The 142850-nt window shown below is 45.0% G+C and overlaps 5 protein-coding genes and 1 pseudogene across 8 annotated transcripts in view; 5 read left to right on the top strand and 1 right to left on the bottom strand.

Annotated features, from left to right (window-relative positions):
* The window catches only part of XPNPEP2 (X-prolyl aminopeptidase 2), a 26872-nt gene extending 2136 nt beyond the window's left edge, over positions 1-24736 (top strand). Inside the window, exons 2-21 of the mRNA XM_044235377.1 lie at positions 378-454; positions 1897-2007; positions 3157-3220; positions 4152-4256; positions 4506-4592; positions 5525-5671; positions 8542-8643; positions 9242-9323; positions 9616-9811; positions 10554-10643; positions 11849-11958; positions 12714-12791; positions 13908-13979; positions 16001-16061; positions 17386-17455; positions 17897-18001; positions 18443-18502; positions 18974-19050; positions 22729-22818; positions 23364-24736. Coding sequence (XP_044091312.1) covers positions 378-454; positions 1897-2007; positions 3157-3220; positions 4152-4256; positions 4506-4592; positions 5525-5671; positions 8542-8643; positions 9242-9323; positions 9616-9811; positions 10554-10643; positions 11849-11958; positions 12714-12791; positions 13908-13979; positions 16001-16061; positions 17386-17455; positions 17897-18001; positions 18443-18502; positions 18974-19050; positions 22729-22818; positions 23364-23558 — 1979 coding nt within the window. The 3' untranslated portion in view covers positions 23559-24736. The remainder of the gene's footprint in view (positions 1-377; positions 455-1896; positions 2008-3156; positions 3221-4151; positions 4257-4505; positions 4593-5524; positions 5672-8541; positions 8644-9241; positions 9324-9615; positions 9812-10553; positions 10644-11848; positions 11959-12713; positions 12792-13907; positions 13980-16000; positions 16062-17385; positions 17456-17896; positions 18002-18442; positions 18503-18973; positions 19051-22728; positions 22819-23363) is intronic.
* Positions 24737-33358: 8622 nt separating this feature from the next.
* Positions 33359-46906, top strand: SASH3 (SAM and SH3 domain containing 3). The gene is made up of 8 exons (XM_044234648.1): positions 33359-33529; positions 40340-40435; positions 41109-41255; positions 42905-43046; positions 44012-44160; positions 44311-44520; positions 44659-44809; positions 45367-46906. The coding sequence occupies exons 1-8, from the start codon at positions 33473-33475 to the stop codon at positions 45555-45557; spliced, it is 1143 nt and encodes a 380-aa protein (XP_044090583.1). The 5' UTR covers positions 33359-33472; the 3' UTR covers positions 45558-46906.
* An 8852-nt stretch (positions 46907-55758) lies between these two features.
* ZDHHC9 (zinc finger DHHC-type palmitoyltransferase 9) lies at positions 55759-89394 on the bottom strand. 2 transcript variants are annotated; one of them, XM_044234370.1, is made up of 11 exons: positions 89192-89394; positions 88775-88843; positions 87275-87576; positions 76284-76444; positions 71942-72100; positions 65202-65339; positions 64224-64272; positions 63364-63466; positions 62422-62525; positions 61715-61811; positions 55759-57828 (listed from the first exon to the last, which is right to left on the bottom strand). In XM_044234370.1, exons 3-11 carry the CDS (start codon positions 87439-87441, stop codon positions 57712-57714), a joined length of 1095 nt encoding a protein of 364 aa, XP_044090305.1. In that variant the 5' UTR covers positions 87442-87576; positions 88775-88843; positions 89192-89394; the 3' UTR covers positions 55759-57711. The 2 variants fall into 2 exon arrangements, with proteins under 2 accessions (XP_044090305.1, XP_044090306.1); XM_044234371.1 differs by lacking the exon at positions 88775-88843.
* A 21273-nt stretch (positions 89395-110667) lies between these two features.
* On the top strand, positions 110668-111505 carry LOC122897222 (annotated as a pseudogene).
* Positions 111506-112714: 1209 nt separating this feature from the next.
* On the top strand, positions 112715-113359 carry CCDC169 (coiled-coil domain containing 169). Its single transcript, XM_044235631.1, has one exon. The coding sequence runs from the start codon at positions 112715-112717 to the stop codon at positions 113357-113359; it is 645 nt and encodes a 214-aa protein (XP_044091566.1).
* A 24532-nt stretch (positions 113360-137891) lies between these two features.
* The window catches only part of UTP14A (UTP14A small subunit processome component), a 19093-nt gene continuing 14134 nt past the window's right edge, over positions 137892-142850 (top strand). For all 3 annotated transcript variants that reach the window (XM_044234856.1, XM_044234857.1, XM_044234858.1), the window contains exons 1-4: positions 137892-137970; positions 139254-139329; positions 140745-140815; positions 141763-141827. In XM_044234856.1, coding sequence (XP_044090791.1) covers positions 137945-137970; positions 139254-139329; positions 140745-140815; positions 141763-141827 — 238 coding nt within the window. In that variant the 5' untranslated portion in view covers positions 137892-137944. The remainder of the gene's footprint in view (positions 137971-139253; positions 139330-140744; positions 140816-141762; positions 141828-142850) is intronic.

The raw sequence follows: 142850 nt of genomic DNA, 5'->3' as shown, positions 1-142850 counted from the left end.
GCATTTCAAAGAAAATTTGATTACAAAAATTTAATTTGCACACAACAGTTCAGTAAACCCTGAAAAGACCCAATTAGATTAGAAGGGAAAAATTGATTTAATGAGCACTGAAACCCCTGCAAAAGTGGCAATCACTTGTCGATGAAACAGGTTTCTTTGATTGTGACCCAGGGTGCCATCCCATTCCACCAAATTTCCCATGAAATGTGATTATTTTTATCCTCGAGTTGGACATCACTGCTTATTTCAAAGGACCGAGGCCGGGGGGTGGGGGTGGGTAGGGAGTGCGATTTGGGGGACCAAGTACCTGTGCTCTCTAGAAGCTAACTGGTCTCCAAGTGACCCTAATTCCCTACCTCTCCCCTTCGCCTTTTTAGCTTTGGGTGCCTGGGGCCACCCTAAACCAGTGGACCTGAGAGGAGAGGATGTGAGAAACTGTTCCATCAGCCCTCCGGTAAGGCCCTGCCCCGGACTTGCCCCGCCCCGGACCTGCCCCCTAGCTCCCATCTCCTCCCCATCCCCCACTGGCTCAGTTGCTAGCCTTTCCCTCTACCAGCCTTTCTCCTGACTTCCGGACTCTGGGGCCCCTGTTTCTGATTAACATCTCTCAGGGCGGGCCTCACATTCTCAGGTGTCTGACACCCCTTCCCCCCCCAACCCTGCATCCCTCCCTCTTACCCACCCATCCCACAGCGGGTTATCTACTTCTGTCCTGGCCTGGGCCGCTCCCCTAAAGGGGGCAGGGTGGGAAGGAGGGTGGAGGCCCCTAGCCAGCCTTTGGCTGAGGCTAGGCAGAGGCAAGCAGGAGGGTGGGAGGAGAGAAAACAAAAGTTCTAAAGGAACAAATGGCGAGCCAAGCGCAGAGGGAGGCCCAGAAAGAGGAGGGAGGAAGACAGAGAACTAGAAATGCCAACAGAAAGGACAAGAGGGAGGTCTGGGGTGTGACTGGGGAGAAGGTCTGACATATTAGAGGTGAGAGGTAAGCAGCTTCCTACCTGGAGACCAGAAGATTCTTTCCACAACCAGAGTATGGCGAAAGAGCTTCCTCAGGCAGGGGCAAGACAGAGGTGAAAGCTGGTGGCCAGTTCCTGAAGCCTCAGGGCCCATGGGGTATATCTGTTTCCAGTCTCAACTATGAGACCACTGGGGCAGGCTGGTGGGTAGGCTTCTACAGGAAAACAAACATGGATATGTCATTGAGCAGAAGGTAAAACAAAACAAAAACCCACACTTTTCATTTTAAAGATAAAACAGCCTTTAAAGAAATGTCTGGCTTCGAGGGGATCTTTCTGGGGGTACTCATTCACTCTCCTCTGCCTTTTGAGTAGAAACTCAAAAAAGTCCCCAAGGTAGGATTGCCAGATGAAATACAGGGTGCCCAATGACATCTGAATTTCAAATAATAAATATGTGTCTTAGTATAAGTATGCCCCAAATAGTGCATGGGTCATACTTACACTAAAACATTGTATGTGGCTTATCTGAAATTCAAATGTGACTGGATGGATATCCTGTATTTTGATTTGCTAAATTGGCAACTCCGCCTCCAAGGTATCCGGAGAAAGACTGTCCCTCCAGCCTGGCCCAGTGCCAGGGCTCAGTTTCATGCCGTTCTCACTCATGCCCCCATCCCAAACCCAGGTCCCGTTACTGTCACAAGGAGTTCCTCTCCAAGTTCATCAACACCTCCATCTCCGCTTAGCCCAGGCCCCTTAATCAAGACTAACCCATACCATCGGCTGCCACCCCATTCCTCTCCAGGCTGGCCCAGCCTAACCACCCCCAACACCTGCCTAAGGAGAGGGTGGCGGCCCCTCCTGACACTGGGCCCAGGCATCGTCCTCTCTAAGCAGTGTGTCTCTGTGTGTGTCTTGGTGTCTTCCTGTCACCTGTCAGTACCTTCCAGTTACTGCGGTCAATACCACGGCACGGCTCACAGCCCTCCGCCAGCAGATGCGCATCAAGAATCTCTCCGCCTACATCATCCCTGAAACAGATGCCCACATGGTGAGGGACAGCTCCTCCCCCACCCGTGCCCTCCGCTATCCTGGGTCGACCGCCAGTGAGAACCAGCCACAAACCAGAGGCCGTTAAGGCTCAGAAGATGAAGGCAGAGAAAGGATTCAAAAGGCAAAGGGAAGGAAGTAGGGGGCTTAGACATGGGAGTTTTAGGGAAGCAGAGAGAATATATTTCTTTGCATAGGAGGGAAGACACTGCTAGAGCTCCTTGACTTCAGGCAGTGAAACTATTAATAAGTTCAGAACCTATTTCGATCATTCTCAGACGGCAGATCCAGAATGAATGTTTAGGGTACTCTGGTCCTAGGAGGTTAGAGTATGGGTTAGGAATTGGACTGGAGGAACTCTAACCTTCCCATAACCCGATGGATGGAGCGCTGGAATGATCCAGAGGCCTGGGCTACACAAGTCTGAGGTGTAGGTTGGGGGAGGGGAGCAGACAGGAAACAAGATTGTCTGAGTAAGAACTGCTTTTCCCAAAGCCGCAACCCTATGCATCCAACCCATCCTTTCCCCCACCACTGGTCCCACCTCCATCCCATTCACCTTCCCAGCACTAGCTGTTCGGAAAAGAAGCCACTTTCAGTATCAATGAGATTGCTTGAATTTGTTTTTTTTTTACCTTGGTTACGTGTCTCAACTTCCCTGAGCCTCAGTCTCCTCTTCTGCAAAATGGAAATATTGAGATCTGTCTTGAAGGATGATGACGATCAAAATACAGTAATGTGTGAAGCCCTCTGCAGAAGTTCTTGATGATGTAACTCAGTGTACTGTACTAGACTGGGGAGGGGCAGAACAGCTAGAGGCAAGAACCCAGAAGGACCAAAAGACATGATCCCAGACTGCACAGAATTTGCATTCTGGCCAGGGAGATGAGCTTTCTTAGGCTGTTCTGCCCAGTGCTGGACTATGGGATTTAGACTCCGAGAAATACAGCTGTCCGAAGGAAGAGGAGATCCTGAGATCTGGAGGAGTGGCAGAGGACTTCCTGGAAGAGGTGCCCAGTGTGCCTGGGCTTATAGAACTGGTAGAATCTGACCAGACAGAAAGAACTGGGAAGCGGTTGGGGGGTCTTCCATAGGGGGTAGGGGTCTAACTCCATGAAAAAGGCTAATGATGGTGTTATTGATTTCCTAGAGTGAGTACATCGGCAATCGTGATAAGAGGCGTGCATGGATTACAGGCTTTACAGGATCAGCAGGTGAGAGCCATTCAGCCCTTATTGCTTCTGTTGGTAGACCCACACGTGGTCCCAGAGGCTCTGATGTGGCCAGTTCTCAGAAGCCAGGACCCCAGGACCTAGTGTCAGAGGCTCCGCCTCCCCTCCACCACTCTGAAAAGGGTCGCCAGGGCACACATCATAGCTCACCAGCTACACATCTGCTTGAGGCAGGGGACTGTCCTGGCTTTGCTCCTGTGCTTGCTGCCCTGCTACAGCCAGGCCTAGCTTAGCACACACTGGGCTCCCTTTCAAGAACAGCTGCTATGTCCACATCTAGCCACTAGGGACCCACTGATTCCCTTCACACGTGTCTCACTCGGGGACAGTTTTACCTGGCCTGTCGTTTCTCTGGACAACACCTCCTGTAGCCAAATGAGACGCAAACACAGAGGCCCTTTATGGGGTCCCAGTTTTTGAAGGGACCTCCTACCCTGATCTTGGCCCCTCGAATGACATCCAAGCTTCCCTTGCTGATCCTTAAACATTCTTCCCCTGGGCTTCACACTCCCTTGCCAAGATCTCTGGGTTTGGCTCCTCTGCCTGTCTTCAGCTAAGCCCTGGCTTAGTGTCCTTATCAGTCACTGGGTCTTGAGACTAGCTACCATACCGTCTTTCCTGAGAGCATCTACATGTAGCATTGAGTCTGTGGGACTGTGAGAAGCAGAACCCACTCATCCCTCCTTAGGAGAGGCCCTCAACACAAAGCAGGTATGACCAGGCTTTCCCTAACGCTTTCCTCGGTGTCTCCTGCCTCATTTCCTTGCAACGGAGGAGAGAAGTTCTTTCCAGAGGCCCCTGAGACATTCTCAGAGCCAGCACCATACTGCCCAGCACCATACTGCCCAGGCATTACCCAAGGCCACCGTCCCCACCTTCATCCTCACCTCCAAGGTTCTCTGCTCTGCCCCAGGAACGGCAGTGGTGACCATGGGGAAAGCAGGTCTCTGGACCGACAGTCGCTACTGGACCCAGGCTGAGCGGCAGATGGACTGCAACTGGGAGCTACATAAAGAAGGTAAAAGGGGTCGCACGTCCCCCAAACTCTGAAACCTGGACGAGGTTCAAGAAGGCACAGGTAAGAAAATGCATGCAAAGCCATGATGGGCCTCTATGGGAGACTTCGGAAATCTGAAGCCGTCCCTAAGCTTTGAGGCTAACATCGAGGAGGACAGATCTGGCAGGCCGGTCACAGACTGAAGTCTGACAGGAAGGCCTGGGTCTGGCCCTGGAGGTGACACTACATTCTTTCCTGTCTTCCTCTCAGTTGACATAACTTCCATTGTCACCTGGCTCCTCACTGAGGTTCCTGCCGGAGGCAGTGTGGGCTTCGACCCCTTTCTCTTCTCCATCGGTATGTTCGTCCCTCACTCCTGCATTTGTCCCCACCAAAAAGGGTGACTCAGCCGTTCTGGGATGTAAAGAAGCATTCCTTGGTAGAAGGAGAGACAGGATGACTCCAAAGATAGTGTCTGAAGTTGTAGTTGCAGAATATTTTGCAACAAAGATTTATTCATGGATTGCGAAATGAAAGTATATTTAAAAGAATGAATGCAGATTTTTTTTCAAAGTCATGAGTACAGAGACCCAACCTAGAAGACTTGAGGAGTCATCAAGGTCTAGCAGACAGTAGGCCAGGATGTTCTTGAACCCAGAGCCATCCTCTATGGCACTAGAATCATTTGGTAGCCCTCTTCTGGAAGGCAGCTTGGAAGGTCAAAGGAGTTCAGTGGGTTTCTGAGCAAAGGCACATACTCCCCTCCTTCCAGAAATACAGCTCCCTTAGCTCTGGAACCCCAGCCATCTGGCCAGACTGCCCCCAAGGGCAAAGTCTTCATGTATGTGTATCTAAAGGCCTTTAGATGTGTACACAAAGCCTTCATGTATGTGTATCTATCCCCCTTCAGAGCTGGCTTCTTTGTCAGCCTTTCCGATGGTGATGGTGTGAACATCACCATTCCTTTGGGCAGGGGCACTGATGCGCTGTTAAAATGGATAGTACTGAGAAGAAGGCCCCACTACCACTGGCACTTAGAAAGATAAACCTAGCCAGTAGGCTGTGGGCAGCATTGGGGTGGGCCCCAGGCAATGGGGCTTTGAAAGCAGAAAGAGGGGGCTGGGAGGACATACCCCAGGAGGACCAGACTGATTGGACCTGCTCTGGGCAGCTGAGGCAGCAGGAGTGGAGTAGGAGGCAGAACAGACAAGGACTAATTTTGCCTGAGTCACGGTTTTTCCTGAGGTGTAAACAGGCAGGTGACGAGTGACGGATTTCTGTCTCTGCAGGTTCCTGGGAGAGTTACGACCTGGCCCTCAAAAACTCTAACATAAAACTGGCGTCCACCACAGCCAACCTTGTGGACCTGGCATGGGGATCAGAGAAGCCTCTGTTTCCAAGCCAGCCCATTTATGCCCTACAGGACGCATTCACAGGTGATTCTCTAAGCATGTTCTTCCCAGCTTGAAGCAACACGGTCCCTACTGCTGCTCCTTTGGCCGAAAATGTTGTCCTGGGAATTACCAAAGCAAAGGTTCTCAAACTTTCTTGTGCACCCGAGTTGCCTGGGATGCTTATTGAAAAAGCAGACGTCTGGGCCCTCTCATCTCAAAGATCTCCGTCTGAATCAAAAGGTCCTCACACCATATATAGAAAATGCTGGAATAAATAGTGTTAAGATTTGAAGCAAGAAGGAACAGGAAGGGAGGAAACAAGGGAGTCAGAGCAAGAGATATATCCCTTTGAAGAGAGGAAAAAAAACATGATATGAGCTTCTTGTCCAGTAGTGGAGATTGGCTTATATCGATTCATTCAAACCCTGCCTTCCAGCCCTCCTGGAGTAAAATGACTAGGGTTGGCTGACAAAGGAAGTATATAACTAAGCTCAGGGGCAATCCATGGCACAAATTACGGTTCAGGTTTTGGCCAGAGCAAAAGGAAAGTGAAGTGATCCCCCCAAATTCTAACATAGCTAATCTTCACTTTGACCTCATTGATACCATCTAAATATGTCCTAAAAGAACGGCATGCTCTATGATTCTGGTAAGTAGTTAACTAAAATCCTGACCAGGACCAGGCTACAGATGATGAATCACTGTCTCGGCCGCCACCACCCCCTACCTCCCCAGGAATTCCAAAAGAGCACATGGATGTGGATTCCTAGGAATGTTGGGCAATCCGAGAGGTCCCTATCTTCATGCAGGTCCGTGTACATTCCTTGTTTGAAAAGGAGTCAAGAAAGCAGGAGGGAAATTTCAAAATAGCAAGGATGATGAAACAAACTAAAATGGTGTCCCATTTTCTTTATCTGTTCTGATATAATTTGCAGAATCATTCTGTATCTCGAAAAAGTTTTTAAAGAAATTTGCTAGCCAAGACTGTGTAATCGTAAGTAAAACTCATCCCTTTCAGATAAAGAAGGGTGAAGTTATGTCAGGAAAGGGAGGGGATAAAGGGGGAAAGCCTTCCAAGGATGGAGGGAGAATTCATACGGGATTTGTCACTGCCCACAAGTGACGGTAATCCTGAGTCTTCACAGACTGCTAGTCTTCAAGGAAAAGCCATCCAGAGCCGGAACTGGGCCCAGAAGCCCAAGCACAGAGTTCTTGCATCTATAAGCTTACAGAGGCAAGCGAGACTTTCTCTCTAGCAACTGACAGGCTTTAAAGGGGGCAAAGGGAAAAGAGAAGACTGTGAAAAGTTAATTATTCAAAGATGCCTGTATGCATCAGACAATTTAAATTTGCCTTCATTTGTTGTCACACATTCATGAAACTTGATAACATAATTCTAAACAAAGAAGCCAGAGAAGGCCTCATAGTGTATGATTCCATTTGTATGAAATATCCAGTACAGGTAAATCCATAGACATGGAAAGCTGGTGAATGGTTTCCAGGGGCTGAGTGAGAAGGGGAACGGGGAGTGACTGCTTATGGCTGCAGGGTTTCCTTTTGGGATGATAAAAATGTTCTGGAATTAGATAGTGGTGGTGGTTGCACAATCATGTGAATGTTCTTTTTTTTTAAGATTTTATTTATTTATTTGACAGAGAGGGACACAGGAGAGAGGGAACACGAGCAGGGGAGGGGGGAAAGGGAGAAAGCAGGCTTCTTGCTGAGCAAGGAGCCAGATGTGGCTCCATCCTGGGACCCTGGGATCCTGGGATCATGACCTAAGGCAAAGGCAGATACTTAACAATCGAGCCACCCAGGTGCCCCAATTATGTGAATGTTCTTAAAGCCACTGAATTGTGCTCTTTAAAATGGTTAAAATGATAAATTTTACTGTATGGATATTTTACCCAATAAAATAAGATAATCCTTAAAATGTATCACCCAAAACTCTGGCTTTTGTTGAATAGTTTTTATCCATTTGCATAAAGTTTTTTTTAATGGCATTAAGTTACTTATGCCTAATCTCTGAGCCCAACTGGGACCCTTAATGTTTACGACCTTCTGCCAGCAAATTATGAGTCCTGCCTAGGGGCAGACTCTTCATCTACATTGCAGAGAGTAGGAATAAAAGATGAGAACTAGAACCAGGGTACAAGCATCCTAGAAAGGACAGCTCTGGGACACAGAGTTTAAGGACAAGTCTGGGGACGGACAATGTTAGTAAGACAGTCCAGTGTCCATAGAGTAAGAGGGTGGGTCATGTAGTCAAACAGACCTACCTGGAAATCTCAACTCTACCCCCTTGCTAGCTATGAAAGCCTAGACAAGTCACTCTTCCTCCGTGAAGTCTCTATAAAATCTGTAAAATGGGTCAAAGAGGGATTAAAATAATTTTCAGGGACTCATGGGTAATTGGGCACCAGGTCATTTTCAGAAAAGAGGCTTGAACATGTCCTAGTCTGATCCCTTCGCCCTTCAACTAAGGCTGCTCTCTCCATCTCTTTCTGCATGCTTATTTATTGATCAGTAAGTTACATCAGGCTTACCATACACCAAGACACCACTCTGTGCGCATTACAAATATTAATTCATCTGAGCCCCATAACCCTATTGACTAGATACTATCATGATAATCCATTCTCTTTTTACAGGTATGCAGGATAAGACCCAGAGGGGTGAAGGAATTTGTCCAAGGTCACACGACTAGTAATGGCAGGGCCAGGATTTGAACGCAGACAGTTGGTCCAGGGTCCATGTCCTTAACAACTACACTAGTGAGAGTTTGTTTGGAGAAAGGTTTCTATTGCTTTGAAAGCCGTGGAAAATGATTGCCCTAAGGGAGCCCTCTCAGAAACAGTGTGCCAAAGGGAAAGTATGTCGCTTATGCTTTCTCTGGGCACCTTTGCTTCTAGGGAGCACCTGGCAGGAGAAGGTAGCTGACATCCGCAGCCAGATGCAGAAGCATCGCAAAGGCCCAACTGCAGTCCTTCTGTCAGCACTCGATGAGACGGCCTGTGAGTATGGACTTGTGGACACGGGGCGGGCACCTGGACCCCCTCAACCCCCATGCCTCCTGGGCCCTGCAGCACTGGATTCCTTCCCCAATCACCTTATAACCATGGGTTCCGTGAAGTCCACGGCCATGGCCTTTGGGAACTGAGAAAGCTAGGGGGGCAGGAGATCATGGTGGCTGAATAAGAAAACCAGGAGGTCCAGAGCAAGCTGGAGCCAGCCTATGGGCCATCAGAGGAATGGGCTGACCACAGCGGCAAAGGCTGTCTCGGGAAGGGAAAGGGCCCAGCTAACACTTGCCACTGGCCCGGCCACCAGCCTGGGGCATTCTGATTCTGTCCCAGCACTGGGCTTCAGATTTGCTGGGAACACCCCAAAACCACGCTAACTGCTGGCTGGGCATCTTCGTTTTACCGGGAGGAAGGAGACATAGCTCTCATCAGTGCCTGAAAGACCCCCTCCCCAAAGAAAACCCCTGAAAAACATTCAGAGGCAGATGTGCAGGCATATGGCTGGGACTCTATGGTGGGGCAAAGCTGAGATATGGACTTGCCTCAGGCCGATCAGCCTCAAAAAGTCCCCATCAATTCTCTTCCCCAGGGCTCTTCAACCTTCGAGGCAGTGACATCCCTTATAACCCCTTCTTCTATTCCTACACACTGCTTACAGACTCCATTATCAGGTACGGCTTCCTCTCTGGGACTTCCCCCAACTTCTGCGCCGCGCCCGCCCCACCACTTACCCTGCCCTAATACGCAGCCTTCCCGGGATCCTGGGGCCTGCTCCCAACAGGGCCCGCTAGGAAGCCTCCAGTCAGCTTTTCCTGACCCTCAACCTCTGTTCCCACCTACTGCAAATCTGGTCTGCTTGGCTCCTTGGTGGGGCTCCTCTGACCTCTAGGAATGAAGGGATCCTTGTCTTTGTGTTGTCCTGAGAGACCCTCAGGACCCTCCGGACCTTCCCTTCTGACCCAGGTTATTTGTAAACAAGGATTGCCTTGACTCTGAGACCCAGAAGTACCTGAACGCCAGCTGCTCGGGCTCCATGTGTGTGCAGCTTGAGGATTACAGCCAGGTCCGTGGCGCCGTCCAGACCTATGCCTCCGGAGACGTGAAGATCTGGATCGGGACCAGCTACACGACATACGGGCTCTATGAAGTGATACCTGTGGTAGGTTTGCCAGACCCCCGCCTGGGCCAGGCATCACCCCCAGCTCAGCCCTGATAAGTCTCGACCTAAAGTGGGGCCACAGCCCCTCAGCCCTTCAGACAGTTGGTCAGTTCCCTTCTAGGCCTCCCTGTGAAGAGATGGAAAAAGAGGAAGCGGGTGTCCATCCGCAGAGAGCCCCGAGGTTGTCAAGCAGACTAGAGGGAGCACAGCCTGGTAGGGCAGAGGCTCTGAGGTAGCCAAACCTGAGTCTGAGTCCTGGTTCTACCTTGAACTGACTGTGTAATGACCTTGGACAAGTGACTTAGCCAGTCTGGACCTCTGTTTCCTCACCCGCAAAATGGCAGTAAGAGTCCCGACCTCAGAGGAGTTGCTCTGAAGAGATTAGAGGCGATAGCACATGTGAGGCCCCGTGCCTGGCACACAGCAAGCACTCCATAAATGCTATCTGTGATGATATGATAGTGCGGGAAACCCACGTTGGTAGATAGCCCACGGAGAAGCAGGGGCTAAGCTCTGATCCATCCCAGAGAATCCCAGATTCGGGGGCAGGGAGGGAGGAAAGATTCAGCCGGACACGGAAGACAGGGGGAGACCTAGGCAGCCAGAAAACCCTGGACGGAAAGGCCATTGTCACTATAGGGAATGGCAAGTCTCGGTTTAGCTGGGACTTCCTGCCAATCCTTTCCAAATCCCACTTTGCCCTGGAGATGCTCCCTGACCTCTTCCTCTCTGTCCATGACAGGAAAAACTTATAGAAGACACCTACTCCCCAGTGATGGTGACCAAGGCAGTGAAAAACAGCAAGGAGCAGGCCCTCCTGAGGGCCAGCCACGTAAGTCACGAGAAGGCAGCCTAGCCTGTTGGGAACTCGTGGTCTAATGAGTTAGGAAGGAGAGCCTGCCAAGGAACCCGAAGAAGTTCAGTGGAAACAGTGAAGTGAACCCCAGACTCCTGGGCACCCACTTGAGCTTCGTCCTCTTATCCCCAGCCTGGTACCATGGTCTAGAGCCTGAGCCCCAGAGCTAGAGTGTCTGAATTCAAATCTCAGCTCCTCTACCCGCCTCCAAGCTGGGTGACTTTGGACAAGTTGCTTCATCTCTCTGGGCCTCTGTTACTTTAGATACGTGAAATGCATTTCATAACAGGAATCTACAGCATAGGGTTGTGGTGAGGAGTAAATAGATAAATAAACATGTGTTATATAATATATGATAGCTATAAAATTACAAGTAATATTTAATTAATATTTAATTGTAATATATAATCACATATACATGTGTTTTATACAATTACATAGAAATAAGATACATATAAATAGAAATATGCACTTAGATAAATATATAATGAGTTTATAAATATATAATTACATGTATAAACAGAGTTACATAATTATATAAATACAATTATATTGAATTTATATATATATAAATTATATATATATATATATATATATATATATATATGTATTGCTTTGATCACTGCCTGGCACATTCCACGTGTTTGCTGTCCTGATTTCCCCACCCTTGCAAGAGGATGGCTTGCTTTTTTGGATATTCCTGTCCAGACGAGAAGAAATCGCCTCATTTTACCAAACTTTTTCTTATAGAAAAACCTAAACATATACCAAAGTAGAAAAACTAGCCTAACGATTACCCCGCATCCTCCCACAGCTTCAGCACTAGGCAGCTTGTGGTCCTTTGGTCTGAAAGGCCACAGTCCTTGCCTCCATGCCCATCCTCTGCCCAGGGATGGTTTTAAAGCAAATCCCAGCTATCATCTGGTTTCTCCTGTGAAAACTTTAGTATCTCTAAAAGATAGCACTTCAGTCAGTATCTCTGAAAGATAAGAACTCTTTTCAAAACATAATCACACTATGATCATATATAAACTTGGACAAGAATCCCTTACTATCATCAAACTGTCAGGGAAGCCCTCGAGTGTGGGGGGCTCAGCTCCCAGGGCAGCTGTCTGATCTCCCTGGTCCCAGCGTCGGGGCTGCGAGCTCAGCCGGCCCCCTGCTCTGCTCGCCCGCTCCAGGTGCGGGACGCCGTGGCTGTGATCCGCTACTTGGTGTGGCTGGAGAAGAACGTGCCCAAAGGCACGGTGGATGAGTTCTCAGGGGCCCAGTGGCTAGACCAGTTCCGCAGGTGAAGAACCACCGCCCGCCTTTGGAACGGGCTACCTTTAAGTCTGGGGTGGGGGTAGGGAGGGAGACTTGGCCCTTTACTTCAGCAGGAAGGAAGGCCCTCCTCCTATTGGGGGGCCTCTGTGGAACAAGGAGTAACAGGTCCGTGGGTAGTAGGAGACTGGCCAGGGCGTCTTCCGTGACAGTCCCCGGCCCCCTGCTGAAAGCAGGCCAACTTGAAGGGCCACAACCCATCAGTGCCCCCTAGTGTCTGCTTCAGGCACAGACCCTCTCTCCCCTGCAGGGAGGGCGGTGGGGAGGCTGGGTCAGGCCAGGTGGGGCTCCTGGAACAGCTTGAAAATACGGAGTTGGGAGCGACCTTCCCTGAGAGCACGTCTGACGCAGGCCGTAAGCAGGCTTGAGGTGCAGGCTGCTGCCCTGGGCCTGGGGAAGCTTTCAGACACAAGGAGCTAGGATTCTTTACTCTTGCTTTACCACAAACTTGCTGTGGGACCATGGGCCTTGGTTTTCCCATCTGTAAAATGGAGGTGGAGGGGAGTAATTAGTGTCTACAGTCCCTCCTTCTCTGACCTGGGAGGCTCTGTAGCTGACAGACTGGAGCCTGGGAAGATGGCACCGGGAGGTGGGGCTGGGAGGGCCCAATGGAGTCTGGCTGAGGTAGAGGCAGCCGTGACCTTCATTTGCCCTGGTTAGATATCCTGGGCCCTGCCTAGCTTCTGAGTCGTCTGTTGACCATTTCCGCCATGTGATTTCCAGAGAGGAAGCGTTCTCCTCTGGACCCAGTTTCGAAACCATCTCTGCTAGTGGCCTGAACGCTGCCTTAGCCCACTACAGGTACTTCAGGAGAAGAAATTCTCTAGGGCCCCAGGGCGTGGAGATCCTGATGTATGTGGTGGGGGTAGGGGGTGGGGGGCGGTGGTGGCTCTGGGACCCAAGTCCACATTAAGGTTTGAGGACTTTAGTACTGTGGGGGCTACGGGTGGGCAGTGGACCTCAGTCAGGGGTCTAGAGTCTTCTTGAAATGAAAAGGCCCAAGCAGTTTTCTGCCACGAAAGGCTGAGACTTTGTGAGCACACAGGGCTCAGGGATCTGGAAGGGAGGGAGGGCTGCTTTTGGATGCTTTTCCTTGGCTTCCTGCGAGTTATTTATATTAGCTAATTCTTGAAGCTCACGATCGAATACACAGGGAGAAAAGCCTATTTACTCAGCCTGGGCCGATGAAGGTGGACCCAGAGGTGAGCTAACCAGATGTTTGGCTCCGTAAAAAACAAACACCTACTGGCCTGCCTGATGGAACTTGGGGGCCCAAACTGATCAGAAGGCCTCAGCCCGGCGCAGGCTCAGCAAGAGCAGATCAAATGCCCTCCACGGGCCAGTCTGTCCTACTCCAGAATTCCCTCCCCTGGAGCCTCCCAAGCCTGCAGCTGCCTTGGCCTTCTCCCCACTAGAGAGTAGCAGGAGAGGAGCTCCTTGGCCTTACCGACTCCTGCTTTCCAGCCTCACCCTCAAGGACCCCCCCCCTTCCTGTGTCTTGGCTTCTCGGAGCCCTCTGCTCTCAGAGGTCATAGAAAGTTAGAGGGGGCACGGGACTGAGCGTCTGGGTCCAGGCCCATCTCCTTCCCAGCTTTACCACACAGCTTCCCACAAGCCACCGAGCCTCTGCTGGCCTGCGTCTCCCTATGCAGGAGGAGATGGTGGCCCTGGATGCTCTCTGAGGCTCTCCAGGCTCCCACCTTCCAGGCTCCCATCTCTCTCCCTTCCTGGAAGCCTTGCTCGGTGAGGTCCAAGATCAACAGGAGTGCACTGAGGACATTCATGGCATCAGCCGACTACTTGCCCAGGGCTCTTGGGGGTATAGGGGTGAGGGGGTCCCCTGCTTCCACTCAGGACCCCCACCCTGCCCAGTGCAGGCTTAGGCTGCGCCCTTCTCAATGGCTCTCCCCTTCCTAGTCCAACCAAGGAGCAGCACCGGAAGCTGTCTTCAGATGAGATGTACTTGCTGGATTCTGGGGGGCAATACTGGTAAGTATCCCCCACCCTGCCCCGGCCGACTACCTCAGCTCAGACATCCAGGGCTTCCCAAGAGCCGGCCACAGCTCTCCCCTTCCTGGGTGTGAATCCTCTGTCTGAGAAAGGACAGCCCTGGATGGAATGAGCCTGAGCATCCTGCCCATTTGCACACCTGGGGACCCCTGCTCGGTGGAAAACACACAAAAACCTCAAGAGTGGGGCTGCCTATGCAGCACCTCAGTGAGAATCAGGAATCATCTCTCCTTGCTCAAGTAAAACGTTCCTGAAGCCCACATATCATGACACAGTCTGAGCAGCCCTGCCTGGCCGCACAGACACCGTGCCCATGTTCTCATCTACTTGTGTGTACCCAAGACATGGTCCCCACGCCACCAGCAGCACAAATTCCCCCCACACTGCAGACGAGGTACCCATGTCAGGTTGGAGGCAAGATCAGGCCTCCGAGAGCAGCAGGCAGGTAAGAAAAGCAGTCTCGGGGGATGCCTGGAGCCCAGTTGGAACTGGGCACACCTGTCAGCACGGGTATGTGTCTGTGAGTAGATAGGCGTGAGTGTGTGCGTGGCCATGTTGGGTTCTGTAGGAGGGCCCTGTCCCCTGCTCCAAGACTCCATGATCCGTGTGTCTACCTGTGTGCTCTCATCGGCATTCCTATATAACCACGAAGTGCCTGGTACCCCTTTAGCCGTGCTACCCTTGTACAGTGCACAGTCTGAACACCTAGACAGGACAGATGTGCAGAATAGGCTGACCCAATTTTTCCAAATGTGTGACCCATCATTCACACAGAAGTTGAGATGAGCCAGTAGGTTCTTCCCCCCTTCTCATCTAGGAAGCAAGTGGATTGTGGAAAGCTTGGGTGGGGCTGGTTGGGGGGAGCAAGGGGTGTGCTGAACTGATGGGGGAGCAAGGAGTTTCAAACCGTTTCCCATTCTCTGTCCCGTGGAAATGATGAACGTGCTAATGACAATGGCTCTTCGCTTGTTCCAAGCGCAGCTCTGGGAGCTAACACGAGAGCTTAGCCTAGCAGACTTTGCTTGTCCCCACTCTGGCGTTGTGTGTACTGTGTACTTGGGACGGCCAGCGTGTAAAGAGGAAGTGGATTTGTAGGGCGTTGCTGGACTGGGGCACGCTCTGAGCAGGGTGAGGCCAGGGAAATGGTCACCTCACTTCCTCTTCTCTCCTTCTTGAAGAAGTCAGCCACGCCCTGTGACCTGCTCCCAGGGAGGAATCCCCAGGGCCCTGGGACCATTTCTCCTCTCCCCTTCCCGGGTGGTGGCCACAGGGGCCATCTGGGGGCACAGCTGCCGCTGGTGGTTGGGAGTCAGACATTTTGGCTCCTGGCTTCAGTTCCCTGGGACTCTGAGCAAGTCCTTGGGTCAGTTCCATGTTTACAAGGAGAGGACTGTGTAGAGTCAGCATTTGCTCCAGGCCTGGCTTCACTGGGGCTCAGAAAGGGAGATAGCTCATGGCCTCAATTGGGGAATGAGGGTAATGGGAAATGAGGATAACGTGGCCTCTTCTGCTACCTCTCCAAGGGAGCTGCAAAAGTGTTCAAAAAATGGGAAATAACTACGTGAATGTGTAAGAGTGTGACGATCTCTCTGAACCTCAGTTTCTCCACTGGTAAAAATGGGATATTTCTCTCCCTCCGGCCTCCCTGAAAGCCTGGAAGAAACTCTGCTTTGAAAGCCAAGCTGACCCAAGAAATTCATGTTTATAAAACAGCCAAAATAGGTGATATGGGGGTGAGGGTATGTATGTGGGGCATCAGGATTGTCACACAACCTAGCGATTTTGAACTCAACAGCTTTGCAGAATCCCTTTATGCACAGATGCTGAAAATGGGCACTTGAGGATAATATCTGTGTTCTTCCTTTACCCCTAAGCCACCTCAGCCCCACCCCATTCCTGCTGTTCAAACCCAAGTGGAAAGCACACGGGAAGCACACAGCCATGATCCCTACTCCCAGGTACTCAGCAGAACTGTATATGTTGATTTTCCTTGTCCACAGGGATGGAACCACAGATATCACCAGAACAATCCACTGGGGTACCCCCTCTGCTTTCCAAAAGGTAAGCATTGGACCCAGAATTCCCCTACCCACCTTTACCCAAGAGACATCCAAGCAATCACTCCATTTTACAGAGGCTAAAACTGAGGCCCAGAGAAGTTAAGCGGTTTTCCCAGGGTCACACAGCAAGGTAGAACTAGAAAACTGAATGCTCCTGGCTATTTCCCCAAAGATATTTCAGCTTCCAACAGGACCTCAGTTGAAGCTCTTCATCATCCCTTTTCAGGAAATCAGTGAACAAATATTTACTTGGTGCTGTCTGTGTGCCTAAACCTGTGTGCAGCAGGAAGGAGGGAAAAAAGCATTCTAGGCAGAGAGAAATAGCACAAGCAGTCTCAGAGGTGAGGTAGAAAGGAGCTGGAGGTTTCCAGAAAGGAGCGAGGGCTAGTCCACCTGGAGCAGAGGCTAGGACTTCCCCTGTGTGCACTGAGCACCTCTGAGTGGGTGGGAAGCGGCGGGGTCGGGGGCGGGGGGTTGCATTCATGCATTCGGCAAGCAGACCATGACTCAGGCATGGTGCTGGAAAGAGAGAAAAAATCAAAAGCTGGCCAGGCCTCTAGGAGCTCACAGTTTCATGGGTTGAGTCCACAGGCTGTCCTGCACAAGATGACAAGCCTGTGTGTGTGTGTGTGTGTGTGTGTGTGTGTGTGTGTGTGATGAAAGGAACTTACCACATTGTCACAAGGAGTAAAGAGGTTTCTGTCAGCCTGTCTCCCTCCCTTTATCCACAAGGTGACCAGGCCACCCAAGCAAAGCTGACCTCCCAGATTATGGGGCCCCAACCCGAACCCAAGGCCTTAAGAAAACTGAAGGATGAGCATAACAGTAATAAGGGCACTGACCTCTATTTGAACATTTACTGTTTGAAGCACCTTATGTGTGGGAGTCTACCTACTCCTCCCAACAGCCTTCTGAGATAGTGTTCTGATCATTCCAATACAAAGGATGAAACTGAGGCACCGAGTGGTTAAAGTTGCTTGCCCAAGGTCTCAGAGTTTGTGAGTGGCCAGCTTAGAATTCTAGCTCAGGGAGCTTGCCTCCTGACTCCCTACTGTCAGGCCTCAGCCCACCACCATGTATAAATGTCCTTTGTGGGCCAGCCAAAGAGAACCACATGGACCAAGCTCCAGGTTTCAACAGGTCCCCTCAGCTGCCCCTGACTATTTTCCAGAACCTGAGTGACCACGCATGAGCACACACCTTCCCCACAACAAAGCCCCCCTGCAGGTCTGGACCCACACACCTGTGTGGGCCCAGGCTGAGCACCTGAAAACTACCAAGACCCTCCTCTTACTCAGCATGTTATCTCTTCCTTTCCCCATCAGGAGGCATATACCCGCGTGTTGATTGGAAATATCGATCTGTCCAGACTCGTCTTTCCTGCTAGTACATCAGGTGGGTTTTGGGAAGCAGGCTGGGCCCAGAGACTCAGGCCCTGATTTCACTGGACCCAGATGGCCACCCTGGGAAGCTAGTGGGGCACAGATTATATCCTTATCCCATCCGTTGTATAGATTGTATAGATCCCACCCAGAGAGTGAAAGCAACTTGTCCAAGGTCACACAGAAGGTTACTGGGGGAGGAAGCCTTGAACCTAGGCCTCACCTCCTAATTCAATACTATATGTCCATGGGGAGGGTGAGGTCTCTGTGGGTTATAGCAGTCATAGGTACGATGTGAGACATGCTGGGGAAAGTGCGTGCTAGCTAAGCTTCCTCTCAAGAGCAACTCTCCACGGGTACCATCTTGGGAGTTGGCCCCAGGACAAGAAAGCAGGATGGGGTGAAGCAGAGCATCTGGGGTCCAGCTGATTGATTGGGGCCATCTCTCTTCCAGGGCGAGTGATGGAGGTCTTTGCCCGAAGAGCCTTGTGGGATGTTGGGCTCAATTATGGTCACGGGACAGGCCATGGCATTGGCAACTTCCTGTGCGTGCACGAGTGTAGGTGTCTCTTTTACACTTCGCTGGGGTCCCCCGTCTTATGAAGGAGGTAGAGCATTTCACAGGTATGGAAACAACTAAGACCCACAGGGATGCAGTGACCCACCCAGGGTTACCCAGCTGGTGGGAGGTGATGCTCCACAAGGTAAGTGAGAAATGGTAGGAACTGGCCCTTCCTGCTGCCTGCTTGGCATTGGGGAAGGGTTCAGAGAGAAGAGTGGCAGGTCAAGGCCTAGCAGCTGGCTGGCATCAATGTCAGAGTAATGAAAAGCAGAGCCAGTCTGGTCTCCATACCAGCCCTAGGTAGACAGTGATGTGGTGGACAAGTGCTGCTAGAGAACCCCCAGCAGTCCCCCGTTATCTGCTCTTCCCTAGAGCCTGCTAGTTTCCAAGCTGGTGAGGATGGGAGAGTTGACATCATGCCTACATCTCCTTTTCCAGGGCCAGTGGGATTCCAGTCTGGCAACCTCCCCATGGCCAAGGGCATGTTCACTTCCATCGGTATGGCTCTTGGGCTCTTCCGCCCCCCTCCCTACCCTAAGACCAGCATATGACTGCAGTTGAGGGAGCTCCGGCCTTCAGAGAGCATGCCAGGCACCGGCCCTCTGGGCTCCCGCACTCCCAGCCCCCAGTGCATTGTCCCATCCTAATCCTAAATCCCTTCAGCTCAAACCTTCCTGTTGCCCTTGGGAGTTGGTTCCTGGTTGTACATCCAAACTCTGGAATCGCCAGTCAAATGCTGGAGTAACAGGACAGTAGCACGCCAGGAGACAGGAGTGCCTCCAGGATCCAAGTGAGCTCTTATGTCTTCCCTGCTGGGCCATAAGGCCTGGCCTCCCCTATGGTCAGCGGCGGGTCTGCCTGAGCCTGGAGCAGCCAGGCAGCTGGGCCTCCAGCCACTCCTCGAATGGTACAGGAAACACGGACTTGGGCCCTTCTGCTTAATACCACCAGCATCTCTGTGTTTCCTAGAGCCTGGTTACTATCAGGATGGAGAATTTGGGATACGTCTTGAAGATGTGGCCCTCGTGGTAGAAGCAAAGACCAAGGTAAAGTGCTGCTGGGACGGGTTAGACCTGCAGACAGCATGGCAGGGACTTTGGGCTCCATGGTGTATAAGGAAGGACATTTAATAGGTGGACATGAATTGATTTGGAGTTTTCCTGTGCTCCAGAAACATTCCATAATAGCTCAGAATTTCTCAAGCCTGTTTGCACATTAGAATATCAGCATCATCAGAAGAGCCTTTTGGTTTTAATGCTGATGCCCAGGGGCACCTGGGTGGCTCAGTGGGTTAAGCCTCTGCCTTTGGCTTGGGTCATGATCCCAGGGTCCTGGGATCGAGCCCCACATCAGGCTTTCTGCTTGGCGGGGGCCTACTTGTGATCTCTGTCTGTCAAATAAATAAATAAAATATTTAAAACAAACTAACAAAAAGATCACCTGTAGTTTAAAAAAATGCTGATGCCCAGGTCCCACTCTAGACCAAATGAATCAGTATCCCTGTCCTAAATTATTGGTCTTCGATGCCTATAATAATCACCAGGGGAGCTTGTTAGATACACTTCTTTGTATCTAATCTTTGTTAGATACAAAGATTCCCTATAATAGCAACCGACAGGATAAAATACCTACATATAAACATAAAAAGACTTATACAGAGAAAATCTCTACTGAGGGCCATAAAAAAGATTTAAGTAAATGGTGCTCTCTGGAAAGAAGCCTCAATATTATGGAGAAGTCATTTTTCCCAAAATCAATTTATAAATTCAAGACCACCTCAATTTCAGTGTTAACGGATGCTTTTGTAACTTCACAAAATGATAGTACTGTTTGTTTGTAGAATTAACATGCATGGGGGTACCTGGGTGGCTCAGTGGGTTAAAGCCTCTGCCTTAGGCTCAGGTCATGATCCTAGGGTCTTGGGATTGAGCCCTGCATCGGGCTCTCTGCTCAGTGGGGAGCCTGCTTCCTCCTCTCTCTCTCTCTCTGCCTGCCTCTCTGCCTACTTGTGATTTGCCAAGTAAATAAATAAAAATCTTTTAAAAAATAAAAAAATTAACATGCAAAAATAGCTAGGTAGCTAGGAAAGTTCTGGAAAAGAAGAGCAATAAGGGAAACCGGCCTTTCAGATATTAACACATACAATGAAGCTACTGTAATGAAAACAGTATGGCACCACAGATGGGAGAGACAGATGTCACAGTGGAACAAAACAACTAATCCAGAAATATACCCTCTAATTTCCTTTTTTTCTTGGGGTTTGGGGTGGAACAGAAGGAGAGAGAGAGAATCTTAAGCAAGCACCACACTGGGGGTAGAGCCTGACATGGGGCTCAATCTCACAACCCGGAGATCACGACCTGAGCCCAAATCAAGACGCAGATGCTTTACTAGCTGAGCCACCCAGGTGCCCTTCTAAGTTCTGTAAACAAAATGGGAATTTAATTTTTAATAAAACTGGGGTTTGAAAATAGTAAAGACAAGAGAGATTTAATAAATGGGCGGGGGGGAAATGGCTAGTCATTTGGGGGGCTATTTAAGTGAAGAACCTTACTGTTACCCCAAAATAAAATTCTGAATGGATCAAGATTTAAAGGTTACACCATAAAAGATCTGGAAGAAATCTATATAAATTCATTTATAATCGGAAGGTGGAAATGGGCCTTTCTATGCAAGATCCAAAAGCCGTGAAGAAAAAGATAGATAAATTAAATGTAAAACTGTCTATATGGAGGGGCGCCTGGGTGTCTGCCTTCAGCTCAGGTCATGATCCCGGGGTCCCGGGATTGAGCCCCACAGCAGGCTCCCTGCTCAGTGGGGGGTCTGCATATCCCTCTGCCCCTCCCCCCTGCTCATGCTTTCTTTCCCTCTCTCTCTCTCAAATAAGTAAAATCTTTAAAAAGAAAAACCCTGTATATACGGAAACAATATCATAAACAAAGTCAAAATATGTATGACAAATAGAGTAGGTACCACAGGGAAAGCATGCGTTTCCTTCTTTTGCCATGAGCTTTTTACAAATCATTAAGACAAAAATCAGGAAAAGAGGCAAGGGGCATGAAGAGGCAACTCTCTATGATAAACACAAATGATCCATAAGCAGGCAAAGATGCTTGACTTTACTCTTAAAGAAACACAAATCAAAATAACAATAGATTACCATGTTTCACCTATCTGATTGGCAAACAATGAGTGATTTTAATGATATCCAGATTGACTCACAGTGACTCTATGAGGAAATGGGCCCTCTCACACACTGCTGGAGGAAGCACAAATTGATACAATCTTTCTAGAGGACAGTTTGACAATATCAATAAAAATATCTATTTAAAATGCCTTGAAGTGCCTGGGTGGCTCAGTTAGTTAAGCATCTGCCTTCTGATCAGGTCATGATCCCGGCGTCTTGGGGATGAAGCCACAAGCCCCACATCTGGGTTCCCTGCTCAGTGCGAAGTCTGCTTCTCCTTCTCCCTCTGCCCCTCCCCCTGCTCCTTCTCTCCCTCTCTCTCACTCACACACACACACTCTCAAATAAATAAATAAAAGCTTTTTAAAAATAAAATAAAATAACATAAAATAAAATGCCTATACCTTTTGTCTTGGCAATACCTCTCCCAGATATGTGTCTTCTGGATCTAGTCCCACAAGGTCACCAAGATGTTTTGTACATTGATGTGGGTTGTAGCATCGATAGTCATAGTAAAAAAAGAAGTGGAAACAGTCTAAGTATCCGCCACTGGTTAAGTATATCGTCATGCATACTGTGGATCCTTACACAGCCCTTAGAAAAGAGGGAGGTAGATATCCTCGTGTTAATATGCAGCGCTTGCCTACATTTACCATCAACAGGGTGGAGAGAAGGTGCAGAAAAGCATGTGGTAGGATCCATTTTGTGTGGATTAAAATAATTAATTAATTGATTAATGACTGTATATGTCATAAATGTTTTCAGGAAGGGAACTGGGCAGGGAGGAGACTTTCCATTTTTATTGTGTATCTTATGGTAGTTTGAATTTTCTAAGCACAACCATGCAAGGGATCTCTGGGAAATGGGAATTATGGACTATTTTGTCTTTTTTATGCCTATTTCTATAGGTAGGTCAATCAAGAGATACAAAGAGATTTAGATAGAGATAGAAATATATAAAGATATATATTAGATAGATAGATATAAAAACCTAATAACTTACCTTAAAATTATTTAAATGTGAGTTCCCAGCCCTGTGCAAGAAGTTCTCACTCCAGTGGTCTGGGGGGTGGACCTGGGAATCTACATATTTAACAAGGCCCCCGCGGTGTCATAGAGCACACACTTTGAGAAATAGAGACCTCGGGCACCTGGGTGGCTTAGTGAGTTAAAACCTCTGCCTCAGTCTCAGGGTCCTGGGATCAGGCCCCGCATCAGGCTCTCTGCTCAGCAGGGAGCCTGCTTCTCCCTCTCTCTGCCTGCCTCTCTGCCTACTTGTGATCTCTGTCAAATAAATAAATAAAATCTTTTTTAAAAAAGAGAGAAATACAGATCTGATAAGCACCAAAGATGAGGTGCTGAGTGCAGACTGGGTGTGGGGGCTGGACATGGGGACTGTAGGACGTCCAGCCTACCTTGAGTCTCAGGCTTGACGAGGGCCCATTCCCTGCACCCATGGCTTCTGTGTGGGGCCCCTCAGTCAAGCCCCTTCTACTCACTCATTCTCATGCTTTCCTCCCTTCCTCTGACATTCCAGTACCCAGGGTCCTACCTGACCTTTGAAGTGGTGTCCTTGGTACCCTATGACCGGAACCTCATTGACGTCAGCCTGTTGTCTCCCGAACACGTAAGTGACCCTCAGCACTGTCCATCTTTCAGCCCATGAACCATGACTGCCTCCTTCCCAACCCTGGGCCTCTCTCACCTCTGCTTTCCCTACCCCAAGACCCTCTGCCACTTCCCCTCCCCTGGGAGAGTCCACACTGTTGGCTTGTAGGCACACACGGGGGGCTCCCCAGAGAATCCAAAGCTTCTAGAACTCTCTGGTCAGCCCAACCTGCCCAACCCTAGGTAGTGAACTCCTGGGGAGTCTGAGACTGAGTCTCTGGACTCTGCCACCTGAAATCCTAATATAAGCCTCAGTCTCTTCTTCTATAAAATGGGGATAATAATGTTTGCCCAACGTTCATTCCACTCCCATCCCCCACCCACCCCAAGAAAGTCACCGTGACACTAAATGGTCACTGTAGCAAACTGCCACTGAAAAGCCCCCAGAGAATGTCTGTGGCCTGATGGTGGCTGGGCGCCAGGGTAGGCAGCCGGAATACCGTCGAGGGGACCTCTCGTGGCAGCTTGGCCTGCGGAGGCCCTCAGCCCTCCTTCCCTTTGCAGCTCCAGTACCTGAACCGCTACTACCAGACCATCCGCGAGCAGGTGGGCCCAGAGCTGCAGCAGCGCCGGCTGCTGGAGGAGTTGGAGTGGCTGCAGCGGCACACAGAGCCCCTGTCCGCCAGGGCCCCGCGTACGGCCTCCTTGGCCTCTCTGCTGGCAGTCTCCTCCCTTTCCATCCTCAGCTGGAGCGTCTAGACGCGCAGACTCCCTGGCCAACGCTCTAGCCCATCTCCCCCCACCCTGCACCACCCGCGCTCCCAGAGCCCCTGCCAGCCCATTGCCCGGAATCCATTGCCCTCAGCTTTCTTCTCCAGGACTAAACCCCAGCGACCCAGGGCTTCTTGACCCTGGCATGTCCCCGGTGGGCCTGTACACCTCACCCTAGGCTCCCAGCCCCTAGCCCTGGGATAGGAGAGTCCGCTGGCACCTTTCCTCTTGTGAACCCAGCAGGCCTAACCTATAACCGCCACCCCCGCAAAGACCAGTGTAAGGCAGTACCCTATCCCCAGGGTCTCCGTGCCACGCCCCCCGCCCGAGCCCCACCCTATCGCCCCCTGCTGGATATACTGGGAGCTCTTCCCACCCCCACTGGCTCCCGACTTGGTCTTTCCACACCCTTGAAGCTGCTTCTGACCATCCCCCAACCCGCCCCTGGCCCTACAGCGCCCTTCTGGCCTAGGGTCCCTGCCGAACCTGTGAAGGGAGAGGAAGGGAAGGAGGCTGAGTCTTCTGGCAACCAGGGAGGCCAGCCAGAAAGGGGCACGTACGTACACCAGCCTGCCCCCCACGTGAGACTGTCACTTCTAAACCCTGGGTGGATTCCATGCCAAGGCACAAGACAGGGAGTTCAGCCATAGGAACTGGGCCGTGGGGTAGGAGGGAATGTGGGGAGTGTTTTGGAGTATGACCCTACCCAAAGTTGGGAACAGCCTCAGCAGCAGTGCCCAATCAGTCTCCCAGACTCCCCAGCACGTGTGTGGCCCTTTTAACCTTCCAAAATGCAGCTACGATGACAATGCCAACTAATCCTCCAGCATCCTCAGATGGTCTTTAACTTGTGTGGGCTGGCTCAACTTGTGGGACTGCGCTTTTCCCATTTTACAGATAGGAAAACTGACTTCCGGACACGGGGGTACCTCTCCAAGGATACAGTGTTTGTTTGGGACATGGTGGAGTCAGAATGGGCCCGCAGCCCAGCTATTTTGCCCTTTGGCACCATGTAAAATCCCTTAGCATACCTCCCAGCCCCTTCCAAGTTCACTGAGCCTGCTGCTGGGGGCAGGGCAGAGGGGAGGGAGGGAGTTTTCTTTGGTCAGCCCTGCCGTTAGCCACCTGGGCTCACATCCTGCTAGAGACTTAAAACAGCATGGCAACGAAGCCTGCCTCTGGGTTTTACATTGTGTCTTCTGTGTTGCTGGGGACTGCTGTTACCTGTGGCTTTTGTGGTGGAGGAGGAAGGGGAGGGGGAGAGGGGCGGGGAGGGATGTGAGGCTCTCAGAAGCTCTGTTGGGGAGCACACGGGCTTGAGATGGGCATGTGAGCTTGCGTGCACGTACGTGTGTGAACATTCACGTATTCGCAGGCATGCCATGCCCAGTGAACCACTGCCTGTGCCAAAGGTCACAGCCTTCTGGAGAGGATGGAAGGGAGCCCCATGCTGCAGGGCTTGGCAAATGCGGTCCAGGAAAGCTGGAAGCAATGCCTGTGCTCTGCTGAGCAGGGTCGGGGTTGGGCGGGGAGAGAACCAGGTCTCCGGGGCAGAGTGCTGGGCAAAGGCGCCAGGCAGAGTCATCCCCCCCGCCTGGGACCACCAGGCCTATTTTACTGAGTGATGATGACCTGTGACAGTTATCACCACTGAGGCTTGCATCCAGAGGCCGCAGCCGTCCTCACTGCAAGCCTCCGGCACCCAACAGCGGGCCTCAACTTGCTGATTCATTTACTCTCTCACCTGGTCACCCCACAAAGCTAATAAGCTTCTACTAATAAAGTTACCACCATCGTCATCATCATCACGATCATCATCAACACTACCATTCACTGAGTGTTTTGTATATTTGAGGCACTGTGCTTTATATGCACTTTAAAAATATTTTTTATTTTACTGTGATAGGAATGGTAAACATGAGATCTCATATACATTATCTCATTTTCTCACTTAATGTCCACAACCTCTGAGAAGGTCCTTTTATTGCTCCTGTTTTACAAGGAAGAAAACGAGTGAGGTTCATAGAGATTAACCGACTGGCTCAAGGTCACGCCTCAAGGACATGATAAAAGCAGGACTCAAACCAGTCAGATGACTCAAGAACGCACTCTCTCAGGAAAGGGCAGGTGGTACGGCTCTCATGTACCTCAGAAAACTAAGGCTCAGCCAGGGTCACAAGGCTGGTGAGTTGGGATTCAAACCCAGCTGGTGTTCTCCACACCATCCTGCTTCCCCAGATCTTTCCCTTTGATCCCTGACGTTGCTCCTGGGGTTCTGACAGGCAGCAGGCAGGCCTGGGAAACCTGACAGGGACCTGCTCACAGGCCTCTCGGCCCAGGGCAGCTCACGTGCTCCTCCTTCGTCCCTTCAGTGCAAGACCCGGGGCTCTGCCTCACCGCTTCCCTGACCTACCCCTTCCAATCCACCAGCATGGGGTGGGGTGGAATGCATCAGAAGTATGGCTGGGTCGGGGTCGGGGGGCTGCTGCTACCCCAGCTCATCCCTCCTTGGGGCCCGGATTGTCAGCACACTGAGCAGCCTGCTTGAAGGGCTTCACATTGCACCAGACAGGGCAACGCTCAAGCATACACAGCAAGGCCGACCCACGCAGGAGCACTTAAGACATCATTAGGAACTAAAGAGAAAGAAATGCCCCCTTGGAAAAGCCCCTTTACTTAGGAGTTCAGATTCTAGGGTTCTAGTTCTAGCTGGGCCTGCTGTGTATCTATAGGCAAGTCACTTCGCCTCTCTGGTCTTCAGTTCTCTCTTCCGTAAACTACCCATACCACCTTCCACATGAGGTTACAGTGAGAGGCTCATAGGACCCGGATGTGATTGCACTCTGTGAGCCAGGAAGCCACACAGACGGGAGATGATAATGCTATTACTCGCTCAGCACAACTTCAACTCTTGCCTCACCTTCGGAGGTAGGTAAGGAAAAAACTGGGGATCCAAATTTTATACCTACATCATCGAAACTACACAGGCTTTCGACCAAGTATCTAATTTGTGTTTTTCCAGCGATGCTTCCTAAGACCCCGAGGTTCCTTAGAAATGCCACAGGGACTGCCACAAAAAGCAGAGCTCCAGCCAAAAGCAGCCTGCATGTGCTGCCCTTAAAATTGTATTGGAAGTAATTGCAGGGGCAACTTCTGGGCGATGGACCTGTGCAATCATGTAGGGCCATGTGCTTAGAAGAGCCCTGTACAGGGGCCCCTGGGTGGCTCAGTTGGCTAAACATCTGCCTTTAGCTCAGGTCATGATCCCAGGGTCCTGGGATCAAGCCCCATGTTGGCCTCCCTGCTCAGTGGGGTATCTCCTTTTCCCTCTCCCTTTGCCCCTCTCCCACTGCTCTTGCTCTCTCTAATAAACAAATAGAATTTTTTTAAAAGGAGAGCCCTGTTCTCTGCTGTCATCATTTTGAGATTTTTTTTAATGTCTGAACAGGGCACCTGGGTGGCTCAGTTGGTTAAACAACTGCCTTTGGCTCAGGTCATGATTCTGGAATCCCGGGATCGAGTCCCACAGGCTCCCAGCTCCAAGGGGAGTCTGCTTCGCCCTCTGACCTCCCCTCTCTTGCTTTCTCTCACTGTCTCTCTCTCAAATAAATAAGTAAAATCTTTTTTTAAAAATGTCTGAACAAGGGGCCCTCCATTTTCACTTTTACCAGGTCCCACAAATCCCACAGCCAGCCTGGACTGGGAGCTCCATGACCAAAACCAAACCAAACCAAACAAACCAAATAAAACTAAGAAAAGCGGGTTTCATCCCTTTGATGTAGAGATGGGGAAATGCAACAGCAGCCCAGAAAAAGGAGGGACTTGCCCAAGGTCACACAGCCCACTGGGGCCCAAGCGAGGATTAATCCCCAGCATCCTGACTCAGCTGTGCTCGCTCCTCTCGGACTCCAGTGTGTCCTTCTGCCACTCCCTGTTGCCTCTAAGGAGCAAACTGAGGCCGAAGGAAACCAGTTAGTTGCGGGTCACACATGCGTGATGATGGGCCTGAGTTACATTTTTTGATGCTTTAAAACTTTTTTGGAATAGGAAAGAACCTGGGTGAGATCATACATACATACTTACTTATGTATATACACAAAGAATCTAAATGGTTCATTTTTAAAATAATAACAAAGCCAATCCTCTCTCATTTGCCAGCCAGCTGGCTCCAGTGCTTCGTGAGCTGGGACCACAGAAGGGGTGGAGCTGACTGCCTTCACTCGGCTAAACCACGTCAGCAGCGAATTTTACCAACTCACCATGCACTTCCTCAAATCAGTGGCTGGGTGCTCTTGGTGCCAAAAAATACGCGGAAATATGAAAGACTCGATAGCGACTGTTTCCTCCATGTCCATCCCTGCCCTCCAGGGCTCGCCCTCCAGGGCTCTCTAAGCTGGAGGTAGGAGGTGCTCCCTGGCCACGCCCAGCCAGCCCTTGCCCTCAGGCTGGCCCACCTCCGCACTTCCTTGTTTCTTCGTGAAACAGGAACTGAGCTGGCAGCTCAAGCAGGGTAGGTTGGGGGGTTGAGAAAACCCCAGGGGTCCAGAGCCAAGGCCTTGAAGCTGAAAAGCTCATTTCCCTCCCAGTAGTCCTGAGTAGTTCTAGATTCTCTTGCTTGTCACACCTTCTGTGTCCTAGACTAACTTGGGCTGAGGGACCCTGCCCTTGGCAAGGTGGAGACACACAGGATATGGGCCAGAGTCATGTAGCAGAGACTCAGATGGGGTCCAGATGAGATGTAGACGCAGGTGCCAAGGCAAGAGGAGACCCTGTGGGTGGAGCCTGGAGTGAACTGAGAGAGTCCCCCCCCCCAAGTACCAAGCATTTTGCATGAGCTGTGCACTAGACTGACAGCATTCTCTCTAATATGTCATCTGGGTAACTCTGGTTATTTACACACACACACACACACACTCCCCAAACAAGGCCCACATTATCACTGTTTCCTTGAGACCGCATTGCCCAAGGTCATTTGCCCAAGATCACGCAACCTGTAATATATGGCAATCTGAATCCAGTCCTACCTGACCCCATTTCTGGGAGGTGTCTCCTGCTCTTCCTCTTCCCTAGATAATTGTCCCATAGACGGCTCAGCGACTTTTGTCCTTGTAACCTCGGGACACAGTCCTAGGCAGAGCAGCCTGTTCATCCCAGTCTCCCATAGAACGGCCCTACAGTGAGTAGTGAGTATGTTTTTATCAGAGCACCAAAGCCCAGCCCTGGGCACCTGGGTGGCTCAGTTGGTTAAGCGACTGCCTTCCTCTCGGGTCATGATCCTGGAGTCTGGGGATCGAGTCCCACATTGGGCTCCTAGCTCCATGGGGAGTCTGCTTCTCCCTCTGACCTTCTCCCGTCTCATTCTCTCTTTCACTCTCTCTCTCTCAAATAAATGAAAAAAGAAAAAACAAAAACCCAGCCTCTTCTTTGCGGTCATAGCCACAGCTGCCTTGCAGGTGTTCTTTGTTTTAAACCAAGACTTCTCATGGGCTCAGAGATTCAGAGATGACTTTCCCTCCCATCAGCCCCTGCTACCAGGGACTCCCTAACACTCCTAGAGCTGTACACTCTGCATGTACTGTGTGTGTGCCTGAGGAATGGATGCTTCCTGTCCAGGTTCTTGCCCTCCTCCTACCTGCGCTTTTACTCTCCTCATGCTCCTTGCCTAAGATTACCACCATGAAATCTGCTAACGGGCTGGGCTTTCCAAAGTGGACTTCACCTTGGAAATGTCCAAGTATTTCCAAGCAACTATGTAGTCTCTGCTTGAACATTTCCAGAGATGGGAAGCTCTACTACTTAACCAGGGCTGAACTAGTACCATCTAAATATTGAAAATGTCTGGGCGCCTGCCTGGCTCAGTCAGTTAAGCCTCTGACTCTCGCTACGGGCTCAGGTCACGATCTCAGGTTTGTGAGAACAAGCGCCAGGTCGAGCCATGCGTTGAACCCTGTGTGGGGCTCCACACTGGAGCCTGCTTAAGATTCTCTCTACCTCCCTCTGCCTCTTCTCCTCCCACTCACTGTCTCCCTTTCTAAACACATACACACGCACACACATACACACACACCCCAAAAATGTCTTCCTGGGAAGAAACCCAAACCTTCCATTTATGTTTCCCACCATTCCTTGCCACCCAGAATAGATCCTTTCCTCTACATGACAGCTGTTCGAAGTCAACTTGCTTCTCCACGCCAAACCTCTAAGCCAAATATTACAGGTGTTGAGTACTCCCCAGGTTGATGGGACTCCCCCATAGATAACCCCCCCACACATACACGGCCCTAACTATTCAGCTTTTGTGCACAGGATCAGACTTCCAGATGCCCTCCCCTTTCTCTTCACTCCCACCGCCTGCCACAGAGTATTATTTTCCACCGGATGTGCGTGCGTGGCCGGGAGAGGTGAGAATAAGAATCATTGGGGAGGTTTATCCAACTATAGACATCCTTCCATACCCAAAGCCCTACGCTCTCAAACCAGGATTGTACCCGTTAGGAGCTCGAGGGAGGAACGCTTTCACACATACCGGGGTCCCAACTGCCCTAAATATCCCTCCCATGATCTTCTACCAAATTAGAATCTCTTCAGGGGTGTAGGTGCGGGGTGGGCTGCGCTACGTGAACGCAGCTGACCGTAACCGTCGAGTCTTCATAGCCCTATTGTCTACCCTCTGAGGGTTCAGATGCATCTCACTTATCTGTGCCACCTCCTACCCCAAAACACACAATAGCAATATTGCTGCTAAATCAGGGCTTTCCCACCCCCACATTTATACTGGGCACATTTTTGCCATAGTAATCCCAGTTTTTTTTAATTTCTTTTATTTTTTTAGTAATTCCAATTTAAATTGCTTACGTCAGGGGTTGTGTTGGGTTTAACGTAGTGCTTGGCGGAGAGCAAGTGCTGGGCAAATGTGAGCTTGCCTCCCTGCCCAGATGGAAGTTCCCAGGTGCAAGGGACTTTGACAACTATTTATTTTGCACAGTGCTCAGTACAATTCTCTGCCCAGAACTAGTCCTAGGTCCTGTCTGCCAGCCCATTATCAAGACTGAGGCGGCCTTGTTCACTGCCCTACTGATCTAGACCACCTCTTTAGCTGAGGGATCTGTGTACCTGGCGAAGGGACCTATACAATGGTAGTGTGTTGCCCAGAAGGGAAACCTGTTTAAAAGGTGTTTAGGGCCCATTAGCCAGTTGGGGACTGGGCTATGTGTTAAGGCCAGGGCAATGTACTGGGAGGGAAAAGTTGCGGGAAAGCGAGTCCAAATAGGGGAGCCCTGGGTCCCCAGAGAGGGGGTGGGGAGGAGCTGCTGACCAGAGGAGGCACATCTGAAAAGGAGACAGAAGGGCAGCGTAGACAGAACACACTCGCTCCCTTCTGTCCCAGGGTTGGGGGGAGTGGGGGGGGGGTTGGTGGCCTCTCTGTACTTCACAAGATAGAGGTTCCCCTCCACCACCACCGCCGCCACCACCACCCCGCCTTTTCCCAGGCCTAGGCGAGGTGGCCGCCTAGAACCCTAGTTAGCTGGCTGTCTTTGAAGGCTCTGCGGTTAGTGTGTGAGCTCGGCTCGCGGCCGGGGCTGAGCAAACAGGAAGCAGGGCACATCCTGCACGGTCCGCGGACAGACGCGCGCAGGCCCTGAAGGTTCTGCTCCGCCTCCGACCGCTCCCGCAGCCAGCTCCGAGCGCCCAGAGCCCCTGCAGTCCTGTGTTCGGCCCGACTCGCGGGGTCACCCTCCCAGCCCCTGCTCCGGCTAGGTCCCCTATGTGGACGCGTTCCTTCCAAGGCCTCTAACCCGGGCGGTGGGAGCGCTAGCACCCTCTGGCTCCCAGCGAACTGGGGTGCTGGGCCCCAGACCCGCCAGCTGAGCAGGAAGGAGCCAAAGAAGTATGGTTTCAACTTGGGGGAGAAGGATTGACTTCACTGAGCTCACCCCGAAGAAACGATGGTCAAAGGGCGTGGGGCACGCTGGGGGACAGCGGGGAGGAAGTCACAAGAAGATCTTGGGAACCGGGGAGGGGGGCAGCCCAGGATTTCACAAGTGCCACAGAAAGGAAAGCCTTAAAAAGATGCGCACCTGTTACCCCAGGATTCCCCTTCTGGAAATCTATCCAAAGGAAAAATTGTGGATGTGATTATTTACCCTAAGGATGTACCGCGAAGAGTAAGAAAAAAAAAATGAAGCCAACCTAAGTTCATCCGTGGGGTGTTGAAATAATCATGGTACATGCATAGGATGCGCTGCTTGGCAGCCATTACGAATGGCAGAGTTGAAGAATATCTCATAGCTTGAGAAAATCTCAGTGATACTGAATTCAGTTTGAGAAGCAGATATCAACACTGTTTGTGAAGTGTGACCTCTTTTAATTTTTAAAAATATTAAAATGGTTCTGTTTAGGTATAATTGGCCTGCAAGAATCTGCACGTTTTTAAAATGTATGATTTGTTTTGACATACATATACACCCATGAAACCACCATGGCAAGCAAGATAGTGAACATATCTATCACCGCCAAAAGGGTCCTTGTGCCCTCTCTGACCTCTCCCTCCTCTCCATATCCCCTCAAACCACAGATGGGCTTTCTGTGAAGTATCATTTTTGTAAAATGGTGGGGGGGTAGTTAAATGCTCAAAAAAAGAAAAAGATATTTATCCAAACATTGTAATTATGGAGAATTTTTAAATTTTCTTCTTTTTCTATATTTGTGTTTGCTAAATTATATGTGATGAATATGAATTGCTTCTGTAAGATCATTGAAGTTATTAAAATACCTGCCACAGATAACCCACAAAGTGAACATTCTAAACCCCACACGCATTTAAGAAATACCTCTCGCCTGGGACATTTGCTGATGGTCTGAAGCTGCTTGCGGAAGCCTGTCTTTTTCATGGTGCTGGCTGTTGTGATGATAGACAGGGTGGGGGCAGGGGAGCCAAGGTGTTTTGACTCCAAGCATGACTGCTCTGCTCTAGCTGTGCTGGTGACAGCGGGGATGAATGCTATAGGGAGATGGCCATGACCAGGACAGCGGTGGTGGGGCAGACAGAGGCAGACAGCTGAGCGGCGTTGATAGGAAGGGTGGCTGCTCTAGCAAGTGGTGGTGATGGCAGTGGGGATGTCTGCCGCCGTGACCCCTGGGGATGTCTTGACAGCCATAAAGGTGATGGCTATAGGGCTGACGGTTGTAGGGGTCCAATCACTGTCGGTGACTAGCTGGGATGTCCATAAGGGTGACAGCCAGGAGGCTGATGACAGTGAGGGTGTTAGCAGCAGTGATGACTGTGGGGGTGACAGCCGAGGTGCTGGCCGGAGGGTGCTTGTTAGAGAGATGATAGCTGTCGGTGTGCTGATGACGGTGGGGATGACTGTAGGGTCATGGTAGTGGTAGCAGTGATGACCTTGGTGATGCAAGGTGACCAGAAGCATCGGCCTAACGGGCAGACAGAGATGGCCCCACTCCTGGCTCTGGCTTCTGGTCCACGGGATCAGCGGCTTGAGGAGGCCATGTCATGTCAAGTTGATCGGTCACCTCCAAGGAGACGGAGCAGGACGGGTGACGACTGATGTGAGATGGCAGGGCAGGGACTTTTCTCTGCTTGTTCAACCTAAGAGCAGTCTGTATCAGAATCTCTGGAGACCGAAGTTGGGACTTCCTTCCTCCCTAGGGGCCGGCAGGGGCCGCGATTGCTGTAAGAGCAGGTCACGTGGCAGAGCTTCCTGTATGCTGCCGCCGGGTGTCCATGGCCCGCACCCCCAAGCTGCCACCACAGCACTCAGAGTGGCGGCCAGAGGCTCGGTCCATGCCGTGCGCCCTGAACGGTGCTCGCGAGGCTGAGCAAGAGGCCTCGGCATCTCGACACCTAGGATCGCAGGGACGGAGCGTCACCAAGGTAGAGGACCATGTTGCGCCGCAAACCCTCCAATGCCAGCGATAAGGAGCCCACTCAGAAGAGAAAGGTGAGGAGCACCTCCGGGAGCTTGCTTCTTCCTTCCCTCTGCTCTCTCAGCCCTCTGGGACTCCTAGAAGTGGGAAGCACCAAAGGCCAGACGTTGTGTCTGTCAGCAAGGGTCATTCTCCCAAGGACAACGGTACAGGGGCCCAAAGGTTACGAGAGTAACACAAGTACAGAAGAGACTTCCAAAATCTAGAGAATCAGGGTTACAGACCCTTAGAAGTCTAGAGTTACAGAATTCAACCCTACAATGATGGGCTAGAGATCTAAAATAGAGATCTAAAATCAGAGGCCAGAAGTCTAGACTAGATTTCATAAAATTCACTTCTCGAGTTACATCCTTAGACTGTACTCAATTCTCTCTCCCCTACGCTGGTCTTGCCGCTGCTTCTGCCCAAGACTGGTCTCTCAGGAGCCATCTCGCTCACAGGGCCCTGCTGGGCCACCCCAAGAGGCGCCATGATGCTCCTGGGGCCCCTGCCCTCTGGCCATAGCCGGACTCTGCCCACTTGTTTCGGCTGGGTTGCAGCTCCCCAGGCCCACAGGAGAGGACGCCAACCTGGAGAGGGGGCCCAAGGTGATTTCTAGACTCAGGAAAAGGCTCTCCAAACCTGCAGTGGATACAGGGGTTCGACAGGTTCTTCCTAGGCAGGAAGAAGTTATTGTGAAGAATGGGAAATGAAGCTGGTGAGATAGGAAGTAGGGGCTGAGGAGGAAAAATTCAGTGGCGGGATTCTAAAGGCCAAGAGGAAAAGCAGCTGTTGTGGACAGTTGAAATATTCCTCTTCTTGGAGCAGAGGCCAGACCAGAATGTTCCTTGAAGACTGCCAGATCTAGATTTTTCTTGTTGGATTTGAGGATTGCTAGACTTATTGGTTATCGGACTCTCCCAAGCAACCAGCAAGTACATTCCACACATCCTGCGGGATCCTAGGACCATCCCCAAGCAGGCCTGAACCAGGTCCAAGAGATCTAGGCCTAGCCCCAGACCCCACTCGGAAGGCCTCCAGGCCCCGATTGTGTCCAGCTGTTTTCCCCAGGAGCTCAGCCCAGGTGCCCCATGGGGGAGCCCCCTTGTCAGTGGAGCATCTCCACTTCAGCCAAGCCAGCTGAAGGACTGTGCTCCTGGGCACTGGGGTGTATATCCTGCCCCATCTCAGGTCCCGGGGTGGCTACCACTTCCGGCTGTACTCTCCCCACCCCAGGTGCTTCTCTAAGTTGCAGTGGAGGTAGGCAGAGGGGGTGGTAGAGATTCACAAGTCTTCACACAGGCTCCGTCCCCCCCATCCGAGCCCTGCTTGGCGCTAGGCCCAGCAGATTTACCATTGGCTGCTGCTCCTGGGTGAGCAGGTCCCACTTCCCCTTGCTCTCTGGCTGACGGGGGTGGGAAGCAGAGACCGCTGTAGACAATGCTGGGCCCCAAACCACAGGGGAGCTGAGCTGGGGGAAACAGCCTGAGAAAGAGCTGACACTTTGACACTGGGACCCTGTGCCATCTCAGACAGAGGTGCCCAGGGACACACAGAAGCCGGAAGTCCCTGTCTTCTTCTCTAGCTTCCATTATCTGGGTTCTGTATTTGGCGGCTAAGCCTCTGGGATTGTTCCCCCAGGCTTCTCCCAGAAGAAGCAAGGCCCATGTGGCACTCTGAGGTATATATATCCCTCTAGGGAAAATCATCAAAGCAAACCCTGCCTCACCCCTGTCTGAGACTGGGCCAGTCTCGAGAGCCATTCTCCAAGCCTCAATACCATGGAAATGGCCTTGGAGACACCAAGGTTCCAGAAGGTAGAGAAAGCATCTTCCCCGTGCTCAGAGACAGCAGCCCAGCTCCAGCACTGTGACCTTGGGCAAGTCCCTTCTTCTTAGTGGCTGAGGTGACACAGTGGAGGGGAAAGCACAAAGGCAAGTGAGGCCTCTCTCTCCTGTCCCTGCTCCTCCTCTCAAGCCTGCCAGAAGGGAATGCGCTAGGTAGGGGGCCAGAAAGTGGAGTTGAATTCCTACAGGTCCTAGCTGTAGGACCTTGGACAGTTCATTGACCTTCTTCGGGCCACGGTTCCTCACCTTGGAAAAGGAGGTGAGCTCTTGATCTGCACTTCTCAGGAGGCTGTATAGAGGGCCTGGTACAATAAACGAGAGAGCACTCTCTCATGGACACGCGTGTGCACACGACAGGGGAGTGGCAGGGGCGCGGGGAGCGCACTGCAGAGAAGACCAAGCCTCCATCCCAGCCCTGAAGTGGAGGAAACAAGACTTAAAAGCACTCAGAGCCTGCACTGAGGGAGGTCTCACCAGGCGCCAGGTGCCATGCACTCTGCCTGTATCTTAGCTCATTGGCTCTTCATGAGAACTTTGTGAAGCAGAGGCAGATGTTACCCCTATCTCGATTTTATGCCCAAGTCTCAGAGAGATAAAGTGACTTACCCAAGTTCACACAGCTAGTAAGCTGCAGAGCAGGGATCTAAGCCGAAACTTGTCAGTCTCCAGAGTCTTAATCCCTTCTCCCTTTACTCTCTTATCCCCCTACTGATCCCAGAAGCACTAGAAGAATCTGAAGAGCGTAAGAGACTCTACCCCTTAGTAGGAAAGCACACCTCTACCTGACACCCCCACCAGCATACACGTTGCATTTCCAGTGATTGCTCGTTGACTTCAGGCTAATGCCCCAGTTCCTTGGCATAGCTTGCTGGGGCCTTCCATGGCCTTTTCTGCTCCACCTCCCACTAAGTCAGCTATGCTCAGAATGTTTCTAACTATCATTCTTCTTTAAACCTTTCCCAGTTCCTCCTAGAGAAATCCTGGCTCCCTTGCATGGCCCAGCTTAAATATGCCTCCTCCTCCTTGAAGCCCTCCTGAACCCTTCCTCCTCCATCTGTCCTGGAAGCTCCCTCCAAACACCACCGACAGTTTCCATTACACTCAATGCATTTCTATACCAGGAGGTAACTTACTGGGCTCTGAACACAGCAACACACACAGCTTCCAGTGTCACGGACCAGGGTTCGAACACCTGTTCTTGCTTCTGTCCTCTGTGTAACTCTGCCTTGGACACTTCATTTCTGAGCCTCCATCTCCTTGGCTGGGCAGTAGGGATGTTAAAATGGGGCTGTGGTAAGCCTGGAGTGAGCCGGCACACACGAAGGGCTGGACAGGGTGCAGGGCACGTGGGAGGTGTTTAGCCCCTTTCTTACCGGATGCCCACACATGCACAGGCCAGAGCCTGAAGCCCAGAGGGTGCCGGGTATGTGACTGGTACGCTGAAGGGCTGACGGGCTAGTTGCCGAGACACCTGGTGAAAGCCAAGCTCGCTCAGGAAGCAAGGGTAGAAAATGCGGATGGGGAGCAGTGTGAAGTTCTGAGGGGGTGATCAGAGAAGTCTTCCTACAGAGGGCAGCGCCTTTGAAACTGGATTTGGAAAACCTTTCTCTGGATGTATAATATCTGTCCAAAGAAGTGTATAAATTACAAGTGTTGGACTCAATGAACTTCCATAAGGTGAACATTCCCTCATAGGTAGCACCCAGATGAAGAAACAAAGAACTTTCAGGGCACCTGGCTGGTTCTGTCGGTAGAGAATGCAACTCCTGATCTTGGGGTGGTGAGTGCAAGCCCCACTTGGACATAGAGCTTACTTAAACAAACAAAAAGCGCTTCCAACACCCCAGAAGCTTCTCTCATGCCCCTGCCAGTCACTACATGCTCCCTTTCCCTAAGGGTAACCACTATCCTGACTTCCAATGGCATAGCTTAGTTTTGCCGGGTTTTGAACTTTCTATACAAGGAACCATATAAAGTGCTCTGGTGGCTGGCCCCTTCTGCTCTATCTACAGTGTATCCATATTGTCAGGGAGAGCTGTACCTGGCTCATCGCTATGTACCATTCCCTTTGATGACTGCTACAATTCCTGCATCCGTTCTACAGTTGGTGGGCATGTGGGCTGTTTCCAGTCTCACTGGATTTTGAAGGAAGGGAGAAACTGGCTGACGGAGAAGGATGGAAGTTTCCAGGTGGGGCACGCCCTGGGTGAGAGTGTGGAGGGGGTCAGAGGAAAGGCTAAGCACACGTGGACATTTGCTGAGGGCTTGCTGTGTTAGCAGTCACACCTTCTATCCTCACAGCAACCAACCAGGCAGGCGCCCTTGTCTTCATTTTACTCACAAGGACATGGAAGCCCAGAGAAGTGGAAGAATTCTCCCTGCTTTATACAGCTGGTCAACGGCAGAACCAAGATGTGATGACCTGCTAGCTCCGAGCCATTGAGGGTCGGAGAGCTTAAATAATTCATTAATAAAATAACATCTCAGAGTTGAACTCACCAACGTCTGATGCCAGAAAAGTAGCTCTTTCCAAGAGGCCCACAATACTCCCCTCTGACGTGGAAAAGGGGCCACCAGTGTAGGGTACTACCTCCTGCCTGGCACAGGACCCCCAGGAAGGCCTTGCCCCAAAGGGAAACCAGGTGGAAAAATCCAAGGGCACTCAAGAATTTTACCTCATACTCGGGAAGGGGACCATTTCAGGGTCACCAGAGGCTTTCAGGATATGTGGGGTTGGCCCCAAGGTTGGAGGTAGGCTGAGCAAAAGACCACCCTGGCAGGACCTCACCCTTAGTCACCTGGAGCACCTGGAGCCCATGTCCCTGGGCTGAGGAGTGGCCAGCAGGGCCCAAGTCCCAGCGCCACCCCCGTGGCACTTTTGGATTGTTTCCTCCTGCTTTGAGCTAAACCTGGGACAGAGGTGCCCTGACATAAGGTCTCCGGGGGCCACAGGCCCCCCTCCCAGCCCCCAGACTGCAGATTAATGACAGGAAAAGGAAAGAACTGGGGCCCGGTGGTGAGTTTTCTCTCCCCAACAAAGCCCACTTCCGTCTCTGTCATGCTTTCCAGGCTCGCAGTCCCTGGGGCTTCTGGGGCGACTCTCAGCCTCCCGGTCTGCAGACCAAACTGAGGGGCAGTGAAGGGAAGGCCGTAACGGGTCCCATCGATCTATAAATAGCAGCCCAGCCTGCCCTGCTTGGGCCCAGGCCGGACTGGTGCCCACCCTCTCTCTCTGTTCCCTCTTTTCCAGGCAATAAGAGGAGGAAGTTATCCAGGCAGCTGCATCCTAGCCATTCAAGAGGAGGAAATAAACAAAAGGTGGAGGACAGAGGGGGAAAGAAAGGGGGAAAAAGAGGAAAGAATAGTGGGTGGGGGAAACCAAGGAAGGAGGAAGGAGGAGATGCATGGGAACCCGAGTGGTCACCTCATGGTCATGCCATCCCCTGCCTATGCCCGCTTGTGGCCGCCCCTTTCCCAACTCCCCAGTGTAGCACAGAAGAGGCTTTCCTTTTTTTTTTTTTTTAAAGATTTTATTTATTTATTTGACAGAGATCTCAAGTAGGCACAGGGGCAGGCAGAGAGAAAGAGAGGGGGAAACAGGCCCCCCGCCAAGCAGGGAGCCTGTTGCGGGGCTCGATCCCAGGATCCTGGGATCACGACCTGAGCTGAAGGCAGAGGCTTTAACCCACTGAGCCACCCAGGCGCCCCCAGAGGAGGCTTTCTGATGGAGGCCGTGGGTGCCGCATCCAGGCAGCCCTCGTGGCGGTCGTGTCTGATGGCCTGGCCGCTGACCTAGTTTCCGGTGCACTAGCTTGCTGCAACCTCTAGGAAGGTGTGACCCCTGACCCTGATGGCTGACGTGCCTTGGTCAAGAATTACCAGGAGAACCAAACTCCCCAGGAGTCCCCACTGGAGTCCCCAGGAGTTGGGGCCAATTGTGTGTGTGTTGGGGGGCAGGTGCTATTGTCAGTGGATCCCCCCCCCCTTTCATAGGAAAGAGGATGTGAAACTTTCAGCTTTGTGTGGGTTTGGGGCTTCAGTTCCTCAAGCCCTTATCTCTGGTGTCTGCAGTCTATCCCGCTCTATCTTCCTGGCCATCTGTGAACCCTGGTTCCTGTGTATGTCTCTGGTCTTGACTGTTGATCTTGATTCAGGGCTCAGCCTTACTTCTTGTGTGTAAAGCCCGACTCCTTACCTGCTGGGCGCTGGCTTCTGGCTGCTCTCTTGCCTTGAGCATACCTAGATAGTTAAGAAAGCTCATTTCCTGAAAATAGTCTCATCAGTGCAAACAATCGGCCGGGTTTAAAAGTCCAAACACTGGCACCCGTCATCAGCAGTCATCATCACGTTAGTGCCTAAGGTTAAAGGCCGAGATGAAGGAAGAAAAAACAGCAACATTCTTTTCTTAAATGAGCTCCAATCATTCATGTCCGAAATCTGTTGGCACCTTCCCTTAAGAAGCCTCTACCGAGGGTTTCCAGAAAGCAGAATGCCAGGTCTTACTGACTCTGGGGGGATTGCCTTGCTCTTCTTGCCTCAGGGCCAGAGCAAAGAGGCAGCTGCAGGGTTGGGGAAGTTTTGCTCTGTGACGTAAAGGTGACACTGTCGGTAAAGGTGGCGCTGTCGTCATGCTGAGGTGCATCTCTAGCAGGAGATACACTTTTGCTCAGACTCATCTGGTCTTTGCCTCCAGAATTCTGGGGACCCAAGTGCAGGTGCTGGTGGACGTGTGGGCTTTGTGTGAGGCCCAGCTGACGTTGGAGGCTCCTGAGGTGCAGAGCTTGCTCTGGGGGCCCACAGTAGGGGCTACTCTCAGAAGAAGAAGAGCAGGAAGCCCGGGGGGCTCCGAGTACACCTTGACGCTTCAGCTCCTTAGCCCCGGCTCCGCAGGGCACCCGTGGTGCTGCCTAGCCCCGGGGGCTGCTCAGGAGGGCTCCCGGCTCCAGGCTCCGCCAGCCCTTCTCCAGCCACTGAGGGCCCCACCTCTGCTTTTTCCAGCTCTCCCTCCAGCGCTCCAGCAGCTTCAAGGATTTCGCCAAATCCAAACCCGGCTCCCCCGTGGTGAGCGAGAAGGAATTTAATCTGGATGAGAATGTGAGTTGCAGAGCCTCCCAGGGGGATCTGGCTGCGGCCCTGGGTGGGAGAAGAGGCGATCTGGGCATTGCTGAGGAAAGCCTGCTTACATAGAGAAGGCCAGCCCTCCCACCCGCCAAAACTCTGGGCCCTGAGAAATCACCCACATTATTTTCAATTACAAATTACAGTCGACCCTTGAACAACACAGGTTTGAACAGCATGGGTCCACTTGCACGCAGATTTTTTTTTCAATAAATACAGTACAGGACTGTAAATGTATTTTCTCCTCCTTATCATTTTCTTAATAATGTTTTCTTTTCTCTAGCTTACTTTGTAGTAAGAATATAGAATAGAATACAAATACATACAAAATATGTATTAATCCACTGTTATCAGTAAGCCTTCTGGTCAACAGTAGGCTATTAATAATCAGGTTTTGGGAGAGTCAAATGTTATACACGGATTTTCATCTGCACGGGGTGAAGATAGTTGGCACCCCTAACCTGCACATGTTCAAGGGTCAACTCTAATTGTCAAATTAATCACAAATTAATAGGGCTGAATACGGGACTGGGGGCTAGGAGGGAAGGAGATGAGGGCCTCTCATTCCCATATCCTCCCCTATCCTCGGCCAGGACCTGAAGGCCTCCCTCTACCCCTAAATCCTGGACCTCCTCCTTTGTTGTCACAGATTCCAGAAGATGAGTCAGGTGTCCCTACCACAGAAGATGCTGGGAAGAGCGGCAAAAAGCTGGGGAAAAAGTGGAGGGCCGTGATTTCCCGAACCATGAACAGGAAGATGGGCAAGATGATGGTGAAGGCGCTGTCAGAAGAGATGGTGAGGCCTGCGGTCTAGGGGGGCAGGGAGGACACGCAGGGCTGTGGCCTGGTGTGAGCATGGCCTTGACGGCCGCAGCTCGGGTACTGGGCCTGAGGGCCTGATTCAATATGAGAAGGAAGGTCATATGGGAGGAGAACTCACTCCACCATGGACCTGGCAGCAAGACATGGTCCTAAGGGAGCAGGAGTGGGGTCTCAGGAGGGATGAAAGTCTGGGTAACAGAAGCCTCTGAGGAAGGCAGGCCTGAGGAGGACCAGTGGCGCTTGAAAGGGAGCTGCAATTGCTAGAAGCAAATTCGTCCACCTCAAAGTTTCACTTGGAACTAGCCTCTGGGATTGGGAAGACTGGATTGGAAGAGGGGCCCCTACGAGAGAAAATAGAGAAGGCTGGCTTGGGCCCAGGGGGAGAGACAGCTGTGGGGCAGGCATGCAAGTAGCTGACATCACACAGTGAGTCGGCTGTGCTCACGGCTCTTACGGAAGGTTGCCCAGGGGTGGTGTGACTGAGTCAGCTCGTACTGGCTCCTACCTGCTGAGGAGAGTAATTGGTCAAATTTTCAGGAACTTTGTGAGCCAGGTGTGAAACCGAGCCATTACTGAAAATCACATTCTATAAACTTAGAATTAAATAAATTCTATTGAAAATAAAGAGACTATGGGCAATCTTCAAAACCCATAATGTCCTGATTCTTTTTATTTTAAAGGATTTTACTTATTTTTTAACAGACAGAGATCACAAGTAGGCAGAGAGGCAGGCAGAGAGAGGGGGAAGCAGGCTCCCTGCTGAGCAGAGAGCCCGATGCAGGACTCGATCCCAGGACCCTGAGATCATGACCTGAGCCGAAGGCAGAGGCTTTAACCCACTGAGCCACCCAGGCACCCCCATAATGTCCTGGTTCTTATGCTACCTTTCAGTGTTCTCTGTGCCCTTGAGGTTATTTGCATCTGTAGTCTCTGTGTGGGGCCGTGAGCCCCCGTGGTGCGCTGCTCTGTCAGCGACTCACTCCACGGTGGCCAGTATTTACAGCACAGGAATTGGCAGCTGCTAGGAATCAGGGCTCGATTCCTAGAGAGCAGGTTTGTGAAAGGGTGGCCACCGCCCTGAAGTGCGTGGTGAGGCCGAGGAGCTCTGGAGTCCGGCCAGCTTGGTTTGGGGTCCCTGTGTGGCCTTGGGAACGTTCCTCCATGACTTCTCCTCTATAAACTTGGGATGAGCATAGCGCTTGTCTTCAAGGGTCGCTGTGAGGGTGCAGGGAACTGACAGGCGTGCCTGGCACGGAGGAGCGCAGCAGAAGGCAGTTCGTCGCCAGCGTCCCTGCGAGCTGGACTCTGCCCCAGCAGCGGCTCTGAGTGCAAGCTCTGGCATGGGAGCCCTTTGTGCGTGGACATCAGTGTTGGACGCTGACAGAGCACGTTCAAGCAGCGCCCACTGCGTGAGATCGGCGGGCTGAGGACGGTCATTCCCACTTGACAGAAGCAGGGACCTGGGCTCAGAGATTGTGGGGCAGCCTCGGAGCGGCAGAGCTAGGGCTCGAGCCGGGCCCCAGTCCTCCAGAGAGTCCAGGCCCCTCTCCTCTGCCCTCGGCGCTGCCCCATGGGCATCCCAGCCAAGGCTGCTCAGGGCTCCCTGCCTCCCATCCCGCGCAGGGAGACACTCTGGAGGAGGGCTCAAACTCCCCGACATCTCCAGACTGCAGCCTGGACAGCCCTAGCCCTGACAAGATGGCACTGGCCTTTGCTGAGCAGGAAGAGCGTGAGCTCCCAGCACTTAGCCGCCAGGCATCCACAGGTGAGTAGGGGACAGAAGGGGACATCTGCTGAGTCTGGAGAAAAGGACTGGGTGAAGGCGAGGCAGGGGGCTGTCCGGGAGGGGAACTTTCCCAGCCCTCTTCACGTTACATTTTCACAGTAACTTCATGGTGCTGGCACTATTATCCCCACTGTATCGATGTGAGACCTGAGGCTCAGAGAGCTTTTCGCTTGCCCAATATGACCCAGTCTGGAACTCAGGTCTACCCTGGAGGAGCTACCGCTTGCTGTCACCGGGCCACGGAGGGGCCCAAGGGAGACGAGGAGCCCCACTGTGCTCTCGGACCAGCCTGCCCCACCCTTCCAAGGGGAGTTAGAGGCTACAGCCGCCTGGGCCTCTGACATCCCAGGCTGGGGGTGGGGGGCAGAGAGGCTCCAGCTGGGAAGTCTCAGCCTCTTAGACTACAGTCCTTGGTTTGCTGGGCTCCGGGTGCCACTTGGCATCGTATAATGTTCTTCATCCAGCCCTTCCCAGAGAGAAAGAGCCCTTCTGAGTTTCCATGTGATGTTGTACTAGATGCTGAGTCTTATTATGTACAGAAAGTAAAATACGAGTTTAGGGTGTGGTTTCCCAGGTGGAAGGCATCTTCCAGAAGCACTGGACTGGGAGTCAGGAGACCCAGAGCTGAGTGGACCCAGTGCCACCAATTATAAAGCGAGAGGTCTTCAGCGCTCAGTGGGCCTGTCTGGTTTCAGTGTTCCTTTTCTGTGTTCATTGGGCCCAGCTGGTCTCAGAGGCCCTCCCAGTTTGCTCATTCTTTAGTCGGTGAGACAGTTTTCCTTCTGTGGTTAACTGCTTTCATATCTGAGGCCCCAAAGTTGAGGTTGTGCTCCTGCAGGGAGGCCTAGGGATTTCTAGCCACAAAGCGTGGCAGGAACCTGCTGGGCACCGCCCCGGCTGTCTTGGGACAAAGGTGACCCTCCTCCCTGCCCCGTCTCCTGCAGGCAGTGAGCTCTGCAGCCCCAGCCCAGGCTCTGGCAGCTTCGGAGAGGAAGCACCTGCCCCCCAGTACACAGGGCCCTTCTGCGGCAGGGCACGAGTCCACACCGACTTCACTCCCAGCCCCTACGACCATGACTCGCTGAAACTGCAGGTAAGGCTGGCATCCAGGCCTCTCCTGAGCCTGGCAGGCTGTGCCCATGCAGGAGGCTGTATTGAGCCGGGATAGGACGGTGTCCACGGAGCCCAAGGGAATACCCGTCTCCTCACCCCTGCTCCACTCTGCTCTCCTGTCGTCCCACAGAAAGGAGATGTGATCCAGATCATTGAAAAGCCACCTGTGGGCACGTGGCTGGGCCTGCTCCATGGCAGGCTGGGGTCTTTCAAGTTCATCTATGTGGATGTGCTGCCTGAGGAGGCTGTGGGGCCCGCCCGCCCCAGTCGCCGACAAAGCAAGGGCAAGAGGCCCAAGCCCAAGACTCTGCACGAGCTGCTGGAGCGCATAGGCCTGGAGGTTTGAGCCGGGATCTGCGTGGGGTCTAGGACCCGGAGAGGGTTGGAGGCTAGCGCACGGTCAGCTGTGTGGGAGGGGAGGGGTCCCAAGCGAGGTGGCTCCTCAGTGGTCACACCGGTGGCCCGCCTCTGCCTGCAGGAGCATACGTCCACCCTGCTGCTCAATGGCTACCAGACGCTGGAGGACTTCAAAGAGCTGCGGGAAACACACCTCAACGAGCTGAACATCATGGACCCGCAGCACCGGGCCAAGCTGCTCACGGCCGCCGAGCTGCTGCTGGACTATGACAGTGAGCGGGTCTAGGAGCCGGGTGTGTGGGGGGGTGCCTGCAGGTATTCCGGGGAGGGGAGGCCTGCCTCGGCCTGCCCCCTGACCATACTCAGCCCGGCCACCCCTCTGCGGGGCTCAGGCCCTCTCCACGCTTGAATTCCAGTCTCGGGCAAAGTCTGCCGACAGAGAGGCCTTAGAGATGATCAGGTCCAGCTGCCTTTGGGGTTAAAGGGGAGACTTAAGGCCAGCCAAGGAAAGGCATGTACTCAGGACCTCCACACTGGGCAATAGCAGAGCCAGGAAACAAGCGCAGCTTTCTAGCTCCTAGCTGGGTGCTAAAGTAGTTTGAGCTCCTGGGCATGGTCACTGGCTTGGAAACCACCCCTACCTGGTTCTAAGCCGGAAAGGGTGAGAGGGGCAGGGTTGGTGGGGGGTGCCCAGAGGGAGAGACGGCCTACAGTGGACTTCCCAGAGTCCCTACCCCCCCCCCCAAACAGGGGCTTCCTGGGGCTTCTGAACCCCTCCCGGCTAAGGCCCAAGCCCCCCCATATTCCATCTCTTTCTTTGCCCCGGCAGCCGGCAGCGAGGAGGCGGAAGAGGGCGCCGAAAGCAGCCAGGAGCCAGTGGCCAACACAGTGTCTGAACCCAAGGTGGACATTCCTCGAGACTCTGGCTGCTTCGAGGGCTCGGAGAGCGGACGTGATGAGGCGGAGTTGGCAGGCGCTGAGGAGCAGCTGCACGGCCTCTCCCTGGCCGGGGCGCCTTGACGCAGAGGTGGCAGCACAGGCCGAGGCTGGGCCCCAGCAGCAAATATTGCAGGGAGGGACCCGGCCTCCCACGGTGGCCCAGATCCTGAAGGACTGGGGCTGAGCCTGGCCCTAGTCCCCTAGGAGCACCCAGGGCCGCAGGGGCTAGCCAGAGCCCCCGTAGGCTTGTCTGGAGCAGATGAGGAGGCACCCAAGGGCACATCCCACCCGCCCAGCCTGCTCCCTCCACCACCTACTGACAGCACAGAACTTCTGGGCACTGCTTGCTCCCAGCCACAGCAAGTGGGACATGGAGGAGCCGCCCTACCCACATCCCTCACCACCGAGACCCACAACCCTCACCACCGAGGCCCCCAAACCCTCCTCACTCCCACACCACTTTCCCCTGTCACATTCCTCCTGGAAAGGGGGCCAAGTCAGTGTTTCAAGTCAGTTTCAAAACCCTAGGGAAGCTGGCCCTTTAAAAAGACCCGAACGATCATGGGTGGATAGATTTCCCCCAAAGGGTGGATAGATTTCCCCAAACAAGGCTTGAAGAAAGCCAAGTGTTCCTTTCCCACATTCCTTCCCCTTAACTTTTTTTTTTTTGGAGGTTTGGCCACTAACTGGTGGGGATTAGAATGGATTTTGCTGGGGGACTTGCCAGCTCTGACATTCTGAGACATTAAATGTCTGTTCTCCTGTTACCTGTGGCCCAGGACACCAGTGGGGTTTACTGAGGGAGCTGAAGGGGCCTTGGGCTTCCAAATGAAATGGCTCCTCCCGCTCAATCATTCCATGCCTCCCCACATAACTCAAGACAAGCTGCAGCTTCCCCCAGCTTAAAACAATGCCCAGACCTCGTGCAACATAACTCTCCCCTTCCACCCCTGGCCCCGTCCAATGACACTTGCCCTGAAGCCCGATGGCCGATGGTCAGATCTGGCTTCCAAGGACAGAACTGCCCTTTGGAAGTCACATGCAAGTCTGAACTCAGACTTGGCTGCCTTTGTGGGTTCTTACAAGCAAAGAAAGAACAAAGCTTGACCCTGGGGAGTCTGCTACCCCAGCTTTGTTTTGCAAAAGGTTTTAATGTACCCTGAACTCCAGAAGGGGAGGAAGTACATCTGTTGGTGGGGCCTCCCTTGACCTCAGTACCAAGTCTGCCATGAATTCGCAGAGCAACCCTTCCCCCGGGCCCAGCTGGCCTGGGGACAGTGCCCACTACATCTAGGACTGCCTGCTTAGTGAACACACTTCTGGACCTACTACGAGGAACTTTGGTAAAAGCTAGCTTGGGGGAAGGGTTTGGGTGTAAATATGAGGGGATGGGGGGACGAGTTGGCAGCAATAAACATAGGTAGAACTAATTACAGTCTCCAGTTATCTTTCCTGTGGGGAGAGGGCTGGGGGAGGGTCAGCCCAGTATCCTTTGGAGCTGTACTTGGCACAATGATGTCCATTGTCCTTTCAGGGCCATCTGTCCCTTTTCTGAAGATGCCCACTGCCATTGATCCCGCTGACTAAAGCCCCAGTTTGAAGCGCTAACGGTCTCTGCTCTTCCCACTAACAAGCTGTCCCCTGAGTACAGGCACCCAGGGCCACAGGCCTTGCTGGGATTGGAGAGTGGCCTCTTCCTAGAATGATTAACAGGAGCCTTGAGGGCTTCCCCAGCGAGGAAGGGCCAGCACTAGGGGCTGTCCAGGGTCCAAAAGGGAGAGATTTGGATTCGGCTGGGCCTTCCCTCTGAGGCCACCACCTCTTGGGTCCCACCTTGTGCCCACTGAAGCTACACCATTTCCCAGGAGGTGGGACAAAGACAACGACCCCTGGCTTCCTCTGTTTCTGCCGGTGCTAACTGCATCAGGGAGGGCAAACTGGACTGAGAGCTGGCCCCAGAGCCAAGACAAGGCCACTCTGCTTCAAGGCTTTGTTCTCAGCTGCACTCACCCCACTGCCCTTAGTGGCTGTGGGCAGCAGGAGACGGCAAGCCTTACCCTCCCCAAAGAAACAAGGAGAAGCCCAGCCTCAAAGCTCCAACAGTGCTGACTACTGTCACTTAGCGGGCACCCACGCTGGTGCCTGAAATCAAGCACTTTGCCTTGATTCCCTCAGATCATAATCACAGTAACCCGCTGAGGTACATACCGTCGTCTTCTCGTTTTACAGAGGAGGAAACTGTAGCTCAGACAGGTTCAAGAAGTCGAGTAGGGAGTCCCACGAGCTTTCAGAGGCCCTCGGCCCTCCGGAGGGCAATCTGACCCTTTGCAACGGGGTTACGGACCCAGCCATGCCCCCCCAAAAGGATCTGATCCTCAGAAAGAGCCACACAAGTGCACACAGATATACGGACAAACATACAACAGCTTTGTCTGTAAAAGTAAGAAATTGGAAACAACACAAATGGGGAATCAGATACATTATAGTTCGTTCACACAATACTATGTAGCCATTAATGCAGAAAAATATTTAGTGACACGGGAAAACCTTCATGATTTTTTATTGTTTAATTAAAAATGTTTAAACTATACAAATAATGTACAAACATTCTTGTTGTAAAAGAAGTCTGTGCTTTATCATGGGGGAAAAGGGGAATACTAACACATTATTGTTAGGGTGACTCCATTTTTATTTAAGAAAAGGAAAACATAAAAAGAATAAAAACTGGAAAGATCTGCACCAAATTGTTACCGCTGAGACAAGTGAGATGGGACTGGGGGAGTAAGGGAGCGAAGTGCTTGCTTTCTATATTCTTCTTTTGTTTGAATTTCAAAAGTATCTATTATCTATATCTACTTTAAAAGGAACATTTTAACTTTTGAAAAAAATAAAACCAAATAAATAGGCCCAAACCTCTGGCCTCCAATTTGGGGCAGCAGCAAAGTCATTATCCTGCTGTCTTTTGGCCCAGGCTTCTGGGAAGGTGGGGAGTGGGGATTGAATAATGCCCCAAATACTTAAAATTCGCACACCAGCAAGGGGACCTTATCAGAGGCGATTCCTAACCCTTTCAAACTCCCTGGGTAATATCTGTCTATTAGGTGTAAGCTGGGGAAAGGAAAATATCAGCAAAATGAGACTGAGGAAATGATGTGAACTCCCCTCCCAGCCTAGGGAGGAAAGTGGGAGCGTCTCAGAACTATCGGGCCCCAGTTGGGTCTACAGGTTGGATATAGGCTAGAAGTAGATAGTCATGCAAAGACTCCACTGACCACAGGACTTTGGGAAGGGCAGGTAAGGAGGGGCAAGGAGGAAATGTAGTCTACAGGCCAGGGCCTTAGGGAGGAGAAAGGCAGTGCCAGCTGAGGCTACAGCCATGGCCTGAAGCTCCTCCTCCAGGCAGGGCTTCCGGAACCTCTTCTCCAGCGCATGGACATCTAGAAGATGCCAAGAGGTCCCCTAAGTCCAGCAAACCAAGGCTGCAGTCCAAGAGGCTGAGTCATCCCAGATGCAGACCCTCTACCCCCACCGCCAGCCTAGTATGTCCGATGCCCAGGCAGCTATAGCCTCTAACTCCCCTTGGAAGGGTGGAAGTGAACTAGTCCAAAAGCACAATGGGGCTCTTCCTCTGACCTTGGGCCCATCCAGGGCCTGGGGACAGCAGGTGGAAAATCCTCTAGGACAGGCAAAGCCTAGCAGTTGTCAGGGCCCACCTGAATTCAAGTCTTCCCTTTGTCCCTTAGCTCAGTCATCCTGGACAAGTCACTTAACCTCCTTGGGCCTCACTTTCCAAATCAGTAAGGTGAGGAAAATAGTACTAGCCCCATGAAGTTGTTACAAAGACTGAATGAACTAGTGTATGTAAAATACTCAGCAGAGTGTCCCGTAAAAAATCCAATGCCTAATGAATAACAATGTGTCTGATCCCTTAAATCCACATCACCTTGCTCCCTCTATTTCATTTCCTTCAAGGCCCATCTTACCTTGAACCCCTAGTTTACGTAGTGACCAAGAGCAAAGGAGTTAAACTAAAGTGTCTTCGAATCCTGGCTCTACCACTTGCTAATTACATGACTTGGGGTAATCATATACATACGCATTTCTTTTCTGTAAAATAAGAATAATAATCTATATTGCAGTATATAAATATATAAAGCCAACATACTGCATGCCCTAAATGTATACAATGTTATATGTTAATAATATCTCAATAAAATTAATTAAAAATTAAAATTAAATTTAAAAAATAATGATCTAATAATACCTTCCTTTTTGGGTTGTTAGAGATACAAATGATATCAGCATATAAAGTTCTGGCCCAAGGTAACAATAAATGGTGGCCTTCTGACTTTCTTGTAACCTCTAGGGTACTAAACTCAAGAATGGCCACAAAGGCCATGTCCAAATGCTCTTGTCTACAGACTGACTGCTACACTCTAGAGGCAAACTGCTATCCAAGCTCCCAGATGGTGTTGGGACTCAAGGTAGAGGGTGTCAGTTCTGGTGCCCAGAGAGGCTGGTGATGGAGAGAAAGCCCATGTGAGGAGTGGGGGGAAGCCCTGGATCTGCCCTGTTCACAATAGGATGATCAGCCTTGAACACTAGACTTATTTCAGGCAATTTCCTTGGACATCCATGGGCTACCAGAATGAAGAGGATACAGGCCAGTTTCAAGAAGAAAGAGTTAGAGCCCAGGTCAAGGCTAGGAGCACCTTCCTCCTCCCCGGCCCATCAGGGAAGCAGCTGGGGGGAAAGCACACCCCACCTGAATGGACTTGCTCTCCCTGTTTCTCACAAGCTTCCCTTAGACTTCCCCAGATAGGTTCTGATCAGCTCCCCTAAAGCCCCACAACGAAGGCTGTCAACTCCACAAATTTTCTCTCCTACTTGCCAAACCCTACAGCAGTGTGGTTCGTCACTGGCCCGGCCCCCTAGCCATGGCTTCCAACTCTCTCACTCATACAGACCCCCATACCCAGATCTTTCGCATGAGCGGAGGCCATGGCAGGACCAGTAGAGACCAAGAGCATGAAAACAAAAGCTAAACAGAGTTTTAAAAGGAAAAAAGGGCACTGATCACCATAGTCTCAGTGAGGTCCAACACCTTCCCCCCCACCTAAGGCAGGAAATTCAGGATGAGGTATGAGGTTTCCCAGCTGGGGAAAAGAAGTGGCTCTCCCACTTCTTCACAATAGAGGCCACCTTAGCTTCTCACACAACGTCGGCCACATTCTATATTATTCAGCCAACAACACAATCAAGTGGGAAGGAACTGCCTCCCTTCTAGACTCAGCCAAGACTCCTCCTCCAGGAAGGCCCTAAATAAATGGAATTCTATAGCACTTGATATGTAGGCTTCATCTTTTCCTATAACTTCACAGTTACCAATAGAGCATTTGTATACCATTGCCTCTGGGACCTGCCAGGGATAGCGTCACAAGGAGCCCAGGGCAATGACCCTCACAAAGGACAGCCAACTCGACTGTGGGAACCAGGCAAGGCAACTTCCTGACTTTCTGTGCTAAAGAAACCCTACCATCAGTTCAACCTAAGTGCAGGGATCTGGAGAAATATTTAAGAGATTTAAGTTTAAAACAAAACCCAACAACCACTCCCATATCAGACTGACTATATATAGTCAGCTCTCTCTATGCCTAAAATGGAGAGATCATTGGTAAAGTTAATCCAAAATGGAAAAAAAAATCATTGTTTGTTCTTAACTCACAAGAGAATGGGGTCAGTAATGCATTTCTCCTAAAGTTAACCCTAGCACGCAGTTTTCGACCAGTACTTATTGAATGTCAAATAAATGAACAGGATCTCCAGTAGACACTTGGAGTTATTTAGACCTCTCTGTCTGCACCTGTGTTATGCCAGAGACCTCTTTGCACTGGGAGTCCGGACATCTGGGTTCTGGTCTCAGCTCTACCAGTGACTGTCTATGTGATCTCAGGTAAGTCACAGTACTTAATCTGGTGACAGAGCAAGAGTAAATGAGAACATGTTCCTTTTAGCAACATCATTTAACAGAGCCCTGGTTTTATGACAATCACCCTGCCTCTAATTTGGCACGAAGCTACAACCCTTTAGTCACACTGGAACAACCAGAGAGCTGAAGACGGGCAGTGGCTGGCAGAAAAGGCAATGAGAAGGGGGCCTGAAGGAAGTGCAGGGGCATGGAATGTCAGGGATGTCATTCTACACCATGTTTCCAACACTGTAAAGCCACTTCTAAATCAAGGCCCCCTCATTTCCTGGCCTGTGGTAGAGTGTGAGCTCCAATCGACTAGAAAACCTCCCCAACACCAGAAGAAAAAGAAAGGGTTTGGACAGCCAATTCACAGAATACAAATGGCAAGAAACATAAGGCAGAGAGGAGGTGCAGAGAATGTTTGACTTCATGATTAACGAAAGAAATAGAAACGAAGTGACGCTGAGACACCAGTTTACAAGTATCGGATTACCAGATGTTTAAATGAGATGTGTTAAAGCAGGCTCTCCAATACACTGCTGGCAGGATTAACAGTGACAGGCTTTCTGTAAAGTGATTTGGCCATGTTCATCAAGAGGCTTTAAAGAGTACTCCATTTGACTCGAGTGATTCCACTTCTGGGAATCCATCCTAAGGAAATAATCACAGACATCATTCACAACATGATTTATAACAATGAAAAGTGAAACTCCTCATGGCTGACAATAGGGGGATGTGTATATGTTATGGAATCATTAAGTATTTTCAAATGATTTCTAATGATATGGAAAACGTTAACAAAAAAAAAGCAGGGGGCGTCTGGGTGGCTCAGTGGGTTAAAGCCTCTGCCTTCGGCTCAGGGTCCTGGGATCAAGCTGCTCAGCAGAGAGCCTGTTTCCCTTCCTCTCTCTCTCTCTGCCTGCCTCTCTGCTTACTTGTGATCTCTGTCTGTCAAGTGAATAAATAAGATCTTTTTTTAAAAAAGCAGAATTACAAAGTCTATAGTTGAATTCCAATTATGTTTAAAAATATACACGTACACTGGAACACCTGGTGGCTCAGTCAGTAGAGCATGAGACGATGTCAGGTTTTGAGTTCGAGTCCCATGTTGGGATAGAGTTTACTTAAATATACAGAGAAAAGACTAGAAAGAAATACACTAAAACATTAACAGTTATATCTTGGTGATGGGTTTATAAGTAATTTTTTTAAAGATTTTATTTACTTATTTGACAGATAGAGATCACAAGTAGGCAGAGAGGCAGGCAGAGAGAGGGGGGAAGTAGGCTCCCTGCTGAGCAGAGAACTGGATGCGGAACTCGATCCCAGAACCCTGAGATCATGACCTGAGCCGAAGGCAGAGGCTTAACCCACTGAGCCACCCAGGTGCCCCTTATAAGTAATTTTTAAAATCATCTTACTTTCCTATACTTTCCCAATTTTCAACAATGAGCATGTGTTGTTTTTAAATTTAAAAAGCACATTAAGGGTGTGAGGGGAGGGGGATGTTTGTTTGTTTTGGGGGTTTTCCAAATATTTAGAGGTAGAAAGGAACCTTTGACATAATGTAGTGGTTCTCAACCCTATCAGCCCCAATCCTCCATGGTAGATACAATATTTTGTGACGCACCCTTTGCCATCCTTAAATGACTTTCATAGGTAATATAACCTGCTAATACACATAATTTCCAGAATAGTAATGTAATATACTAATTATAATATAAAGGAGAAAAAAAGGAAGTTTGTTAAGGTAATATATATTTCAATATGCAAATGCCTGGGCAAGACTATACTAAAAGATATAATAAAGCAGGCAGAGGCTTCCACTTACACACGTAGATCCACTGTGAATGCAATTGCTACAAAGAAAGACAAATACAGGTACATTGCACTGGCGACTTAAAAATCCATGAGTGGCACTGTGTTGGTGACATGATTTTCAAAAGTCACAACTCTTGCTAACGTTCTGAATCAAATAAAATACCATCTTCTCTCCATTTATACAGTTGTTGCATTCCTGGAAATTCAGTGTGTATACTGAAATTGTACAAACAGGGGCACCTGGGTGGCTCAGTATGTTAAGCATCCAACTCTTGATTTGGGCTCAGGTCATGATCTCAGGATAGTGAGACTGAGCCCCTCACTCCGTGGGGAGTCTGCTTGAGATTCTCTCCTTCTCCCTCTGCCCCTCCCCCTGCTTACGCAGTCTCTCTCTCAAATAAATAAACAAATCTTTAAAAAATAAATAAAATTGTAAAAACATGTTTTGTGTTGATTTGTAAGGTAATCAGGCCAAACTAATTACACCAGGTTTGCCCACTTATATTGATGTCCTATAGGACATTTGAAAATTTACAGATACAGATTTCTAGTTCCCATTCCCACTTCATATTTATCCAAAATATGAAATTCACAATGACTCTCTTTTTTGTGAGTTGGGCTTGCATCCTTTAAAAGTAATGATATTCACAGTTTAAGCTTTTGATACTATTTCTAAAACCTACTGCCTAAAAATAGCAAGTGGTTCCTAGAGTGTAATCTTTTTTTTTAAAAAAGATTTATTTATTTCTTTGAGAGAGAGAGAGTGCTCATGTGGCAGGGGGGATAGAGGGAGAAAGAGAATCCCAAGCAGACCTCTTGCTGGGTGCATAGTCCGCAAATTGAGAGCATGACCTGAGCCAAAACCAAGAGTCGGATGCTCAACCGATTAAGCCACCCAGGCACCCCTAGAATGTATTCTTAAAACTGATACAGATGCTTCTAGATTTATTGAAAGCATTGCTCTTCTTTAGTAGCACCAAGCATAAGGGCAAATTATCGGTTTTTTGAAACCATTCACTGTGATCCCTTGGTGATTTTCCCTAGCCTGGCCCCATCCTCGGAAGTATTAAATGAACAGAGCTGGAAGAAGAGGACTAAGAGGGCTAGGCCATGGGGAGAGAGAGGATGCTAGGTTGCAAGGGTACCACTTGTGCCAATCTAAGTAGTCCCAGAGGAGTACCAGACACAGGACAGGTCCCTCTCCCTGCCCCATGAGGCTGAAGGCTCTCTCAAAGCAAGGGGGTCAAAAGGTGGGAGAAGGGCTGGTTACTCACACTAGACACAGGTAAAGGCGTGAGGCAGAAGCACAAAGAAACAGACATCCCTGTATTTCTAAAACCATTCAAATCTCCTTCATTAATTGGCTTCACCCCAAAAAGAAAGATTTCTTTATTAAGAAATACCAGAGAGTGAAAAACCTACCACACATACACATTTATAGATTCACACAAAAGTGCAGAGTTTTACATATTAAATTGCATTTAAGTTAGAAAATAGATTTAAAAACAAAATACTTTTTATTCCTCAACAAGGTAAAGAGATTTGGTCAGTAGGAAAAGGGACCTTAGGGGCGAAGGCAGGAAGGGCAGGGCAGGAAGAATGGAATTTAGCTGCTACAGAATTAGAACCCACATCTGCCACTGGGAAAAAATGCGAAGGGGGAGATGACACTCTCTGCTAGGGCAAAGAAGGCCCCCGGAGCCAAATGGACATGAAGAAATGGTCCCAAACAGCCAAATCCCACTCCTTAGGGGTTTTGGATCTGTGCCAGCCACCGTGGCCTGGGGGAGTGGGGTCCATAGGAAACTTAAGGGATGGAGAGGAAGGGGAGAGGTGGAAAGAATGTCAGGTATTGAAAAGAGTGAACAATTTAAGGCCTATTCCCCAGGGAAGAACCAATTCTTCAATCCCCTCTGTGATCCATCACTCAGACTAGGTCCCAGCTGGTACGTGCTATGAATGGGACAGATCTTCAGGCCAAGGCCTTAAATACAGAGGAATTATAAAGGGAAATAAAGAGGGCAGGGAGTACGAAAAAAGCAGAAACTTTTGAAAAACTGATTTCACACTAGAGATAAGGGATCTCCAGGTTTACCCTTCATCTCAGAGAGAAAGCTCTGACAGACCTCAGGGTCAGCAGAAGAGTGGCTGAGGTTAAGTTGAGTGAGGAGAGAATCTGTCCTAACCCAAAAGAAAAGATGGGCTGAGACAGGGTAGGCTGAGAACTGACTAAAAAGGGGTTCATCTGAGTGTCAGGTTAACTGGAAAAACCTAACAACTTCCAAACTCTTGAGGCTTGGCCTTATTTTGAACTAACTAAAATCTAACTACAAGGATAAACCTGAAAGATTCACAAAAACAATGGGAAAGTGGAGGGAGATCGGAGAGGAATCTGAGTCAGTCAGAGTCAGTCTCTCCCTAAGGACTATTCCACTCAACCCCCTGCTAACAAAGAAAATAGGAAGACATACAGAAAAATCTGGAAGCAGCCAAATTTCATTAATTTTAATTAGCTAGGAAGGGTGAGATAGGCATTGGTTGGGGTCTTGACTTTAGACCATTTAAAAAGAAATATATACCATCACTTATAAAAGATCACTAACAAAGTATTTCCAAGAGGAGGCCCTGATGAACCTGCTTCAATAACCAAGACTCATTTGCAATTAACAGCATCCCTCTGCATAAAAACAATATCCTAATAAAGAACAGGTATTTTTCAGTAAATATAATCCCCTCTGACCCTCCCAATCTTGTTAACACTGTATATTGCCTTGAAAGCCCTTTTCTCATAGCCCGGAATAAGGTAAACTTCAGCCTGAATGTGGTATAGATCAATGGAGAGTTTGGGAGCTATCTCTTCAACACAAGGGCCCCCTAGAAAATGGAAGTATGGGTAGTAACAAGCAACCCCTTCAACCCCCACCCCCACCCCCACACAGACATTCACAACCTCATGGTGGTTCTTGAAATGGAAGGGGGAAGGAGGAGGCAGGCAGTTTGCATTAGACACAGTTTAATCACCTTCAAATAGAGTAAAAGTTCTGGTTTACACTTCCCCCCCCTCCCCGTAAGTCATCCAGACAGGACCCTGGCTTAGAAAGAGAAAAACACAGGTGCTTTAGGAAATATAGCCACATATAATACATAAATCTTCTTCCCTGAAATAGAGCAGGTCCTGAGCAGAGCTGACTGGGGGCCATGGCCCACCCCCAGGATGAAGCGGCTCTGGGACTCTGCCGGTGGAAGTGCTGGAAGAGTGGGGCTTGGAGGAAGCCCCCGTGTGGTTACCAAGCCCGAGGTGGGCCAAGGCCTTGGAGTGGGTTTACCCTGGAGGGCAGCAGTGCTGGGCCTTCCCTCCTCACTCAGCCGAGGCCTAATGGAAGTACTGGTTATTCTTTTTTTTTTCTTTTTTTTTTTCTTTTTTGAGGGGACATAGGGGGAGAGGAGAGGAGAGGAGAGCCTCTCTGTGCCTTGGTTTCCCCATTTGTGCATTCAGGGCCTCTACAGGCCTCACACAGGGAGTCTGAGGGGGTAGTGTTTAAGTGAGCACTCCGGCTTCCTCTGAGGAAAAGGAACCACCAAAGTGCAGACTTTTATTACTGCCGTTCCTGCTCCTAGTGGGAGCAGGAGTCAAAAGGAAAACAAAAGGGGCTAACAAGAAAGGAGGAGACATGAGACAAAGAGTGCACGGGGCCATGCCGTTGGCATCTCATAAATTCTTACTAAGGATGGCACAGGTATTAAAAAGTTTCCGGACAGTCTACAAGAAATGTGAATTGTTATCTCTACAGTAACTACTTACATATATCTAACTGGAAGAGTGGGGCCTGGGTGTTAGAGAGTGGGCAGGAGACAAAGGAGAAGCTACATGAATAAATACAAGTGGAAGTTACCTGCCCCGTTCCTGAAAGGATTTGCTGGCAATGTTGGCACTTTGTAGCCAGGAGCATCCTCCAAGCCCACTCTCTAGCCTCTTCACTTCTGAAGGCCCCAAGAATCTAATTAGGATTCCCTGGTCAGGGTTCTCTGTGACTGTCTCTGGACTCAGGACATGCAGCAGCTTGAGAGGATCTGAGCCGGTCTCAAGAAACTGTAACCCCAGAATTGGCCCAATGATCCCAAGCAGGAGAGCTGGGATCTGGAGGAAACACAAGGGAGTCCAAGGAGACTCCGTGGCTGAGGCCATGGAAAGCCAGTGCCGGGGCCCCAGAGACCCATTTGTCCAGTTACCAGAGGTGACTGACATCTTCTGTGACTGCCTTGAGTCCAGAAATTAAAAAAAGCTTGCAGCAAGAAAATGCCAGTGTGCAGTTGGGTGAATAAAGACCAAAGGAAAACAATAAAAGGGACAGCTCACTTGCTCTCTGTCTCAGGTTTATCTTCTCCCCTTAAATCTCTCACAGTCCTAATTAAACACAAACAAAAGTCTCTTCCATAGATAGGCTACTTCTCAGCTTCAGTCACCTCCTGTGGTGGCTCTGGGGGCTCCGGGGGTGGCATCTCTTCAGGAGTGCTGGTGTCCTCCGGCATCTCGTTTGGGCTCAGATGTTCTGTTGGGGCCTGAGAAGGAGAACATATCAAAATCAATACAAAGCTCTCAAAATCCAAAGAGAGATAATACATAGATACTGAACTCTTCCTCTGAACCCATCAACCACACTGATGCTCCAGATACGTAGCCTCTGGCAGCAAACTGAGAACCAAGACGGAACCACAGTCTTCTCAACAGAATGCAACCGAAGTGTGAGTTCTCTTCTTCACTGTCGTGGATAGATGTTTCCATTATTATTCATGATAATAATAAAAGGGGGCACAAATAATTACACGGACCCCTGCACCTTCACAACAGAATGTTATAACATACTTGTCTAACGAGGCCTGACCCAGTGGTTCTCAATCTTTTTTTCCCCTCTAACACACAGCTCACTAGAACAGTGATTCTAAACCAAACAAGGTAGGCTGGCAAAATCTTCAGATGGTATATGTGGTTGGAAATGCCCCTTGAGTGATTCTAAAATACTACCCTGCCCTACATTCAACTTAGCATCACTAACTTAGATTGTTACGATTTAAGATCAGATTCATCAGAAAAATTATATTCAAAATGATGATAGTAATATATAAACAAGAGTTTGCTTTACTTCAAAAAAAAAGAAAATTGAAAATTTAGGAAAGGCAAAGTAGAGAACAATTATTTACTTCACACAAATCAGTCACTTTTTTAAAAGTAGGATTCTAAAAATAAATAAATAAAAACAAACGTAGGATTCTGTTTGAAAAGAAAGTTCAAATCTACTAAAAATCTATTAGAATAAACAAGTTCAGGAAGTTTTCAAGATATAAGATCAATATAAAAGGTCAACTGAATATACTCTCTATGTACAATTCAAAAATGTAATTAGGAAAATAATTTCATTTGCAATAACACCAAAAAGGATAAAATACTTATGAATAAATGTAACAAAAGAAGTATAAAACGTACACTCTGGGGGTGCCTGATTGGCTCAGTTGGAGAAGATTCTGAGCCCCACGATGGGTGGGTGTAGAGATTACTTAAATAAATAAAACTTGGGGGCACTTGGGTGGCTCAGTGGGTTAAAACCTCTGCCTTCAGCTCAGATCATGATCCCAGGGTCCTGGGATCACGGCCCACATCAGGCTCTCTGCTTAGCAGGGAGGCTGCTTCTGCCTGCCTCTCTACCTATTTGTGACCTCTGTCTGTCAAATAAATAAATAAAATCTTAAAAAATAAGTAAATAAATAAAACTTTAAAAAAACTTATACTAGGGGCTCGTAGGTGGTTCACATGATTAAGCATCTGACTGTTCATTTCAGCTCAAGTCATGGTCTCAGGGTCATGAGATGAAGCCCCACATTTGGCTCTGTGCTCAGCACAGAGTCTGCTTGAGATTTTCTCTCCCTCTTCCTCTGCCCCTCTCCCCGCTCTCATGTGCACGCTCTAAATAAATAAATAAAATTTAAAAACTTATACTCGGAAAAATACAACATGTTGAAGAAATTAAAGAAGACCTAAAAAGTGCAGACAGCCATGTTAATAATGGTTTAGAAGATTTAATCTTATTAGAGAGACAATACTCCAAAAATAAAGTATAGATTCAACGCAATCCCCATCAAAATTCCAGTTGGCTTCTTTGCAAATTGACAAGCTGATCCTAAGATGCATATGAACATTCAAGGGACCCAGAACAGCCAAAACAATTGAATAAATAAAGAATAAATTTGTACTACTCACACTTCCTAATTTCAAAACTTACTACAACACTACAATAACCATGACTGTGTGATACTGGCACAAGAATTGATATATTGATCAGTGAAATAGGACTGAGACTCCAGAAACAAACTCTTGAATTTACAGTCAACTGACTTTTGACAAAGGTGCCAAGACAATTCAATGGGGAAGAAATAGTCTTTTCTACAAAGGATACTGAGGCAACTGGATATCCATATGCAAAAGAAAGAATCTGAACCTCCTACTTCACACCATATATAGAAATTAGCTCACAATGGATCAAAGATCTAAACATAAGAGCTAAAACTATAAAACTCTTGGAAAACACAGAGACATAAGTCTTTGTGACCTTGGATTAAACAATGGTTTATTAGATCTGACAACAAAAGCCCAAGAAACAAAAGGAAAAAAATAGATACACTGGACTACATCAAAATTTAAACTTTTCTGCTTTAAAGGACACCATCAAGAAAGTGAAAAGACAACCCGCAGAATGGGAGAAAATATACACAGATCATATACCTGATAAGGGACTAACACAAAGAATATATAAATAACACTTGGTACTCAACAATAATTTTTTAAAAATTGCCCAATTTAAAAATGGATAAAGGATCTGAATAGACACTTCTCCAAAGAAGATACACAAACGACTGATAAGCTCACGACAAGATGCTCAACATCACTAGGGAAATGCAAATCGTAACCATAATGAGATACCACTACACACCCACTATGATGGCTGGAACCAAAATGGCAAATAATGACAAGCGTTGCCAAGAATGTGGAGAAACTGACACCCTCATACACTCATGGTAGGGGATGCAAAAAGGTGCAGCCACTTTGGAAAATAGTCCACCAGGTACTCAAAAGGTTAAACATAGAGTTATTATATGACCCAGTGATTTCACTCCTGGGTATACACCCAAGACAAATGATTAATATGTGTCTACACAAAAACTTGCACAGGACAGTTCATCACTACATTATTTGTAATAACCAAAAAATGCAAAGAACCCAAAGGAGGAATGTATATACAAAATGTGGTATTATCCATATAAGGGAATATTATTCAGCCATATAAAGGAATGAAACAACATGGAGAAACCTTGAAAATATTATGTCAAATAAAAGAAGCCAGACATAAATGACCACACATGATGTAATTCCATTTATATGGAATGTACAGAAGAGGAGAATCTACAGCAAAAGGAAGTAAATTAATAGTTGCCTAAGGATGGGGTTGGGGGAACTAGGAAGAAAAGAGAGAGTGTTACTGCTGATGGGTACAGTGGTTTGGTGAGGGATCATGAAAATGTTTTAAAATTGATTGTTGTGATGATTGAACAACTCTGAATATACTACAGTGAGCCATAAAGGGGCTTTACAAGACAGGCCCTACTGGTAAAGGGGCTTTAAACAGGGATTTTATAATATGTGAATTATAGCTCAATAAAGCTATTATGAAAAAATAGAAATGTCAAGGGCTGCCTGGGCGGCTCAGATGGTTAAGCATCTGCCTTTGGCTCAGGTCATGATCTCAGGGTCATGATCCCAGGGTCAGCCCCACATCCGACTCCCCGCTGGGTGGGAAGTCTGCTTCTCCCTCTGCTCCTCCCCGCTGCTTGTGCTCTCCCTCTCTCAAATAAATAAATAAATAAATTTTAAAAAGAAATGTCAAATAGTAACTTTTTAGGAACATACTTTGTAAAGCATATCCTGAGCAAGAGAACTGGGAGATCTTCTACAACATCTGCTTATGCCAGGGAGGAAGCCCCCTTCTACCAAGATAACCCCTCCATTAACTCGAACCTACTGCCCTCACCCCTATCCTAGGTCTGACAGCATTTTAATGCTTTCCTCCTCAAGCCACTTTTCATAACATTGAGCAATGACATATTTTCTTGTCTCACATCCCCACTAGACAATGAGCTCCTTGAGATCAGGGACATTGTTTGTCATGTTCACCGGCATATCCCTAGCACCTAGCACAGTGAATGGCACAGAATGTCTAAGAAATGATTAGCCCTTAATCCACCTCAAGGGCACAAAGATCTAAAGACAATGTCAGGGCAGAAGCAGAGACAGCGAAGCTGGAATGACTGGACATGAAATTGCCTAATTATATTTCAAAGGTATAAATTAGCCTACACCTTCTATCACTGACTCAGCTGTTAGGTCAGGAATACTTACTGGGCTCTGTGGCAAAAGGCTGCTACTGGTCTCTTGAGTACTGGGAGGTCGACTTCCACTTTCCTCCAGTGGCAAAATACCCCTTCGGTCCAGCACACTGAAGGAGAGAGCACCGTTAATAAAGCACTTTGTATTCACCCCTCCACCCATCTGCCCCAACCAGAACCTCTGTGTGTGCTAGAAAACATAAACCTTCCCTTTAGCAGCCTAGTGTTTCCTAGCACATGCCTCCTGTCTTCCATGGTTTTCTCTTCAACAGAGCAGGGAACACCACATTAGGCAGGGAACAAACAAATAAGAATGAAAGGTCATCCCTTCAAAAAAAAAAGGTCACCCCTGTGGTCTGCGGTCCATGTAGATATGGCACAAGGGATAATCCCCAGGAAAGCCCATTTGACCCCAAAAGGCCACATTCAGAAGAATGCATCAGGGGCACCTGCGGGGCTCAGTCACTTAAGTGTCCAACCCTTGATTTTGGCTCAGGTCATGATCTCAGGGCCCTGAGATCGAGCCCCCGAGTTAGGCTCCCTACTCAGTGGGGAATCTGCTTCAGGATTCTCTCTACCTCTCCCTCTGCCCCCTCCCACCCCACTTTTGCTCTCTCTCTCTCTAATTAAAAAAAAAAAAAGGATTCATCAGGCCAGGTAATAGGATCAGGTTGAACTGCTTGTCCCAAGAATCCCAGAATCTTCTAGTCCACTGAGTACCTGGGGGGCAAGGGGCCACACAGCACTTCACAGCAGTTCTTCACAATGTTGCCATGGCTATAGGGATTCTGAACACGATTCTTGCCTGTCCATGAGCCTTTGATCTGCAAGATAAAAGCCAAGGCCTATAGTAAAAATTATGTTGCAGAAACACCTGCAGCATGGAAAGATGAAAAGCTCTGGAGATAGATGGTGGCGATGGCAGCACAGCAACATGAATGTACTTCCTGCTGCTGAATTCTACATGTCAACATGGCTAAGACTGTGCATTTTATAATAGGTATATTTTACCACAACAGGAAAAAAAGAAATACCCGCATAGCCATAGAAAAATATTGATAATCGAGTGAAAAATCAGAGGCTGAACAGCATGTATTATTTTCAATTAAAGATACAAAATATATATTCATCTAAACAAACACAGGAACAAGTCTGGAGGACTACAAATCATACCATTAACAATGGTGAATTTAGATAAAAACTTAAAAAAACAAAACCATGGTGAAATCCAGGAGGTAAAGTTATGGGGACTTATTGCTGTGATTTACTCATCTGCATTTTCTGATTTTCTACAATGAACATGGATTAATTGGTAAGTTTTAATGGCTGAGCCACCCAGGTGCCCCTTAATTGGTAAGTTTTAAAAAGCAAGGATTTATTCAATGCAACTGTCCCTCTCCATTCCAAATCCAGAGGCCCTAACTAGCCTGTAAGGACCTATACCAGCTGAAGACCTTGTACCCACTTAACCACTGAACCTCTTCTTCCCAAAAAAAGCAGTGTGCTTCCTCTTCCACACACTGGATTTAACAATCTCCCAAACCAGCTTTCTGTCTGCCTTGACCTACCAGGCCCTGGAGACTCAGTTCTCCGGCAGGTAATGGGAGCACAGACTTTGGAGAAGAAAGAATATGTGATGAAGAAGAGGAAAAGTTGACTCACGTCTTCATTTGTTGTCTGGTTGAGAGCCACGAGGAAAGTGTGAAATCCAGTCAGTCCCACGACGGACCACAGTGTGAAGAAGCAAATAAGCACTTCTAGGACAGTGAGGTGATGCTAAGGAATGTTGAAGAAGCTACACCAGGGAACTCAATGCCTCAGCCTCATGGCAACAATCATACCGACTTTACCTCTCAGAACATATATCAGAAATGGCCAAGTATCCATATATAACAACAGATGAATTCTAAACTCATTGGATATATGAAAGGTAAAGGACTCCTATTTATTCACTATGAGTGGCTGTCTAATGTTTCTGGTGTTTTTAAGTGTTTGTTTATTCATCATTAGCTCTTTGAAGAGAAAGTTTAGAAGAAGGCCAAAGCTAAATAATGTTGGCCTTCACTGCCAGTGGAAAATCAATCGAAAAATAAACTTTATAAATGAAAAACTGGTGGGAAAAACAGAACGTGACTTACAGAAATCCCATCGGAATCTCTTTCTCAGAAATGCAACTGTTGTACAAAATAAGCCTGAGCTATAACAGAAAGGGGGGACTTTGGTCAAGTGATGTAAGAGGTGTATTGAAACAAACACGGCCCACCAGAGGAGGCAGGGCTGAGCCTGGGTCAGAAGGACTTGGGAGGGAGGCAGTGGAGAAAGGGGTGAGGGAAAGACCTCCCTTTCAGCCCTGGCCATCTTCCATTCTGGTTGCTACCATTAAGACTACATTTTTTTTTAATTTTAGATCTTGGCACTCTCTAACAGATAGAAAATGAGATGCTGGGAGAAATGCAGAGAGAAAGCCTACTCGAAACTAGTTTAAGAGGGCGTCACAGGGACATACTGCCAGGGGAGGATATGTTCCAGGAGTTTCTTTCAACGTCTCCAGGAAGCCAATTTTCAAGGATTCTGTTAAATTGGGAGGGCAAGTAGAAAGAAAAAATCAATGACTTTAGTAAAAAAATGCACATTTATCCTAGTACCCACTCATTTCATTCCCTCCTTATCCCGTGTTACAAGCTGCTAAGAGATTAAACCCTCACTCAAACAAGGGACTCTCACCTACAAGCTGGCAGTATCCTCACTAAAGAGTTCACATTTTCACTGCAGGACCTGGCACTGGATTACAGAGTCTGGCAGAAGTCAAGCTTCCCGCTCCCGTCCCTTTTCCTGAGCCCCCAACTATGGGCATGGATGGGGAATATTCATCCATAGATGAAAGAAATCAGAAATATTCAAGAAAAATCCTTTCTCCTCATCAATCCATCTACCTCCCTTGTTCAAAATCCAGCTGAGAACTCATCTCTTGATGAAGAAGCCTCCTTTAACTCCACACCCCATCTGGCTTTAGGGTGATTTGGTGTGTGTGCGTGTGCATGTGTGCGCACACGTGCATGTGTGCACATGCATACATGTGGGTATGTATTTTCTGTCTCCCAAAGTAGACCACGACCTACTGAAAGACATTTCTCTTGTATAACCCCTTCTACCACCTGGCACAGAGCAGGTCTTACAAGGCAGAAGAAAGGATACGGAGCTAAAATACATCCTCAACCTTTGGGATCACCTCAGAAATGCCCACTACTCTGGGTACAGACCAGTAATCAGAGCCTCGGTCTTCAGCAGAAGGCCAAGGACAAGGTCAACATTCTCAGGAATATGGATTGATGTGAGCTGAGGTTTGGTGCTAAGCTTGAGAGCAGAGGGTAGTATTCATTTCTAATTGGTCCTAGGGTGCCTCTGCAATGGTAAAGTCCCCCCAAGAAACCCAACTACTCCCCTCAGCTCTCAAAGTGTTTTCCCACCCTTCACCAACAGACACTGCCCTGCATACTCACTGAGAGCCACATAGACGATGTTGAAGGCGAACACATAAATCGTGAGGAGGGAGAGAGATAGGATAAAGAGGTAGAAGTAGCGGTAGTTCCTCTTTCCAACACAATTCCCCACCCAGGGGCAGTGATGGTCGAAGCGCTCTGTGGGAGAAAGAGAGAGTCCAGTGTCAAAGCCTCCAAAACAAAGCATAGCATGCCCTCCACATAGTGCCTGATTTAGAGACCCCCAAGATCACTGCCGATTTTGATTATAAAAAACACTGGTTTCTATTTTTCACAATGTTTTCAGCCATTTCATTTGATCCCCACAATCACTCTGGAAGTCAAGCAAAAGAAGATACTCTTTTCCTCACATTGCAGTTGAAGAAACTAAGGCACTGAGGGGTCAAGCAAGCTGCCTCATTGCCAGGTGACAAGAGATTTTGCTTCTCCAAAGAAAAATCTTAGGTGGACTTACTAAGTTCAGGAAGAATAAGTAGGTGAAAATAGCCAAGGAAATTTTGAAAAATGAGTAGTGTGGTTTTTCTTAACCTCTAGCTTAAAAAAAAAGATAAAACTACAGGGGCACCTGGGTGGCTCAGTTGGTTAAGTGCCGGACTTTTGATTTCCACTCAGATCATGATCTCAAGGTTGTGAGATCCAGTCCCACACTGGGCTCTGAGCTGGGTGTGGAGCCTGCCTAAGATTCTCTTTCTCCCTCTCCCTCTGCCCCCTCCAGCTCTCTAAAAAAGTTTTAAAAATAAATATAAGAACAAAATATAACCAAAAAATAACCATAAAGAATAGATGAGGGGCATCTGGGTGGCACAGCCTGTTGAGCAGCCAACTCTTGGTTTTGACTCAGGTCATGATCTCAGGATTGTGAGATCGAGCCTCAAGTCAGGTTCTGCACTCCACACGGAGTCTGCTTGAGATTCTCTCTCTCTCTGCTCCTCCTGCTCCTGCTCTTGTTCTCTCTCTCGAAAATAAATAAAGTCTTTTAAAAAAAGAATAGATGAACATTTGTCCACTGTACAGATAAGGATTTTCTAAGTAAGCATAAAATTAATAGAGGAAAACACAGATGTTAAAGAAAAATATACCTGACTCCATAAATCTTAAAAATATTTTATACATGTTAAAAATACTATAAAAGAATATTAAACAGGAAAAAAAATGGAAATATATGTCAATTTTGTACCTTAGTATTTGAGAAAACCTTACAAATCAGTAACAAAATACAAAATACTCCTTTAAGAAAATAGCCAAAGGGCAAAAACAGTTAAATATCACATAACCATATATTTAAATATTTTCAGATTCACTAATAATTCAGTGCAATACTAGTATAAAATAAGAATTTTGCCTATCAAAATAAGAATATAAAAAATAATAAAATAATATCCAGTGCTGGTAAGAATAGCATAAAATAGATACTAATATACTCTTTGTGGGAGTATAAATTCAGAGAGCCTTTCTGAAAAGCAATGTGTGTATCAATGGCCATAATAAAGCTCACACCCCTTAGGCAAAATAAATCCATTTTCAGTAACTTCTCATAAGGAAATAGAGATGTGTACAGAAATTTAAGTTTAGTAATTTTTTATTAGATTTTTTATTGTGGCAAAATATATAATACATAATTTGCCAATTTATTCATTTTAAGTGTACGGTGGCATTAATTACATTCAGTGTTGTGCAACCATCACCACTACCTATTTCCAAAAATTTTCACCAACGCCAAAGAGAAGCTCTGTACCCATTAAAGAGTAACTCTCTGTTTTCCCCTTCCCCCAGACCCTGGTATCCTCTAATCTTTCTGTCTCTATACCTATTCTAGAAATTTCACATAAGTGCAATCATATGGTATTTGACGACTTCTGTCTGGCTTCTTTCATTTAGCATAATGTTTTCAAGATTCATCCACATTGCAGTATATATCAGCACTTCATTCCTCCTTATAGCTCAGTAATATTCCATTGTACAGATATACCACATTTGTTTATTCATTCATTCATCTGTTGACGGATGTTGTTTCCATCTTTTGGCTATGGTGTGTTCACCATACGGCCATGCGCACTGATATACAGAAATGTTTGAGTATCTATTGTCAATTCTTTTTTGGTGTTTTTTATGGACAGAATTGCGTCGCTCCCCCAAATTTATATGTTGAAGCTCTAACCTCCAATGTGACTGTATTTGGAGACAGGGCTTCGAAGGAGGTAGCTAAGGTTAAATGAGGTCATAAGAGTAAGGCCTTAATCCCGTCAGATTGGTATCCTTATAGGAAGAAGATGAGACACCAGGAGCGCATGAGCACAGAAAACTAGCCACATGAACAGCAAGAAGGTGGCCCCTGCAAGCCAGAGACAGAGACCTCACCAGACATCAATCCTGTCGGCACCCTGATCTTGGACTTCTAACCTCCAGAACTGTGAAAAAATAAATTTCTTTTAAGCTCCCCAGTCTATGGTATTTTGTTATGGTAGTCTGAACAGACTAATTTAGATACACACACACACACACACACACACACACACACACATATCCAGGAGTGGAACTGCTGGATCATATGATAATTTCATGTTTAACTTTTTGAGGAACTGCCAAACTGTTTTCTACAGTGGCTGCACCATTTTATATTCCCACCAGCAGTATATTTCCGCATCCTTAAATTTAATCATTTTGATTGCAGTGTAATAATGGAATAGTAAATAATATTTAATTAGAGGAAACTGCCTAAATAAACTAGAATATAGCCATATGATGGATTATGCAGTCATTAAAATAATATATTCAAAAAATATTTATTAAAGATGTAGAAAAATGCTCAGGATATAATGTTAAATGACAAAGGCAGGATTAAAAACTCTATCATGTGTGGGGTGCCTGGGTGGCTCAGTGGGTTACAGCCTCTGCCTTCAGCTCAGGTCATGATCCCAGGGTCCTGGGATTGAGCCCCACATCAGGCTCTCTGCTCAGCAGGGAGCTTGCTTGCTTCCCTTCCTCTCTCTCTGCCTACTTGTGATCTCTGTCTGTCAAATAAATAAATAAAATCTTAAAAAAAAAACTCTATCATGTGTGATCTAACTTCCAAACAAGCGACAGTGGAAGGAGATACAGAAAAATGGAGAGTAAATTTGGGATTAAGTTTTATTTATACTTGCTGTACTTCCCATATTTTCTACAATGAACATGTGTTATTTTAATGAATAAAATACAGCATTTAAAAAACGAGCTATGTACTGGTCAAAATTAAGACTGTAAGAATGGTACATCTCCTGGCTAAATGGCTACAATATATCTTCTCAGCAAAGGAAAAGAATATGTGGAAAAGACACATCCAACTGATTAGGGTAATATCTGGATCAAGAATTACAGACATTGGGGCGCCTCGGTGGCTCAGTGAGTTAAGCCTCTGCCTCTGGCTTAGGTCATGATCTCAGGGTCCTGGGATCAAGCCCCACATCAGGCTCTCTGCTCAGCAGGAAGCCTGCTTCCCACCCCCCCACCGCCTGCTGCTCTGCCTACTTATGATCTCTCTCTCTCTCTCTGGGTCAAATAAATAAATAAAATCTTTTTTAAAATAAAATTTAAAAATTAGAAAAGAAGAATTACAGATATGGCCTCACTTCAAACAAAACTGCCATATAAAAACATTGAAAACTGTAGATTTATACAGATACATTTTTATTGTATTTTATTTTTATTTTTTAAGATTTTATTTATTTATTTTAGGGTGGGAGGGGTGGAGGGAAAGGAGACAGAGAATCCCAAGCAGACTCCATGCTAAGAGTGAAGCCCGACACAGAGCTTGACCTCACGACCCTGAGATTAATGACCTGAGCTGAAATCAAGAGTTGGACCCTTAACCGACTGAGCCACCCAAGCACCCCTACTATTTTAAATCATACTTTTTCTTTTTTTTTTCTAAAGATTTTATTTATTTATTTGACAGACAGAGATCACACAAGTAGGCAGAGAGGCAGGCAGAGAGAGAGAGCAAGGGAAGCAGGCTCCCTGCTGAGCAGAGAGCCTGATGTGGGGCTCAATCCCAGGACCCTGGGATCATGACCTGAGCCGAAGGCAGAGGCTTTAACTCACTGAGCCACCCAGGTGCCCCTCAAATCAAACTTTTTCTGATAATATAACTAATATATGCTCATCACAGAAAACTCAAAAGAAAAAAGAAAAATAGAGGAAATAAAATCACTCATAATTCCACAACCTATAGATAAGAAACTATAAGCATAAGCATTCTGGTATATTTCCTTGCATATATCTTTATATATATATTTTCAACTGTGTAACTGAGATCACACTATAAATGTAGCCTATCTCCTATTTTATTTCATTTAGCTTTCTTTTTTTTTAAGATTTTGTTTATTTACTTGACAGAGAGACACAGCGAGAGGGAACACAAGCAGAGGGAGTGGGAGAGGGAGAAGCAGGCTTCCCGCTGAGCAGGGAGCCGTATGCGGGGCTCCATCCCAGGACCCCGGGGTCATGACCTGAGCTGAAGGCTGATGCTTAACGACTAAGCCACGCCAGCGCCCTTCATTCAGCTTTCTGATCTGAGCTTTCCCCACAAGTCTATTGCATGAACGTCCCACCATGTATCTGCGGGTGGTCAATTAGGTTTATCCAATTTTTCATCATCATGATAATCCTGAGGTAAATATTTCCATACCTAAATCTTTTACCACATCCCTGATTATTTTCTATCTAGGGATCTATTCCTAGAAAGGGAATATTTTTATTTTATTATTTTCTATCTAGGGATCTATCCCTAGAAAGGGAATCACTGGCATCAAAGGGTATACATATTTTAAAGCTTTTATGAATCTCACTAGGTTGTCTTCCAAAAAGTTTGTTCCAATTTACACTTCTGTCAGGATAGGACTAAGCATTATCGGGTTTTATTTGCTAATGTTCTAGATTTTAAGAGACCCTGTTTTAATTTTTATTTCTTTGATTTTTAGTAGGGACGACCCTTTTTCATGTTAACTAGTTAATTACCTTTCCTATTTTACGAACTGTCCATATTTCTACTGGAATGTTAGTGCTTCTTTTTAAAAAATCAAAGTTCTTTATACTTAAGAATATTAATAAGGAGAGAGAATTCTTTATGAAAACCTTCACATCAGGGGCGCCTGCGTGGCTCAGTGGGTTAAAGCCCCTGCCTTCGGCTCAGGTCATGATCCCAGGGTCCTGGGATCAAGCCCTGCATCAGGGCTCTCTGCTCAGCGGGGAGCCTGCTTCCTCCTCTCTCTCTGCCTGCCTCTCTGCCTACTTGTGATCTCTATCAAATAAATAAATAAAATCTTTTAAAAAAACCTTCATATCAGAACTTCTTGAAATATCAAGCTTCCTAGCTAATTTAAAACAAGTTTTAATTTATAAAAGTCCTATCTACATACAGATTTTTACCATATAAAGTAAGCTTTATCTTCCCAACATTTGCCCAAAGAATTGGCTAATAAGAAGAAAGCAATGTACTCAGTGAGGCATGTTCCACGGCATATACAAAGAGTCCTAGAACTATGCTTGGGGAGCCTGGTGGCTCAGTCAGTTAAGCATCTGACTCTTGGTTTTGGCTCAGATCATGATCTCAGGGTCCTGGGATCAAGCCCCGAGCCCTGTGTTGGGCTCTGTTCTCAGGACAGAGTCTGTTTATCCTTTTCCCTCTCCCTCTGCTCCTTCTCCCACACATGTGCACTTGTGCTCTCTCTCTCAAATAAAAAAAAAATAAAATCTTTTTTTAAAAGTATGCTTATTGGTAAGGTAAGGAGTTGCACATTATGAACAGACATATTTACTGCCTATTTCTGATCTTTCCCAGGGTTCAACACACGGTAGGCAGTGATTACAACTAAGCCACATATATGCAGAGAGAAGCACAGACCCATGTACTATGCACACCCACCACCCTTGCAACATCGGCAGAGAAAGATGAAATGACAGTTTTGGAATCAGACCTACTCCAGTTTCATATCATATTAATTACATGAGCCGGCACAAAGATGCATCACCTATTTCCTCATCTGTAAAAAGGGGATAATACCCACCACATGGGGTTCTGATGAGTCTTAAATAAGAGAAAGGGAAAGCACTTAGCACAGTGCCTGGGATATAGTAGGAACTCAATAAATGCTAGCAACTTTCTTCTTGGGAACACTGCTTCTTACATATCCCTTCCTTCCCCGATGCTGCCCTCCAGTGGACTAGAGATCTCCTCCCCCCAAGTAAGGCGGGCTCCACTTGAAATAAATCCGGATTTGAAAAACAGGTCAAGTTTACTTCCCCACTTATCAAAAAGGTTTTTTAGGGGCGCCTGGGTGGCTCAGTGGTTTAAGCCTCTGCCTTCAGCTCAGGTCATGATCTCAGGGTCCTGGGATCGAGCCCCATGTCGGGCTCTCTGCTCAGCAGGGAGCCTGCTTCCCCCTTCTCTCTCTCTGCCTGCCTCTGCCTACTTGTGATCTCTCTCTATCAAATAAATAATCTATAAAAAAATCATTTAAAAAAAAGGTTTTTTAAATACATTTCAGACTAGAGGATATTTAAATCATGATATGATCTATAGAAGTACAATTGATCTACAGCTGTTCAGTACCTTGCTTCCTAAAGTTTCCTAACTAAATCTAGCTTATTTCCTATATAAATCAATCTTCCCACCACTACTGATTCTTCCCTAGAAAAATAACCTTGACCCTCTCCTTCAGTTCAGCCTTTCCCCCAGACGAAGCCTCTTTGGTTTTACTCACCCACACAGTTGTCACAGATGCTGCAATGGGAGGCCCGGGGAGGCCGGAAGATCTTGCATGTATAACAGTATTTCAGCTTTACAATCTGGTTGTTGATCTGGAAATTCTTGATACGAGGAGGTGGTCGCTGGCCCTGGGGCACTGCACCATTGGTAGCTTCTGTAGGTCAGTAAAGACAGTTAATATCACTGCCAGTCATTATTTGAGCCTCAAAGTCTCACTTCTCCAAAAGCAGAGGGAGCAATCGCCACTTCCTTAGGCCCACTGTCTTTTCTAGACTAGCACTGCCTAAGGGTATTGTCAACATCAACAAGTATCCCTTCAAATTCCACTGAATACCATGCAATTCTTTTCTGCACATGTGAAAAGAGGTTTCTTCATCTTTTTCAGCAGATTACAGAGAAAAACATTTATAAAAGAAATAAAAACGGCTAAAAAGCATATGAAATGAAATCATTCAAATTCACTAAGAATCAAAGGCATAAAAATCAACACAAAGATGCTGTTACCTCCTCCTATATTAACAAATATTAAAAAGAATAAAAATGGGACGCCTGGGTGGCTCAGTCGGTTAAGTGTCTGCCTTCAGCTCAGGTCATGATCCCAGGGCCCTGGGGTTGAGTCCAGCATTGAGCTCCTTGCTCAGTGGGGAGCCTGCTTCTTCCTCCACTTACCTCTCCCTCTGCCTGCTGCTCCCCACTGCTTGTGTTCTCTCTCTCTCTGACAAATAAATAAAATCTTTAATAAAAAAGTAATAAAAATACCCAGTATTGGCAAGGATGGGGAAGGTATTTTTATACATAATCAGTAAGGGATAAAGCACTGGCTCCCAAAACTTTAAAGGCATATATTTTTTGACCCAGCAATTCTGTTTCTAGGAATTTAACAAAACTACAAAGAGATACACAAAAGATGTTGATGGAAGGATATTTGTCACTGAGACCCTTTTAATAGTGAAAACCTGAAAATAACCTCAGTGTCACAGGGGATTGGTTAAGTAAATGCATGCATAGGATGGAATATTATGCAACCCTTTAAAATGATGTAGACAAGTGAATGAAAACACAGGACAATGTTCACAATATATTGCAAAATGAAAATGTACACTAGAAAGCATGTAACATGAATAAAAGGATATTATCTTGCAAAAATAAAATATATGCATAAAAAAGGCTGGTAATACTTAGAATCAGAAAAATAATCATTTAAAAATAAGAGTAATGCATGCTTATTGTAAAAGTTTGGAAAAAACAGAAGATATACGTAAGAAAAAAAATCATTGCTAGTCTCTCAACTCAGGAATATCCATGTGTTTTGGTGTATTTCCTTAACAGGTAAATAAACATTCATGATTTTTAAAAATTTGAGATCACATTATAAATATAATTTTGTACCCTCTATTTTTTGCTTAACACTATATGGTGAACACTTCTCCATGGTTGTTAATTTCTCTTCCAAAAAATATTAATACTGGCAATATAATATTCCATCATATGTACATACCATTATCTATTTAACCATTCCATATTGTAGGGCATTTAAATGGCCTCTGGGTTTTTACTATTTAAATGATGTTACGTGAAAAAAACTTAAAATGTTACAGATAAAGTTTAAATCCCCTCTGATCACCACCCCAATTTCCACCTCCCCTTCTCAACAATATATCCATAAGTTGGGGCACCTGGGTGGCCCAGTCAGTTGAGCATCCAACTCTTGGTGTCAACTCAGGTCATGATCTCAGGGTAGTGAGACTAAACCCCGATAGTTGGGCTCTAGTCTCACCTTGGAGTTGGCGTGAGGTTCTCTCCCTCTCCCTCTGCCCCTTCCCCCACCTCTCTCTTTCAAATAAAGAAAATCTTTTTTAAAAAAGAGAATATATATTATTTAATATGCATTAAAATGAAAACAGGTAGGCCCACATTAAAAAGAAAAAAAAAGGAAAAAGAAAAAAATGACATGTTGAAAATCCTTCTACAGTAATTTGTATGAATCTGATTATTTCCTTTAACTAAACTCTAAGTGAAGTGGAATTACTGGGTCAAAGGGTATGAATTCTTAAAGCCCATATTGCTTATTGCTAAAATGCTTCCCAGACAGATTGTATCAATTTGCACGCCCATCCATCTGCAGCATATGAGAATGCCTATTTCCTTGCACCCTAGATGTGCAGGATAATTCTAAAAACAGAATAATTTTTCAATTCACTTTGATTTTAAAAATATCTGCCATATGGAACTTTTTTCCTTTTTTTGCAGAGTGGGGTAGATGCTGTGAAATCAAACAATAACAATGTGCCACAAGTCTTAAAAAGATGGGGATAGCTCTTCATTAGAGAATGATGCAAGTACCAGCATGCCACCTTAATATTCCTTTGCATGGCCTTTACATGAAGGCACTTGTGAGATAGAGTTCATGGTTCATCCTCCCCATGAGGCGCTATGCTGCAATGGAATCACAATGTTGTCTTCTGCCCCAACCTCCATGCACATCTGCCCCCTCCCTCCAGCACAGGGATGAGTGCATACTGACAAAAACTTGCTAACATAAACATACAAATGAATGCAAGAATGTATTCTTCTACGGAGAGAAACATGCTAAAAGGAGAGGTCACAATGTGACAGCTCAAGCGTGGGCTCCAGGCCCAGTGATCTGGCAAAACAGAACTAACCTTGCTAACACCTGCTGGGAGATGCAAGAGACAAGTCAAGGCACTGCCTTGACCTTCAGTTTCTCCATATGTGAATGGAAAGATGATGATAAAAGAATAATCCCAGATGGCAAAAAGATGGCACACACAACTCTCCCTCCTCCTATCTTACTCCTAACTACCCCAGCCTTACCAGGTCTCCCCTGAACTCCAGCTGCACCAACACACCTGGCCTCTGCTTTTTCCCCACTATTCCCACTCTTACCCCATCCCTAAGTAGTTCAAGCTCAGATGTGCACAAACTATGCCCCCTTAGCTCAACTAAAACAGGCTAGAATTTTTCAAAAAGAAATTCACTGAGAAGCTAGAGGGAAATGCAGCTAAAACAAACAAAAGAAATACAAAAGCTTGGACGCTTTCAAAGCACTGTAAAGGAGTATCAAATCAACTCATTGTATACTTTAAACTTACACAATGTTGTGTCAATTATATCTTGATAAAACTGGAGGAAAAAACATCAAATGGAAATGGGAGAAAATATTTCATTGATGATAGCATGCATATAAACATTAGGAATAAACTCAATATAAGAAATATAGAAACTAGAATTTAAAACTATAAAAATTTTATTCAAGGGCATAAAATTCAATCTTAAAATAAAGACACAGTATTTTATTGGATAGGCAGATAATATACAAATGTAAATTCTTTCAAAAATATAAATGTAATATAATACCTATTATAACTTTAATGTTTGTGTGTTTTTAATTAAAGTAATATAAAAATCAAAATACAAACAAACACCCTAACAATCTAAAGGCTAACCATAGATTGATGGCCCATGGGCATTGCTTTTAGTCTTATTAGTCTTATAAGTCCTGGGCCCCTTTCTTCTAATCTATCTAGGTTGGACACTAACTCAAGCTACTTGGCTACTGGACTTGCAAACAATTTAGGCAAGCACTGCTGTGGAGTCTGGGAGGCTCCCAGTCCCCATGAGTGTTAATATTCTGGCCTTCTTTCCCAGTGTGAGCTCCTAGGATATTCCTTCCTCTAGCCCTGGGATCTTCTGGTTCAATCTGTGGAGCCACCCTGGATCCTGGCTAGTGTAGCACTTGATCTCTGTCCCAAAGAGACCTACCCTGAGCTGAAAACTGTACCGTAATGAGCCTGTAACTGCTCCCTTTACCCTCCTTTACCTTCCTATAATTCTCAGTGGTTCCTGGCATCATAGCTGTCTCCTCCCACTTTGTGTATTGCCTTAAAGCAGGAGTTCTTGGTGGGGCCCATGATTGTGCTTCCAAAGATCTGTGAATCTCTGAAATTACATCCCAAATTATATGTATAGTCAAACATATTGGAATATTTTTATGAAAAGAAGGCTTATAGCTTTCATCAAAAAAAATCAAATGAGTTCATGACCCCTCAAAGGTAAAAAAATCCCATCCTCTTAGGAAGAGTGCATTAAGACAAACCCTTCCTGAGACACAACCCAACACAAGAAGAATGAAGCATACGGCTTTCAAATCTTGCTAAACCTGACTTACCAAAACCATAGGGTAGTCATGATCTCAGATTCAGGATCTTACAGGGAAAAGGCTAGATATTATTCTTAGTCTGCAACTACTATTATGATTCCACTCCTTTAGTGATTAAAGTCACCACAGCATCTTGCCAGCTGGTTAGAACACTCACCTATCTCCATTTCTATGAAAGCTGCTTCATCTGGTAGGGCCCGAGGGATCACTCCAGGGTCACTGAAGCTGGTCCTCAACAGTGTAGCCATGGAGAAAAGGAAGAGCATGGCAGCAAACACAGGGATGGCAGGAGAGAGCTGGACAGCCAGGTAGCGACATCTGAAGAAAGTGGGCGATTGAACATTTAGTTATATCCACCCTATATTGACCACAAACTGATACCAGCATGTTGATCTGGTCTCCACAATAAAGTGAGCAGTACATTGAGGGAAGAGACCATGCTTTTTTCTTCTCTTGAACTACCCATAACTCCTAATATATGGTTCTTCACATAGTAGGAGCTCAACACTTACGATGTCACCTATAACCTCAGAAGACAGTCTCCATGGACACCCCCATCACCAAGTCCAATTCCTCCTGTCAGCCTGCTGAGGACCACATTTCCTCTGTGCCTTGGGAAAGGCTCACACCTTCTAGGGTCAGGGAAGCAACTGAGCCTGTACTTGTAAATACCACAGGTTGCTCTCACTCAGGGAATGTCTAGAGCTTTTCATAATCACTCATCTGGCATTAGGCCTGAGCTCAAAGAGGAGGAAGAAAAGATGAGGACCATTCATGAAGCAGGGTCCCAGTGTCAGAGGGTACATCTGGCACGCTTCAAGGCTAGTGAAAAGCTTCAGGGCTGCTGACTGACTTTGCAACATCCATCCTCTTCTCTCCTAAATTTGCTCTGCTAGTAGGTACTTAGTGACCTCAGGCAAAGGAAAAAGAAAATTTTATCTCCTCAGCACCTCTTCCCAACATCATGTTTGCTCCCCCTCTTTCCTCATAATTCACCCAGAAAGCCACCCCTCTTCCTCTCTGGATATCCCAGATCTACTCATCTTTCAGGTCCCAGAGATATCAATGGCATCATTGCCACCATCACAACTTATTGAGCACTCAGCATATACCAGGCACTGCACTAAGCCATTTATATGCATTATCTCATTCAATTCTCACACTAAATCTATGACATAAAGTCTATTATACCCATTTGACAGCTGGAGAATCTGGGATTTAGAGAAGTCTTGCCTCTTCTGAGAGGCCTAGCCTAAGCTGCACTAATCTCTCCCTTCTCTACCGCTGTAGTCCTCACTGCCAGAGCCTTGTATTGTTTCCTAGCTGCTTTTCACTATACTGACCTCGTCTTCCCCAGCTGCACTTTGTAAGAGGAAAAAACTTGTCTTTGTGAAGTAGGAATGTTTGGGTTTGCATTCTGGCTCTGCCAGCTCCTACTTGGGTGACTTAATTAACTTCAGTCTCCTTAGCTGTGAAATGAGGATAGTAATAGTACTACACAGGGTCATTGTGTCATCAAATGCATGAATATAAATAAAGTGCTTAGAACTGCACCTGACACATAGTAAACGTTAAGTAAATGTCAGCTCTTAACGTTACCGTCTTACCATCGTGGCTCTGTATCTCCCAGAGCTTAATGCAAGTATGGGAACAAAGAAGCTATCCACAAATACTTGTTGCATCCAGCTGAATTTCAAATAGGAATATGTGATGAGAGTTATCACTGACCTATTTTTATTCTTTTCCTCCTGAGGCACATTTTTTCCTATACAGAGATCTTCTCTTGGAGGCAGACTATAAGTGGATAAGCAAGGGCCAGAGGGAGAGTGGAGAAAGTAAGCTAAGGAAAAAGGCTTACCTCATCGGCATGGGGATTAAGCAAGCTGCTGTCCACTCAAAGCAAACATTTAACCCCAGGTTGTACATTCACTGTAGTTTTGGAAATCCACATGAGATCCTCTCCCTGCCTCCCTGTCACACACACGAGTGCAGGGGTGGGCGGGTGAGAACCAACATTAATATTGGGCTGAGCAATTTGTCAGTAGAAGATGAACATATGTAGTGAACTTGCAAAATGATTTTGTGGCTTTTTGTTTGCTTGCCTGTTTGTTTTTAACAAAATCCTCAGTCATAGCCTGATTTTGTATGATTTACTTCCTTCCCCTAAAAGCTAAGGGTAGGAGGTAAATTTTGAAGAACTGAAGGATCTGACTACACACAGGGTAATTAAGGTCCTTACAGATCACTAGCTTGTGGATTACCTTCTTTTCCATTGTTCCACCCTCAGTAGAACACGTAGCCAAAAAGTGAATTTGGAAACAAAAGTTACCTCTGCCTATCAGGAACCCAGAGGATACAGAAGAAACATTAAGACTCTGTTTCATGAGCAAGCCAAGTAAAATTACCACACTAACAGAAAACAGTCATCTTTCTAGTCATTGCCTATTTCTAAGATCACTCTTGAAAATGAACAACTTCTCTAGGACTTGAACTGCTCTGGGTGTATGGTCTCCAATAAACAGAAAAATCAGAGCTATCTGATTGGCCACCAAAGGGATTTTAAATCATTTTATTACAGGAAAAAGATACAGAGAAAACAGAACTCTCTCTCTCCTCTCTTTCTCTCTCTCTCTCTTTCTCTCTCATACATGCACACACACACACACACACACACACACACACAATCAATGTTGCCCCCATGCATGAAGGACCTAAGATTAACTAAGTCTCATTCCAACACCTGCTTATTAACCAGACAAAGGACAACTTAGATTTGAATTATGCTATGCCATCAAGGATAAAGGTCTCTGTAATCTCCACATGGACTATCTTCTGCACCTGCTAAAACAATCCACTCTGTATGTCAACAAGTACACAACAGGCCCATTGTACTGTTCTCCAGAGATGAGGCTATTGGCAGTCAGTTGTCACTAGTGAGTGGGTGTGGCTGGGAAGGCAGATGTGGGACCAGCAGGCATTTCCACTCCAAGTAAGAGGAAACTTGGAGAGCCAGTAGCTAAAACTGCTGTTAACTACAACTTATCATGTATGTCTGTCTTTAATAGTTATGATCAAAAATACCCCCTTAGGGGGCTTAAGTGGGTAGGAGAAGAATCCATGAAACAAGATGGGATAGGGAGGGAGACAAACCATAAGTGACTCTTAATCTCACGAAACAAACTGTGGGTTGCTGGGGGGAGGGGGGTTGGGAGAAGGGGGGTAGGGTTATGGACATTGGGGAGGGTATGTGCTTTTAGGTAAATTGGAAGGGGAGATGAACCATGAGAGACTATGGACTCTGAAAAACAATCTGAGGGGTTTGAAGTGGCGGGGGGGTGGGAGGTTGGGGTACCAGGTGGTGGGTATTATAGAGGGCACAGCTTGCATGGAGCACTGGGTATGGTGAAAAAATAATGAATACTGTTTTTCTGAAAATAAATAAATTGGAATAAAAAAAAAAATACCCCCTTAGGGGGCGCCTGGGTGGCTCAGTTGGTTAAGCTTCTGCCTTTGTCTCAGGTCATGATTCTAGGGTTCTGGGATTGAGCCCCATGTCCAGCTCCCTGCTCAGTGGTGAGAAGCCTGCTTCTCCCTCTCCCCACTTCTCCTGCTCTCTTTCACTACCTCTCTATCTCAAATAATATAATATAATATAATATTTTTTTAAAATATCCCCTTGGATTAATCCCATAATTGCACTAAGCTAGAGATCTCCCTCTGACAGGACCAGGGTATGTGAAAATCTGGTGGCAATTCTCAATATCAACCTGAAAAGTCAGGAGTCTCCTAAATCACTAATTTGTCTTACTGGAAGAAGAGATCTGTCATCCATGAATATAAGCTAACTGTTTTTTTAAATCCTCCAGTATTTTCCATTTATATCACTTCTTGGAATAATGATATCATATACTTCTTTGAAACAGAACTCTCTTTTATCTTCAGAGTACCAAGAGGCTTTCCCCCTTCCAAAGGGTTCAGAAGTTGCTTTTCTCCCTTGTGAATTTTATAAACACAACCATGTCTCCACTAAGTCTTCCTTTATGCCACCTGAAGAAATATCATTATTTTAAGCCACCTTCTATCAACCTCTTGATTGGCCTCGGGCTTTCATAGCCGGACTACATGACTGGACTTCCACATGTCCCATGGGCCGCATGGTGGTACTGTCTAGCAGTAACTAGCAGTGCCAGGCTGGGCTGGTGTGTCATGTCCCATCCCCCATCCCTAGCATGCTAGTTCATTGGAGGGACAATGATAATGACACAGACTTTAACTGATAGGAAAAAATTCAAAAGAGATTCATGAGTGGAGTTGGTAAGAAACCAGACAGATTCCATAGCAGGGCTCTGCCTCACAGACTGGGAGCATGGATTGGTATTCTATACAATACTCTACCTCCAAGTCTTCCTAATAGCTCAGTGCAATCAATCAGCCAACAAGTGTTTATGGGTCTAACAAATGAAGAACAAGAGAAAATAGGAGTTAATTTTGTTGGGAAAAACATAACTAACATATGAAATAGCTGAAGAATAAGATAAGACCAATAATCAAGGGTTAGGATGGTGATTCAGACTCTAAGGACTATAAGTGGTCAGAGAAGAGCTCTTGGGAAGCTGGTAGCTGCTTAAAACTGCTCCCATAGCAGCTGTTAAGGGTGGCTTTAAGGAAGAGCTGTGCTTGGAACAGAAGAAAGGGCTCAAGATTAGAGTCCCACTATGGCCCTTGTCCCACATAATAGTAATAAGCCTTTGCTATTAGTCCCCACTGATATGGACAGTTGTCTGTTCTCTTACACACTACCTACTTCGGAAGCATAGTAAACATGCAGAGTCACCTATACTGGCTCAAGGCTCTCATGATGACACTCAAGAGTTTGCTGATAGGGAAAAGTTTCCTTGGACACTGAAAACGTAATTTAAAATCAGTCTCTAGTTTGACTGCTATGTGAAGGTCAAAGGAAGAGGCATAAGTCTGTTTTGCTCTAGTAGCAAAGGGGAAAATTAACCAAACAGGGACATTTTCAATTCTGAGGCAATGAGCCATCTTCTCACTAAGAAGGGCCAAAATCTCTAGCCAGACAAACCTGCTAAGCAGTTGTTGAACTGCAGTGATAATAGCAAATTTCATGTTTCAATTATAACAAAAATAGCAAAATTTCAAATATAATAAATAACAAATTTCAATTATAATGTACTCCTGCCCAAAACATAGAACAATTCCCTGCTGCTTATTTTACTAATCCCCGAACCCCACAGGCCAGTTATTCTGAGGCCCTCCATTAACTGGCCTCATCTAATAACCATCATAAGGTTCTTGCCTTCTCATTGCTCCGTTCCAGAAATATTCCCCCTAATTACCCTGAATTCACTGGCTTTTTGCTATTGCAAAGGCATAAGGTGCCTCCTTTGTTCTTAAACATGACACCAGCTCGGGTGTCTCTGAGGAAGAAGATTTAGGAGATCCCTTCTTTACCTCAATAAACATCTCAAGTAATATCAGCATGCTGGGGGAAATTTCTGTTCTTTGTGCTTGCTTTTCCCAAAATAGAAGATCACTATACTCAATTAAGACTCATTCTCAAAAGATGGGAGGGGTGCCTAGTGTCACAGTCGGTTAAGCATCCAACTCTCGGTTTCAGCTCAGATCATGATCTCAGGGTCCTGGGATCGAGCCCCGCATTAGGCCCTGCACTCAGCATGGAGTCTGCTTGAGATCCTCTCTCCCTCTCCCTCTGCTCCTCCTAATCATTCCCCCTCTCTCTCAAATAAAGAAATAAATCTTTAAAAAAAAGAGATGGGAAATGCATTCAGTAGAGATCAACAGTGTGAAACTTATCACCAAAAAAGGTAGTAGAGGCTGAAAATATACAGATAAATTCTGAATGACAGAACTATAAAGAAAGGAAAGCATACCATTTAGAAGACATAATCCAACCCTTCTCCAGGGAACATGCTTTATCAGCAAGTTGAACTTAGCTACGTAATTTAACAGATTGATATCAGAGAGGCAACTATGACTTTCTAAAACTGCTATTTGGTTGGCCAAGTCTTAGAATCTTGGGCTAGGTAAAGCACAAGGCAGAACCTCCACGGAAAAATTTTCCAGAAAATGTTCTCTTGGTTAGAGATCATGACAAAGTCACTTTTTCAACTTCCCAATCTCATCTAAGTAACTTCAGGAACCTGGACATTGGAACTGTAAGTGCAATATTCTGCCATGTCAGTTTGGCTTTGGTCTACATAGCTCTGTATTTCCTCAATCTGGTAACTTTGTTTTGTCATATTGTCTTTCCCGTCCCCCACAGGGACACAATGCCCCTCTCATCAGGATCACCCACATAGTAATGAGGTAGGGAGCACACATTGCTTAATTTTTCTCCAAACCATTCTCATTTGGGCAGCAGGGACTATGAGTAGTCACAGAGTCACAGAGGTGATGATCCCTCCTAACTCACAAAGTTTCCCTTCTATGCTCACACTTAAAGATGGGCCTCTCTGTTCCTGCAAGGCTACCAGAATGCTATGCCAGAGTGCTACTAGTTTTCTACAAAGACACCTTCATTTCCCAGGAGCTTGAGTGGAGGAGGCCCAAATAACCTAGATGCCACTAGGTAATACAGTCCTTAGTTAGCAAGAGCCCAGAATACGCTAGTTTAGCATTTGGCACTATGCACGCTTTAGTAAATCTGAATGTCTTCAGGATTCCATATTCAAGGGAACAAGAAAATGAAAGGTAGTGTCATACAGAGGCACTGGCTGGCTGACTGATCTTGACAATGGGACCTCTCTTCTGTGCACCTGGTTTCCTCGCCTGCAAAAGGATGGAGATAGTTTCCAAGGGCCCTTCCAGTTCTACCATTCTATGATTCTGTGAGTCAAGACTGTCATATTTTAAGTATATCCAGAATGTATTAATTCAGTAACATTTATTAACCACCTACTCTATATAAGGTCTGGTGGAAGGCACCACGGAGGGCTACACAGACATAGAAGATAGTCCCTGGCATTGAACGAGCTCAAAGTGTAATAATCATAGAATTCAGAAATCTAAGAAATGTCATATGATGATGTGTTAGATGAGCAGTATGTGCAGAAATTACTGGAAAGGTTTCAGGAAGGAAGACTCAAGAAGGGACGTGAAAGAGAGGTAGAATTCGGATAGGCTAGAAGTGGGTCAATTACGAAGCACCACTACAAAGCTTTTTTCAGTTCATCTAATTCAATGACTCCTCTACACATCAAAATCACCTGCAAGGGTCAGTCCAACAGGGTTTGATAGTGCCTTGATACAATTTCCTCTACAAAGAGCACAATGAGGCATACGCGGTGAGCATAGAAGCAAACTGCTTATACTTCAGGGGTCAAGAGTCACTTAGTCATTCTTGCCACAAGAGAAGTCTGGGTACCTTGACCTCACCTATAGTCTGGTCATAAAGTTAAAAGAAACAGATAGGAAGCCAATTCCAGAAGACACTGCACTTGGTCCTTCCTCCAAGCTTTATCAGGAAATTGAATTTGACTAACACCACAATAGTCTTTGAGTAGCTGGACATCTCACAGTTGTCTGTGTCATTCCACTAGAATGTTCTGAAATAACTGGCAAGCTGGTGACCAAGCTTGTGTGTTCACACAAGCTGGACAGGGTTTGGGCAGAAAAGACTGAGAATGGTTCATGTGGTCAAAGCTAAAACTGGCATATTCACTCACATTTCCTAAATACCTCACCCTAAAAATAAATTAGGAAATCCTCTTTTTAAGCACTGCAAAATTTTCACTCTGCTGTTAAAGTCAATACATTTACCATAGATATAATTGTGTTTAAATATGAAATATATTTAAATATAGCTACCTACTGGAAATCCAACCTTTCCTTTTCAGTGTGTGTATCTGAATCTTCTAGACAAACTTAAACAGAACTTCAGACTCTCAGAGTTGCAAGAGGCTTAGTGATAATCTAGCCCAATTTCCCATCCTAGGCAGGAATCCACTTTGAGACAGCAGCCCTGAGAGATAGCCACCCAGTATCTTTGGAAACACTTCTAACAATATAGAGCTAACTAGCTCCTAGATGGGCAACCTTCTTTCATTTTATGTATTCGACCTACTGTCTGTCCACTGAAAATTATAGAATCCTCCTTTGAGAAGTCTAAACATGTAAAGGCAAAATCAAAAACAAACAAACAAACAAATATATATATATATATATATATATATACACACACACACTGGTACTACTAATACTGCATGTTTTTCATCAAGGGGTGCCCACATGCCTGACCAGATTTCTCCAGCCATCTGGCCAACCCAGAGCTGTGCTGTGGGCAGCTATAAATCAACTTGCACTTGTTCCTAAGCACCTGCTACAGGCAAGACCCTATGATGAAAATGCACTTGTTCCTAAGCACCTGCTACAGGCAAGACCCTATGATGAAAATGCAGGTCCAGATGTGCGGCAAGATCTATACTTCCCTAAGGCAAAAATGCAGCAGCCATAGGATGTGGAATCTACACTCCTAGGCAATTTGAGGATGAAAATAGACAGCTCTCAGTCACTGGTGGTTCAGATGCCCTCACCTGCCTGAAGGCAGGGGACTAGATCAGCTGATTTCCTGAGGTCTCCTTAAATTCTAATGCTAACAAAGGGGCCCATATTCTGCCTCCCAAATGCTATCCCCCACTGTGTGGTTGGTAGTGAATTATATATTCCAAAGAAAAGGTTGACCAGAAAGAGATTTCATGCCTCAGAGGCATGCTGGTGTCCTTGGTACAGCCTGTCATTAACTAGGCATAAGGCCGCCAGCACTCAGAGTGTTTGTGTGTCTCTACATGAGAGACACACACACAAACACACACACATACACAGAAACACACACACATGTGCACAAACAGATTCCACCACTCTCAGTTAAAAGGATTCATCACCAGTGTCCTCTCCCCTTTGGTCAGCTTTATGCTTTCCCATTCCACTCCTTTGCTCACACATTAACTTCTTTCTCCCTTCTCCCTCCCCTAGCCCTACCCTCAAACATATTTACTCTATCTGGGTGGCTCAGTTGGTTAAGCGTTGGATTCCTGATTTCAGCGCAGGTCATGATCTCAGGGTTGTGGGATGGAGGCCTGCACTAGGCTCCATGCTCAGCACAGAGTCTGCATGTCCCTTTCCCTCTGCTCCTCCCCTGGCTTGTTCTCTCTCTCTCTCTCTCTCTCTCAAATAAATAAATAAATAAATAAAATCTTTTAAAACTATTTACTCTATCACACAGATTGCTGGAACTCAAGGCAGTTCACAAACAACGTTATCCTTCATATCTGAGGGCAAAGCACAAGAAATAACTTGGGAGAAAAGTGATCTTGGTAGAAAACTCAACCTGCCTCCACCAAACAGTAACTTGGCTAATTATAAGCTTCATCCCACAGGCAGTTTTGTTCAGAGGCCCACTCTGGGGCCTAAGTGGGACAGATTCAAATCAGATTCTGTCTGGCTCCCAGATACAGAAAGGGCCAAACGCCAATAGCCCCAAATTTCAAGTTCCCCTGGACAGCCAAACCAGAGGTTTCCTAGGCCCAGAATTACTAGCTCACTCAGGGCCTGGAAACAAATCTCATCCCTGTTTCAAATGGTTCCAACCACAAAAATTTAACTCTAAGATGGAAGGGTGTGGTGGCAGAAAGAGCTAGTGATTCAGCAGGAGGAGGACTGAAAGAGAGGGAGAATGATAGCAAGTTCGGCTTTGCACTTTCAAAAAGAAGCAAGGCAGGAAAAAAAGCAAAAACAGAAACAAACAAAACAAAAACTTGGGGAGAAGGGTGAGAGGGGAAACATTTTTTTTTAATGTTTCACATACTCCTGCCTGACCGCACATGCTCATTTGTACCACACACAAGTACACACATACACACGCCCCACCATAAACCTCAGACTGGAAAGCAGCTAAGAAGCCATCACCAACCGGACTTTGCCAAATACTTCACGAAGTCAGCAGCAACAGCAGCAGCAAAAGTGCCTTTGACAAAGAGCCTCTCTGACCTTCCTTTCCTAGCCCTGTTATAAACTGCCCCCCCTCGCTGTTATTCAAGCCAGCTGCAACGAGCAGAAAGTCTGGCAAAGCAGCCTGAAAAATCACTCTTGATGCACTGGGAAAGCCTGGAGCCCTTATAGAAGAAGGGCAAAATTGAGCTCCAAGAGACCAGAGCTCATTTTAATTACCACAAAGCCTGGCCAAGGAGCCCCCTCTTCCCTCCTATGGCCATGCCCCAGCATGGGAGCTCCATTTCCAGGTCACTGTAGTATATGAACTATAGCAGGCTCGTATCAGGTGTGGCTCACAGTCTACACACACTCCTTTTGGCTCCTCAGAGCTCTCCCCATAATAATCCTAAACCAATTAGCATTGCTCCCATCCCTAGAGTATATCAGCACACCCAGTAGTCATGCCATTGTACCCTAGAATCCAACTGGCCACCTCCCTAGAGCAGCGACTGACACAGGATTCAAATAGTGGCTCTAGTATTAGCTTTACATCGAAGAAAAAATAACTCCAAGGCTGGTATCAGGCCCACACAGAATACAGAGTTGTTTATGTTGAGTGATCCTGAGAGAAACTTACATTTAATAAGCACATATGTACTACACAGATGGCTAGTTTGTGGTACGAACTAGTTTGAGGCTGGAACTGATCTGCAGGTCCCCGATTCAGATGGCTTTTCAATTTAATAGCTAGCAGAGAGCTGAGCCCTAAGGAAATAGGACCCAGAATAACAGAATAGGTCAGTTTTGTGGTATTGAGTTATGACCATGAGGGCTGCCCCAGCCCCAAAAGGGGTGGAGAAGAGGGAGTCTCTCACTAAGCACCTAAGGAGACCACTGAAAAGGAGAGGTGAATAACAAAGACAAATTCCTTTATTACCCAAGTGTGCCAGGGGTAACCCCAAATCAGTGCTATAAAATTGGAGTCAAAGGTCTTGGCCTTTTTAGGAAGCAGGTACTCTGCTATAAGCACAAAGAAATGAATTTGGTTGGCATGATCTAAGGACATAGCTTAAGAGGATAGTGCCATCCAAAGACCATCCACAAACTTCCCAGAAAGAAGGTTCTTCCTCTAGACCCAAAGAAACCATCATCAGGTAACTCTACTCAATGGAAACTCACTCGAAGGCGAAGAAGAGTGTACATGTCCCCAGGATGAGGAAGAGGGTCAAATAGAAGATGCCCTTTTGCCGGGCCATCATGACTCGTCCATCACAGCAGAAGGTGTTCCTGCCTGGGAGTTTCTCCCACTTCCGTGTCACCTTCTTTCTCACCACCATCACAGACATGATTGGAATTCCTGGTCCAAAATGGGTTTTGTGATTACAAGAGGGAAGAAACAGAAGCTGAGCCCAGCTTTGATATCACGATGCCTGCTATTGCTGCCGCGGGGTCAAACATCATCAAAAGTCCAATTTCTAGCCCTAAGAAAAAGCACAAAAGGAAAAAAATGAGGCAGGAACAAGAAAATGCAGTTCAATCTTCCTTTCCCACAGGTGGAAAGACGAGCACTGCCTGAAGGGGTAGGGGTAGGGAAGCGGGAAAAGTTTATTTCCAATCCACGTTTGTCCTCTAAAAGGAAAAAAGGTTAAAGGTTCTCAAAAAAAAAAAAAAAGAAGAAGGGGGCTAACATATCTTCTTAAGTAAATCCCTATGCTTCCAATATAATACTGATGATCTGATCATCATAAAACCTTGGAACTAGAAGGGATTTTATGGGTGATAACCCCAATTACTTTGTTTTGGAAATGAGTAAAGTTAAGACCATAGAGAGGAAGTAACTTGTCCAGCGTCACACAGCTGCAAAGCTAAGCCAAGAAAACACGTAAGCTGACTTCCAGTCCAAGGCACTTTCCATATACCACACTGTTCTATAATCATCAGTAAGAGGACTCTAAAAACAATAGTAGAGTTTTTGTCCTTAAGGAGCCATTCCCTCCCCTCCTCCACTTCACCTTCTTTCTTCAATTAGCCACTCAAATATGAATCACACCCGGGAACAAGTCACCCTCTAGCAGGGCTAGGAGGTTCTGGACATTCTGTACACATACCCAGGTTGTATTTACTCAAAACAGATTTCCCCTAATCAAACCCTCTGCAACCTCCTGAGTTCGGGAAATGAACCAATCTTGCCAGCCTAGCCTAACATTTGCGGGAATCTTAATGAAACCACATCACAGACCTATAGGTGAAAGGCTGACTTAAGCAGGAGAGGTTTTGGAATGGTTGGGGGTGGGGGTGGGTGGACATGGCAGAGTCATGAGCTAAGAAACGTCATAAAGGTGCTTGCTTTCTGGGACATTTCATAAGTGCCATTTCTACTTGGCGTCCTGAACCCCGGGGGCCCAGCCTCTCTCAACCACTGTAACCCTTCTCCTCTCAGGTGTGGGGCTGTGGCCTCTATTTACTGACACCACATGCCCCACGCTGGCAAGAATGAGGTGGAAGCCTGCAGCCCGCCTGACTGAGAGAAACAACCAACCCGAAATCGCTCTGGGCTGGAGAGGGCAAGGGTCCAAACAGAGACCAGGAGATGAGCAGGGAAATGAGAAAGCAAGAAGGCTTGGCCAAGGGGAGGGAGCACCAGAGGTGCAGAGAACACTTCCTTTGTGTAAAACTAACCTGGAAAACAATCTCCTCCAGATAAACCGGCCCAGCGGGAGACGAGAGACCAGGAAGGGGAGCCGGGCCCTGGGAGAACAAAGATCAAAATCCATCGAGAGGCAGCGACCGGCCCACCAGCCGGGAACCGGAGGCCCGAGTCCGGGGCGGGCGGCAGGCGCGGCCTCGGGAGGCCAGCCCTGCCTCCGCCACGCAGCGGACCACCGCCCCAGGCAGGTTGGGACGCGCGCCACCTCCACACGCTCGTACACACTCACACACGCCCGCCACGTGTAGTCACCCGCGGCCAGGGGCTCGGCGGCAGCAGCCCGGCTGAAAAGGGCAGTTGCCTACGTCCGCGCGGCGGGGCTCAGCGGAGGGGTTGGCAGCCCACCATGCGGCCGAGCCCGGGAGACCCCAACCCCCACCCCTCGTTACCTGAACCCGGGAGACCGAACTCGGCCGGGAACTGAGGGCAGGAAGTGCACCTTCCCAGGGGACCGCGTCAGCTGCCAGAGGTGGCAGCGACTTCTCCTCCCCAGCCCGGAGGCTGCCTCCTCCTGACAAGGGGCCCCAATAGTCGGGGCCCTAAACCAGCTGTGGCAACCGCCCACCGCTGGCCGAATGGAACGCTCCTCACGTCACCAGGTCGTTCCAGTAGTTGCTCGCCTGCCATTGGCTGCTCGGCCTTGGTGCCTCCGCCCCTGCCACCCCTGCCCCGAACTACCATTGGCTACTCCAAACGCCACTCGACGCTGCCTCCGCCCCACTCCCCCACCCATCTCCCGGCTTCGTGCCCACCTGCCAAGCCACAGCGAACCTCCCTTTGGGGTCCGGGCGCCAATGTGAGAAGCGTCCCTTTCTACTGATATAGTTATGCAGAGACGGAGGTGAGGGGTAGTGCTGAAGGGACAAGGAGGGACGGACTACCAGCCTCCCCAGACACACTGGGTGAGACGCTGAAGCAAACGCTGGCTCACAGATCCTGGTGCTCACCCCATACTGGGTCTGCCCTGGGCCTCTTCCGCCCTACGTGCCTGAAATCGATCGCGACTCCAGATTTTACTCTTTATCAGCATAAAAACAAGTCCTCTCCCTCCCAAGTCCCATTCAGTAGTTAGGGATCTCACCTCTGTCCCAGTCACCCTGGCCTGCATCTCTAAGGCTTCCTGAACACAACAAACATAAAAAGGAACTTGAAAGGGAGAGCTGTCCCCAGGAACGCAGAATCATTTTGCGGTACGGAAAACAAGTAATTGACTGTGATGAAGTTAGAGAAACTCTACTGCCAGTGCTTAAATTCTTCCAGGTAGGTAATGAAGTAAGGTTTCCGAGAAGGTTGTGAATTACTGATCGCTTTGGAGGGCTTATGATAATTGGAGGGGGGCGGGGATACAAGGCACAATCCCCACCCACCAACCACATTGATTCTGTCCCTCTGCTTCCCCCCTCTGTAGCTACTGCCCCAATGAGCTACTGCTCCTGATCCGAGTGAGCCACATCCTTTAGAAGTTCGAGATTGGAGTGAGAAAAACAGTTGAGAACAAGGGCATTAACATTATACAGAGGACTTTAAAAGACATCAGGTCTGTTTCCACTAGTATGACTCTTGGCTTCCAAATACAAGGGGAAATATGAGAAAGGGCTGAAGGTGGCCTCTCCTTACCCGTCACACTGTTGGGGATAGTGCCTAGGTTGCTAGCCAATTTCTGAGCTTGAATAAAGTTTCTCTAAGGTGAGAGTATTTGCAATTAATAGAGAGGAGATTGCCATAGCTCTTCCCAAGGCAGTTTTTGTGTATGTTAGTTGAAGGACCACATACATGGTCAGGAACTATTTCTCCTTTACAGTATTTGGGTCCCACGTGATATGAAGAAAAAAGCTATTTAATGATAATTACATTTGACACTTTCATGGCACCACCCTTCGATCAAAAATTTAAAAGGATTAAAAAATCGCTAGGTAATTCTCTAATGAGAGAGATGTGTTATAATTAATTTGTAGGGTAAAGTATGTCTTTATAAAGCTTCTATTGTTCCTTAGCACTCATGCTGATTATAATCATTGCTTTATTCCCTATAAACTGTATGATCAGTATCATTGTCTTCAATTCCCCCCCCCTTTGAATACTGGAGGGTGCTGGTATTGCACACACTTGGTATGGAAGGGAGAGGAACTTCCCTCAGCCCCATCAGACCCCTGGATTCTCAAACCTGTGTACACTAGATGCCCTTAGGCATAGCATGTTTACCCTAGCTGCCATCCCCCTGACTATGGAACAGTCACAAATAAATCTCTGCAGCTTCCAAACATACTTTGTCCATATCTCAGGCACAGGTGAAGCCCAAGGAGTCCTGGAATCAATGTGTCACAGCAATGCATTCCTGGGCTCTGCCCCTCCCTGCTCTGGGTCACATCTCTCTGGGATTAAGTGGCTGTGTAGGTCAGGCTTGTTTTATTACTATCTGTTACGACTTGTGTTTACCACTAAAAGAAATATAAGTAAGATTTATATGGACAAACACTCCATAGCACTTCCTTCTCTGTAGTTACATCATTTCATATAATCCTTAAAGTCTTAATGCACACACACAACTAAATTTTGACTATAAAATGAGATTGTTTCTTTTTTCTCCTCTTTCCTTCTCCTCTCAACAAACCTCCCAGACTTTACGTATCCAAATGAGCACTGGTTCCCTTGAAGAGGAGTTAACAGTAATGTGATGAGCACTGGAAACACCACTGCAATCAGCTGCCATTGTGTGATATACATTTTGGTGTGCCTGTTTAAAGATATCTGTCTCCACATTTATGGCTCCCATGCTAGTGTGTGTTGTGGATGTGTTGGTATAAAGCGCAGGCCTGAGGGCTGCCAGTGGACTACAGCTTGCCTACTAGTGTTGCTCCACGTATTTCTTCTGGAAACACCCAAAGACCCATTTAGTACTGCATCCAAGAACAGAGCCCCGAAATCAGGCCCCATCCTGCATTCCAGCTCATGACGACCCTTTTCTTTTGCTCTGCTTTCTCAAGTTTCAACCCTCCTATGTTCCCTTGCCCTCCCCCCACACGTGTGTCCCTTCCCACCCCGCCTACCTGACCTGCACTCCTCTCCCAACTCCGTGGCTATAAATAAATACATATTTGTATAATGAATTGATGAGCAAAGGGAAGAACCATGGGACACCCTGCCCACACATAAGCAACTAGTTCTTAGGCAGCAGCTACTTCCCTTGGGGCCCCAGCTGCTATGACTGGCACAGAAGAGGCAGAACAGAAGGCACAAAAGCTTTATGGCCAGATAGACCTGGATTCAAATCCTGGCTCTCAGTAGCTTGTATAAGCTTCTATAAAATAGAGCTAATACGTACTTCATAGTGTTATAAGAGAGATTAGAGATAATGTGCAGGAAATGTCTGGCATATAGGAGGAACACAATGCTATATGTTATGATGAGCGTCTATATGTAACAAACCTGGCCCACCTCCCTCCTTTACCTGTGCTGCTGGCTAGGGGTAGAAGGGTAAGAAGGAGGAAACCCATTCTTCACTTTGTTGAATCTGTGTCATCCATGTTTTCTGAGCCTCTAAATTTGTCACTGAAGTTAATCCTTATCTGACTGACCTCTTGGTTTCCCAGTTCTAAGGGCACCCCCACTCCTGATTAGGAAAAGCTTGGGCAGTAATCTTGTTCTAGCCAAATGGCTGTTCTCTAGCACTGTTGTCTCAGATGAATCCCCAACACTGCTGCCACATTATTCGCTTTAACAGGCAAGAGATCAATGGAATCTCTTTCATTACACACCTCCAGTATTCACAGCACTGTGCTGGGATTATTGGCTCCTGTTAGAGACTGAAAAACACCCTTGCCACTGTGCAAAAGCCAAACATACAGAAAGCCCAATAAAAAATGCCTGGGGTGGCAGGGAAGGTGATATTACAATGCAACTGAACTCAAACTAAGCCTCTGTCTCTGCCTGTGATACCTATCTGCTCCTGCTGGTTCTCAATTTTGTTTCATCTCTAGACTGGATTTCTAGCCATTCCAGGCTGAATGGTTTTAGGTGCTATGCTTGAACCCTCAACACTAGCCCTAAAACAACTCTCTCATCAATAAAGACCACTTATTAAGAACCTCCCCTGGGGCGCCTGGGTGGCTCAGTGGGTTAAGCCGCTGCCTTCGGCTCAGGTCATGATCCCAGGGTCCTGGGATCGAGTCCCGCATCAGGCTCTCTGCTCAGCAGGGAGCTTGCTTCCCTCTCTCTCTCTCTGCCTGCCTCTCTGTCTACTTGTAATCTCTGTCTGTCAAATAAACAAATAAAATCTTTAAAAAAAAAAACACCTCCTCTGAGCCAGGGATTAAGTTAGGTGTTTTATGTAAATGAGGTTCCTAGATTATGGTCTAAATTTGATATCCAAGTGACAGCATCTGATACTGACCCAGCACAGCCCTAGTCTCTGACTCTGTCCAGCCTTCTCATTCCAGGAGCTGACCTCAAGGAATTTTGTGGCCCGAAATATAAACTGGTTTATCAGCCAATCACTAAGTATGTACTGAGCACCCACAGTTTGCCCAGCCTGTACTAAGCACTATAGGAAATACCAAGGAAGTATATGACATGATCCCAGCCTCTAAGGAACTTGAAATATTCAAATATTCAAAGACAGAAAAGACCAGCTCATGTGAAGTCATTAAATATAAATAAAAAAACAGTACAGAGTCTAGTTCTCAACTATGCACAGCAGAATCTCCAACTTTTTAAGGAGAGTTTGCCTCAAAGGTTTGTACCCTCTCAAATATCTTTAGTAGAAAAGTAAATTGGCAATTTTTTTTTCAGCAGGGCTATTCAGTAGTATCTCTTAATGTTTCTACATTTCATAGCCATTGACCCAACAGATCTACTTCTATTAAGAAATACTAACACACTGGGGTGCCTGGGTGGCTCAGTGGGCTAAAGCCTCTGCCTTCAGCTCAGGTCATGATCCAAGGTCCTGGGATGGAGCCCCGCATCAGGCTCTCTACTTGGCAGGGAGCCTGCTTCCTCCTCTCTCTCTCTCTGCCTGCCTCTCTGCCTACTTGTGATCTCTGTCTGTCAAATAAATAAAAAATCTTTAAAAAAAGGGGAGGTGAACCACGAGAGACTATGGACTCTGAAAAACAATCTGAGGGGTTTGAAGTGGAGGGGGGGTGGGAGGTTGGGGTACCAGGTGGTGGGTATTATAGAGGGCACAGCTTGCATGGAGCACTGGGTGTGGTGAAAAAAATAATGAATACTGTTTTTCTGAAAATAAATAAATTGGAAAAAAAAGAAAGAAATACTAACACAAAAGTTCAAAGATCTATGTTCCAAGATGTTCAGTATAGCATTGCTTGTAATTGAAAAAGTCATCAAACAAACAAAAAAAAAATTATTGGGTAGGAGTACTGTGCAGCTATTAAAAATAATGAGATATAGCATATATGCAGAAAGAACATGCCATTGCCTTTCTATATGTGTATATATTTCAATATAAACTTTACATTAAAATTTAAGTTTTGGGGCACCTGGGTGGCTCAGTCAGTTAAGCCTCACTCTTGATTTCAGCTCAGGTCATGATTTCAGCATTGTGGGATCAATCCCCGTGTAGGGGAGCGTGGAGTTTTCTTGAGATTATCTTTCTCTGTTCCTCCCTCATCACCAAAAAAATCTATTGTCTATCTATGTGCTGATATGCAAGTATGCCCAATATGTTAAGTTTAAAAACCCAGTATCTAAATGTTTATAAAATCCAACTTCTATCAAACAAAAAAAACTTATATTTTCTATGTGTATATGTATATGATTTTGAATATGCATATTTTAGAAGTCTGGAAGGATATTTACCAAACAGTGTCACCTCTGGGGTATGAGGGTAGTGAACAAATTTTAAAGTTTTATTTTATTCACTTCCTTAACGTCTGAATTAATTACAAGAAACATTATTAATTTTAGAACTTAAAAAATAAAAATTTGAAAAAGTATTGTAAGGCTCTATATTTGTTCAGTACGGAAGAATAACCATGTGCATTAATCTGCTCTCCCTCCTAAGACACCATTAGAATTATAGTAGAGGGATTTAAAAGGTATAAACCCACAACAAAGAAAAGGGACATCAGATGACAATACATGTCATCTGGAAGATAAAAAATTGAGGGAAGGGGGCGTCTGGGTGGCTCGGTTGGTTAAGCAACTGCCTTCGGCTCAGGTCATGATCCCAGAGTTTCTGGACTGAGTCCGCATCAGGCTCCCAGCTCCTCGGGGAGTCTGCTTTTCCCTCTGACCTTCTCCCCTCTCATGCTCTCTCTTACTTGCCCTCCCTCAAATAAATAAATAAAATCTTTTTTTTAATGCAGGGAAGTGTGTTGACAGAATACACAGAACTAAGACCAATTTGTAGAGCCAACCAGCCCAGAAAAATGCCACACAGAACATAGGAGGACTCCAGGAAAAAGGGAAATCAGCAAAAGAGATGGTGTGGTTAAGAGCTAGGAAAACTGGGGCACCTGGCTGGCTCCTGTCAGTAGAACATGCAACTCTTCATCTCAGGGTCTTGCATTCGAGCCCCATGTTGGGGCACAGAGATTACTTAAAATAATAAAAATTTTCTCAAAATGAGCTATGAAAATTAAGGATACAGTAAAGGCACAGAATGCAAGAAATAAACCAAAAAGGTGCAATAAAGAAATCCGGCGTAGGGGGTGGTGACTGGGTGGTTCAATCGGTTAACCATCTGCCTATAGCTCAGGTCGTGATTCCAGTGTCCTGGGATCAAGCCCCACATCTGGCTCCAGATGGGTTAAACTGCTGCCTTCGGCTGGGGTCATGATCTCAGGGCCCTGGGATGGAGTCCCGCATCAGGCTTTCTGCTCAGTGGGGAGCCTGCTTCCCTCCCTCTCTCTCTCTCTCTCTCTGCCTGCCTCTCTGCCTACTTCTGATCTCTCTCTGTCAAATAAATAAATAAATAACATCTTTTAAAAAATAATTTTAAAATGTCATTTTCCAATAATTAAGGCAACCAGGACATGGAATGATATAGAGCAACCAACAGAGGTTATAGCATTGGAACTACAAAGAAGAAAATATAATCAAAGCCCATCCCTTGGTTTTACACAGATATATATTTATATAGTCATAATAATGTAAACACTATCCTTATTGGTTTTCAACTTTTGAAATCCAACCTAGAGACAAATCACAGAAAACTTAATTGTGATTACAAAGTATAAAGTAAATATTTACAAACTTAATGTAAAAGCATAGCATACAGAAATTGGAAAATACACAAAATTAGGAGGTGGAAAATTGTGTAGAGGCACTAATATGCCAATTGTAGAAAGTACAGAATCAAGAGATATTATCGGTAGATGATGGAACCAAAAAACAGAGATTTATGTGTCTTATATAAAGGCACAAAGAGGGGCGCCTGGGTGGCTCAGTGGGTTAAAACCTCTGCCTTCAGCTCAGGTCACGATCTCAGGGTCCTGGAATCAAGTCCCACGTCAGCATCATGGGGCTCTCTGCTCAGCAGGGAGCCTGCTTCCTCCTCTCTCCCTCTCTCTGCCTGCCTCTCTGCTTACTCGTGATCTCTATCTGTTAAATAAATAAATAAAATCTTTTTAAAAATAATGAATACTGTTATGCTGAAAGTAAATTAATTAACTTTTTAAATAAATAAATAAAGGAACAAAGATAACCCAGAAGACATACAAACCAAAAGATATACATTAGAATGGTTGTCCCTGGAGAAGTGTACTAAGCAGAAGAATTAAAGAGAGTAATAAGAGTGATGTATTTGGGGGCGCCTGGGTGGCTCAGTAGGTTAAAGCCTCTGCCTTCAGCTCAGGTCATGATCCCAGGGTCCTGGGATCGAGCCCCGCATCGTGCTCTCTGCTTAGCAGGGAGCCTGCTTCCTCCTCTCTCTCTCTCTGCCTGCCTCTCTGCCTACTTGTGATCTCTGTCTGTCAGATAAATAAATAAAATCTTTTTTAAAAAAAGAGTGATGTATTTGGAGGAAGAGAGTGGTGGTACAGCTGTGTTAGTGAGCTAACTCCCACCTATTAATGCAGCAAGTCACTAGATGATGTTTAGAGCTGGTAAACCAATGACCGACAGTGTACACATATCATTTAGAGAAAAGGGATAACTGCAATACTCCCCTTACTGGTCTCCCTGAGTTCACCCTTGCTCCCTTTTGGTCTATTATTAACACAGCAGCCAGAAAGATTCTGGTGTAGTTCTTTTTTTTAAAAAGACTTATTTATTGTTTTTTTAGAGAGAAAGCATGGTGGGAGGAGATGGGGTGAGGTGCAGGAGAGTGAGAGAGAGAGCCTCTAGCAGACTCTGTGTTGAGCATGGAGCCCAGTGTGGAGCTGGATTCCATGACCCGGAGATCACAACCTGACCAGAAACCAAGAGTCAGATGTTTAACTGACTGAGCCATCTAGGGGCCCCTGGAGAGATTCTTTTAAACGCTCACTCAGATCTTGCCATCCACAGCTTGCCCAATGGCTTCCCATCTGTGAAATAATAGAAAAAATATATATACATGTCCCCAGTTCATGGCACAAAGCTAAAACCCTTGTAAATTCCTAAGTGGTAAGGGCACTATGAGCGTCTTTTGTTCTAATGTTTGGTCTTCGACCCTGGTTCCCGACATACGGGTTCTGAAACCCTTGTAATTTCCTGGGTGATAGAAGCATCCTTTGTTCTAATGAGGCAACTCTGGGTGGGCTCTTGGGTGGCTCCTGGGTGGAGGCTGGTCACCAGAAAGTGGAATTTTCAGCCCCACCTCCATCAAGAGAAGAAGGGAGAAGAGTGGAAATGGAGTTAATGACTGAATGGAGTTAATGAAGCCTCCATAAAAATCCCAAAAGTATAGGATCCAGAGAGCTTGCTGCTTGATGAAAACATTCATATGTCGGGAAGGTGACACACCCCCTGTCCTGTAGGGACAGGAGATCCTACACTCAGGACCCTCCCAGCCCTTGTCGTATGTAGATATATCATCTCCTTCTGGCTGTTCATCGGTATCCTTTAGCATATCCTTTAATAACCTGGCAAACCTAACTGCTTCCCTGAGTTCTGTGAGCTGCTGTGGCAAACTAATCAAACCCCAGGAGGGGACCATGGGACCCTCAGATCTGTAAATAGTGGGTCAGAAGCACAGGTGACAACCTGGACTTGCCATTGGTAACTGCAGGCGGGTGAGGGGGGAACAGTCTGGTGGGACTGGGCACTTAGCCAGTGGAACCTGATGCTATCTCCAGGCAGACAGTGTCAGAATGGAATTAAATTCTAGGACACCTATATGGTATCACAGAGAATTCCTTGTTGTAGGGGGGGAAAACCCACACATCTGGTGCCAGAAGTGTTGAAATGTGACAATAGTCTGAGAGGAAAGGAGACACACAAGAAGGAAGAATGAGACATTTCTTTTTTTTTTAAAGATTTTATCCATCTACTTGACAGAGAGAGACCACAAGCAGGCAGAGAGGCAGGCAGAGAGAGAGAGAGGAGGAAGCAGGCTCCCCGCAGAGCAGAGAGCCCGATGCGGGACTCGATCCCAGGACCCCGAGATCATGACCCGAGCCGAAGGCAGCGGCTCAACCCACTGAGCCACCCAGGCGCCCAAGAATGAGACATTTCTAACATGCCATCTCACTCAGAGCAAAAGCCAAAGTCATCACAAGGGCTTATTAGACCTTACACAGTCATCTGCGTCACCATCTCCCGCCCCCCTGCATCTCCTGCTACTCCCCCTAGTTCATTCCGCACCAGCCCCAGTGGCCCCCTTGCTGTTACTTCAACAAACTGGACATGTTCTACACAGGATCTTTGCACTGGCTATACTACCCACCTAGAATGATCCAGATATGTGAATGCCTTACTCTATCTCCTCCTTCAGGTCCTTACTTAAATGTCCCCTTCTCAGAGAGTTTCTCCCCAGCCACACTATTTGAAATTCCAGCAGCCCCTCAAATCTCCCTATCTCCTTTCTTTGCTTTATTTTTCTCCCATAGCACTTAGTATCTTTTAACATACTATATATTTTAACTATGTATCTATAGTGTACTATTGCTCTCTACTGCTAGAATGTAAACTTAAGAAGAGCAGGGACTCATTTTTTGTTCACCACTTTATCCCCAGTGCTGAGAACAGTGATTGGCACACAGCAGGTGCTTATTAAGGATTAAATTGCAAGAGTTCCTGGTGGCTCTGTTGATTAAGCTTCTATCTTCAGCTCAGGTCATGATCCCAGAATCCTGGGATCGAGCCCCACATCCGAGTTGCCTATTCAGTGGGGAGTCTGCTGCTCCCTCTCCCTCTGCCCCTCCTCCCACTCATACACTCTCTCTTGCAAATAAACATTTTTTTTAAAAGAGCTAAATTGTGTCCCCCCCCAAATTCATATATTAAAGTCCCAATGCCCCATATCTCAGAATGTAATTGTATTTGGCAAAAAGTTATTTTTTAAAGATTTTATTCATTTATTAGAGAGAGAGAGTGCACAAATAGGGGAGAGGGGGAAGCAGGCTCCCTGCCGAGCAGAGAGTCCCAGGAACCCGGATCCCACCACACTGAGACAAAGGCAGACGCTTAACCCACTGAGCCACACAGGTGCCCCTGGGGGTAAGTTCTATAAAGAGGGGGTTGAGGGCTCCTGGATGGCTCAGTCGTTGAGTGCCTGCCTTCGGGTCAGGTTGTGATCCTGGGGTCCTGGGACCAAGCCCCACATCAGGCTCCCTGCTCAGCAGGAAGATTGCTTCTCTCTCACCCACTCTCCCTGCTTGTGTTCCTGCTCTCGCTGACTCTCTCTGTCAAATAAATAAATAAAACCTTAAAAATAAAAAAATAGGTGATTGAATTGAAATGGGGCCATTGAGATGGGGCTCTAATTCGGTATGACTGGTATCCTTATAACAAGAGGAAGAGACACCAGGGGTACAAATACACAGAGGGACAATCACATAAAGAGGCAGCAAGAGGGTGACCATCTGCAAGGCCAGGAGAAAGGCCTGGAACAGATCCCCAGATGGCCTTCAGAGGAAAACAAGCATGCCAGAATCTTCATCCTGGACCTCCAGCTTCCAGAACTATGAAAGAATAAATTTATGCTTTTTAAGCCTCCCAGGCTGTGCTATTTTGTTACGGCAGCCCTAGCAGACAGTGTGTTCAATGAATATGTGCTCTGAATGAATGGATAAACAGGTAGATGGATACGGCAGGAACATGAGAAAAACTCAAACCAGAAACAGTTTAAAAGTGGTAGACCTCAGGGATGGAAATACAGGTGAGGAGGAATGGGGCAGGAGACAGATGCTTTTTATTGTAAGTCCTTTGGAACTATTTATTTTTCATCTACATGAATGTATTATTTCAGTAAATACTCTTAAATGTTAATTTTTAAAAAGGGGTGTTACAGAACAAAAGAATATAGGTTCGGGGCGCCTGGGTGGCTCAGTGGGTTAAGCCTCTGCCTTCGGCTCAGGTCATGATCTCAGGGTCCTGGGATCGAGCCCCCATCGGTCTCTCTGCTCAGCAGGGAGCCTGCTTCCTCCCTCTTCTCTCCCTCTGCCTGCTTCTCTGCCTACTTGTGATCACTGTGTGTCAAATAAGTAAAATTTTAAAAAAAGAATATAGGTTCATGAGGCTTTATATTACTTTATATTACTTGTTCTCCATCCAGGGCAATTTTGTCCTCCAAGGGATATTTGCCAATGTCTAGACATTTTTCTTCTCAAATTTGGAGAGAGTGCTACAGGCACCAGGTGGGTCAGGGCCAGGAATACCACTAAATAGCTTATAGAGCACAGCGCAGCACCCCACAAAATGTCAATAGTGGTGAGCTTGAGAAATCCTTTTACACAATTGTGAGGATGGTAGTGTCATAAAAAGTTATTAAGGAAAGTTATGGCTGTTTAGCTAATAGAATTAACCTCCAAGAAGAACTTAATGTAGAAAAACTACCATGTTATGCTACAATCCACACTTTGGTGCCTTTGTTAGAGAAAAATTCTGGACCGAATGATAGTTCTGAGGGCATTGCTAGCAACACGACTTCTGTCCATAGATTCTTACACAAACCTTCAATATACACAAATGCAAATGGCCATTCATCCCACATTACCTCACTCGCACCTCACTGTCTTTTACTACCAGTCTAATTCATCCCTTCTGCTCTCCGCAAATTAACACTCAATACTCCCTTCATTCTTTTATACCAAACCCCAATCCCAAGATTTCTCCCAAACCACAACTCATGCTGGAATGCCTTTTCTGTACCTTCCAGCCAAGATTTCTTTCTTCTTTTACCTCTCTCATGAAATTTCCATTCCCTGGAAAAGAGGGAATAATTTCTCACTGGTTCCATCTTGCATAAAAACAGAACCCCTTCCTTGCTCAACAACCTACCAAAAGCACCTACTTTTTCACACACACCACTAAGTAAATATCTAGTGTATGGATCTACTAGGTGTTTTGACTATTGTATATTCATGAGAAATGTGTCTGTGGTAGTGTTACATCCAGTTAAGAGGTGGTGTAGAGGGGTGCCTAGGTGGCTCAGTGGGATAAGCCGCTGCCTTCGGCTTAGGTCATGATCTCAGGGTCCTGGGATCGAGTCCCACATCGGGCTCTCTGCTCAGCAGGGGGCCTGCTTCCCTTCCTCTCTCTCTGCCCACCTCTCTGCCTACTTGTGATCTCTCTCTGTCAAATCAATAAATAAAATCTTTAAAAAAAAGAGGTGGTGTAGACAAATGTCTGGTGATCTGCTTTGGGAATATGGTTTCCTAGGAGGGGTGTAAGAAGAATCAAGGGCAGTCACTGTTCCATACTTTTGCTCAGAACATTAGTTTTGACCTCAATGAGCAATATTTTCATGCTTTCAGGTACTGAGAACCTGCTAGGGAGGGGAAAGATCCTATTCCAGAATCACTGCACTTTGGAATATCTACAGAAGGAAACACAGGAGACTAGTAACACTGATTGCCCTCAGAGATGAAAACTGGAGAACTTAGAGATAAAGGTAGGAGAGAGATCTAATTTTCAGTGTATACGCTTTTATAACTTTGGAATTTTGCTCCATGTGCATATATTAGTTGTACAAAATATTAATTTTTATGTCAGCATACTATATGAAACTATAGTATATGTATTAATTTTTATGTCCACATACTGTACAAAACTACAGTATTTCTATCTCAAGCCAAACTTCTACCCAGCTACAAATGGATGTGAAAATACCTTGGTTTTTTATATTCAAAACTGAGGTATTAAATATATATCCTGGCAATCTGTTAGACACTGAATCCCACACTGAGAAAAATACTAAAAAGAAATTGTCTGCAATGATATGTTCTTTATTGATATGACTGTCTTTAAATTACATGGAAATAGGCAGAAGAAAATTGACCTAAACTATAGTGTTCCTATACCTCCCTAAAGCAACACTTTTAAAAATAACTGGAGGGCTGAAAAAAATGCAGTGACAAAATTTTATTTACATTTTAATATAATATATAATTGATTGACCAGGAGCTTTAAGCACTCTGTGTTCTAGATGACAAGAGAAGACCATTTTATCTGGGAATAAATAGTTCTCTGCCTTATTTTGGTTTGGATGCGATAATGATGAATACCAAATCCCTCGGGATGAAAAAATGCTTTATTGAGAACTCCATTTCCTCAAATTTTTCTCATTTCCCCAAGGACTGTAATATCAAATGTCGTAAGTTTAAAACAAAACAAAAACGTGGAAATGTCCCTTGTTCAGACTGAGTCTCTCCTATGAAGATATACTCCTTGTTTTTATCTGATCTGTAAGGCCCTTCTGAATTCGAGGATGTCTACCAGACCTCTGGCCATCCAAGGTAAAGGGTCATCAATCTGGTATATCTCCCCCTGGCCACTCCAGGAAATTGACTTTAGTTCCCATTGATGAACCTCACCCTACTGACACCTCCCAGCACATTTTGCTTCTGTTCTAAATTAATTTGCACAGCAGGTGAGCTGGAGACTTTCAAAAGGTGACATGAGTATGTTTTACAAATGTACTTCTTAACGACTCTTCTAAATGAGGAAGGAATCAGGCAGGCAAAGCTGAATCGGCTAAACCAGGCAATATAACGACCTGGAGATTCTCAGTATTCTTCTGTGTGCTTCTGTTCTGGGTTGAATAGACATCCCATTGGTTATTATATTTATCTGTGGAAATTTAATCTCTGTTATTCTAAAATGAAAAAGTCATCTCTTCACCCTTGCAAAGTCTGTTTCTATCTGATAACAGCTTTATTGGTTGTGCGTGTACATTGATATATTTGTCTGCTAAGACTGCCATAACAAAATACATAGACTGAGTAGCTTAAACACAGAAATTGATTTCGTCACAGTTCTGGAGGCTAGACTTCCCAGATCAAGGTACCAGCCAGTTCAGTTCCTGGTGAGGGCTCTCTTGCACCCTTATGACCTCACTTAACCTATATTATCTCCTCATAAGTCACATTGCAGGTTAAGGCTTCAACATATGAATGGAGTGGGGGGAGTTCAGTCCATAACAACTGAATTCACAGTAATGGAGAGTTTTATATTTTATAGGTTATTAAACATATATGTAGGAGATATATCTGCCCACGTATATACAAACATTTAGAACTGGCCAAGGGGCAAAGCAAACTGATTGCTTTGGAATTAGTGGGATTGGTGTATAGAATGTATTTGGGGGAAGAGGAAGAAGGGTGTCAGGGAGGAATGGAAAAAATCAGCTGGTGGGATAGGAAAGGAGGAACAGGAGAACTCCATATAGGCAGTCTCTAACCAGGAGAATATTAAGTTTTTAGTAAAGTCTTGTACCAAAGCAAACAAATTCCACAGAATTGAACAGGATGCTTTGAATCCCCACTCCACCTAATATCCATTAAGACAAAGCTCTGCCAGGCAGGCTGGAATATGAACGTTGGCCTAACCTGTCCTATCCTGATTTCAAATTCACAAGAGAATGGCAACTATGTCTCTTTAACTCACACTATACAGTATTGCTGGGCAAAGGAGCATTTAAATGCTTTTGATGGTGATGATTATGGAGAAAAATGGAATGCAAATGGCTACTGACAAGTTTCATTGTAACAACTTTTATAACCCCATTATTAAAGAGATGAATATCTTCATATTCCTAAATAAGAGGTAATCACATGTCTAAAGCCTTTTTGCCCCTCACTTATTTTGTTAAAATGCTATTCTCATTTATTCTCAATCTTTTCCCCTTGGTGTGCATTAGTTACTATGGAAACATTGGAATACTATAGTTTGAGCATATCAACATTTCCAAATTCTATTAGAATATGAAGCTAATTTATACTGCGGTATTGGGGGAGAGAGTTCCCAGAGTTATAAATGAATGCAAGACAAAATGAAATATATGGCACTGCCACACAAATACAAGCCCCACTTAGCACCACAAAATGGCTGAGGCTCATCTTAACTGCCTACTCTATGTATCAGAATCCTGACTACAGCTGTCAATTAAATTGTCTTAGTCTGTTCACGCTGCTATAACAAAATACCATAACAGGGAGGGGGTGCTTATAAACAACAAACATTTATTTTTCACAGTTCTGAAGGCTGGGAAGTTCAAACTCATAGCCACAACATATTTAATGTCTGGTGAGAAACTTCTTCCTAGACAGTTGATTTCTTCTCAATGTGTCCTCACATGATGGAAGGGGCAAAGGAGCTCTCTTGGGTCTCTCATTAGAGCACTAATCTTATTCATGAGAGTCTTCATGACCTAAGAACCTCCTAAAAGGCCCCACCTACTAACATCATCACGTTGGGGGTTAAGTTTCAACCTATGAATCTGTGGGGGACAAAAACATTCAATCTATAGTAGAGGTCTACTAAGAAAGACATTAATCCATAACAACATCAGTACATGTTCTTTCCTCTTTATGCTATAATTATCATTTATTCATAAACAGTTTATTTGTGTCATTTCCACTTTAACCCAAGAGTTTTTAGGCTAGTCATTTTAAATTTTGAAGTGACCAGATTCTTTTGTTGTGGTGGTTTTCTTGTTAATTTCCCATTTTTAATTTTATTGTGGTAAGAACATTTGCCCATGTGTGGGTACTTACTATACATCTTGACCACAATGTCTGGCATACAACTAAAACTGAATGTATCACCTTCTCTCTTGAACTAGATGTTCCTCTATATTCCTTCCTCAGTTGTAATACCACATTCACCCAATCACTCAAGCTAGAAAATCTGCAAATCAGCTTTGTGCCCTCCCTCCCCCTTATTCATTAAATTGAATCAATCACCAAGACTTATAAATTTTACCTCCTAAAAGCTCTTCAAATTTCTCCCCTCCTCTATATTTCTTGACATCATCTACTAAATAATGCTATGAGATATAAGGATTGAGCTCACTCCCACCACTCACACCTCCCATCCATCCCTTCCAATATAGTTTTAACATTATTTTTATATCCTCAAATTGCTGTCTTTTTTGCCTTTTTAAGAAGATTTTATTTATGTTTTCATTTGGTGGGGGAGAGGGAGCAGGTGCAGGGGCAGAGGGAGGGGGAGAGAAAATTTTAAGCAGACTGTGTTGAGCATGGAGCCCAATGCAAGGTTCCATCCCACGACCCTGAAATCATAACCTGAGTTGAAATCAAGAGTTGGCTGCTCGACCGACAGGGCCACCCAGGCACCCCTCTTTTCCACTTTAAATAATATGCATAAACTTATATTTCCTGTTTGATAAACTATAGGTAGTTTCTCCTAACTGCCCACTTTGTAAGATGAAGACATTACTGTTCTACATTTCCCTCTCCCTCATCTGTCTCACCCCTACCTCCCAATTTATGTCTGTTTCTGTACATCTCTGTTTTCACATTTATCCACGCCATCATATCAAACCTCCTACTTGGTCTCCCTATTTCCTTTCTCAGCCCATCTTAACTCTTCACACAAAAGCCAGAGTGATCGTTTATGAATTTAAATCAATATCTGATTTTGTCAATGACAGATTAACTTGTTTCAGACTATCCATCCCATTGAGAGCAAGTGTAAAAGCTGAACACATAAAAACATTTTTAGTCACATTGAAGGACCATCAAGGCAGCAAGAAATTGAGACAGACCAAGATTCTGGAGGAGAGAGAGGGAGGGGGAGAGAGGAGAGATGTGAGTCAGACATCTGGCTGCATTTTTGCTTTAAGCCATTTGGCCATTTGAAATCTGTGGAATGAGAAGCTAAGAACCTTAGCAAAAAAAAAAAAAAGAAAAAAGAAAAAAACCTACACACACACACAATGCAGAAAATAGTGCTTAAGAGTCTGAGAAGCTGAGAAAAGCTTTCAGAAGTCTAATGAAACTGAGAAAGGGAAAATGGAGTTGAGTGCCCATGAAGGAGAAGCCCTATTAAATATCACAGACTTTCAGCTGAATCCCCCAAAAGGCCACAACCCAAGAGTAAGAGAGAATGAGGAAAAGATCAGCCCTCATAAAAACGGAAGCCTAGTCCCAATTTCTAATCAGATGAAGGTGATTTATCCCTAGCCTGAGTGCTTGCCAGAGTAAAAAATAAATCCCCTCTGGAGGAAAATAGCATCAGCCAGAACCTCAAATTATCTCCTCAACTTTTTATATGGTTCAATATATGGTTCATTCAATCATAATCATAAAGCATACACAAAGACTAAAACTGACCGAAAAATCAAGAGACAATAAGGACAGGCCACCTGGGTGGCTCAGTCAGTTAAGTGTCTGACTCTTGATCTCAGCTCAGGTTCTTGATCTCAGGGTTGGGAGTTCAAGCCCCACACTGGGCTCCATGGATTCTACTGAAAAAAAAAAAGAAAAGAAAAGAAGGAGAAAAATAGACAATAGATACGGAGCCACAGAAAATCTAGATATTAGCAGTTCTCAGACATAGACTTTAAAATAATTGTAACTAATATATTCATGAAATTAAATGACATAATGGAGAATTACAGCTATAGATGACTAACTGCCTATAGAAGAATTATATTAAGAAAAATTGGGAGCCATGTTTCCCCTTTTAATCTACAAAGAGGGCCTGGGAGCAGGGGCACACTTGTCTTAGTCAGCTCTGATTACTATAACAAATTGGCATAGACCAGAGGGCTTAAACAACAGAAACTTATTTTTCACAGTTCTGAAGCCTGGGAATCTGTGATCAGAGCACCAGCGTGGTCACGTTCTGGTGAGAAGCCTCTTCCTGTTTTGAAGATAACCACCCTCTCATGGTACCCTCATATGCCGGAGAGAGCTCTGGTCTCTCCCTTTTCTTGAAAGGGCACTGATCTTCCATCTTCATGGCCTTGTCTAAACCCAATTATATCCTAAGGGCCTCATCCCCAAATACCATCACATTGGCAATTAGGGCTTCAACATATGAATTTTGTGGGGATACAAACATTCAGTCCATAACAACCCTAATGACAGTGAGCATACCCAGGGCCCAGATCTTGGTTTCTAAATACCATTCTCCATTAAAAGGAACCAAGGATCCTTGTAGAAAAGGTTAATCCCATGACCGGGGCACAGAATGTATAAGAGGAGTTTTAATCTTTTTGTCCCTAAAAGTAAAGAGGTGCTCAAAGAATAATGGGGGAAATATCAAAAGGACACAGAGCCCTCAAAGGGCTCCCATTGGCTAAATTTGAGCATCATAGTAAATAAGGATAGTAATGACTTAAAACCCATTGAATAAAGTAGGAAGTCATGAGTCCATACTAATATGAATGAAAAGTTTGATGAGGAACTAGGGATAGATATACATATACAGATATATAGATAGACAGTTTCAAAGTACCTGTACACAAAATACTTATTATTTGCAAAGTTAAGAAGAAGCACCCTAAAGTGGAGAAGCATGGAAGACATCAACTTAATGCAATGAAAGAACAAAGCATCACTTCTGTGTATTCCTGCCAAAAACTTATAAACAAATATAATCATGAGGAAACATTAGATAAACACAAGTTGTGAGACATTTTACAAAATAACTGGGCTGTAATCTTTAAGTGTCAATGTAATAGAAGTCAAGGAAAGAGTAACTATTGTAGATTACAGACTAAACAGACATGACAACCAAATGCAATGCTTCATTCTGAATTAGATTGTTTGGCTATAAAGAACATTATTGGCAAGTTGGCAAAACTTGAATTGGTATCTGAGTATTGGATAATAGTGATATATCAGTGTTAATTTTCTGACTTGATGGTTATGTTACAGTTTTTTTTTAAGAGAATGACCTTTGTTTTTTTAAGAAATACACACGGAACTATTTTGAAATGATTGAGCATCATGTCACTTACTTACTCATAAAAGGTTCAGGCTACTGGGATGCCTGGTGGCTTAGTTGGTTAAGTGGCTGCCTTTGGCTCAGGTCATGATCCCAAGGTCCTGGGATTGAGTCCTGCATCAGGCTCCTTGCTCAGCAGGGAGCCTGCTTCCCCCTCTGCTTGCCTGTCCCTCTGCTTGTGTTCTCTCTCTGACAAATAAATAAATAAAACCTTTCCTTTAAAAAAAAGTTTTAGGCAAAAATTTCTTTGTACTGTACTTAAAACTTTACCATAGGTTTGAGATTGTTTCAAAGTATTTTTTTAAGATTTTATTTATTCATTTGACAGAGAGAGACACAGTGAGAGGAGGGAACACAAGCAGGGGAAGTGGGAGAGGGAGAAGCAGGCTTCCCACTGAGCAGAAGCCCAATGCAGGGCTTGATCCCAGGATCCTGGATCATGACCCGAGCCAAAGGCAGATGCTTAACGACTGAGCCACCCAGGCACCCCTGTTTCAAAATACTTTTAATGTCTTATGATGTTTTAAAACACATGATGAATTAAAATTCATGACAATAATAGCACACAACAGCAGCTGAATTTATAAGGGAATAAAAGGAGTTAGAGAATTGAAAGGTTCTTACATTAAGCAGTGGTAAAAGTAGTAATTGCAGGTAGGTTCTAGTAAAAATCCATGTAATTTTTAGGTTCACAACTAAAAGAATAACAAAAGAACGTATTACCAGTAAACTAAAGATGGAAAATAGAATAATAAAAAACACGATGTACTTAATGGCTCACTTCTAAAGAATGCAGTATGGGAAGGGGAAAACATAATAACTTTACAGTGAAGTAACCTGGCAGATGCCATCTTAATCACAGTTAATATGACCAGTGATAAGTCATTTTGTTAGCAGGCACCCTCTGATATGATGTGATGAGAAATGCACTTCATCTCTGTGGTGCACTCTCTCCAAACCCAATAACCTAATCTAATCATGAGACAAACCCAAATTGAAGGACATTCTACCAAATGCCTGACAAATTCTGCTCAAAACTGTTATAGTCATGAAATTCAAAGACTAAGAAACTGTCATTTATCAGGGGAGACTAAAGGCATATAACAACTAAACGCAGTGTGGTATTATAGACAGGATCCTGAAGCAGACTATTTAGACTATTACAATTCAAATAAAATCTTAAGGTTAGTTAATAAAGATGTAGAAATGTTCATTTCCTAATAACAACAAATGAGAACATTCAGGAAAATTGAAATTTAGGGGAAACTGAACCTTGGTGAGGGGTTTACAGGAAATTTCTGTACTATGTTTGCAACTTTTCTGTAAACCTTAAAGTATTCCAAAATAAAAAGTTTATCTAAAACAAACTTCCTAAATATAAAAGTACATAAGACAAGAAAGAAAGAAAAGAACAGGTATAATAAATAGACAACAAAGAGAAGGATGCCAGACATAAATCTAAATATGCCAATAATTAACATTAAACATTATTAGACTAATGTCCCAATTAAAGAAATGGTCCAGTGGTGCTTGGCTGTCTCATTCAGTAGAGCATGCAACTCTTGATCTCTGGGTTGTGAGTTCAGGCCCCACGTTTGGCATAAAGCTAACTTAAAAAAAAAAAAAAGAAAGAAAGACACAATCCAACTGTATGAAAAAAATCAACCATATGCTGCTTGTAAGAGATACATTTTATTTATTTTTTAAAGATTTTATTTGTTTATTTGAGATAGAGTGAGAGTGAGAGAGCAAAAGCAGGGGGAGCAGCAGGCAGAGGGAGAAGCAGGCTCTCCATCGAGCAGGGAGCCCAGCACGGAGCTCGATCCCAGGACCCTGGGATCACGACCTGAGCCAAAGCCAGCCACTTAACTGGCTGAGCCACTCAGGCACCCCACAAGAGATACATTTTAAATGTAAGAGTACAAAATGGTTAAAAATGGGGGCACCTAGGTGGCTCAGTCGATTGTCTGCCTTTGGCTCAGGTCATGATATCAGGGTCCTGGGTTTAAGCCCCATGTCAGTCTCCCACTCTGCATGGAGACTGCTTCTCCCTCTCCCCCAACCCCTGCTCATGCATGTACTCTCTCTGTCATAAATACATAAACATCTTTTCAAAATATGTCAGGACAGCTATATGAATATTAGATAGAATAGACTATATTCTGGAGGATCTGGAAGGCTGTATGCATACAAAGGGCTGCACATATGCTCAAGGGAGATAAGAGATGGCCGAATTTAGGCCTTATATAAGCAGAAAGTAAAAATCAGGGAAGACTTGTAAACTGCCTGAACTTAGAATGAGTGTACCAACACATGCATACATTCCCTGGGAAAGGGTGGAAACCTTGTTGGCTCAAAGTGTTTGAGCAAAATCTCTGACAAATAATTAATCACAAGCTATAATGACCCAAGGGTGAAACCTAGGTAGCTAGGCTTAAAAATTAAGAACAAGAATGTTAACAACAACAGCAACAACAAAAAACTGAGCAAAGATTCCAGTTGTCACACACCACAGGGGAGATGGACACTACATAATTAATCCAAGCATATCACTAAGCAAAAACAAAGGAACATAGTGCAATAAAAAAAAAAATAAAAATAGCTCTCCTCCAGACACCCAAGATGCTGAAAGGAGAGAAGGTGGCGGCCCCGGCCCCTGCTGTTGTGAAGATAAAGGAGGCCAAGAAGGTGGTCGATCCCCTGTTTGAGAAAAAGCCTAAGAATTTTGGCTTGGACAGGACATCCAGCCCCAAAGGGATCTCACCCACTTTGTCAAATGGCCCTACTACATGTGGCTGGAGTGGCGAAGGGTTATTTTCTAGAAACATCTGAAAGTGCCTCCAGTGATTAACAAGTTCGCCCAGGCCTTGAACCTTCAAACCGCCACTCAACGACTTAAGCTGGCCCACAAATACAGACCAGAGACAAAGCAGAAGAAGCAGAGATTGTTGGCCCAGGGTGAGAAGACAGCTGCTGGCAAAGTGGATGTCCCCACTAAGGCTGCCTGACCTTCGAGCTGGGATTAATATTGTCACCACCTTAGTGGAAAACAAGAAGGCTCAGCTGGTAGTGATTACACATGATGTGGATCCCACTGAGCTGGTTGTCTTCCTGCCTGCCCTATTTTGTAAGTTGGAGTTCCCTACTGCATTATCAAGGGGAAGGCCATACTGGGGCATCTGGTCGACAGGAAAACCTACATTACTATTGCCTTCACACAGGTTAACTCAGAAGACAAAGGAGCTCTGGGTAAGCCAGTGGAAGCCATCAAGACCAATTACAATGATAGATACAATGAGATACATTGTCATTGGGAAGGCAATGTCTTGGTTCCAAAGTTGATGTCTCTCAATGCCAAGTTAGGAAAGGCAAAGGCTAAAGAACTGGCCACCAAACTGGGCTGAGTGGATGCTGTCGAATTTTCTTTACATAGAAGTAATAAAAAGTTCTCTATAAATAGATAAATACATATATACATACATACATAGAAACAAGGTGTAGCCCATACACAGGGGGGAAAAGCAGCTTATACAAGTTATCTGCAGGAGGGCCTCCATGATAGATTCAGTACATATGGACTTCAAATAAGCTATTAAAAATATAAACTAAAATAAACCTTATTTAAAGAATACAAGGAATGTGTGATGACAATGGCTTATCATCACATAGGGAACATTAACAAAGAGATATGAATTATAAAAAAGAAATGGATAAAAATTCTAGAATTAAAAGGTACAGTTGAATTGAAAAGTTCACTCAAGGGACTCAAAAGCAGATTTGAGCTGATAGAAGAAAGAATTAGTGAACTAAAATGTAGATCAATAGATACTATCCAATATAAAGAAACAACATGTAAAAAAAAAAAAAGAAGAAGAAGAAAACTAAAGAACTTCAAAGGCCTGAGAGACACCATCAAACACAACACATATGCATAATGGGAGTTCCAGAGGAGAAGAGGAGGAAAGGGGGGCATAACTACATGAAGAAATAATGAGTGAAAACCACGAATCTAATGAAAAGCATTAATCACAGCATCCAAGTTAATGCCCTACACCCAATCTACATCCAAGTTTAATGAATTCTGAGTAGAACAAATTCACAGATATTTATAGCTAGAGAGGGAAAGCCAAAGAGAAATCCTGAAAATAGCAAGAGGAAAATCACATGTGAACCACAATGAGATTAACAGCTGACTTCTCGGGCGCCTGGGTGGCTCAGTGGGTTAAGCCGCTGCTTCGGCTCAGGTCATGATCTCAGGGTCCTGGGATCGAGTCCCGCATCGGGCTCTCTGCTCAGCAGAGAGCCTGCTTCCTCCTCTCTCCCTCTGCCTGCCTCTCTGCCTACTTGTGATCCCTCTCTCTGTCAAATAAATAAATAAAATCTTTTAAAAAAAAAGCTGACTTCTCATTAGAAACAATGGAGAAAAGAAGGTGGTATTATGACATATTCAAAGTGCTTGAGGAGAAAACTCCACCAAGAATTCTAGGAGTCAGGTCACTGTGGCAACCGTTCATAACAACACTTTCTCCTCCCCAGCTTCTGGGTGTCCCTTCAGGGATTCTGCTGTAAGTTGTGCTGAGGAGAAGGGTGTGGGAGGTCTCTGACCTGCCACCATGGGGGACGGTAGAGGGGACAACTTTGAAGGTATGAGCATTGATCGCCTTAAACTGGAGTTATTGGAAGAAATCCATATGAAAGACTTGGTACAGCTCTCAATACTTGAAATAAGACACAAGATAGTGGAACTGGAAGCCAAACTCAATACTGACAATGAAGGTGGTGAATGGAAAACCCGTTATGAAGCGCAACTTGAACTGAATGTTCAACTAGAAAAGCAAATTGTTATTCTCAAAGAGAAAATGGAAAAAATCCGTGGAAATCCTTCAGATAGACTAGCTTCTATTCGTGTCTATGAGAGAATGCCAGTGGAATCCTTAAATACATTACTTAAACAGCTAGAAAAAGAAAAAAGGAGTCTTGAAAATCAAGTGAAAAACTGTGCCCTTAGACTGGAACAAGAGTCAAGAGCTTACCACAAAACCAATGATGAACGCCGCGCATACCTAGCTGAAATGTCTCACATCTCTGGCTCACACCGAGTTTCTAAAAGGCAACAGATGGATCAACTTCATAGAATTAAAGAGAATCACGTGAAAGCAGGAAGACATAATCCAGCTAATCAGAAGATAGTAAATGCCAAGAAAGGACCAGCAAAAAAGATCACAAAACCAAACCATCTTCCAAAACTCAATCCATGATTCCAGAACTGGATGGATTTCTATTTCTTCCCTTTATTCATATGTAATAGTCAACTTGTGAAGTTCGAGTTAGCGCATTTTTCAGGGAATGAAATAGATTTTTTTAAAAAGCTATTAAAACTTCTTTAGCTCCTCTTCCAGCTGTTTGTTCCTTTTTCTGCATGAAAGTAATTTTTTAGTAATCTAGTTTAGTTTCAAAAATTACTCTAGAAAATAATTTTAGTGACTCTAATATATCTAATAACAGTTTGTGATTCTTAAAAAGTCCTAGAGAACATGAAGGTTATCATCATTATATTTTCTTTTTAATAACCTCTCTATGATATGCTTTGATAGGTAACATTGCTATTGTATTTGGTTTCTAGTCGGCCGTAACCTAAAAATGTGAGCCTGGGGCGCCTGGGTAGCTCAGTCAGTTGGGCGTCTGACTCTTGATCTGAGCTCACATCTTGATCTCAGGGTCATGAGTTAAAGCCCAGCATTAAACCCACTTAAAAAAATAAATAAATAATATTCTTTTAAAAAAATCTGAATTCACCAAAACTTTTTGCTATTTTAGGCTGTATCATGTTCATTTTTTTAAGCGCAAAGCTTAAACAAGGCTGCAAATCAACGGCATTTTAAACTGTGGCTTGAAGTATCATGGTATTGAGGAAATAGCTTTCAATCGGGAATCAGCTTGGTTATAGTCCCCACTCTGCCATGAACTTATGAGATTTGGGGAAAGCCCCTTCACCTCATCTTTATTTCTTGTACCTATAAAATGACTGAGGCAAACTATGCAACTTCTAATGCTTCTTACTGTTCTAGAAAATGAATATGTATTCAACTACAGGGGTCCTGCCACTTAGCACATAGTGAATTAAGTCATGTTTGTGATGCTTATTAATTCATAGTAATGAGCTCATTTTTTGGACCAAACTTGGCCAGTGTCCACAACACTCAAGTCTAGAAGTGGAGATAGAATGAGGATAGGAGACAGTTCTTCTAGAAAATTCATTAAATTCTCCTATTCATGTTTAGACTGTTTTTATAATTGTTACATAGATCAGCAATCCACATATAATTTATTTGCTCAACTTCGTAAGTGAATTTAAATTCCCAGAAATCATCCAATGGTCAGTGTAACTTTTAGCTAATGGCGTTCTCACATTGTATCTGGCACTAAAACCTAAATTCTATTCAGTATACTAGTAATGAATACCAAATGCGTTTCTGTAACTATCTCAATAGTTATTCACTTTCTTTAAGGAGAATGCATAAGTTCCATATAGCCCAATAATTCTTTTATATGACTATAAAATATAATGCAGTGAAATATAAAGTCAATTCCTATAAATTACTCTAGATTGGAGTTGTTTGGAAATATTGTCTCCTATTCTTAATTAAGCTAACTGCAGATACCAGATACCATGGCCCATATTATCAAACAACTACTAGATTTTTATGTTTCATACCATCTTTCTTAGCATTAGCAACAAATTGATAATCTTAGTATTAGTAATAAATAGAATCACAGATCATCACTGAAGAATAAAAAAGGTAGTTTTTTCCCTATCATACAGAGGTAGGCCATTGTAGGGACTGAATTAAAGAACATTTAAAATTATCTCAATCATTGTGATGGTCTATTGAACAGCTTCCCATGGGGATCTATCACATTTAAGTGTTAGTTGTATAGGTGCTTCTTTTGAATACTTTCCAGATATCAGAAAGTGTCTCTTAAACATGATGATGGGATGTTGATGAGGTAGTGTAAAGGACTGAAATGAGAGACTTTCAAGATCCGTATTCTGGTATCAGTTTTGCCACTTCTAAGCTTCTGACTATAAGCAAATCACTTTTTATTGCCTCATTTCATTATGTATAGAGCTGGGAATATTTACCCTACCACCTTGGGATTGCTGTGTGGATCAAGGGTACTTACTGAACATTTGTTTATTTACTTCTTTATACCTTATTTCCCTCTGAAAGGTTGCCACTAAATTTAGAGGTATAAAAGCAACATCCACAACATAGAAGATGAAAATAAAAGTTAAACAGTTTTGCAAAATCTGTGACTAAGCAAAACTCTAGCTTTAAGCTTTCTAACAGCCAGCACAAAGAAGGAATGAGCTGCATCGCTCTCATTAGTTTTGTAGATGGAATACACAAGTAGTGAAAAAGTTTGCCCTCATTCCCTAGTTCTAAGTTCTGAATATAATTTGCCATGCAAGATTTTATAAGAAAGTGCAATTATTGGGGCACCTGGGTGGCTCAGTCATTAAGCGTCTGCCTTCAGCTCGGATTGTGGTCCCAGTGTCCTGTGATCAAGCCCCATATCGGGCTCCCCCCTCAGCAGGGAGCCTGCTTCTCCCTTTCTCATTCCCCCTGCTTGTGTTCCCTCTCTTGCTATCTCTCTCTGTCATAAATAAATAAATTTTTTTGAAAAGAAAGTGCAATTATTTATTGCAATAATCAAAACAAAAATGAGAGTTTGGGATCCTTCTTTGTTTAATACTGAAATATGTATTAATAAATACCAGTATTTTTTGAGTTCAGAATTCATGGGTACCTGGGTGGCTCAGCTGGTTGAGCCACGCTCAAGAGGGAGCTCAGTTTCTGCTCTGCTTCTCCCTCTGACCCTCCCCCCTCTCATGCTTTCTCACTCTCTCTCAAATAAATAAATAAATAAAATCTTTTTTAAATGTTCAGAATTCATAAAGCAGAGAATCAGTAAAACAATATTTAGTATATTTCAAAATTTTAAGTGTCCAAATGTATTACAAAATATCAAGAAATACTATTTATAAACACAGATGATGTTACAACCAAAAAGACAGATAATAACAAGTATTGGCTAGGATGTGGAGAAATAGGAATCCTTACACACTGCTGGTGGGGAAGTACAATGATGCAACCACTTTGGAAAACAGTTCGGCAGTTCCTCATAAGGTTAAACATAGAGTTATCATATGACTCAGAAATTCCACTCTTATGTATATACCCAAGAGAATTTAAAGCCTATGTCTAGGGGAGCCTGGGTAGTTCAGTCAGTTGGGCATCCACCTTTGGCTCAGGTCATGATCTCGGGGTCCTGGGATCAAGCCCCATGTTCAGCTCTCTGCTCAACCGGGAGTCTGCTCCTCCCTCTCACTCTCCCTCTTTGCTCCCCCCACCAATAAATAAAATATTTAAAAAATGAATCCTATGTCCACATAAAAACCTGTACATGAATGATTATAGCAACATTATTCATAATAGCCAAAAAGTGGAAGCAACCCAAATGTGCATCAACTAATAAATGGATAAACAAAGCATAGTGTATCCAAACAATGGAATATTATTCAGCAATAAAAAGAAATGAAGTACTGATATATGCTACAACATGGATGAATCTTGAAAATAAGTGAAAGAAGGCAGTCATAAAATGCTACATATGACATAATTCCATTTACATGAATTACCTAGAGGGTAGGTGATGGGGAGTGACTGCAAATGGTACAGGGTTTCTTTTGGGGTGATGAAAATGTTCTAAAATTAATGGTGGTGATGGTTGTACAACTCTGTGAATATACTAAAAACCGTTGAGCACTTTAAGTGAGTTAATCATATGTTATATGATTTATATCTCATTAACACTGCCAGTAAAAAATAATCCAATACCCACCAAAATAATCCTTAAAAATTGAAGGCCCCACAGAAAAAGACATTCCCGGGAGAGGGGGGGAAGCCCGGGAGAACTAATTGCTATCAGACCTGCCTTATAAAAAATTTTTAGAAATTCATCAGGCTAAAAAAAAAATTAAAAAGGGTTTTTTTTTAATTTAAAAAAAAGGAACTTTGTGAGGCTGAAGAGAAATTGTAACTCAAACCCACACAAAGAAAGAAAACACCAGTAAATATAATTACATAGGAAAACATAAAATACAACATAAACATATTTTTCTTTTCTTCTCACAACTGATTTAGAAGACATCTGCATAAAATAATAATTATTAAAATATTGGTAGATTTACATAAAAAAGTGATGAATGTGATAATAGCACAAAGGAAGGGAGAGGAAAGGAAGCAATATTAAAGCACTTCTATAGGGGCACCTGGGATGCTCAGTGGGTTAAGCCTCTGCCTTCGGCTCAGGTCATGATCCCAGGGTCCTGGGATCGAGCCCCACATCGAGCTTTCTGCTCTGCGGAGAGCCTGCTTCCTCCTCTCTCTCTGCCTGCCTACCTGCCTATTTGTGATCTCTCTCTCTCTGTCAAATAAATAAATAAAATCTTTAAAAAAATAAAGCACTTCTATACACTACCAGAAAAAGTTAGGACTAATGTGAAGTATATTGTTTTTGGTTAAGATGTATATTGTAATTCCCAGACCCACCACTAAGAAAATAATTCAACAATTAGAGTAAATAAAGAAAATTAAGATGGCACACTAGAAAATATCTGTTTAGTGCAAAAGTAGACAGTAAGGAAGAAATAGAGGAGAAAAATACATGAGACATAGAAAATAGCAAAATGGTAGTTACAAATAATGACATTTATGTTATGATCAATAATTACATTAAATGTAAATGAAATAAACATTAAAATAAAAATAGATGATCAGACTAGATTTAAAAATGGAATCTGGAGCACATGGGTGGCTCAGGGTCAGTTAAGCATTCAACACTTGATTTCAGCTCAAGTCTTGATTTCAGGCTCAGGAGTTCCAGCCCCATGCTGGGCTCCATGCTGGGTGGGGAGTCTACTTAAAAAAAAGAGGATCTAACTGTAGGCTGTCTAGAACAGATACTTTAGATTCAAGGCACAGATAGGTTGAAAGAATGGAAAATGATATGCCGTGTGCAAACTGTAAGTAACCATAAGACAGCTGGAGCAGCTATCCCAAGGCATTAGTTTTCTATTGCTTGTAACAAAGGACCACAAATTCAGCAGCTTGAAACAGTAACAATTTATTAGTTCACAGTCTTACAGGCCATAAGTCCAGGCATGTTCTCTGCTTAGGGACTCAAAAAGGAAAAATCAAAGTGTTGGACAGGCTGGCTTCTTATCTGGAAGCCCTAGGGAATAATCTGCTTCTAAACAAACAAACAAACAAAAGCATCTGCTCTGAAGTTCAAAGAATCTGCTTTCAACTTCAGGTTTTTGGCAGAAATTCCATTCCTGGCAGCCATAAAACTGAGGTCCCCATTTCTTTGACACATGGTCCCTACTATCTTTCCACAAGCAATAGGGCTTTAAATCCTTCTTGGGCATTGAATCTTTGTCAACCTAATTTAGCACCAGCCAGAAAAAACCTTTGTGTTTACAGGGTTCACCTGATTAGGTCAGTTCCACCTAGATGATCTTTGTATAAGATTAACTGACTTGGGTTTTTTTTTTTTAAATATATGTTTTAAGTAAGCTTTATGCCCAATGTGGGGCTTGAACTCACTACCCCAGGATCAAGAGTCACATGCTCTACTGACTGAGCCAGGCAGGCACCCCTGACTTAGGGCTTTAATTACATCTGGAAAATTGATCACTTCATAACAGTATCCAGATTAGTATCTGAATGAATAAGAAGAGAACAGGAATCTTGTGGAGCCATCTTTAAAATACTGCCTACCACAAGTAACATCAGATAAAATAGACTTTAACACAAACAGTATTACTAGAGAAAAAAATGACATTTTATAGTGAGGAGGAGTCAATTCATCAGGAAGACATAACAATTATAAATACATACCTGACAAAGGAGCCCCAACATAAATGATACAAAACCTGATAGAACTGAAGGGAGAATAATCTCTAATATCTTACTCTCAATAATTAGTAGAACAGCAGCAATATCCACAATAACCAAAATACAGAAAGAACCCAGATATCCATCGACAGATAAATGGATAAGGAAGATGTGACAAATACACATACACACACACAATGGGATATTACTCAGCCATCAAAAAAAATGAAATCTTACCATTTGCAATGACATGGATGGAACTAGAGGATATTTTGTTAAGCAAAAATAAGTCAATCAGAGAAAGACAATTATATGATTTCATTCATGTGTGGAATTTAAGAAACAAAGCAGATGATCATAGGTGAAGGGAGGTAAAAACAAAGTAAGACAAAATCAGGGAGACATACCATAAGAAACCCTTAACTATAGGAAACAAACTGAGGGTTGCTGGAGGGGAGGTAGGTGGGAGGAGGAGGTGAAACTAGGGGATGGGCACTAAGGAGGGCACGTGATGGAATGAGCACTGGGTGTTCTCTGCAACTGATGAATCACTAAACTCTACATCTGAAACTAATAATACACTATATGTTAATTAATGGAATTTAAATAAAATTTAAAAAACAATTAATAGTACAATTAGAGAAAAAAAATCAGCAAGGATAAAGAAGACCTGAACAGCACTGTCATAAAATTTACTCTAAATGATATCTAGGGGACATTCCATCCAACAACAAAAGAATACACATTTTATTTTCAAGTGTACATGGAACATCTAATATTGTTTTCATTTACAGCCTATCCTCGGCCATAAAACAAGCTACAATGGATTTAAAAGGATTAAATTTTTAAAAATAAAAAAATTTTAATAATTGAAATTATACAATGTATGTATCTGACCACAATGGCATTAGAAATCAATAATAGGGGCGCCTGAGAGGCTCAGTGGGTTAAGCCACTGCCTTCGGCTCGGGTCATGATCTCAGGGTCCCGGGATCGAGTCCCACATCGGGCTCTCTGCTCAGCAGGGGGCCTGCTTCCCTTCATCTCTCTCTGCCTGCTTCTCTGCCTACTTGTAACCTCTCTCTGTCAAATAAATAAATAAAATCTTTTAAAAAAAAGAAGAAGAAATCTCAAGGATAATTAGAAAGAAAGTTGAACTGAATGAAAACCAAATCACAATGTGTTAAAAATATATGAGGTAGAGCTAAAACCATGCATGGCGGGAAAATTATAGCTTGACATTATAGGAGAAAAGAAGAAAGATCTCAAGTCAATAATCTAAGTTTTTGCTTTAAGAATCTATAAAAAGTAAAGCAAACTGAGCCCAAGGCAAACATAAGATAGAGATAATAGAAATTGCAAAATATCGGGGCACCTGGGTGGCTCAGTGGGTTAAAGCCTCTGCCTTTGGCTCAGGTCATGATCCCAGGGTCCTGGGATCAAGCCCTACATCAGGCTCTCTGCTCCATGGAGAGCCTGCTTCCTCCTCTCTCTCTGCCTGCCTCTCTGCCTACTTGTGATCTCTGTCTGTCAAATAAATAAATAAAATCTTTAAAAAAAAAAAGAAATTGCAAAGTATCAACCTCATGCAAATGTAGGTAAAGAAGAAATAGAAAAGAAAAAACACATGAGACATAAAATAGCAAAATGGCAATTATAAATATATTTATATTATAATCAATAATTATATTAAATGTAAATTATATAAGCACTATAATAAAAACAAATGACCATACTAGATTTAAAAATGGGATGGGGGGCTGGTGCCTGGGTAGCTCATCAGTTAAGCGTCCAACTCCTGATTTCAGCTCAGGTCATGATCTCAGGGTCATGGGATGGAGCCCTGTGTTGGGGCTTCTCCCTCAGCAGGGAGTCTGCTGGAACTTCTCTCTCCCTCTTCCTCTGCCCTTTCCCTCTTCTCTGTCTGTCTAAAATAAATAAATAAATCTTCTTTTAAAAAGAAATCATATTAAGAAAACTTTGGGGTGCTGGTAATAGAGGTTTTCAGCAGTAGGGCTCAAGTTGTCTCAAATGAGAAAAGACATTTTATTATGGGAATAAGAAGAAGGGGGAACACAAGTAAAGGGATGAATCCTTGAAGGTCAGCGCATAACTAGGTTTCTTACTTATTATGGCCTTAGCTAAGAAAGTGGATTTGAAACTTAGGAGGTATCTAACAACATGTTAGTGGAGTTGTAAAGTATGTTAGAAATATGCTCATGTTAAGGTGGCGGGCCTGGAAGTTGTGTTGTTGGAGGGTATGAACTGCTAAGTCTAGGTGAAGATTAGTGGTATTTATGTGTAGTTAAAGGGAAGGAGTGGTTGTGGTGGTCATGGTCAGAGATGCAAGGCAGGAGATTGTGGTGGATAGCTGGAGGAGAGTAGTAGAAGGCACTTGGGAGTGAGTGGTCCTCTCCCCAGGAAGTTGATTTAGTTAGTTTAGTTTAGTTAGTTGATTTAGAAGTTTACTGATAAGAGGCAGGTGTCTTCTGGGGAACGCAATAATCACCATTACTTTTTAGAATGACACAGATAGCGGTAACTGCTACCAGATTTCCCTTTAGACCTAGGAGTATAGAGCAAGGAGTATAGCAGGATCATGAGCTCTGCAGACACTGAGCTCAGGAATATAATAGGATTCCTAATATCAAAGGAAGAAAAGCAAAAATGTCCTGTGTCCATTTTGTACCTTAGGAGAGGCAGTTCATGCATAGTGTTTGGAAGTCTTAGCACCTAGGGTGAAGTCGTCTCCAGTGGTGAGGTCTTGGATTGAGGTGATATTGTCTGAAGTGATGTCATCTCCAGCAGTAAGTTCCAGACCAGGGCAATGTCATCTAGGGACTTGGGGTATCCTTTTTTTTTTTTTTAAGTATTTTTTTATTATTTTTTTAATTAATTTTTTTAAAGATTTCATTTATTTATTTGTTAGAGAGAGAGCATGGGAGCACAGGCAGACAGAGCGGCAGGCAGAGGCAGAGGGAGAAGCAGGCTCCCCGCTGAGCAAGGCGCCCGATGTGGGACTCGATCCCAGGACCCTGGAATCATTACCCGAGCCGAAGGCAGCTGTCCAACCAACCGAGCCACCCAGGCGTCCCTTGGGGTATCCTTTTTAAGGGGTTACCTACTCGGGTTGATGCGGGTCTTAGCATTTGCCATGTTTGGTTGAAACAATGGCTTACTTGGGCAGTTGGGCCTCCAGATTATAAACTAATGAAAGTATCCAAACCTGTGGTAATAAGACTACAATCACCGGCACAGTATGTAGCTACACTTAATGGGCTTTTTATTTGGGGTGGAAGTTTAGGTTCAAATGGGTCATATATCAGATGAGCAGCTGACCTGCCTATGGGACAATCTATGGTTAACAGGTCCTAGGAGAATATGCACCCTGGATCTGGCCTCCAGCCCCCATGGGATAGAGCAAGATCAAAAATTTATAAAGATTGGTTAAGGCCTGGGGTGAGATAGAGACTCATAGAGACTGAAATTTGAAAAGGAACTGTTTGAGAAGACCATTATGTCTCTTAGTTAAAGAGGCTATTTGGGACCTACTAGAGACACAGAAGTTCTATTGAGTGTCTTTTCCAAGAGCCAGGAATCATGTATTTTAAGAAATGAAATGTGTACCTTGGTTATTATTGTTGTTTCTAACTCCAAAGGTAATGAGTATTTCGGCAAGGCCCTATATTTAGAGAATGTGAGTCCTTTCATATTTTGGGTTTCCATAAGGCAAGAGATTCCTGGAGTTCTTTAACCTGAAAGAGACCATTTTAAGGCAATGCCCATCGGTTTACAATAAATGTAAAAATAGTACCATTCCTTGGCTGGGGCATCCAGTATTAAGGTGACTGCCTGAAGTTTGGCTTAAGTGTGTTGTTTTTTGGGTCCCATCTTTTATGAGGGATATCCTAGCTAAAGGATGGGAAGCAGCAACATTTCACTTCGCTCAATCATGTAAGACAGTCAGCAGTGCCATTGGGATAAATGTACTGTAATGTTGCTCACTCAGTTAACCTCAGGGGGTTTCCAAGGTATCCAAGCGTTTGGGGGAGGGGTGACTTCTTCTAGTACCTTAGCATCTGGCAAGGGACTGAGGACAGGGAAAGTCACCCCCTCCTGCAAGCAGAATATGTCAGAAAGCCCAGGTGTGGTTGCATCCTCTTTTAAGAAGGCCTCTTGTAGCTGTGCCAAGTTTGTGGGATGCTGTTTCCATGACTCAAAGCATACTGGGCAACAGAGTATGTAGGATACAGGCTCAGGTCTATGAAAGCCTCTATTTTTAGGAAAGCCCTGCAGATAGCCAGTCATTTTTGTTTTGTTTTGTTTTAATGGTGTATCGTATGAGATTTGGGGGGTGGTTCTTGTACCTGAAGCCCTTGGTCAACTTGCAGCCATCAGAAGTGGCTCAGACTCCAGCAAGAATGAGAAGACATTGCCAAAGTGTCTTTGGTGAAGGAGCTTGGCAGGGGGAGGGGGAGTGACTGGCAAAAGTGCCTGTCAATTTTAATTTGGGAATAAAATTTGTAAAAGAGAAATATGTTGTCATCAGAACCCAAGACGGACTGAAAGATTTTGGATTGGTATGTCCTTAATGAGTGTATTTACTGAATCTCCTTGGAGGATTATCAGTGTAATGTCATACCTGTGCTCCTACAGGAAGGTGGATGTAGTTAAGACCTTGTCTGTAAAGATTGTGTGTGATGACACATCTGTTGAGATGTCCCATGGGTAGCCTGGAGGTGTTTGTGTCCCTTCAGAGGAAAAAGCAAACTGTAGCTGAGAGGCTGTTGAAATAGATACGGAACAGAAAATGGTAGCCAAATCTATAAAAGCAAAATATTTGCCAGTTATTCACTGAACAAAATCAGTAATTTTAATAATATTGGATGTCTGGTGTAGGGCCCATAGCATAAAGATAGTAGTGATCTACCATGAGGAATACACACACACACACAACTCTTTTATTTTTTTTAGACTTAAGAACAGGCAAAAATGGCTATCAAAGAAGTAGTGAAGATATACACCCCTTTATTAATTAGGTTTTGTATAGTGAGTCTTAATTCTTGATCCCCCTGTTTTAACTTATATTGGGCCAGGCTAATGATTTTAACTGGGGGTCAGTGGGGTTCCATTTCATTAAGCCAATCTGTAAGCCTCAAAGTCCTACTTTTTAATGTTTTTTTATTTTATTTTATTTTTTCAGTGTTCCAAGATTCATTGTTTATTTTTTTTTGAAGATTTTTTATTTATTTGACAGAAAGATCACAAGTAGGCAGAGAGGCAGGCAGAGAGAGAGGAGGAAGTAGGCTCCCCACCCTGAGCAGAGAGCCTGATGCGGGGTTCGACCCCAGGACCCTGGGATCATGACCCGAGCCAAAGGCAGAGGCTTTAATCCACTGAGCCACCCAGGTGCCCCCCAAGATTCATTGTTTAAACACCACACCCAGTGCTCCATGCAATACGTGCCCTCCTTAATAACCGCCACCAGGCCCTCCCAACACTTCACTCCCTTCCCTCCAAAACCCTCAGTTTGTTTCTCAGAGACCACAGTCTCTCATGGTTCATCTCCCCCTCCAATTTCCCCCAACTCACTTCTCTCCTTCTCCCAAGTCCTCTGAGTTATTCCTTATGCTCCACAAGTAAGTCAACCCATATGATAATTGACTCTTTCTCTGCTTGACTTATTTCACTCAGCATAATCTCCAGTCCCATCCATGTTGATACTAAAGTTGGGTGTTCATCCTTCCTGGTGACTGAGTAATATTCCATTGTATATATGGGCCGTATCTTCCTTATCCATTTGTCTGTCGAAGGGCAACTTGGCTCTTTCCACAGTTTGGCGACTGTGGCCATTGCTGCTATGAACATTGGGCCCTTCTTTTCACTCCATCTGTATCTTTGGGGTAAATACCCATTAGTGAAATTACAGGGTCATAGGGAAGCTCTATTTTTAATTTCTTAAGAAATCTCCACACTGGTGGTGCCTGGGTGGCTCAGTGGGTTAAAGCCTCTGCCTTCAGCTCAGGTCATGATCCCAGGGTCCTGTGATCAAGCCCCGCATCGGGCTCTCTGCTCGGCAGGGAGCCTGCTTCCTTTCCTCTCTCTCTGCCTGCCTCTCTGCCTACTTGTGATCGCTGTCTGTCAAATAAATAAATAAAATCTTTAAAAAAAAAAAAAGAAATCTCCACACTGTTTTCCAAAGTGGCCGCACCAACTTGCATTCCCACCAACAGTATAAGAGGGTTTCCCTTTCTCCATATCCTCTCCAACACTTGCGGTTTACTGTCAAAGACCTACTTTAATTTTAAGTTACTATTTATTGTGTCAGACCACATATGTCTAAATGGAATATTTTAGGTCAGTGGCTATTATAATTTTGGAAACTTAGATAAGGCTACAATTAGAGTGAAACAAACCAATTTTTTTCTTCACTTTATATTTAGTTACCTTCTTAAGATTATAGAGGACAGAATGCTGAAGTTCAGTGAGATTCTCAGATACAGCTACAATTTGAGCCCCATCTTGATTAAGTCCATAAAGGCCTTATCAATTGATGTAGTTTAGCAAATGTTAAAGTTAATTCAGAACAAAGGTTGTAGAGACACAATAGCCAATCAGCAGTCTTTTTATCATTTACTTATACAAATTCTTTAGCATTTAATTTTGGGCTTGAACTCGATCAAATTTGGGGCTTTGTTTTAAACTAGTTTTATATATATATCACATATATGCATATATACGATTTCTCTATTATATATTTATATTATAATCTTTTATATGCATACATAATTACTTAATTACATTTAATTTTCTCCTCCTGTACCTAGAAGTTTGTTTTAAAGATTTTATCTATCTGTCAGAGAGAGAGAGTGAGCCCAGGCAGACAGAATGGCAGGCAGAGGCAGAGGGAGAAGCAGGCTCCCTGCCAAGCAAGGAGCCCAATGCGGGACTCGATCCCAGGAAACCAGGATCACGACCTGAGCCGAAGGCAGCCACCCAAAAAGCTGAGCCACTCAGGCGTCCCTAGAAGTTTGTTTTAAAATCAGTAAGTAATCCAGGGCTGGGGCACCTGGGTGGCTCAGCTGGTTAAATGTCTGACTTGATTTCAGCTGAGGTCATGATCACAGGTTTGTGAAATCAAGTCCTACATCAGGCTCCAAACTAGGTTTGGAGTCTGCTTAAGACTGGGTGGCTCAGTTGGTTGGGTGGCTGCCGTCAGGTCAGGTCATGATCCCCGCATCCTAGGATTGAGTCCCACATCGGGCTCCTTGCTCCGCAGGGAGCCTGCTGCTCCCTCTCCCTCTGCCTCTGCCTGCCATTGTCTGCCTGTGCTCACTCTCTCTCTCTCTGACATATAGATAAAATCTTTAAAAAAAAAAAAAAGATTCTCTCTCCTTCTCCTTTGCCCCTCCCCAACCTCTATCTCTTAAATAAATAAATAAACCTTTAAAAAATAAAATAAGGGGCACCTGGGTGACTCAGTGGTTTAAGCCTCTGCCTTTAGCTCAGGTCATGATCCCAGGGCTTTCTGGGCTTTCTGCTCAGTGGGGGGCCTGCTTCCCCCACCCCCCTGCTTCTCCACCTACTTGTGATCTCTCTCTGTCAAATAAAATCTTAAAAAATAAATAAATATAAATAAATAAATAAAAAATAAAATAAAATCAATAAGGGCGCCTGGGTGGCTCAGTGTATTAAGCATCTGCCTTGGGCCCAGGTCATGATCCTGGGGTCCTGGGATCTAGTCCTGAACTGGGTTCCCCACTCCGTAGGGGTCTGATTCTCCCTCTCCCTCTCTTCCTCCTCCCTGCTTGTTCTCTCTCTCTCTCAAATAAATAAAAATGTTTAAAAAAATAAAATCAATAAGTAATCTAGGGCTAGCAGTATGTTTGTCAGACCTGCATTTGCTCAGTACATAAGGTTTAAAGTTTGCCTTTTTCCCCTTGGGTTTGTATCTCCATGGGCCTAAAACCACGGTCTTTTTTTTTTCTGTTTTTTCCCCCTGTGTTTTAGGCTTGTAGCCACCTGAAGCCACAGTCTTTCGTTTTTGTCTCCAGCTGGTGAAAGAGGGGAGAGAAAACGGACCCCATGCCTCTAAGGAACCTCTCACTGGGACCATCCCTGTCCCAATTTAAGCTTTTTTTTTTTTCCTTTTAAAATGGCCTATATTTCTGGATAGCTAAACTCCCTCCCCTTTTTTTAACCTTTGGAACCTACGTGTGTCAAACCAGGGAAATCAGATTTGGCCCAGTGGACCAAGCTGTCCAGACTAAGTGAGGAGTGCCACGGAGGCTCATGCTTTCGAGGTTCTCCTTGATTTAGCTGGAAGGTCATGGCAGCGTCCAGCAGGTATATCATGAACCAGTGGCCTCCAGAGTGCCAACATGCCAAGAGCCAACCACGCCTTCCCTGGTAGCACTCACTGTTTGCTGTTTGGTAAAGCCAATCAGTAAGCCATGAGCAGTCTAGAAGCAAGCCCCCTCCATTGAACCCTGAGTCACCTAGCACACTGTGCCAACTGTTCTATGCCCAGGCGTTCATTTATAAAGGTGACTGTGATAAAGGAGCGATAGGTATAGGCCACTGACTTAATTGGGAAAGGCAAGACAGGCAGCGTAAACAGTTTAAGATTGGGTAGTTTAAATAATTTTGGCAGGCTCTGAACTACAGGAATGTTCTCTGGTTGCCTGGTACCTGGCTCTGGAATAATTAAGGTAAAGGAATATTGTCTGTTGTTTCTAGAGTAACCATAAGTAACATTAAAATGTTCTTTCAATGGCATCAATCTCTCCATGTTGCCACTCAGTAACCTTTATAAATTAAGACTGGGGCACAGAACAACTTCACACCCATTAGACTGGCTAGTATTAAAAAAAGAAAGAAAGGAAGACCAAAGAAAGAGTATTAGCAAGGATGTGGAGAAACTGGAATGCTTGTGCATTGCTGCTGAGAAGTAAACTGGGGTAGCCACTGCAGAAAATGATATGGCAATTCCTCAAAAAATTAAAAATTAAAGATAGAATTACCATATAATCCAGCAATTCCACTTCTGTGTATATGCCAAAAAGAATTGAAAGCTGGGTGGCTCAGGGGGTTAAAGTCTCTGCCTTCGGCTCAGGTCGTGATCTCAGGGTCCTGGGATCGAGTCCCGCATCGGGCTCTCCGCTCAGCAGGGAGCCTGCTTCCCCCTCTCTCTCTGCTTGCCTCTCTGCCTACTTCTGATCTGTCTGTCAAATAAAAAAAAAAGAATTGAAAGCAGGGACTCCAACAGATATTTGTACAGCCATGTTCACAGCAGCATTATTCACAATAGTCAAAAGGTGGTACAGTGATCTGAATATGTCCCCCAAATTCCATACCTTGTAATCCAAATTCCCAAAGTTGATGGGCCCCAACCACATTGGTAGGTGGGGTCTTCTGGAGATGATTAATTTATGAGGGTGGAGCTCTCATGAATGGGATCAGTGTTTTCATGAAAGAGATCCCACAGTGCTCCCTAGCCCCTTCTGCCCTGTAAGAACACAGAGAAAAGGCATTGGTTGTGAACCAGGAAGAGGGCTTTCATCTGACCATACTAGCATCTTGATCTTGGATTTCTAGCCTCTAGAAATGTGAGAAAAAAATTTCTACTGTTTACAGGCCAGCTAGTCTGTCGTAATCTGTTACAGCAGCCCAAATGGACAAAGACAGGTGGCAGCAACCCAAGTGTCCAGTGACAGATGAATGGATAAACAAAATATAGTGTGTGTGTGTACACACACACACACACACACACACACACCATACACAATGGAACATAATTCAGTCTTAGAAAGAAGGAAATTCTGGGCGCCTGGGTGACTCAGTGGGTTAAGCTGCTGCCTTCGGCTCAGGTCATGATCTCAGGGTCCTGGGATCGAGTCCCGCATCGGGCTCTCTGCTCAGCGGGGAGCTTGCTTCCTCCTCTCTCTCTCTGCCTGCCTTTCTGCCTACTTGTGATCTCTCTCTGTCAAATAATTTTAAAAAAGAAAAAGAAAGAAGGAAATTCTGACACATGTCACAATAGGGATAAACCTTGAAGACAAGTGGAAATAAGCCAGTCACAAAAGGACAAATATATGATTCCCCTTATATGAGGTACCTAGAGTAGTCAAAGTTATAGAGACAGCAACTACAATAGTGGTTGTCAGGGGCTGGGAGGAGGAAATGCTTAATGGGTACAGAGTTTCAGTTTGGGAAGATGATACAGTTCTGGAGGTGGATGGTGGTAATGACTGTGCAACAATGTAAATGTACATTATACCACTGAAATGTATACTTAAAATGGCTAAAATGGCAAATTTTATGTTATGCATATTTTGCCACAAATAAAAACAAATTCTCAGCAAAGTCAGAATAGAAGGTAAATTTCTCAAACTGATAATGGACATGAGAAAAGTCTATAGCTCACATCATAACATCATCATAGTATCAATGGTCAAAGAGTGAATGCTCTCCCACTTTGATTGGAAACAGTCAAGAATGCCCACTCTTGCCAGTCAGATTAAGCACTGAGCTGGAGATTACTAAGCCAGAGCAATCAGGAAAGGAAAAGAAATAAAAAGCATCCAGATTGGGAAGGAGGAAACAAAACTGGCTCTTTTGAGAGATGACAATCGCCAATATAAACTCAGATGAAATCCACAAAAAAGCACTACTAGATTAATAAGTGAGGTTAGCAGGAATATGAGATAAAAGATAAATAATATAAATTTTATTTCCAGATACTAGCAATGAAAAAACTGTGAAAATGAAATGAAGATAATTCTGTAATACCATCAAAGAAAATAAAATACTTAAAAATATACACCAAAACATACACCAAAAATTGCTGAGGTAATTTAAAGATCTATATAAAAGGAGAGAAATTCCACGTCATGAACTGACTCAGTATTATTAAGATGACAATTCTCACCAAATTGGTTCATAAATTAAATGGAATCTCTATAAAAATTTTGGCAGCCTTTTTTTTCTTTTGCAGAAATAAACAAGCTGAAAAAAAATTAACAAGCTGATCCTAAAATGGATATGGAAATGCAAAGGATCCAGAATAACAAACATGACCTTGAAAGAGAGTCAATGGGAGAATTTTTGCCTCCATATTTCAAAACTTACTGTAAAGTCATTTATCAAGACTGTGATGCTAACATGAAGATAATAGAGAAATCAATGGAACAGAATGGAGAGTCCAAAATGAACCTTTATATTATGGTCAGTGATTTCTGACAAGGTGCCAAGGCAATTCAATGTAGAAATGACAGCCCTGGGGCATCTGGGTTGTTCAGTGGGTTAAGCATCTGTCTTCAGTTCAGGTCATGATCTCAGGGTCCTGGGATTGAGCCCAGCATCGGGCTCCCTGCTCTGTGGGGAGCCTGCTTTTCCCTCTCTCTCTGCCTACTGCTCCCTGTGCTGGTGTTCTCTCTCTCTCTCTGTCAAATACATAAATAAAATCTTTAAAAATTTTTTTAAAAAAGAAATGACAGTCCTTTCAACAAATGCTGCGAGGACAACTGGACATCCATAAGCAAAAAGATACATTTAGACCTTTATCTTACACCACACACCATTGATGAACTCGAAGGGCACCTGGGTGGCTGGGTTGATCATCTGAGTCTGAATTTCAGATCAGGTCATGATCTCAGGGTTGTGGGATTGAGCCCCACGCTGGGCTCTGTGCTCAGCACGGAGTCTCCTTATACCTCTCCCTCTGCTCCTCCCCCCCAGCTCTCTCTCTCGCTCTCTGTCTAATAAATAAGTAAAATCTTTTTTTTAAGGGGCGCCTGGGTGGCTCAGTGGGTTAAGCCGCTGCCTTCGGCTCAGGTCATGATCTCAGGGTCCTGGGATCGAGTCCCACATCAGGCTCTCTGCTCAGCAGGGAGCCTGCTTCCTCCTCTCTCTCTCTACTTCTCTCTGCCTACTTGTATCTCTTATTTATTTATTTATTTATAAATATCTATTTATTTATTGTATCTCTTATTTATTTATTTATTTATAAATATCTATTTATTTATTGTAAATAAATAAATAAAATCTTTTTTAAAAAACCTTTTTTTTAAGATTTTATTTATTTATTTTATTGACTGAGAGATAGAGAGCACAAGCAGGCAGAGGGAGAGGGAGAAGCAGGCTCTCTGCTGAGCAGGGAGCCCGATCTGGGACTCGATCCTAGGACGTTGGGATCATGACCGAGCCGAGGAAGCTGCTTAACAGACTGAGCCACCCAGAAGCCTAAATAAGTAAAATCTTCTTAAAAAATGAACTCAAAATGAATCAGAACTAAAGTGAAAGCTAAAACTATAAAAATTCTAGAAGTAACAGAAAAGTCTTTGTGACTTTGGGGTTTATTTCCTTGTATGACTGAGGGCCATACCAATTTTGCCTACCAACCAACTAAATCAAATTGACATTTATACAACACTCCAATCAACAATAGCAGGATAGACATATATTTCAAGTGCACATAGAACATTTACCTGTATATACCATATTTTGAGCCATAAAAAGAAGCTCAACATATTGTAAAGGATTTCCATTATAAAAAGTATGTTCTCCAATCACAATTAAACTTAAATGCAATAACAGAAAGAATATTTGTAAACCAAATAGCACATTGCTAAATAACCCAGGAAATGAAAGAAGAAATCAAATGGAAAATTATGCAACTTTTTAACTGAAAGAAAAATTTTAAACAGTATATGAAAATTTGTGAGATGCTAAGAAAGCAGCACTTGAAGGGGATTTATAGCACTAAATGTTTCTATATGAGAAGAAAAGAAGTATTTCAAATCAATGAACTCTGATCTCCAGCCCATCTCCCCTCCCCAGAGGTAAGGGCAAAGGCCTGAGCTCCAACCCATTAATCATGGTTGGTTCCCTGGCAACTAGCCCCCACCCTTAGGGTACTTAGGGGCTTTTCGGAAGTCACCTCATTAATAAAAACTCAGGTGTGATAAAACTAAGAATGATGAAAAGTACTCTAATCACTCAGAAAATTCCAAGGGAGCTGAGAGTTTTTTGCCAGGATCCAGGGACAAAGACCAAATGTATTTCCTATTATATCATAGGGGGAGATGGCTAAAGAAGGTACAAGGTTTGTTCTTGGGGTGATGAAAATTCTAAAATTTATTGTGGTGGTGGTGGCACAACTGTGTGAATATACTAAGAACCACTGAATTGTACACTTAAAAAAAAACGAACAAAAAAGAAACTATTGATATACACAATAATCTGAATGAATCCCCCGGTGAGAAAATCCAATCCCAAGAAATTGCATCCTATATGATTCTATTTATGTAACATTCTTGAAATGACAGAATTACAGAAATGAAGAGATTAGTGGTTGCCAGGGTTGTTAAGGGGGCAGTGGTGGGAGGGAAGTGGGTGTACTATAAAAGGGCAACATGACTGATTCTTGCCCTGATGGAATTTTTGTGCGTCTTGACTGTATCTCAGTATCAATATCCTGATTGTAATACTGTATTAGAGTTTTGCAAGATGTTACCATTAGGGTAAACTAGGTAAAAGATACATAGCATCTTGGTATTTTTCCTACAACTTGTGTGTGAATCTACAATTATCTCAAAATAAAAAGCTTAGGGGCACCTGGGTGGCTCAGTTGGTTAAGTGACTGCCTTCAGCTCAAGTCATGATCCCAGGGTCCTGGGATCAAGCCCCACATCAGGCTCCCAGCTCCATGGGGAGTCTGCTTTTCCCTCTGACCTCCCCTCTCATGCTCTCTTACTCTGTCTCTCTCTCTCTCTCTCAATAAATAAAATTTAAAAAATAAAAATAAAAAGCTTAATAAAATGTTTAATTAAAATGCCACAATGGATGTAAAAGCACTTAGTCTGTTCAGGCTGCTATTACGAAATACCACTGATTAGATGGCTTATAAACAACAGAAATATATTTCTCACAGTCCTGGAGTCTGGTAGTCCAAGATCAAGATGCCAGCCTGGCTGGGTGAGCGCCCTCTTCCTGATTCATAGCCTTCTTGCTGTGTCCTTACACTGCAGAAAGGGCAAAGGAACTCTCTGAGGGTTCTTATAAAGTCATTAATCTCATTCATGGAAGGTCTACCCTCAAGACCTGCTTACCTCCAAATAGTCCCACTTCTTAATACCATCACCTCAGGGATTAGAATATCATCATATGAATTCACACCACAGTAGGCACCCTGCAACGTCTAAAATTATATACAGGCATACTTTGTTTTTATTGTGCTTCACTTTATTGCACTTGGCAGATACCATGTTTTTGACAAATTGAAAGTCTGAGGCATCCCTGTGTTGAGCAATTCTATTGGCACCATTTTCCCCACAGCATTTGCTCACTTGGTATCTCTGCCACATTTTGGAAATTCATGGCAATATTTCAAACTTTTTCATTATTGTTATGGTGATCAGTGATTGGTGGTTTCTTGAGAAGGAAACTATTCCTGGTGGAGATGCTGTGAAGATTGTTGATGTGACACAAATGATTTAGAACATTACATCAACTTAGTTGATAAAGCAGGGGCAGGGTTTGAGAGGACGGGGTCCAATTTTGAAAGTTTGGCTGTGGGTAAAATGCTAACAAACTGCCTCACGTGCTACAGAGAAATCATTTGTGAAAGAGTCAATCGATGCAGCAAACTTCATTGTCTTATTTTGGGAAACAGCCAGAGCCATCCCAACCTTCAGCAACCACCACCCTGATGAGTCAGCAGCCATCAACATCAAGGCAAGACCCTCCACCAGCAAAAAGATTATGACTCACTGAAAGTTCAGATGATAGTTAGCATGTTGTAGTCCAAGTGTTTTTTAACCAAGGTATTTACACTTTCAGACATAATGCTATTTGTATACTTAATAGACTACGGTATAGTGTAAACATAACTCTTATGTGCACCGAGGAACCAAAACATTCATTTGACTCACTTTATTGTAATACTCACCTTATTGCAGTGATCAGGAACCGAACCCGCAATATCTCTGCCTAAAAAATAGTTATTACTATGCATCTTTTATGAGAGTGAATAGCATGGAACTATAATGGCTTTATTCAATCATTAATTTTAAAAAACACTTATTGAGTCCCTTATTATTGTTCAAGGACTAGGCTAGATGCTGCAGAGCACACAACAGCATGAATTTATGGTAAAATCGCAATTGCCATGTTGCAAGTTTTGGCTGAGCCTGGGTCTTTTTTGAGAAATTTAAGTCAGGTAATATATAAACGTACTTGTAGGGAGAAAACATTATTTTATTTACTGATAATCACTAAGAGCTGTTGTTGAGATCAAAGGCTCTTAACTAATTATCTTTCACAACTCCTATAGCCAACTACATACTGGGTATCTCCACTTAGGTATCTTACATTCAAACCTCAAAAGTACTAAACTGAACTTGTGATCTCACTCCCCAAATCTGTTCCCTCCATCATTAATCTTCTACAACTTAACAAATAGTCTACTATATTTGTTCGGGCCAGTGATGTAAGCATAATCTTTCTCTTTCCCTTACCTCCCACATTCCTCTGGTGGGTCCATTGGTGACACTATCTCCTATTGCAAACCATCACCATCTCCTGCTGTATACTACACCACAGTAGCTTCCCGACTGGTATCCCCGCTTCCACTTTTGCCCAGCCCCAACCCCCAATGTATTCTCTGCACAAAAGCCAAAGTGATTTTAGTAAAATTTACATTATATCACTCTCCTACATAACCCCCACGTAACAAATAAATTGTGGCCCATTTTATGTAAAATCTGAATTCTACCATGGCCTACATGGCCCTACAAGACCTGAATCCTGCCCTTCTCTCCATCCCTCTCCATTATATTTACCTTCTTGTTCACCACCATTCAGCCACACTGGCCTTTCAGTTGCTAAAATACAGCAAGCTCTTCCCAGCCCAGGCGGCCCTCTAAGTATACATTGTTTCCGTTGCCCAAAACACTCTTTCCTGTTCTCCACGGTGTTGGTTACTTCTCTTCCTTTAGGTCTCAGCTGAAATGCTACATTGCTGTTTCCTAATTCTACATAAAAGTGGAATGGGGCAGCAATCCAGTTAGAGCTGAAAAAGGGGAGTACCTAGGGAACTTGCCTCAAAGCTGCATTTGCATAGCAAACACACAGTCTTTACTTAGATTAAGTATAGATCAATAAAAAATGTCAATGTTTTCTTAAAATGCTTTTATTCATACTTCCTATAAGATTAAGAGAACATCATCTGTCCATAAAAATCTAATTTGGAGTGCCCTGGGGGAAGCAGCAAGCAATTCCAAAGAGATTGAGGAGGTAGACAAGGTCCAAAGAGATTTTTATAATTTTATCTTAAAGGTGATGAGGGTCTATTTGCATCTTTTCGGTTAGGGGTGCGACATGATCAGACTTACAGGATTGAAGGAGAGACTAAAGAGTGAAAAGTCGGTACAAAATGATTATTATAACTAACATTCATTGAGCAGTTAGTGTGTGACAGGTGTTATACTAAGGGTTTTCCATTTATTCGAGTGCTTTATGTGTATTAATTCATTTAGTCCTCACAACTACCCAATGTACTATCGTACCATTTAAAGGTGAAGAAACAAATAAATGGAGAAGTTAAGTGATTTACTCAAGAATTACAAAACTAGTAAGTGGCAGAGATAAGAGTCAAATGCAGACAGTCCAGTTCACAACTCGTGCTATAAAGGCTATAATGCCTCCCTTCGCTTTAAAGTCTTCAGTAATACCACAGGCTTGAAATTGCAAGGGTCTGACAGACGATGATGGAAAAGTGGGAAGATATTCAAGAGAGATTCGGGAAGTAAAACCAACAATGTGAGGATCGGGGCACCTGGGTGGCTCAGTCTGTTAAGCAGGCGACTCTTGGACTCTGGATTTCAGCTAGGGTCATGGTCTCAGCGTCATGAGTTGGAGTCTCTTGTCAGGGTCCACGGTTAGCAGGGAGTCAGCTTGAGATTCTCTCTCCCTCTCCCGCTAGCCCTCCCCCTGTGCTTGTGTGCTCTAAAATAAACAAACAAATCTTTTTAAAAAACACAGTGTGAGGGGCATCTGGGTGGCTCAAGTCATTATGATCCCGGCTCAGGTCATTATGATCCTGCATCATCGGGCTCCCTGCACAGCAGAAAGCCTGCTTCTCCCTCTCCCACTCCCCCTGCTTGTGTTCCCTCTCTTATCTCTCTCTCTGTCAAATAAATTAATAGAAAATCTTGAAAATAAACACAACGTGAGGAGCAACTGTGAAGCAGTAGAGAGGTATCAAGGTAGAGAGGAATCAAGGATGACTCTCAGACTTTCGACTTCACCAACTAGCAGTTGATGGTGCCAGTCACAGAGATGTAAAGTACGGAACCCTGGTGGAAAAGACAGAAGTTTATTAGATACTTCATGTCTGATGTGCCTGTGGGACAAAAAGGACTGCCAGGAAACCATTAGTGATACTAGTCTGGAACTCAAGAAAAAGATCTGGGCTAGACATACAGCTTTTGGAATTCTCATACAAGTGTTAAAAGCTTAAGAAGAGCATGTGGAGGGTCACCTGGCTGGTTCGGTCAGTGGAGCATGTGACTCTTAATCTCGGGGGTATGAGTTCAAGCCCCACATTGCATGTAGAGATTATGGAAACAAACAAACAAATAAATAAATAACTTTTTTTTTTTTAAATAAGAGCATGTGGAATAGACAGACAGGCTGAGAACAGAGCCTGGGGAACATCATCATTTAGGGAATAAGTACAGAAAAAGTAACCAGCAGTGAAGACTGAGGAAGATGGCCATGAATCTAAGATGCCAGGAGAGAGTGTTGTCATGCAAGCCCAGGATGGAGTTTTAATACCGACAAATTATCTATAATCCCACGAGAAAGTCAGTCCTATGAAGCCATGGAACATGTCTGTTTTGTGCACCAGTGTATCCCCTGTGCCTAGAGGCCTGGCACACAGTAAATGTCAAAAACATTTCCTGAGTATGAATAACGAAAACCAACCAACAGTATCAAATACCACACAAAGTTCTGGGAAGACAAAGACTGAGTGAGAAGCGTCCGTTTTATTTAGCAACCTAGTGTGTCACTGAGGGTCTTGTTCAGAGCAGTTTCAGCGGAATAGTGGGGCAAAAGCAAAATGGAAGCGGGTTAAAAAAGAGGACGAGTGTGTTTTCGTATGTTACTTTTCCGCTTTTTAGTAAAAAAAAAAAAAAAAAAGTCTTAACAGTGGATGTGAAGTGAGGAAGTTGCAGCCACCAACACAGCCCGTTCTTGGAAGAAGCTCTGTTACCTAGGGTAGGTGGAACTGGAGCTGCAATGACCGGGGGTCACAAGACGAAAGAGGATTTTTTCCCTTAGGAGGGGAGGAAACTTGCTTCGCTCACCGCCGAATCTCGGGGGCCTAACACAATGCTGGCCATTTCCCTGGCGTTCTAGAAAGCCTCGAGCTGGCCGGTGCCGCACTCGCAGGACGCTGTGGAACACGGACGGGCGTGGGAGCCTTTCCTTTCGGATCAGGCAGCGACAACCAAGGCTCGGCCGGTCCCCAACAGCGCCGCGCCCTCGCCCTAAGCTCACCCACCTTGGGCCACGAGGAAACCACAAGCTGGGAGCGCGGACATCGGCGCTCCCCAGAGACGACGGGGAGTAGTAGGCGGGGGTGGAGGGGGGGAGCAAAGCTCCGCCCGCTGCCAGGCTTTAAACTCCAGTGTCCCCGTCTCCAGCAGGCCCCTCCCGAAGCGTCCCCAGCTTCTTGTGTGCCTTGGGGCGGGGCGGAAGTGACGCTCCACGCAGCGCGTGATTGGCGGAAGCAGAAATTGCTTTGCGGCCGGCACGGAAATTGCTTTCCTTTCGGCTTCCGCTCCTGGCCCATGTGAGAGACAGGCTGCTGAGATGAGCGAGGTCGGGGCTGCGGAAAGGTGAGGAATAAAGATCGGAGTGGGGGGGTCTGGGTGTCGTTGGGGCTGGGTCCCCCAACTTTTGAAAACTGGAAGCCGCCTTTTAACAGACGACAGTTTTTCCTCTTCCAAGACCTCACCATTCATTAGTTTCCGCGGTAACATCCTTGAAAAGTCCTTCTGATTTAATTTAATTCACTCCCGCCTCTTCCCAGCTTTTTAGCCTCATCCCTGTTGGTCCTGATGCGGACTCTCCCTCTCCAGCTAATTTGTTGCACTTTCCTCATCACGTGACTCCGTTTGCTGCTGCTGCCGCCGAGGCGCGTTTAACTCTCTGCGCTGGGAGTGCCTACATTATAAATTCCCCTTATCTTGGAAACCTTTGCTAACTGGAGTCATGGAGTCATTCGTGACATTTTCTCCTCTGTTGTTTTATCCCCTCCCCCTGATAGGGGAACTAAATATAATCCGATTAGTAAGGGTTGCCTTGCAAAGATTGGTACATATTGTTAGGTAATAGAGTCTATAATTTGGTTCAGGGGACCAGTCTCCTTAGTTAAGTACCTACTTTGCCGAGGAAGCCCCAGGAAACACTGTTAACTCAGCTGCTTTCGTCCAATTCTTCCTTTCCCCATTCCTGGGAACAAGTGATCAACATGTCACTTTGGAGTAAGCTGCACCTATAAAGGTGTCTTCCGTTTGGAGAATGCTTAGAAATCTTAATGGAGAAGCGCCTGGGTGGCTCAGTTGGTTAAACGACTGCCTTCAGCCCAGGTCATGATCCCAGGGTCTTAGCATGGAGCCCCACATTGAGCCCCCTGCTCAGCAGAGAGCCTGCTTCTCCCTCCCCCTTTGCCTGCTGCTCTGCCTACTTGTACTCTCTATCTCTGTGTCAAATAAATAAAACTTTTAAAAAATTATCTAGAAATATGAATGGTAAAACTGCATGGCCTCAAGGGCCAGCAACAGTGCCTTCTATTACCTTACCTAGAGTCTGAGATTTTTACAGCCTCCCAGAAGTCAGTGGAAAATGCAGTACCAATCACTGAAGAGAGTTAGCTCTTTTTCATTCCATGCAGTTCTGTAGGGGCGGCACCACCCACTGCTCACCCCATGGGGATGATGCCTGACTTCATTCTAAATTTAATGTTTTGGCAAATTTCTGAAATTTCCATACTGCTTGGTTTGTACTTCTTCCAGGGGATGGGCCCATTCTGTGCTTAAATACTGAAGTTATGTTTTAGAGATTGTTGTAATAGAAGTTTTTTCAATTGATAATATTTCTCTTTTATCTCCTTTAACAGCCTTCTGGCTTTAAGCCAACAGGAAGAACTAGAGGATTTGGCCAAAGACTACGCCTTGAGCCCCAGTGAAGATGAGGTGGGTGACAGCTGCTAAACTGCCTTCTCTGGCTCCCCTTCTGCCTCACAGGGTAGACAGCACATTGCTCAACAAAAAAATGGTGGCAACATTGTTTATATTTTTCAGGTCGCGCAAATAAATTACAAATGGTTATTTAGTGTTTCATGTATAAGATATTGTATTAAGTGCTGTGGAAACTTGAAGACCACATAACATACACTGTTTCCAAGATGCCTAAGTATAGTTGAGTATATAGGACCAAAATACATGGCCTTCATTTTATGATTTCCCTATTACCCAAGCTTAGATTTTTGTAGAGGTATTTAATTACAGATCTTCCTCAATTTAAGATAGCATTACATCCTAACAAATGCATCAAAAATTGAAAATATTGTAAGTTGAAAATGCATTTAATGCATTTAACTACTGAGCATCATAGCTTAGCCTAGCCCACCTTAAACTTGCTCTGAACACTTACATTAGCCTACAGTTGGGCAGAATCATGTAACACAATGTCTATTTGATAATAAAGTGGTGAATATCTCATGGAATGTATTGGATACTGTACTGAAAATAAAAAACAGAGTGGTTGTTTGGGCATAGAAAGGTTCTAAGTATATCAGTTATTTACCTTTATGATCGTGTGGTTGACCAGGAGCTGCAGCTCATTGCCACTGGCTAGCATCACAAGAATCATATCCCTTGTTGCTAACCTGGGAAAAGATCAAAATTCACATTTAAAATGCGGTTTCTAGGGGTGCCTGAGTGGCTCGGTGGGTTAAAGCCTCTGCCTTTGGCTCAGGTCATGATCTCAGGGTCCTGGGATCAAGCCCCACATTGGGCTCCCTGCTCAGTGGGGATCCTGCTTTCCCCTTTCTCTCTGCCTACTCGTGATCTCTGTCTATCAAATAAATTTTTAAAAAATTAAAAATAAATAAATTAAAAAAATACGGTTTCTACCAAACGTGTGTCACTTTCTCACCATCACGAAGTCAAAAAATTGTAAGTCAAACCATCGTAAGTAATGGACTGTCTGTGTCTGACTGGAATATACATATATGTGATTAAGCTGGCTCTCCAGCAGATGCTCTAGGAATTCCAACTCTTTTCTCTTGACAAAACTACTTAAAATGTGTTTTTTTTAAATGTTTCTGTGTCAGACCATGCTATATATTCTATACAGAAGCATTCTCATAGCACTTTTCTTCTCAAGACTGATTAAGACAGAGGCATGACATTAGTTACAGATCACTAGGCACTATGGTCCTTAGAATGAAGGAGTTTGGCTTTTAGAGCAGTTCTTTGTTTGAGCTTGAATGCCTATACACTAGACCTCATCTGATTCCCCAATCCTCCACAAAAGAACAAGAGATTTCCATGCTGTCTTTTCCTTTCCCTTATTGTTCTGGTGGTTTTTCCTTTTCTGTGTCTAGGTGGACATTGATGGAGAGAGAAATCATCAAAAGCTTCTGGAAGCAATCAGTTCCCTTGATGGAAAGAATAGGTAACATTCTCATCCGTTTGGACAGGTTATAACTAGCTGATTCCATGAGACAGATCTGCAACTAACATTGACTGCTGGGGCTTCTGGCTGGCTCAGTCATTTGAGTGGCTGACTCTTGGTTTCAGCTCAGTTCATGATCCCAGGGTCCTGGGATCAAGCCCGAGTTGGGCTCTGCCCTCAGCATAGAGTCTGCTTGTCCCTCTCCCTCCCCTCTGCTCCTCCCCTACTTGCTGTGCTCCTGCCGCATCCTCTCTCTCTCTCTCTCAAATAAAAATTTTTCAATAAATAAAGTCTTAACAAACATTTATTGAGTGCCTAAGACAATGAAGACAAAAGTGTCAGCATATTATTAAGAGCATGTACTTTAGAAACTGATTGTGTAACCAAATTTTTATCCCCTCTGCACCTAAATTTCTTCAACTAGAAAATAAGATTAAATACTACCTACCTCAGAGTGTCGTGACATTTAAATGAGTAAGTGTAAAGACCTTAAACCAATGCCCAGCATATAATAAGCGTTGTGTAATTGTTAGCAATTATTGTGTTAGGCCTTTGTGCATTTGAATTCTTAATCCATACTTAGAGTCTTTTGAAGTATTGACTAGGAACTACTCATCCCCATTAGAAAAGCTAATTGACTTGTCCTAAAGTCATTCTGCTCCTAATCGGCAGATCCAGGATTCAGATCTAGGTATGTTTGAAACCACATCCAATACCTTTTCCACGGTGCCTACTTCATATTGCCTTGCGTTTTTGAGTGGCTGAGTCTACATGAAGAGATGGTTAAACAACCAAGTCTAGACTAGGAACAAATTTCCTGGTTTCTTTGTGACAAAACCTGATTCTAGAAGAGAAATACATGAAACCAAACCCTTGTTTGAAAAGAGAAGTGCTTTCCCCAGCAAAACATGGGGAAATGTACTATATTCTGTTTTGCCTAATTTCAGGTGGAAATTGGCTGAGAGATCTGAAGCTAGTCTGAAGGTGTCAGAGTTCAGTGTCACTTCTGAAGGTAAGTTAACAAAGGAAGCAATTTATTCATGGAGCTTGTGAAGTTAAAAGCATAATGGTCATTTCACCCCCACCCCCTGGAACTGTTTTTGTTATGGTTAATGGATCATACCATAAATACTTAACTGAGTGGGTGAAGAAAGATGGGCTTGAGTTTCTTCCATTTCTAGAAGAAAGATGTGAAGACTACAGTCAAGGTCTCCCACTGAGGAGCTACTTCTGCGGTACAGGGACATGACTGAAGGCAGCTGCTTCTCACTAGCTTAATCACATTCCTGATTTTATTTTCAGTTCTTACAGTGCTTTGATTTTGGCCAGGCAGATAATCTGCTGGAGCTCAGAGAAGTCAAGTTACTTACTCAAGGACCTTCACCTAGTACAATGTTTCTCAACCTCTTTTCTTTATTGTTCCCTGAGAAGCCTTTTTAGACTTTATTTTCATTGCCTCTCCCCCACCCCACTCCCACCCCCCACAGCCAGGAAATCAGATAACAAGGAGTAAGTTTTGTTGGATAGGGTTGAGCTTTGGAGGAACACAGAAGCTGGGAATATCTAGGATTTTTTTCACCACTCCCCCACCTCCAAAACCAATTTTCATCCCTTCCATGGGTGAGAGATTTCACCCCTAATGTGAATACACAATCTAGTAAATTGCAGAGTTGGGATTTTTAACCTGGATATGAAGTCTAGATGCCATATCTTTTTCACCATATTCACAATTTCGGCAGCTCCAGTGAGTTCTAGGTTTCTAGTAACCACTAATGTAACCCCTCAGAACAAATAACTATGTATTCTTCAAACTTGTTCATTCAACAAATACTTAACGTATTTCTACTATGTATCAGTTTCAGGATAGTTTAGATACTGGGGCTATAATGAAGAATAAGATGGAAGAAACGCTTCATGGAGTCTAACATTCTAAGGGAAGACCAAGGGGAAGATATAAAACATTGTGATGAAGTAAAGTGACTAAGTGGCTGCTTTAGTTTGACTGGGCTGTGTCCTTTAGAATGATGTGATTCTA

Source organism: Neovison vison, chromosome X (assembly GCF_020171115.1).
Source record: "Neovison vison isolate M4711 chromosome X, ASM_NN_V1, whole genome shotgun sequence".
Classification (NCBI taxonomy): domain Eukaryota; kingdom Metazoa; phylum Chordata; class Mammalia; order Carnivora; family Mustelidae; genus Neogale; species Neogale vison.
This window is presented reverse-complemented; position numbering and strand designations above follow the sequence as displayed.

Coding starts and splice junctions, on each gene's coding strand:
- SASH3 (XM_044234648.1), top strand. CDS start 33,473: ATGTTGCGCCGCAAACCCTCCAATGCCAGCGATAAGGAGCCCACTCAG. Junction 40,436..41,108: donor AATTTAATCTGGATGAGAAT/GTGAGTTGCAGA, acceptor TTGTTGTCACAG/ATTCCAGAAGATGAGTCAGG. Junction 44,521..44,658: donor TGGAGCGCATAGGCCTGGAG/GTTTGAGCCGGG, acceptor CTCTGCCTGCAG/GAGCATACGTCCACCCTGCT.
- ZDHHC9 (XM_044234370.1), bottom strand. CDS start 87,441: ATGTCTGTGATGGTGGTGAGAAAGAAGGTGACACGGAAGTGGGAGAAA. Junction 63,467..64,223: donor TTGAAAGAAACTCCTGGAAC/ATATCCTCCCCT, acceptor GCATCACCTCAC/TGTCCTAGAAGTGCTTATTT. Junction 57,829..61,714: donor GCCTTTTGCCACAGAGCCCA/GTAAGTATTCCT, acceptor TCTCCTTCTCAG/GCCCCAACAGAACATCTGAG.
- CCDC169 (XM_044235631.1), top strand. CDS start 112,715: ATGGGGGACGGTAGAGGGGACAACTTTGAAGGTATGAGCATTGATCGC.